This window comes from Genypterus blacodes, unplaced genomic scaffold, assembly GCF_046128005.1.
Source record: "Genypterus blacodes isolate CSIRO-AG114 ecotype Tasmania unplaced genomic scaffold, CSIRO-AGI_Gbla_v1 ptg000033l_1, whole genome shotgun sequence".
Lineage (NCBI taxonomy): Eukaryota > Metazoa > Chordata > Actinopteri > Ophidiiformes > Ophidiidae > Genypterus > Genypterus blacodes.
In genome coordinates, this window is record NW_027466846.1 from 2,744,376 (window position 1) to 2,875,000 (window position 130,625).

The 130,625-nt window shown below is 41.7% G+C and overlaps 3 protein-coding genes across 4 annotated transcripts; 1 reads left to right on the forward strand and 2 right to left on the reverse strand.

Moving 5' to 3' along the window:
• Positions 1-31,581: 31,581 nt before the first annotated feature.
• brf1a (BRF1 general transcription factor IIIB subunit a) lies at positions 31,582-104,183 on the reverse strand. Its single transcript, XM_076146672.1, has 19 exons — positions 103,975-104,183; positions 100,250-100,458; positions 98,525-98,605; positions 96,122-96,295; positions 92,352-92,383; positions 88,067-88,139; positions 80,852-81,001; positions 77,759-77,852; positions 77,375-77,501; positions 76,190-76,229; positions 75,682-75,774; positions 73,224-73,538; positions 58,474-58,535; positions 58,007-58,088; positions 57,819-57,874; positions 55,458-55,723; positions 38,222-38,273; positions 34,088-34,247; positions 31,582-33,821 (listed from the first exon to the last, which is right to left on the reverse strand). Exons 2-19 carry the CDS (start codon positions 100,431-100,433, stop codon positions 33,784-33,786), a joined length of 2,079 nt encoding a protein of 692 aa, XP_076002787.1. The 5' UTR covers positions 100,434-100,458; positions 103,975-104,183; the 3' UTR covers positions 31,582-33,783.
• LOC142995574 (BTB/POZ domain-containing protein 6-B) lies at positions 83,242-87,788 on the forward strand. Its single transcript, XM_076146673.1, has 4 exons — positions 83,242-84,238; positions 84,907-84,997; positions 85,257-85,375; positions 85,950-87,788. Exons 1-4 carry the CDS (start codon positions 83,826-83,828, stop codon positions 86,980-86,982), a joined length of 1,656 nt encoding a protein of 551 aa, XP_076002788.1. The 5' UTR covers positions 83,242-83,825; the 3' UTR covers positions 86,983-87,788.
• Positions 104,184-106,172: 1,989 nt separating the features above from the next.
• On the reverse strand, positions 106,173-116,563 carry zfyve21 (zinc finger, FYVE domain containing 21). 2 transcript variants are annotated; one of them, XM_076146633.1, is made up of 8 exons: positions 116,378-116,563; positions 114,792-114,842; positions 113,207-113,375; positions 112,210-112,285; positions 111,488-111,579; positions 111,213-111,284; positions 109,807-109,937; positions 106,173-109,449 (listed from the first exon to the last, which is right to left on the reverse strand). In XM_076146633.1, exons 1-8 carry the CDS (start codon positions 116,501-116,503, stop codon positions 109,414-109,416), a joined length of 753 nt encoding a protein of 250 aa, XP_076002748.1. In that variant the 5' UTR covers positions 116,504-116,563; the 3' UTR covers positions 106,173-109,413. The 2 variants fall into 2 exon arrangements, with proteins under 2 accessions (XP_076002748.1, XP_076002750.1); XM_076146635.1 differs by lacking the exon at positions 111,213-111,284.
• Between the last annotated feature and the right edge of the window lie 14,062 nt (positions 116,564-130,625).

Below are 130,625 nucleotides of genomic sequence, written 5' to 3' on the forward strand. Positions count from 1 at the left end.
AGTATTACTCTCAGGGCTCAGTAACATACAGACAACAATTTATTGTCTTAAATCAGGTTACATGGATATTTCTGGGTTTTTCTTCTGTGGAGTAAATCTGACCTGAGGTTCTGTCAGCTGTGCTGTCAGACATCACAGTTAATTAGCAAAGAGTTAAATCCCTCCAGTAGAAGCAGCGTAAATCAATTAGCCCACAGTGCGGATGGCTGTACTCAGTTCTCACAACCGTTCTCACGATTCTGCAGATCTGTGGGATCACCCAACCCCCCAACCTCCCCCAGAGGGTTTATCCTCTCAGTCTCATGATTCCTCATTGAGAGATGGAGCCATAATTGGAATGCTGGGCCTTGACAGAGGTACGCACTGTACTGAGTGCTTTCTAGTCTTTGGTTTGTTTGGTTCTTGTATGTTTGGTGTCAGGTTTTTCATGGATCGGTGTCAGTTTGAGATAAGACCTCTGGCCTATGTCTATATATGTGTGCATTTTAGCCATATCATACTGTTTACCCCTTTAAATTAATGTTTATTGTTGCCAATTTTACCTTAGTTTATATTTTTTATTTACCGTAACCAGAGATTTGTAACGCTCCATGAAGTTACATTTTACATGTTTACAATTGTTAGAGACCAAGCAGCATTGGCAAGGACATGAGGAAAAATTGGAACAGTTGAGGCTTTGTCTCATCCTGTCACCTTATGTACCACTTCCTGTGTTATTTTGAAACTCACCGTCTTGTCTCTGTTTCAGGCGTCTTCCCTTTCTACCCTCCTGTCCTCCCCGTCAGTGTGATTACCTGCCTCCCCTAATGTCGTTCACCTGTGTCTCGTTGTCTCCTCCCCTGTCTGGTATGGACACCCCTGTGTTCCGTGTGGTCTTTGTTAGTTCGTTATCGTTCGTGGCTTCCTTGTGTTTGTATCCCTGTGACAGTAGTCCTTGGCTGATCTAGTTTTACCTGTGTACCGATCCGCGCCTGCCCTCCACATCCCGTCTCCAGCCCTCAGATTTGCCCTGCCTGTCCCCGACGCCGCCCCCAACCTGCTCCTTTGGATACTTCTGCCTACTTGAATAAATAAATCCTTGTTGAAACTGTTAATCTGTGCTTGGGTCCTCTGTTCTGTTAAACCTTGACAGGCTTACACTGACTGAGGTCACCAGAACAATAACACATCAGAGGCCTGAACTTAACAAATCTGACCTCTCAAATGATACAAAATGGGAGTATATAAACCCCTCGGCCTACCTTAACCCAAAAGAAAAGGGGAACCCAACTCCAGCCACTAGTAAAAAGCCCAAACTAAACAAAAACAATAGATGAAATACAAATAAAGAAATAATAATCTATATACCAATATGATTTCCATTTCCTGTTTGTGTGTAGAACAGGTGGCCTCAAACTGCAACAGCAGAAAGCAAAGGAAACAGGCACAATCCCTTAAACCAGGGGTCGGCAACCTGCGGCTCAACAAAATTACAAATCTGGCACTCGTGTTCGAGTCGATCGGATCAGTTCACTCCGACTTTCACACCTATGGCTCTTTAGCCCCTCTGCAGTGGCTCCCTGTAGATTTGAAGTTCTGAGCTGACATTGTTTAACACAATTAACAAGTAATAAATTAGGATGTAAGGTCACAAGCAGACCTCAAGGTCAAAAGAAATCAAATACTCTATTACTTTACTACAACAGGCCTGGCGGGAGCTTCAGCGTTGCTACCTAAAACTACCAAGAATTCAGACTGTGTGGTCGGTATGAGGGCCGCTGCCTTAGCAAAAGCTATTTTGGCAGAGATAGTAAAATACACTACATGTACATTTTACCCTCCACTCCTAAGCTAAAAACCCTGAGGGATCCAGAGAGTAACGTTTGGGTCATTAAATCAGATCTTCAACTTTGCTGATCCCTGTGGAGAGAAAATAGCTACATCCAGCTGAGAGAAACAAAAATCTAATAAAAAGCACAAACAGAATGAAACATAAGCAACCCATCAGAATGCAAACAATGGCTTGTGTAAACAGATTGTGCTGACAATTTTCACCATGTTGATAAGCTAAAAGAACAGGAAGTACAGAAAAGAAAAGACTGTAGAGTGCCAATATGCATCATGAGTCTGCTTTGCCTTTTCTGGGCAGAAAAATGACACTGCTTCAACACAAGCAGAGACACTTTACTGTCCTACATTTTAATATGGGCATGCTTTTACCTGAGAGCCCCCACCAATAGCTTTACTACAAACATAGTAAAGCTATTGGTGAATATTCTAATTGTGAATATTCAGCATGATAAATTAAGAGCATTCCTGAAGTTTTTCTAGAAAGCAAACTAACACCTGCTGTGTACTTAAGAGCCATATGTGAGACTGTTTCCTCTCTTGTGAAAATAGGGGGGAAATCGGCAAAGAATACTTCAGCTCTCTGTGTTAGAGCTCTGGACTTTAACAGAGAAGTTCTGTGTCTCCGTCAGTCCTGCTGCATACGGGGGGGGACTGAAACCCTCAGACTGAAACAGGTTGATGAATTTGTAACAAAAAGTCAACAGTCACTAGAATGGACAGGTTATGTTGTTGTTGTTGTTTTTTCTCCATTTGCCACGTGTGTTTTTTCTGCACTTTGAGCCACACCTGCTCTGATAGAAGCAATTTTCCTAAGATTAATTCGGATTCTGATGTCGAACGCATCAGAAAAATGTAATAGATATAGCTTTATTCTACTTATAATACTTATGTCAAAAGATTTGTCAGTCAATGTGGTAATGACTGCAAGTTCCAAAGCTATGTTTGATTTGTGATGGTGTAGATCTAGATCACAAATTTGATTTCAATAATATCAACAAACATACAAGTTGCCTGTGTGGTCGGAGCTCTCTTCCATCCCTATCAAAATAACAAGCAGATATTTCTGCTATTTTCATATTTGAATACACACATCCTCCAGGGGAGAAACAGTCGAGCTCTCCTTTCTTCCTCAGAATGGCAGACTGACAGACAGACAGGTTAGGGAAGGGAGACGAGGGGACAGAGACATGTGGGCGTAGGGTTTACCAGACTAGGGGTCCTGTCTGTGGGGAGCGCAGAGATAAAGTGTTAGTTATCTACCCAGCAGAGCCCCTGGCAGCTTCTATCTACGGCAACAAAACACACACTTCACAAATCCAGGTTGATCTATTCCCCTCGCCTCACAAGGCTGTTTGTGTAGGAGGAAGAGGAGGAGGATTGCTTCTCCACTGGCTCTGTGCACAAAAGTAATTATCATTATCATCAATATGTGGGCAGCTTGGAGGCAATTACCCAACCTCCAACTAGAGACATAACATCTCTTTATTTGTGTTTTTCAGTCAGTCCCTAATCTCACTGCTTCCGATATCAACTCTATCTATCCCAATAACTGTTCATATATGTAGGAATATATGAATTCTTATTAAAACAACAATATTAAATGAGGTCAAATACATGTAAACAAAGTAACAATATAAAGTCGGAAGATAATGATTAACTTATCTTGTTTCTCCTGATGGATTCAAATTTGATTATGTAAAGCACAATGAAAAATTTGCTATACTGTATAAATAGTTTATTATAATTATTATTATTGTTGTTGTTGTTGTTGATATTCATATATTATCAGAGTTGCATTCGACACCAAAGAGAGATGAAACTGAAACAGTCTGACTTTTACTTTTTCTACGACATTGAATTCCACATACTGGGCCTTTGTTTCAAAGCTCCAAATGGGAGTTGTTGTATTTTTTTCTTCATATGTTTATCCAGACAAATACCCAGACCCCAGGGAGTGAGGTGTCCCCTCTCTGTGTCTCTGTTCTGCATGTCATCCTGCTGCCTGCCTGGGCTGAGCAGCTGTGCATACAGAGAATAACATTCATCCAGCCAAATCCATTCTGCTCTAATTAATGAGACTGAGTACCTGAGTGTTTGCAGGGACGCCTGTAAACAGCTGCTGGTTCCTTTCAGCCATCTGCAGCGCTGCCTGATGCTGGATGAGACCACACCACTGGCTGATATTACAAATACACAAAAATAATAATACAGTCAAGAAAAAGGCCTCAACTCTTGTGAGCATTGCATTTTTCTTCTAGTTTTTACAAATGTAACACTCTAGCATTCATTATTTGGTGACATTTTAGTTTAGTTTTGGAGGACCTTTTCTTTTAACATGGGTGTTTTTCTCACAAAGGTATTCTTTTACTCTAATGAGACATTCTGCTTTTAGCTCTGTTCCCTTGTGGTTTTAGTGTAATATAGTAGCAGTTTGTATTGAATATGGTCAAAGAGTCAAATCTTGAGGTTGAGGCCCCTTCAAATGCATCAGGTAAGACTGAACTGCCCTAAAGCTTGAGGCAGCCGGCCAATCAGAACAGAGAAGAGGCCTTGAAGATGCAGTAAGGGGGGTTGAAGTCTGAAGTCTGATTAACTGCACACAACAATCTGGTCATCAAGTGATAGTTTTCTGGCCTGTCAGACATTTGGGCTGTCCAAGTTCTGATTTCCCCACAATGCAGCAGAAAGTTACAGTGCACCATTGAAAGCTGACAAATAGACAACGAACACCTTTTTCCAGTCATCACAGATCATCACCCCCCTGAATATGACCTGTCTGTTGTTTGAATAAAAGTATATCGGGATGACATTGGACAAAATTATGCAGAGATACCATGTAAACATTCAGTGTGAGCACCTTCATTGTGGCTTGTCGATCATACACTATAAATACATTGTAGGCTTTGCCCCACATGCAGAGGACATGGTTCAAATATGCAGGGTGAATTAACACAACTCACACAATAACTTTACTGGTACAGTCTCTGTCACACTTTATCCAGAACACCATATCACATATGAATACAAGGTGTAATGCTTGCAGAGGCAATTCTGTTCAACCAGCCCACCTACATTTGAGGAATTGAGTGGTGTGATTTGTTATAAACCGGTACCTGGAACACAGACAGTGACAGTCCAAACAAAAACTCTATTTTTAGCTACCTGCATTGTCCAAAGACCAAGTCGGACGTTTAGAATGATAGATATGAGGGCTCAAACAGCATAACAGTCTGCTTACTGAGATCCAATCACAATGCAGGCTGCATCAGGATAGTGTGGCATTTTAATGCAAAGGGTTTTGAAATTCTTTAATTCTTTAACTGTTATTGGGATCCTTGAGAAGTATTGAGTTAAAGACTCGATTGATGACTCTTCAAAGCTCTTTCAGCACTGCAGGCTATGAAATCTCTGTACATTTGCTTCCTACACAGAGTACAAAGGCCTGGTTTGTTGCTCCAACACACTGCTCAGCTCGCACCTTCGCCTACGGCATACTGCTGCAAAGCTTCCTGAATGTCTGCTTGAATGTTCACTGAAGCCTGAAACACTCAGCTTCATACTGTTATTGCCTCTTCATCTATCTATTCATCCATTGCTGATCTTGGTCTGGATCACGAGGTAGCAGACGCAGCAGAGTATCCCATGTCCCTCTCCTTAGCCTCAGCCTGAGGATGTGTATTTTTGGGTTTGCCCTGTGGTCTCCTCATAGTTGGATTTATCCAGAATAAATCCCCAGGCAGGGTCCAGGAAGCACTGAGACAACGTTGATTATAATCCCTGAACCATTAAAGTTAAAATGGCAGAACACAGGTTCGGTTCTGGTTTTGGCCACCAGTCTCTTATTATGCTGAATGGCATTGCGCATATATCCATAATTCCACTTTAAGAGTGAACACAACTCAATATGTTCACATAAACACAACCTGTCATTACTGATGAAAATAGAAGGCAGATAAGATTTCATTCAGTGATTCAGTATTAAAAATTATGTATTTTAATGAAAATCTCCCAATGGGATGGACTATTTGTGAATTTGAGATACAGACCGACAGACAGACAGACAGACAGACAGACAGGCTTCAGTCATAAAGCCAAGCAGATGGAGCTGTACATAGACAGACCCCAGCTCTCACACTCTGGTTTTGGCAGATTGCCTTTCTCCCCCAATTCTCTCTCTCTCTCTCTTTATTGTTGTTGTTTATCTTTATATATCTTTTATATCTTTATCTTATATCCTCTCTCCCATCAAATCTGTGTGTTCACAAGTAAATTCTTAGATCAACATCCATTCATACATTTAAAAGAATTTAATTCACTGGAAGATTTCCCAGTCATTTCCAGGTGGCCTGTGTCACTGGGAACAGTCAGAAAGGTTTGGGAAATCACAAAAGCTGCATACAAAGTGTTGATGATCATTGTTGTTTGATACAAAAGCAGTCAAAGATAACAAGAACACTTTTCTCAAGGTTTGAAGGCACCAAAATGTCTATGAAAGAGTCCTACCCAAGTCTTTGAAGAAACAAAATGTTTCATTGCTAAAATGATCCTTTACTTTTGTAGTTAAGTGAAGGCCTGAAGAAAGCTGAAGTACTTTTCTACCATGCGACTGAAAATATATACATAAGTGTTTTGTTTTTTTGGTGTTTTCTCAGGATCTTAAGAAGTCTGTTGTTGTTAAGGAAGAACACAGAAGAACCCTGTCACCTCCTGTACATGCTGCAGGTGAAGGAAACAAGTATAAGATTTATGTATCATGTGATAGCAATTGACCAATCACATCTTTCTTGACGGAATACACAACCACACTCATAGCTTTGCTCTAGCTTATCTCCTGGTATATCATGGCAGTTTGAGCTGTCTAAATCTCTGTAATAGTTCAGAACAAAGCTTATGACCTTGTGTCTTTCTTGAACTATCGGATAATGTCATGAACTTGTTTTAGTGACAAAGCTAATCCATGCAGTGGAGCATTTTAGATGTGTGTCAGTTAGGTATGTCTTCTACTAACATTATGTAATCACTGAATGAAAATTATTGCTTGCATCACATCAGCAGACATAAAATGAAAACACGTTTTCGAAGTTATTAAAAAGCAAAATGAGAGAAGTCTCATGTAAACCAAACGTTACTGTACTCCCATAACCCAATGCAGTCCCTAGCAGCTGCATCACACAGCAACAGAAGTCTGCATCATAACTGCATGAAAATAATTTACCACATATATACATACATTATATGTATATACTGCATATTAATGTTGGCATTAAGGCAACATCAATATACATCCATTTACATGAAATAACTGACTTGTTTGTTTTATTTTCAAGCCCAGATATCTCTTAGCCTTTTATGCTTTCATTTCCACTTTGTCTTTCTTCTTAATGTCTCTCTTCTCTATCTCCTCCAGCCAAGTCTGCCAGCTCTCATGCAGTTCTTCTGAGTGCAGACAGATGGTCACGAGCAAAACGTGTTTACTTGCAGAGTTCCCAACAAAACGAGCAGATGCCTGCAGAGCCGACGCTCCCCTGCACTCACGATGATATCAGGACAGATCTGGCAGGGGAGGAGACACCCCAGAAAATCAATGAGAGGAGAGAGGGGGGGGCAAGAGAGTGACAGAGACAGTGACAGAGAGAGTGTGACAAAGAGAGAGAGAGAGAGGGAGCTTTCCCCATGAAAGATCCAGAGACAGTCATCGTCCCTCATGTTTCTCTCTTCACCCCGAGTCTCACTTTGTCACTTCTTTTTCCATTGCTCATATCTGGTTGTTTGAAACATTCTGGGGTTTCTGGGTCTCACAGGCAAAACTGATTTTTGCATATTATTTTTGGTTTAAAATTTCCGTGTGTAGATAAATGGAGGCTACACACTCATAGCTGGCAGAGGTGTGTGAAGTTGGAAAGTGATCATGTTGGCTCACCATGCTGGTCCTGGGCACTGATGTTTACTGAAGGAGGAGGAGTGGAGGCAAGCATACCGCTGGTTAACGACCTGTCGGTTATTGGATAAAGATTGATGAGCAGATTTACATCTGCTGGTACACGGGTGAATAAAGGGTGAATAAAACACACATGTGCGTTTTACCATACTTTTTATTAGGTCAGGGAGGCTAACAACAAGTGGCAAATAGGTCAGAGGGGAGTTTGGCTGTACAGGTTACATGTATCTACTTATATAAGGTACCTATTGATATTTTTTGCCAATGGTTTTATCATATTTATTGTATATTTATGTGGGGAGGTATGTGGAGATTGACCTTGTAAAATGTTATGTGCCATCCAATTGGCTAATAGACGTCCTTATATAAGGCTGTCAGTCTGTGTGTGCAGGGGTGGAATGATGGAAGGTGTGGACCAGATCTGTGAACAAAGTGCTAAAGAAAATAAATATTGATTAGTGAAGCGTCACTCTGGACTGTTGCTTCTCCTCATTTCCTCCTTTTGACTGCTCGGACAGCTGACAATGCAGAACAGGAAACCAGAATGATCTATTCAATCTTTCAAGATGTTAATATCCTGGAAATAATAAATAAACTGACACTGCGACGCAGATTCAACGCTCAGTCACACTCTTTACTTTGCTTCCTTTTTAAATTTTCTTTCGTGCTTTCTCACTTTCCCTCACACACACACACATTCACCCTCACAAACAACCATGTGCCCACCTCCCAGCATGCTTTGCTGTAGTGATGTTCTCTATAATCAGCAGAGTCTTTGATTAACGCTCCAAAGCCTAATTACTGATGCAGGAGTTGCACATACAGAATGCCAACATTCACATTCACTTGCATGTGGGATGTGATCACCACCTACCTGTTCTCAATGATGCCTGCCCGAGTGTCGGTGTGCGACTTAACATGTAGGTAGGAACGTCTTTAATGAACCACTTACATAGATTTCATTTTTGGTTCATGATTAGAGATTTATTCAGTCTATGTTAGAATGTCCTTGGGAAAATGTCCACATCTACCAGGAATACATGCAGGAGCTTATCCAATGATAGGTCAATACACCTCAAGCTCTGTAATCAATACTGAGAAATCTCATCACTTAAACCAGTTCTGTTTGGCCATCGACTGACACAGATGCATGTAAGTACACTGCAAAATCAAGATATTCTTAAAACTTAAACAAGTTATTCTGGAAAGTTCCTCCACCTTTGACTGTAATTGACAACTTTGTATTGAAAAGACAAAAGCACAAGATTTAAGGTTTCAGTGCTGCATCCACCAAATGTTTTATTCTAATATTTCAATGTTTCCAGTCTATGTGTCATCATCATGTATCATGTATATCATCTTATATGTCTCGAAAACATAATGTGATAATAATACGATATTCTATTCTTTCAGAAGTAGAGATAGTAGGTTTAACTCCTTGAGACTTAACGCCTTGAGACAAACACCCAGGGATGATCTAACTCCCTCAGCTCTCCTCATTTGCAGAGTAGACTTTGTGCAGAATATTCATTAGCAACCATAAATACCTTCTGTTCTGAATATTCATGACAGTGGGGAGTAGAGGATAAAAAAATAAGCATAGCAGTCCAAGGTAACATTTCAGTCTGTTTTCCTTGGAGTAACTGCAGCTCAATACTGAACACATTCTGTTCATATTACTACTACCTTGACCTGAAAATGTGTTGTACTAAATGTAGCTATCCAATGCTCTCAGATTTATTTTGAAAATGATGTTACAATATACCATTCTATTAATCATCATTAAAGAATAAATGATGTGATTGTAAATAAAGCCAGGGTACTTTGAATTTGTAGAAACTGGTAGAAAGAAAGAAAGAACGAACGAACCAACCAACCAACCAACCAACCAACCAACCAACGAACTAACGAACGAACAAACGAACGAACGAACGAACGAACGAACGATGAACGAACGAACGAACGAACGAATAACTGGCTAGGGTTAACTTTCTCTGTGTTATTTCAGGTTTAAGTCAGTGTTCCAGGTTAAACTGCAAAGGTGTAGAGCTACTCAGCACAGGGTGTTATGGGTAAACAACTGTTGCAGATGGCCACATACATGTTGCCATGTGGTAGAGGAGAGGAGAGGAGAGGAGAGGAGAAGAGAAGAGAAGAGAAGAGAAGAGAAGAGAAGAGAAGAGAAGAGAAGAGAAGAGAAGAGAAGAGAAGAGAAGAGAAGAGAAGAGAAGAGAAGAGAGGAGAGGGGAGGGGAGGAGAGGAGAGGAGAGGAGATGCAATGAATGTTAAGAATCGCAAACTTTGACCCTGTGTACTGTGTGTTCTTTTACTGTGTGCTCTCTTTGTTTCTATGCTAAATCCTTCTTGTGTATATTCTCTGTGGGTGGCCGACTCCTCTGTACATTCAGTCAATCCATGTCTTGTTCAGTTAAGAAGCAGGACAAATGATTCCACAGAGGCACTTCATCAAGCAAAGCAACTGCTCCATACTGTGTTTTAGTATCTTTGGGTTTGATACAAAAATAAACCGATATAGTAAACCACTAACAAAACTACACAGACGGCAACAAAAGGGTAACAAGATGGTAACAAATACAGTGTGCAACTCTTTTCATGTCTGTTTTACAAGTAGCTCTAATAAGTAGCTCTACAATGCTGTTGATGTTTTATTTATGTTTTCACTTTCACTACAGCATCTCTTCAATTATCCTGAAAATTGTATCATAATCTAGTGCAGATGACACTGGATTTGATTTGCTTTGATAGGAAAAATGAGACTCATTCATGTTAAAAGAAGACATTGAGACCTTGTAGACTTCCTGTTTCACAGTGTTTACTTATTCTTCTCAAGTTTTCATTTGTGATTATAACCTTATTGTGCAAATGTGAACAGTAGTATGTGTTAGTAGGCTGGTGGTGGGTGAGTGGTGTGGTGAGACAGGACTCAGTATTGTTTCTGTGTGATCTGCTGTCCTCAATTGGGGGTACAGTGCAGATTGTATATCAAATCAGCCAGTAAGGAGAACCCTCTCCATGGGACTGCAGCCATTCAGAGAGCTCCCTGGGTAGATATCACAATGATGTCATCCAGGCCTGGTTTCCACTTCAGGCCACAGGTTACCTGAACTTCCCATGATGTAATGTGTGACTAAGGCTGTATTCAGACCAGAAACCAGCAGCATTTACCCGCCCCAGACCAGTTCATTTAGACCCACAATCGCAGGTCTCGGATCTTGTAGAGAGGGGGCATCTTCTGACTTGATGCATCAAGACATTGTTTCAAAATGAATGTATCGTTGGTATACAGAGAATTGGTAAATCAAGACAATAGCAAGCAAAGATTTTTGTTTTGTTCAGGCGAAGAACCAGGCTAAGAACCAAACCAAACCAAACCCCTTTATGGCGTTAATGTCCTGGTCAATTGTGATCAATCACAAATCAGTTTGCTAGCACATGACGTTTACACATTTTGGACAGATTTTTTGAAAACATTATTTCCTGTATCGGAACAAAGCAAACAAACCAAAGGTGTGAAAGCAGCCTGAGGCTCTGCATCGGACTCAGTTTAATTATTTACAAGAAGGTGAAATTTGTGTTGGTGCAAAGCATGTGTTACGATCTAGCTATAGACAGAATGTTGAAGGTAGAGCGGAATCTAGGAAGAGGACTCAAGATGCAAGGCAACACAGGGAATGACAGAATGACAAAAGAGGGAAACAAAAAATACAAGGGAACTCAACAGGATACAATACTTGGAACAAAAAAAGACATAACTGAAACACAAGCACATGGCTACTAAAAGGACAAACTCAAATATGGGAGCATGAAAGGCTCAGGGAACATGGGGAAAACTCAAATCTACTCAAACTGAGCAGCAGAGCAAACAGACAGAAAACACACAATTAGAGACAAGAACAAGGGGAATACTGAGGCAAACGGAACACAAAGAAGGAAGAAACATGAGGGCAAAAGGCCGACTGACTGTACACGAGCTCGGAGGAACAAGGAGAAACATGGATGGGAAACAGAGAACAGAGCCAGGGTAGAATCAGGAGCAAAACCCTGGAGCAAAAACAGGAACAAAGCAGGATGAACAAGCAAGTCTGGCTTGCATTGTGTCTTCAACTTTGACCTTAGAGTGAAATAATTCCTAATATGAAGTAAGACATGTGAGCTTTGTTTAAAGAAGCATTACACATAAAGGCAACTTTCATAAAGCCCATGACTGTAGATTGGTTCATGTAGTTTTCCTTCTGTCAGCTCTGTCACCTGCAGCTCTTCCACTCATTTGACTCAGCTGTTCAGCATTTCATTATCAGCTTCCCTGCTTATGTGACCTCAAATTGCTTATTCTGTTCTCTTGGGTTTTGGCTTCTTTTGTTCCTGTTTTTTGTTCCTGTGTTCATCATATCAGATTTCTGATATCACTTTTTTGTTGTAGGTTTCTGTGTAACTTTATTTGTTTGAGATTGTGAGCTTCTGCGTCTTTTTCGTGGTGGTTGTTGTTAATACATCTCTTGTATTCCCTGACTCATTTATTGGTTTCTCGGTTTACACTTGTTATAATGCTGATAATGTAATAATGTTTTTGAGAGCTGACTAAGGTTAGTCTTGAATTAAGGACAATGATTTCAAATCAAAATCCCTATTTACTGTGAGTGAATTAGCCAGTAGCAATATAGATAGTTAGATAATTCAAGATGTAAAGATGATGATTGTGTTTGCATCCACCCACAGTCACCCAGGCTCATCCTTCTGCTTGCCCTCACAATGAAGCTGTTTTGAATTGTTAAGTTGTATCTTGCACTGATGATTTCAGTGCAAGTAGTAAACCATTGTATCCCTGTTAAAGATTTCATGGTTGTAACACCAGACTGGGCTTTTCCAGCAGCACAGTGGGAAACCAGCAGCTCTCACTGTTTCAAGAAGATGAGTCAGCAAACTTTGAAGGTCACGGTTTTAAAGGCCTTTTAGGGAGGCAGCCAAGCAGCAAACTGTAACGCTTTGGACAAATGCTCCAGTATATAGTGCCATGAAAAAGTCAGATATCAATATTTGAAAATGTGAAAAATCTAATGAAATATCTGCTGAAAGGTTTTTTTTTTACCCAGAATACATGAAGAAAAAAGTCTAGTGTTGCAATGACTCAAAGGTCATTTCTCCTCAATACTAATGAGAAAGAAGATGGTGCAGGCTGTAGAGAAGTCTGTGCTGAATTAGCTGTTTCAAGGATCCATACATTCTCCCACCGGCTCCAACAAAGATGAAGTTGTAACCGACGAAGACGTAACATGCACCGCAAAGCTACCCATTACATCGCTCCAATAATAGAAGCGAAGGGGGAAAAATAGAGACAAATAAGGAATCTGATAAAACCAAAGGAGAATGTTTAAAAATGCTACATGAACTCAGTCCGAAATTTGATTAACTCAACGGACAACTTGCACAAGCATTTACTAATTACCTTATCAGGACAGTTGAGGTACTTGCTAATAGTTTTGAACAAACTGTTCTATTGACACCATCACAAATAAAGCGACAAAACATTAGTTTGAACTGCAAGCAATTCATTTACAAAATCACAACCTCAAAATAAAAAAAAAAAATATATATATATATATATATATAGAGAGAGAGAGAGAGAGAGAGAGAGAGAGAGAGAGAGATATTCTGTATATTGCATTCTTGAAAGGCATGTTAATGACATCAGGGATAGCAGACGGCCAGCCAACCTTCAGCATTCCCCTCAATCCTGTCTGTCCAGCAAGAATCTTTGTTATATGTGAACATGTTTTTGTAAATGTTAGGGACGGGCATTAGAAATTAGCAGTAGCTGTAAATGCTGTGATCCATTGTATCAGATAATTGTTGTGCAGTTCTCTATATTTAATGCATCTGTCCCTATTGAATAAACATTAACTGAAATGAAAATTGGTTAGTAAAGCTGTGATGATTGCAGTGCTGACACGAGATATTTTCTGTTTTAGAAAATACAATGTATTAACAGAGATTAGATTAGATTAGAGAGAGTAATTAGTAAACACAGACAAAACTGTAAAATTCACAAATTGCCTCAAAATTAAAAACCTAAATGTACAGAAACATTTTATTTTTGCATGTCTACCAATGCACCAATGCAAAGCTATTAGCTGATAATATCTGCTAGTGAATATACTGTATTTATATGTGCTAAAATTAAAGTGTGTGCAATTATCATAATGTACAATAATGGCAGTTACCATAGACACGAGATTCATTAACTTTACCATTTCACTGTTAATGATGTAACTGCATAGCTTCATAGCGAGTGAAATTTAAGTAAACATATAAAAAATAAAGATTAAATACTTGGTTCCTGATCATTCATGTAAACATCCTATCTGCCTTCACGTTCCTAGCTCTTAGAAAGGATCAGTGTGTGTGTGTGTGTGTTGAGGATGGAGTTACTGTACTGTGCTTTATGACTAATTGCTCAGTAAATAATCTGAACACAAACACAGGCAGCTGGAGTTCAGTGCGTTCATTAGGATGAGTGGCATCACTGAATGTGGTTAACAAACATGACCTGGAATTACTGGAAACTGGAAGACAAGGATGCTAACCTGAGCTCATTTACATGTTAAAATGTTACACAAACAAACTAGAACTAAACGGAGACCAAATATTGGACAACAATGACGGTAAAAACAAACTTAATGTTGGATCAAACATGAGAGAAAGGGAGAGAGGATATTGGACAAAATATAGATAAAGACGTTCATCAGGTGGACAGAATTTCTAAAATAATAATGATATGCATTGCTAAACACAGCTTCTTGTGAATCCTCATTTTTCCTGCATCTTCTTCATTAACTCCTGTTCTCCACATGCTCTCCTCGTGCTGCCACATCTCCTCCTCTTCCTCCCCTGCTCACATAAGAAGGCATGGCAGAAGCTTTGGCATCAGGGGAGGTCTGAGCGCTGAATCCTCATCTGCAGTACCCTGCGGGGTGGCGCCATAATAAGCTGTCATTCCTGCACAGACACAAACACAGTAAACCCATTGAGCCCTCAGAGCCCAGTGCATCAGTCCACACTGAGTGATGAACAACACATCCAAAGGAGTGAGTGTAAAATAAAGAAGGACTAAGAAAAGAGTGCAGGTAGATTGGAGCGGCCTGCTGAGTGACAGTGGGAAGGTGGAGGCTCCACCTGTCACACACCACAGACTCATACTTAAATCACTTACATACATACTTACTTCTTTACATATATAAACATACTTCTATTTTTTTGGAAAACCTTTCTGACTTGTAAATTGGATTCTAGCATATGTGACCCATGATGGACTATCATCAGGTGCTATTTCGTCCAGTGTGTGTGTGTGTGTGTGTGTGTGTGTGTGTGTGTGTGTGTGTGTGTGTGTGTGTGTGTGTGTGTGTGTGTTGTGTGTGTGTGTGTGTGTGTGTGTATCTTATATGATAAATAATTGTTAAACTGTGTTTATTTATCTGACAATAATCATATTGTCTGAAGCTCAATCACTGATTAAACACCCACCCGCCCCCATCAACCTGGGGTCCATCATCTCCCAGGACCTCAAGTGGGAGCTCAACATCAGCTCCCTCAGCAAAAAGGCCCAGCAGAGGATGTTCTTCCTGCGGCAGCTGAAGAAGTTCAGCCTGCCAAAGACAATGATGGTACGCTTCTACTCCGCCATCATTGAGTCCATCCTCACCTCCTCCATCACTGTCTGGTTCGCTGCAGCCACTGCCAAGGACAAGGGCGGGCAGCGTATCATCCGCTGTGCAGAGAAGGTGATTGGCTGCAACATGCCGTCCCTCCAGGACCTGTACGCCTCTCGGACCCCGAGGTGGGCAGGCAAGATTCTGGCCGACCCCTCCCACCCTGGACACAAACTGTTTGCAACCCTCCCATCTGGCAGGAGGCTGAGGTCCATCAGGATCAAAACCTCACGCCACAAATCCAGTTTCTTCCCCTCTGCAGTGGGCCTTAATAACAAGGCCCGGGTCTGCCACTGACCACATCATTTCCCTAGCATTCTGCACATTTAATCTCATTCACTTTAGTTAATTTATTTAATTTCGTGTGTTTTTTAATTCATTTCAATTTCTTTGCATAGTTGTTGTCTTGTTGTCTTGTTATCTTATGTCTTATATGTTTTATATCGCACCAATAACCATAATAAATTCCCTTTCAAGTGTAAACTTAATTTGGAAATAAAAGCTATTCTTATTCTGATTCTGATTGAATCACTCACACATTTGCAGTGTGTGTGTGTATCTTGTCAGAGGGAGAGCCGAGCATCACGGCTGCAATGTGTCTCTTTGAATGAAAACCGAGCTGATGATTTCAAGGTGCCATGGAGCCGTAACAGAGCAGAGGCCATATTTTGAACAACCTGTTCTCATTTCCAAGTTGTACCAAAAGCAGCGTGTTGTCAGATCTCTTGGCGTCACGTTCTGCAAGGTTTGCTGTCTGCATAGAGATGCACAGGGTTTTCAATGTTAATCCACCTGCTGTTTTTTGGCAACGCTTGCAGCTCTTCATCATGGATGCAAAGGGGGTAAACAAACATACAGTACAGTAATACAATACAATAACTATGAACATATACATACCTACATTATCTCCTATAACCCATTATTGTGTGTGTGTGTGTGTGTGTGTGTGTGTGTGTGTGCGTGTGTGTGTGTGTGTGTGTCTTTGCCTTCACTTCTTCAATTGCTCAGTGAGTTAGTGCAATAGTTGTAATAGTGCAATTTATTTTTACTAATAACTCATCTTCAAAATATGTATTAACTTTCCATGGAGGACCAGCTGGACCCTCCGATGGCGAAAGCTTCCCACCGAGAACCTCAGAACCAGTTTTACATTTGCTTTTGAACACAGCTCATCTGTCTCGCTGGGTCAGTTCCAGTTTGCTGGTTTTGGAGATACAGAATGTCTACCAACCAAACAACTGAGTTATTCATTATCTGCGAGGGTTTCCACCAGGCTAATGAACTTGGAGTCTGTCAGGAGGCTGACGTTCCCAGGTTATGGAGACCCTGGAGGTTTGCCGCAACTCTTACTCAAAACTCTGTATTATGCCTTAAGGCTTAGAGGAATAATGAATTTGTTACATATCTGGTATGTGGTGGTAACGTTAGTAACAATAGTCCAAGTACAGAAATACTACAAATTAAGTTTTACATTGAGTTTTTGGAAACTTCAGAAATGATAGTAGTAGCTTCATTCTGCTCTACTAATAGAGCAGTCAGAGCTGCCAGGCAGACATGATCTGGCCTGCAGGCTTTATCTTCCCCAGATGCTGGGTGTCAGTTCTACCTCAGAACCCCACAGAGGATCACCCACAGGCTGACAGAACCAACAGAAAATCCCAGCAGGGAGTCTCACCACAGGGAGAGCTTCATGGTCTGAATGTAACAGACTCTGAGCTGGAGTGCTGAGCGAGCGAGTGCCCTATTTCCTCTTGGGCATTCATGAATCATCAGAACAATAACTGTTTTCTTAGTGGGTAAAGCTAAGGGATGAAGGCGGGTTTGTGAGAGGGGGTTGAATGTAAGACAGAAATCTCATCTACAGTATGACTGCAGCTTAAGGTGAAATACTACACTGCAGCTACAACACTACACACCATCATTGTTCACATCCAATTTGGTGTAGACTTGTTGGCTGCTTTTGAAGCCCATGCTACATACACTTAGCTCAAAAAATGCGTGAGCAGCCTTTAAACCCAATTAAATGGGACTTGTGGATAAGCAAATTAAGGCTTTAACCATTTCAGACGGAGCTCCAGATTTTCCTAACCAATGTTGGAAAAAACCTTTCCAATCACATGTTTGTCTTCTCCGGCGACGCAGTGCTGATTAAATACAGGCTGATCAGTAGAAATGTCCCGGGCTGAATATGAAACTGTTACTCTTATGTCATTACTGTGTCTTACTCTGTCTGCACAGATTATTTATCACCAATAGTTAGCAATATTAAATAGGGGAATGAATGAAGTATCCATATATAAGCAGATGACGCTTTCAGTATTGTGCTATGAACAATTAGACTTGACTGTTTCTTGACACATTGTACCCATTAACATCTCACCCCAGACTCCAGGTATGGAGACACGATTATTAATTGATGCCACAGCAGCCTGGTATCCTGTATGGTAGCATGCATGAGCATCTGTGATTATTGTCCGGAAAACAATCCATGCAGAAATGGGGAAAGTGCAGCGATGAGGCTCCCTGCAGAATCAAAACAGGCAGTCATTCTCTGCCATGTCAAAACAAGGTCATGCAGATGCATTTGACACATCACACATCATCCCCAAGCAGAGAGAGGAGCCTACAGCAGCGTGCAGTGTGGCGGAGTGCCTGGTTGTCGAGGGATGAATGATTTATCTGCTGAGAGTCTGCGGATGGATGGGGAAACAAACAAACAGCTAATGGAGCTGGAAGGATGGAAAGCTGCAGAGACTGGATAGAGGAAGTGGACTAGACAGTTGGAAGCCATCTTCCTCTTGCGTGCATGTCTCTTAATACCTGCTGGGTGTGAGTGAGTGTGTGTTGTTTGCACAGACCAATCAGACATACCAGGTCAAGATTATATCCCTTTGAATTGGCTCAGCTTGTCTTCATGCATGTTCTTGTCTGTATTCAGTGTTTGCAGCCATCTTAATAGTTCATGTTATCTTCTTTATGTCTAAAATCTTTATCATGAATGAAGTGTCTTCCTCTCTTTGACATGTTTCTCTTAGGTACTTTAAGCTTGCTATATAACATTACATACTGTGATCATGCGGTGAGGATGATGTTTATTCTGGAAATCACCAGACACAACATGAGGCTGAGCTGAGTCTCAAGGCCAAGCTCTCAACTTACAGTGTTCCAATTTTCCAACTCTTCACTATGGTCATGAGCTCTAGGTAGTAACCAAAGGAATGAGTGCAAAGATACAAGCAGAGGGTATGAGGACTCCCCCTCAGGGACAGAGTGAGGAGCGTGGCCATCCTGAGGGAGGAACCCCTGCTCGTTCTCAATAAAAGGGTCCAGCTGAGGTTGTTCAGTCATCTGATCAGAAGCCTCCTAGATGTCTCCCTAGGGAGGTGTTCCAGGCACGTCGACCTTGGAGGAGACCACAACGCAGACCCAGGACACAGTGGTGGTATTACATATCCCATCTGCTCTTTGAATGGGCTGGGATCTCAAAGGAAGAGCTGGAGAATGTGGCCAGGGAGAGGAATATCTGGGCTACTTTGCTTAGCATGCTGCGACCAGAAGACAGATCCAGGCAAACAGTGGAAAATGGATGGATTTTCATCAAAAGTAATGGAGCTATTTGTGCGTGTTTGCACCCTTAATAATTCAGCCAAAATTGACCTACGATTTTAGTCTTACAAAGCTTAGACTGATTAAGGTCTAAGTCAAACATGACACGTAATCACGTGATCAATCATATCCTGCTCTGACTCATATCTAACCACTGCTGTGCATGTGAATGTGCTGTAGGCAATGCAACTACAAGGCAAATGGTTTCTTATTTCACCCCAATTTTCCCAAATTCAAAATTTAACATTTAATGCCATTTTTATGACTGGACTGCTGGTCTGCGACTTGAGAATGTAATATGGATATAAATGGATATACTGTATATACAAGTATTTTTAGAAAGATCATTTTACTTTACATGCTGGTATTTTTAAAGTTTTGAGACATTAGTTAAAGTATACAGTGGCACACAACTTCGGTTTTCTTTCTCTGTGTAGAATGGTTTGTTGATTAAAATCTTTCCAGTGTTGACAGCCATTAGCCAGTGATGAACTGAGGTTGCTCTATCTGCTTCCCATGCAACATAACTGGTTATTGGACAGTAGTTCCAATCCCCAGACAGCTGAGGAGAATGTAGGGGTGAAAAATAAACGAGCTAAAACTTTTCAGTGGCCTTTGTCCCTTGTGTAAATCAATAAAATCTCCTAAAACGTATTCAGTTCCTCATTGTGGATAAAAGTTGCCCATTAAAGTGGAGATAAAAACTTAACCAGTAGATGAGCCTGATGTCAGGGCAAAGTCACCAGGCCAGTCTGACTGTCAATAATGCAGGTGGAGAATACATTTGATCCCTAATGAGTATTATTTACAGTACTAAATGAGAGAGATTATGGATTTCCTTCCTCTTTTTATTTTTGCTGCACCACGTACGTCTTTACATTTGCAGATCATGATCCAGGATCCAGACATATACTGTCGTACGTAAACTGTCATCTGGAGACAGGAGTAGGGTAGAACGACACATCACAGACCTTTGTACTTGAAATAAGGTATCCATCGTCTAAATGAAGTGTAATAAATGTACACTTCATTTAGGGGCGTTCAGGTGACTCACCGACAGGAATAAGCTGTGTTTTAAATACACTTGTACTTGTGGACACAGTTGCTACTTGAAAAGTGTTGCTCACACGCCCACTTGCACATTCTAAGTCAATCTGTTTTATGGACTGCAGGGTGAAATGTGGCACCTGAGACATAATCTCACCGCGATAAACACATCTTTGGATGTCACTCAAACGTGTAGGCTGCATTTCGAGAAAGTTTGGTGCGACAAAGGAAATTTGTGTGTCATGTTTGTTGAATCAAGTTCAACGTCGACCTCATTTTTAAGGTTTCATATACTTACCTTGGTGTGTGAGGAAATAAATGATTACGTCTAACAAATCAAAACAGTGAACTTTAATCCAAAGTCACTTTAGATGTAAACACTAATGCTTACTGTATGCAGGGGACTGCATACTGACCATACCCACTTCACACAATGAGGTAGAGAATTGAGGTCTTTCTCAAACTTGCTCTGAGGAGTTAAATGAAAGTGAAAGTGTGTTTCGTTTTCCCTGCTAATACAGTATCAGAGAGGGACATGCAGAAAGTTAAGAATTCCTATTAACCCTCAACCCTTCTCCTTATGGTTTTTGCTTTGATCTGAACTATCAGCATATAGTTATGTGATTATTTTTATTTGCACTACTTTTACTTTCATAGATTCTGCACTGTCGCGCATCCAATATGACCGACTGGCACTTTTAGCGATTCGTTCTTCAACGGATAAGGACTTTTTTAATACTTTCCGGAGCGCAAGTTGGGATCCCTTTGTTCTGCCGCCATTGTGTTTACCTACACGCCGGCGGAAGAGGAAGAAGAGAGGGAAACGAGCCGGTATCCTCTGTCGATCCCGATCGCACAAGAACAACCTGCCACTACCGAGCATTTTACTGGCAAATGTTCTGCCAGGACCTGCCAAAGACCTGCATAGGACTATCACTGGACTAGAGAATGCTCACCCTGAGGCAGCTTTTATTGTTGTGGGCGACTACAATAGAGCTATGAGGAGGAAAGTTTTGCCTAAATATTACCAGCGCATCAACTTTCCAACTCGTGGTGATCAGACTCTCGACCACTACTACTCCCTTCTGCAGGACAGCTACAAACCCCTCCCCCGCCCTGCCTTTGGTAAAGCGGACCACATCTCCATTCTCCTCCTCCCCACCTACAGACAGCGCCTCAATCAAGAAGAATTATGTCCGGTTATTCGAACATTACCACGCTGGAGTGAGGATTCCACCACCATCCTCCAGGACTGCTTCGAGACTACAGACTGGCAGATGTTCTGTGATGCAGCCGATGGAGACATCGATGAATACACAGACTCTGTCTCTGCCTACATCACCAAGGGCATCGATGATGTCGTTCCGAAGGTCACTGTCAGGTGTTTACCCAACCAGAAACCCTGGGTAAATGGCGAAGTTCGTGCTAAGCTCTTGGCACGGTCGTCCGCCTACAACTCAGGGGACCCAGAGACCTTGAGGAGATCCAGATACGACCTCCAGAGGGCCATCAGAGATGCCAAAAGAGACAACAGGGACAAGCTGGAGTCTGTTTACCACAGCCCAGACCCCAGACGCAAGTGGAGTGGACTACGTTCCATCACAGGCCACAAGGGAAGGAATAGCAGTGATGCCCTGCCCGCCGCCTCTATCCCAGATGAGCTCAACAACTTCTACGCATGGTTTGAGGCGAGCAACAACACCGCTGCAGTGAGGCTAGCTGAGGACCAGGACGACTGCACTCTGTCCCTAACCACGACAGACGTGAGGAGAGCTCTCAAAAGCGTAAACCCATTGGAAGTCTCCAGGGCCAGATGGCATTCCAGGCCGTGTCCTCAGAGCATGCGCCGGCCAGCTAGGGGGGGGTATTCACCTCTATCTTCAACCTCTCCCTGTACCTGTCTATAGTTCCCACCAGCTTCAAACAGACCACCATTGTCCCTGTACCCAAAAAAACCTTCCATTACCTGCCTGAATGACTACCGCCCTGTAGCACTGACATCCACCATCATGAAGTGCTTCGAACGGTTAGTCAGAACCCACATCTGCCCCTCCCTCCCTGACACCCTGGACCCCCTTCAATTGGCCTACTGGCGTAACAGATCCACCGACGACGCCATCGCCCTGACTGTCCACACCGCCCTCTCCCACCTGGATAAAGTGGACACGTACGTTAGGATGCTGTATGTAGACTACAGCTCAGCATTCAACACATTGTGCCCGCCAAGCTAGTCCCCAAGCTCAGGATCCTGGACTGTTTACCCTTCTGCCATCTGGTAGACGCTACCAGAGCATCCGGGCTCGGACTACCAGACTTAAAAACTGTTTCTACCCCCAGGCCATCAGGCTCCTGAACCAATGACTCATGCCACTTTAGATTTATTTATAGATTTATTTATTAGTAATATTCTGTTTTTTTTATATATATTTTTATTCTGTTGTATATAGACTGGTCTGCACTTTATCCCATTTTCTCTTATACTTGGTACTTTGCCCAATCTTTTTATTGCACATTCAATTCAGTTTCAATATGCTGCTGTTGTTGTCGCGTCATAAAGAATTTCCATGTTCAGTATGACCTGTGTTTTACTGTGCACATGACAAATAAACTTGAAACTTGAAACTTGAAATGAACTTTTGGGCAACTACATCTCTAATGTTTCCAATCCCCAAAAATAATTAGAGAGCTTTCAAGATGTCAAACCTTGAGTTGCTTAGCAACAAAAACGATTAGCCCACCTTGAGTCCTTTTAGCACCTATACTTACAGCGACTAGAGATGCTCACAAGCCAAGCTTTGTGTTTGAGCAGGAGAACTAAGCTGCTGCGTGTTCACAGCCAAAGGAAAAGGGGACGAGAGGAGAAGGGAGGAGGAGAGAGGAGAGAAACTGAGGGATGAATCCCCCACATGGTCTTTTTAATCTCCATCAAGCTGCTTCTGATCAGGCTCCAGGTGTTCAAACTGCTCTGCAGCCAGAGCCTCCATCCCTCCCTTTGTCTGTCTCTTTCAATCTCTCTCAGGCTCACTCGAAATCACACACACACACACACACACACACACACACACAAGCACACACACACACACACACACACAAAGAGAGAGAGAGAGAGAGAGAGAGAGAGAGAGAGAGAGAGAGAGAGAGAGAGAGAGAGAGAGAGAGAGAGAGAGCAAGAGAGAGAGAGAGAGACATGTGGAGACAAATGCATGGAAGTTACTCCAGAAACCCCCCACAGATACACGCACACACACACACACACACACACACACACACACACACACACATGCAGGTGGGCTATAGCAGGGTTCCCACCCTGTAATTAAATTCTGTCTCCCACCTGTGTTACAGAGGCAGATCTGACTCAAGGTAATTATAGGGCTGCAGTAGAACAAAACAGCAGAGGCACACACACACATATCTCTCTCACATTCACATGCACATGCAAACCACCTAAACCTCTTATGAGAGACCACAAAAGATGGAAAAGGCGTTCAGTGCAGACACACCTGCTACAAAACAACACAGCAGGGGAAACACACACTCACACACACATGTTTTAAATGAACACAACTGAGGACTTACATCACTCAGGATCACTGTTTCCCATCTGGGTTTCAGTGCAACTCTGCTGTCTGTCATATGTGTCACACAGTCCCTGTGTGTGATCTATGTTTCCGTCTGCTCCAAGGCATATACAATTTTAATAAAATAAATAAATGATCAGTTCCTCTGGATTTATTTGACACAGTGATTTGTTTGTGTACTTGTATTTGTACTGTTTATATACACATGTACAGTATGTTAGGATACTGAGAGAGAGATACTATCAGTTTCATGTCAATGTGTCATTCAATTATGGCAGGGCCTACTTGTGTGTTTTTACATGATACAAAGTTTATTTATGTATGTTTTCATGTATGTTCATATATGTGTGGTAAATACAATTTTAAAGGTTTGTGTGTGTGTGTGTGTGTGTGTGTGTGTAACTGATGTCTGTGGAGGGTGGTGTCTCCACAGATGAGGGCTCAGTTTTTTCCCTAATGAATTAAATTATAGAGATGGGACAATATATCAAATACTGCATCGAGCTCTGAGCTGAACACCAAACTCATCCATGGCCACAGAGAAACAACTCGGAGCCTCCCCTACCCAGTTCCCCCTCCTCCTCTCCTGTGTGTTTACTGAGTCACACACTGAGCCAAAAACTCTGAGGATTTATGTTTGGGAACCGGGAGACAACAGGAGCTTGGTGCTCTGCGGTGGATAACAGAGCCAAGAGACTGGACGGCTCCACATCCAAGACTAATTTCTTCATTTTCCATGCTGTTCAGACTGATTTGGTTCAATACTCTCTCCTTGACTGAAGGAGTGAAAAGAGGAGGGTTTTCAATGTCACTTGGTGGCATTTTTCCAACTACATTTCTGAGTAGACGCAAACACCGTCTGCAGTAGTCAAAGGCAGAAGTTCACCATGATGTGTTATGTGTGTGTACTGCCATTTCTGAAATAGCCTAGACTCACTCTGATTGAATTGCCAAACCTACATATTGTGACAGCAAAGTTGTGACTCTCTCAATAGGCTGCAGAGCACTGCTGCAGCCAAAATGGCTGAAACAAAAGCCAACATGTAACTTTCTCTAAGCAGCAGTAACTCACTGTTGCTTTCAGTAAATGCAGTAATGTCTTCACTTCACTGCAGATTTGCCAAGTGCAGAATTTGGCAGACAAATGTGGAAAGAAGCTGAGTACATTTACTCAAGTAGTCTAGACAAGTGCAACTTTGGAATGCTTATACTGTACTTCCTTTGATAATGATAGTACCTAATGAAATAAAAATAGGACCTAATGAAAATGTGGTCGACCCTATTGAACCCAAATAAAGACAAAAAACACTGGCAGCAGCGTAAAGCTCCACTCTCCAATTTACAAACTACAACTGAACATGTCCTCTCCTGGACGTCTGCAGGCACATATTTGAGAACCACCTCTGTATGCCTAACACTGATAATGAAAGGTAATCTTTCCATTTACTGTACATATTTTTGCTATTATTTCCTTTATTAAACCTCCATGTGAATTAGAGAAGCCATTGTAGTCTCAGTTTATCCTGTCCTGTCATCACCTGCCAGGTACCAAAATACAACACAGTCATGGTTCACCCCTGGAAAAAGGACATCTGAAAAGAAATTTGCAAAAAAATCCCAGTTTTGTACCAATGGATATTGGATTTCGGCATTGACTGGTTGTGTAGAAATATTAAAAAAGGAAAAAAACAACACAAACCTCTTTATTGCTGACATAATTTCATAAAATAGATCATGTTTTTTGTTTTCTGATTTTGATTTCAGAGTTTGAAACCAGTGAACAGCAGCATTGCTCCAACCATCAGTAGTAACCTCTTCCTCACATCAGCATGGAACGCCTCCAGGTTCCTCCAGGTTAGTTCACACTCAAAAAACTAATTTTCGCCTCTTGTGATTACGACTCCATGTGATCAGAGCTGATAGAGAGTCTTCTTAGATCCACTCAAGCAAATTGAATACTGACATACACACCCAAGACCTGAGGCAATAGTTTGCAACCTCAATGCATTCGATTAGAAATATAATTGTGACCTGGTCTGACTTGGGTCCTGGCTCAAGTCTCTAGGTGGACAAATGAAGACCTCGAGACTCAGTGAGGTCTACTCAGTTCATTTCTACTAATAAATTCCTGTTGGCCAATGATAATAGATACAAAGCTTTCAGTTGTCCCATTGGGCCACATTGAACCTCTGTGATGACTTCAATGTTAACTTGGAGCCACGGTTACACTCACACTCACACTCAGAGAGTGAAGCACAGCAGTGCTTACATCCACTTAATAACCTTAAAGACAAAGCAATGGTGTTGTGTCTAAAACTCAGACCACTCTACAATTAAACACAGACCGGTTCAGCTCTCTCAGTCAACATCTACAACAGAAATAAGGTCCATTGACAATTAGGTGCCACTGCCACCTCCGGGCAACCACCTCTGAACACTGTAACTGCATATTCTACAACCATACCTACCATCATAAATGTGAAGGACACAGTATTGACACCAGGCGAATAAGTGCAGCTAGGAGATAAGCAGACTTGTAGAAGTGGAACATGGCTTTGTCTTGCTTTTAAGCCAAACGAAAAGACCTAAGAACCCAATTATCTCAAATGGTGCTACAAGGCAATAACACATTGAACCTTGCTCAACATCCTAATTTAGTGAGTTCAAACATCAAGGAGAAACAACATATATATGGAACTTGATACCAATGACACTTGGTGGTTATCACGTTCTGTGTTTGTTATTTACAATCTTTACCTTCTCCTGTGAAAAACAGTCCTCTTGTCGTCTCATCCACACTGAGCCTGAGACTTCCCGAGTCCTTCCAGAGTTCCCGGTTTTCCACAGCAGTTCATTCTATGGCAGAGCATCGCCAGAGCGCTCCATTCTTCTACAAGCTCTCAGTTAACAAACTAATTATGTTACAACAGAAGACCAAAATGATAAAAAAATTATGCATTGCATCCACCTGATAGTTGTTTAAAGATATGAACAACACTGTCAAATGATTCTTGTAGTGTGGCCGTCTCATAGATTTACATGAAGATGGTGTCAAGTTGCTTAGTAATTGAGATCGCTTGCAGTAAACTGTTGTAGCTTTGAGATGGGAGGTCCGTCATCAAGTTTGCCATCCTTTATCATAAAGAAATCAACTTAAGTGCTGCGATTGACCTATAAGAATTAAACTTTGCAGTGAGCTGTATAATGACTTTTTTTTGTCAGTGTGTCAGTTAGTCGTTAAATTAGATTTCCCAGCTGCATCAACTTTGCAGTCCAGCAAAAAGACATAAAAACCTGATGTTACACTTCTCTGCACTGTCCTCTGGACCCTCCTGTCCTCGGTCCCTTCTGATCTGACCATCATTAGAGGAGATGTTCAGATGTACTTCATCCCCCCTAAGGTACCTGTCAGGAGCATTCATCCTGATGACAGCGCAGTGAAACAGACTCTGGGGGCAGCATGAATACTCCCCGGATTCATTACACAATGGACGTCATTGCCAGCGGTGGAGCGAAGGTTAGCAAAGAGCCCAACTACAAAAGAGAGCACATGGTGAAAGAATCCCTCTAAGCTATGGTCCACAGAAATAATTGGGGTTGAGGAAGGCAACCGTAAGGGTGGGAGAGAGGTTGTGATGTTTAGGGAGTGAGGTCAGAGGTAGAGGGGTGTATTCAGTGTGCTGATGCAGAGAAAGAAGAGGAGAGTTTGAGGGCAGGCGGGATGGGATTATGAGGAAAATGGCTCCAGCACAGTGAAGAGGCAGCCTGGTGCAGGGCTGGGAGGGAGAGATGGAGAGAGGTGCAGCATGTTCACCCAGCAAGGTGCCTTTGATTCAGAATCTACCCCCCAACACACGTCAACACACACCCTCAGGGGAGAAGTTAGCACCCTGGCTAAACTGCAGCTGTCAGGGAGAGGAGGGAGAGGAGAGAAAACAAGGTGGCGTGGGGAAGGAGAAGGAGAAGGACTAGAGAAGAGAGAATGAGGGCAAGAGTCCTGGAAGTGTTTTTGTTCGTTGTAAAGTCAGATTAAAAAGTTTTCTTGTAGCAATGACCTCAGTGTGCTACATAGATAGTTCAGCAGCAGTTGTTACACAATCATCACAACACACATGGAAGATTTTCCTATAAACAATTGTGACAAAATGCTAGTAGCACAAATGTTGACAAGCTTCCCAACAGAACAATTTAGGATAACCTGAGGAAAAATGAGAACACCATGTTGACGAGGAATAAACACATTGCACACTGTCACTTCTTTTTACAACAAATGCTCCAAATACTAAATCAAACAGCTAATTCATGTTAGCTAGCTTTTGTTTGACAGAATTACCTGCCTCTCTGTCTATCAAACAGTAGCTAACACGAATCAGCCGTTTGATTTGTGTTGGACTTTTTGTTGTTAAAAGTCTGTTTATAGATTAGACTCATTACATTACATTACGGTCATTTAGCAGACGCTTTTATCCAAAGCCACTTCCAATAAGTGTGTTCAACATAGGTAGATAAAAGAACTTCAGGTCACAAGAAAGCGTAAGTGCATTTCCTTCCAAAACCAACAGCTAAGAGCATAACTAGTGCTAGAGTAGAAGTGCAATAAGTTAGGTACCAAGATGAATGAGAAAAAAAGGACAAATTAGAAAACAAATAAATGCCCTTAGAAGAGCTAGGACAGAATAGGTGATGTCCTAAGAGGGCGGATCCGGGTAGTGTCTCTTGAAGAGATGGGTTTTCAGCCTGCGGCGAAAGATGGGCAGCGACTCAGCTGTCCTGACATCACACCACCAGAACAGTGAAAAGCCGTGACCGTGTTGATCGGGCACAGGGGCCGCTGAGCAACGGGGCAGCCAGCCGCCTGGAGGCAGCAGAGCGAAGTGGTCGGGCGGGGGTGTAGGGCTTGACCATAGCCTGGAGGTACTCCTGTTGTTTTATGCAAGCTTCCTGCTAGTTGACATAAACTGACATTTACCCTCCGTAAGATGTTTACGACTCCGGCCAGTTGACTCGTTGGGTCACATGCGAGTCATGTGACGGCTGTTGGAGCCATTTTGAGTAACAAAATTGGACATGTTAACCACGTTTGCACGACTCCAACTCTTGGAAATAAGACAACTATTGAGAAAATAATAAAAGAGTTGTGCTAAATGTTGTTCAGAAACATAGTTGAATGTAAAATAGTTTCCTAACCTATTGACAAAAATGGAACTAAATTGATAATGTTATTTACCATTACTTATTTATCGTTACTTACTTCTTTACTACTTCTATATCAGCTCTACTGCTCTTACTAAATATCTGCTCCATTGTTTCACAATAGTTTCCCATACCTGAAACATTTCCTTGATACCTGAGCCAAAGTGCTTTGTTACGTCCCTTCACTCAGAGCTTACACAAGTTTGGTGGTTTGTTTTTGGAGGCAGATAAAGTTTCAAGAAGCAGTAAAACTTGTAGTTGAAAAAAACCTGCATTCATATAGTCGACCCTCAGGGAGCAAAAAAGGAGTGAAAAAGAAGAGGTGGGTGGAAAACTGAGAGGGCAGATCAGCAACATCACAACATCATAAAGCATGAAATTGTTTTCTGGGCCGTGTTAAAAGAAAGAAGTAGCACCAGTGGTGGGTCACACAGAGAACACTTCAGTAGTTTCCTCCAATCTTTGTTCCAAAGGTCAGCTGGAGTCGTCTCAAATCTGATTTCACGATGAATGAATGTCTTACTTTCCTTATTCAGTTTGTTTTTCAACTCATCATGCCTTTCAGATGTGGTTTCCCTTTTACCTCTAACACTATCAAAGCAGTTAAGTATTTTCCAAACTTTAGCAAGGTTTAAGAATGTCTAATTGATTTTAAAAAGCCAAGTTTGGCATTATGGATCCTGACAAACAGACCAGAATGCAACATGATTCATCAATCAGTCGTATGGCACAAACATTGATCCTGTTTTATTTGAAGCTAGCAACAGCAGAATGAGAAAAAATGAAGACTTGTGTGAATAAATGCCACATAGTACTTGAAGCAGAGGCAGTGCAAGCAAGGGTAGGTCAGTGAAATAAGTTCTTAATTTAGTTAATATTACGCCTGAAAGCAGCTTTTAGAGCCGTCTCCCTTAAAGTTCTTCATTCAACATTTAGAACTGGAGTTAACATGTCAGCTTCATGTCTCAAAGTCGTTGGTAGGATTTTCACAGGCCAAATTTCTAAGCCAATTTTCGAGGCCTTGATTGTCATTTCTAAGCTTGGCAGAAATGACCACATACATATTTATACAGTACAGCTTTATGGGTGAGAATTCAAAGCCAAAATCAAATAAATCCTAAATTCAAAGGTTACAGTAAATAACTGCTTTGACAGCAAAGTACAAGTGATAATGTGTAGAGAATCACGTTGCACAGTCTGATGTAAACACCTCCACAGTTTCATGTTTCCTCCTGCTTTGATGACTCATCTTTCCATAGAATCACACACCCAATATCTGTGGAACAAAGTTGCCTTGAAACAACTACTGTATTCTGTGTGCATCAAATGAGTGAGAAAAAGCAGATAACATCTTATCTGATGAAAGGTTTGACTGCGATGGTGTCAGATCACGAACTGCCCTCAGGTCTTGGATCATGAATAGTTGAGGATGAGTTCATTTCTACACAGACATGCTGAGCATTGAAATCATAGAGCACAGAAATGCAAACTGTGGATAACAAGCTAGTACAAATCTTTTTAATGTATAGATCCTTTTAATGTATCAAATATGTATTATCTGTTTAAGGATTGGTTTGCTTGGATCGCTGAGTGTTTCATACTCCTGGGAACTCAGTATGTTTTGTGCTGAATGTTGCACTTTATGAGCACACACCAAAACCATTCACTAGAGTTGTTAAAATTGTTATTGCATTAGAGCTGGCCTGGGTACCATTTAAAGGCCAATTTTACGATATGTTACAGAATATTATATTTTCCAAAGCAGTATTCAAATATTTTAATATTATATTTAACATAAGTATTTAATTATCTGACAAAACAATTACATACATTCATAACTATGGGGGGCCGTATTATTCATACTTGCTCACACACGCACTATCAAACTCACACACGCACCATGAAACACACACACGCACCATCAGGCTCTCTCACATGCACTATCAAACCTGCACACGCTCACCATCAAACTATATAAATTATAATTGAATTAGTCTCTTATATTTGTATATGGGATGTATATACAGCATATATATATACACACACACACATTATATATATATATATCCCATAATACAGTGTCACTTATGACAATAGGTAAATCTTCAAATAAGCATTGTCTCAAAAATATAACCCCAGAGCTTAGAAATCTAAAAAATTGTGGTAAACCAGATTAAACATGTCAGTAAGGGTAGATTTCATTGTGCAACTATTATACACTATGATAAATGTCTGTTACTGCCCTATTTAGCATTTGCATTGAAAGAGGGGTTACTACAATATTTCTTCCTTGTTGGGTACTACTCATAAAACCAACAATACAGAAAAATTAAGACAGGGTTAATTGGACGGTAAACACGACATCGGGGTGAAGGACTCAGCTTACTTAGTCCATTAGCTCGTTTGTTTTATGTTTCTCTGACTCCTGTGTCCCAATTACTGCTCAAACTCTTGTGTCAATTATTAAAGATTTTTTGGAAACAAACAAATAATGACCAAAAAGACATTTTGTTAAGCAGAATCTTTACTGAAGCAACAAATAAACATGATTCTGATGTAACATGATGTTCTGTAGCAGCAGCATACAGGTGGCTAAGGTTCACCAGTATGCCTCAATAAATACTCATGTCAAAACTCAGAAATATCCTTTTTCCAAAACCACAAAAAACAAATATTATATCCACACTCCCTCACTCAAAGACTTATAATGCACTTTGCTCCAGATAATGTATCATCATCATGGCTCTACATACATGTGTGTCCTGAAATGAGAGCATGAAGAATATTTAGAATCAATAACCATGAAACACTCACCAAGCAAAGTCTCAACAAATTTTAAAGCAAAAAAACAAAACAATCAAACCATTGTACTTTTAGCAGTTGCTCTTAAATTAGAATATCTCTATATTATCATCTGGATGCATGAACATGATGGCACATAATTATATTGTTTAAAGGCAACTTGTGTGCAAGAGTTTGGCTTCATCAGAACAGACAACATGTCTGCTCAGCAAACTCAAGAGAAAAATACTTCCCGTTATTTGCCAATACTGAATATCATATAGTACCAAGTGATGTCCTGCAGAGGCCTACTGGTGTATCTGAATATGTGAGTGAATAAGTACTGAAATGCATTCAGTATACAGATGTAACCGGTTACATTTGAACCCTTTGGACAGTTTCATTTGTCATCTAAACAGCTGTATGACAACAAGAAATTAACTGGACAGGCTTGTGGATATCTGCCAAACCTGCCAATTTTACACTTGGCAGAGACGATACATTTTTTGTCAATAGTAGGGGGAGGGGGTGATTTAAAATATGTGAGGAAAAACAATTATTTTTCTAAGATTCCAAAAACAATTCCTCATGTTCCAATAATGTCTGAACAAAAATCTACAAAAAAACGGAAGATTCTAGAACTTAAGGATTTAGTCCCTCACACTGGACCCGTAAAAATATCATAAAGCCAAAAAAGCCATAAAATGATCTTTGTTTAACGGTGCTGCTTTGTGGTGGAAAATTAGACAAAGGATTCCACAGGATTTCACATTTTAAGCTTCAACTTATTTGAGTTTTTTCTTGTTTTCAGGCAAAATTTTGGCTGGCTGTTTTTATTTGCAGGTATTGAATTTCCAGTTAATTTTAAAGTAAGAAATTGCTGTTATCATTATTTAGTGTTATTTGAAAGAAAATACTGTGCAACAGGAGGACATCTTAGCTTGGTACTGCTGTTGATTGTTTATAAGTCAGTGTGGCTCTCATTTATTGTGGTTTTTCTATGGATATCATGAAAGGAATGCAATCGCAAGAGCAGCAGGTTCAGTCACAGCCTACATTAATAGCAGTGTGTAATAAACAAACTTGAAAAAGAAATGAAGTCAGATATGATAGACCGACAAGTCGAAGGCAGCATTAGATGTTATCAGCTGTCTCATCAATGTTAAATGGTTACACAGATGTAAAACACAGTATATCAGCTGTTTTCTGGTTTGTGTTTTCACTGCATGCTCACTGCTAATACGGTCTGCTCATGCGTCATGTTTAGTGATCATTTATACACGAGAGCAGACTAACCGTGCTAACACCAATGTGAGACGGCAGTTCTTAGAGGAAGTGAACTGAATTAGTGTCGAGAACATTTAACGACTCCCCAAAAAATGGTTCAGTACATTTGCATTGTCATATTTGTCTGAAACAGGGTCCTAAATGCTTCTAGAGTTTGAAACTAGCAAGTACCCTTTTTGTTGAGACAAATACAGCGACATGCCCCACGCTGTCTACATACCAAAGACTTTCCAGAAATGTCTAAGTTGCTTTGTACTGGAAACAGGTTGATATACTCCAACTACCCTGGCAGATCACTTCTCTCTGTTTTGACTTGATAAGATGATGAAATTTGTAGATTTCTCGCAATGTTGTTGGGAGTCTTTGGTGTTAAGAGATGCGAGATTGAGTATTAGGATGTAAGTGCTTGTAACATGAAGCGCAAATTTCAGGTTTGTCTCTTTGTTCTTGTTTGCTTCAGTAAACCGTTCTGAATGCTTTTACCAGGGACAAAAAACAGCAGCATTTGTCTGTGGGTGAAGCTTACGCGTTGACAGTACCAATGCTATAGGCAGCCTGTCACCAGCAACACATATACCCGTTTCCCCTGTACACTTTCCACGTCATGGCTGAGCACTCGGCCCATCACTGACTGGTCAGCAGCTGGGAATCTCCTGTTTCCTTGTGGTGTCACAATTCCCAACTGTAGCCATTTTACAGCCATTTACTGTCCCAACGAGTAATCATTTAGTTTGATAGAGCTAGGGTCCAAAATGGCTGGTACCAGTTGGGGAGAACAATCCAAGGGAGTCCACTCCTAGAATCCCTCATCGTAATCTCCTTCACTGCCATACTCTGGAAGAAAACAACAAGAACAAACACTGTCAAACCAATGACGATGAAATAAAGTTCTCGATTCACAAAAACAGAACTAAGAAGGGTTGACACAATCAGACTTAATGCTGCCCTCACTGACAAAATATGCAAAAGCTTGAAAATAGACTTTGTTGTTTTCTCTTGGAAGAAAATCTGACTTCTAGGAAGTCGCTTTTTGCAAAGCCTTTCATTAGTAATTGCTCCTCCTTCAAATAATGAGACGATTACGCCTGTCAGAAACTAACCATCCTGGCCCAGCAGATCCATGGCGCTGACACAAGTCTCCTCTTCCTCCTCCTCTTCCTCTTCGGCAGCTCCCTCATCATAAACGACCGGACCGCTCTCTACCACCACTGAGACGCCGGCAGCCTCGACAGGCACCGGCAGTGGATCAGAACTGGCAACCTGGGCAAAGAGTAAACAATCTGTATGATTTTTCAAATTTTCTCTTCATTTCCCTCAGGAAATCTAAGCCATATTCAATCCCATATGTCCCTCTTCTTCTAAAACAATAAAGAAAAGTGTGTGTGTGTGTGTGTGTGTGTGTTGCGGGCTGTATTTGGGGGAGGGGGGTAGAGGGTACAGCAGATATGTTTCACCGCCTGCAGCTCCCCACATAACTAAACACATCAGAACGTGACCTCTACCGTTATTATTTTGCATTAATTTGCAATAATAGAATCGCAGAAGTCAGCAAGGTCAGAGGTCATCCTGAGCCGAGGGCCAAAAGCGTCCTTCACAGCTCAGACCATGGCTGAGAAATTAGAGATGTGGGGGTAAAGCTTAAATCAGCAGTGGAAACGGTAATAGAGCACTTTGCTGTATCACAAGTGATGCTAAGAAAAGCTTTAGAATGTATATCTACGTCAAAATTGATGAAAGGTGGGACGAGAGGAGGAATAAGCAGCAAGAATCGGAGCTTAGTTACGAGGAAAACAGAATTACAGCGAGGAGGGATGGAGAAGGAGAATAGATGAATGAGGTGGGGGTGAGATAAAAAGGTAGAGAAAAATGGAGAAGATAAAGAGGAAACATGGGGTGAAGGAAAGGCTGAAGCGGAGGGAGGAAGGATGGAGGGGATGAAAGTAAATTGGAGATGGGGGGGGGGGGGGGGGGAAGCACCGCAGCTGCAGTGTGAGTCTGAGGGGAACAGAAATATCTCAGTGTCACAGTGTGGAACCTCCACCTGCTTCATAATTAATGCAGCACAACAGGATGGGAAAACCTGAACTGCAGCACGCATCATTTTACTCCTCTCATCCCTTTCGTAACCTTTTACTTTCACTTTTCATGTCATTTCCTCCTTCTTTTCCTCTCATTTAATCCCTTTTCTCTCCTCTTTCCTTTGTCCTTCCAGTGATTCCCTGATGGCAGTAAATGGCTCCTCACAGGAGCTGGATGCCTCATTAAATGAGAGGATAAAAAGAACAGCATAAACACGGAGCTCCAGACTAATTAGGAGGTGAGAGCTGTTAAATGGGTCATGATGAGGAGGAGGAGGATGAGGAGTGGATGGGTAGCGGGAAAAAACAGCAGTGAAGATGCAACTGCTCGGGTTCTTACAGCTTCAAACAAAACCGTTCATCGCTGTGGATGAGGAAAGCAAGGTCCGGTTCATCGCCTGGACCAAGAAACTGCCCACGACTGTTACACTCTCTGCAGGATCATCAGGGTCATTGGTGATTGCTGATTCAGCAGGGTAAAATGGTTCGAAGATGAACACGATGTACGAAATACAGCAGAAAAATGAATTCACATTATAACATTAGTATTTATCAGATTTTTAAGACGATGATCCTAAATGTCTGGATTTATACTGGTCAAAGAGTTTAAATGAGAGTATTGAGCATCCTTGGTGGAGGTATGAACTCTCCTAGTGGTATAAATCAGTGACGTATTGAAGCTCAGGCGTCAGTAGGGGGGTTTTGTTGTCTGCTGCTGCTGCTTCTGTGAGAAACAAACTTCAAATAGACTCGCTCATCCGCTGTCAGCAGAACTGCTTCTATCAGCAGACTGTAGCTGCCGTTCAAAGCCCCTCTGCTGTGACCCCCATCACCCCTCTGAGATTCCTGAGCCCTCAGAAAAGCCCCCGTCCCGAAACAACAGCGCTGGCCAGTCTGACTCAGTGTGGCTCAGTGTGCAGCCATGCACAGCTGGGACACTTTCCATTGGCAGAAATCAACTTGTTTCTCCTGCTCTGGATTTGTAAAGCCAATGTTTCCCTTCCGAAGTTCGTTTGAAAAAATGGACAAACTAATTGTGGGGCTTCTTTTTTTGGTGGAGATAAACAAGTAAGTGCTTGGCAAGAAACAGCCAATGCACACTTCTCATTCCAGACACAGGAATGAAATGGAAACATTACATAACTCGAGCTGTAACAGAGGCTCAGCCAGTGACCCTGCACTGCAAAACAGAAATGCAAAAAGCTCTCAGTAACTTATCCTGATGCATGTGATGCAGAGTGCAGGAAGCAATGTTGTTTTCTTATCTACATTATCACTGGTTTAAGTCCGTTAAGTAGTCCATTATCAGACCGCATACCTCCATCCCTTACAGCTCATAACTTGGTAAAACAATCTGCGTTATGAAAGCAACACACTGATGGGAATTTCTAGTTTGAAGGCCAACTACTTATGTAAAAGACATTAATGTGTCAACAGCATACTGTATCTTCATCCAGGAGCTTTATATGTGGCTCAAAATCTCATCAACTATTACCAGACCTGTGTCATATTGTCTAAATTTCACCAAAATCCAGGGCTAGGGCTTGCCATTCTTGAGTTCCATTGTTTATGTGAAGTCTTTTAGTGATTTTATTGTGGCTACAGTCTTGTCTAAGTTGTAAACAGGGGATTTTTAACAGTGTGCTTTTGGTTCCACTACCCAGAGAGAGGTAAGGGGGTTGCCTAGTAACAAGCCTTGTTGACCCGGCCCCTTGTGACCATGTTTTCTTCCTGGATGGCAGGACCGGAGCTCCATTCAGAGCTGCCAGCCACACATGACAGAGAGCGAGAGAAAGACTGAGGGCGAGGGGGGAAACAGTGGGAAAGGGACGGAAAGGAATGTGAAGAGAGAGAGAGAAAAGACGTGAGGGGAAAAGAGAGGTGAGCAGCAGAGTGAAACATAAGGGGAAAGAAGGACGGACGGAAGGAAGGAAGGAAGGAAGGAAGGAAGGAAGGAAGGAAGAGGTGGAAAGAAAGAAGGAAGAAATCTGGACCAGGGAAGGAGGCATAATGGGAGATGATTACAAAAGAGATAAAAGGGGACAGCAGCAGAAATGGGATGAGTGCAGGGATGGAGAGTGATGAGGGTGAAAGAATGGAGAGAGAGAGAGAGAGAGAGAGAGGAAGAATAAAGGTAATCGGTCCGACTGTGGGAGAAACGGAGATCAAGATGAAAAGTAGAGAAAGGGAGAATTAAAAGCTTTATTTGAAAAAAAGAGGCGGCAGTGGCTGAAGCAGGAAACAAAATTTTTACGATCCTGCAATGCTACATGTAATTACTTTTAGATACAACCTAGAATCAAATAAAGACACAAACTGGCCTCTTTGAAAGAATACACGGGCAGAGGAAAGTAACTGTTGGCATATGGAGTCTGACTGGGCTCAGAGCAGCAGGCGGTCACTGTGCGGCCTTAAAGAAAAGCCTCCACAACAGACATTTGAGACTCTTTTTTCTCTTTAGAGCTTTTTTGTTTCTTTCTGTTTTTAGTACAAGTAGACGCCCTGCAGACAGAGCGGAGGAGTGAGGGAGTAATCAGAGAGGCCGAACAAAGATGAAGAGGAGAGCTTCACCTCTCACCGCGCCGTCTCAGAGGTGATTCATTTCCCTTTGACGTGCGGGAGACCTGACCAATCAGCAGTCGGCCTTCATGTCTGTCTGTTAACAGTTACAGCTTCATTATGAGCAGCCACAGGGATTCTACCAGCTGTGTGTATTTAGAACTTTACAGTGAGTGTGTTCGAGCTAAGCTTAGGAGATTGATGCAGGTCAGGATTCAGGTGCAGAATAAAACAATACAACAAAACATTTGATACTCTTTCTAATGGTAAATGAGATAGATAGTAAAGCTTTGGTGTAGATATCAGCCTCCCTGAGTGCTTTCTGAAAGACTAATGAAGCATTCTTCCTGATGAATAGCTACTAGACAGAGGAAAACCAAGTGTGTGTGTACGCGTGTCAAAGAGGGAAGCAGATGAGGGGAGAGGGAGGATTTAGGAAAGTTGTAAATGAATGACTAAAAGCGAGAGAGAAGCAAGTGTTTGTCTTTAAAGAGCAAAGAATGAGCAATGGCCATGATGAGCATGTTCAAAGATGAAACAAGGAGCAAGTGAGTGACGGAGATGAGGGCCGGATGCGATGAAGACGCAGAGACTTACCTGCTCCAGCGCCATCTTCTTGCTGGGCTGTCCATTGATGAATGGCTGCAGCCTGAAAAACATGACAGGAACAAACGATTCACATTTGACTGTTCTGTTTCTTGGCATCATGACCTTCACTGAGGTCATGCAACTCAAATGCTGCTCAGCTTCATTTCTGATTTACAGCTTCTTCTTTCCTTCATTTTCTGCTTTGGAACTTGGGCTTGGGCGACTGGAATAATGTCTTACCAAACTGCTTTCTAATCATTATCAATCAACCTTTATGTCTCAAATCAACACTAAAAGCCCGTTGTTGTGAATGTAATGAAGTGAACTGATTCCCCGAGAACAATGTCGTGGATCGCTAAGCTCATCGGTTTTTATTTTAAGCAATGTTTGGTACTGCTGAATGAAGAACTGTGTCAAACAAGAATCACACAGGTTACGTTTACGTAAAGACTCTGGGATTATCTATGATCATTTATATTATTAAAAATAAATGTATATTCAAATACTCCATTATTCTATGATTATCAAAAGGTTGTGTTAATCTAATGTACTAAGATGAACTATTTTCCATTTAACAAACCTGATCCCTATTGGACTCTATTGAGGAGTTTAACAATAGAGCCAACAAGGTCTGAATATTAAACTTCAATAGAAACACAAATACATTTAAATGTTAAATACAAACAAACACATCATGAGTTCATAAGTGATTTGTGTCAAAGTATGTCTTACTAAGGATTGAATCCAAACTATGACACGATGTTTCTGTCCGTATCTTTCCCTCACCAGTCGCACAGATGATCACTCATGAGTGTAGGCGCACCAGTTGCCCCATCATGCCACTGGCTAGAATAAGCCTCCTTCCCAGAAGCGTCCCACCCCCTTCCTGCCCGCCCTGCCTGGGTGCTGAGCTCTCCCTGCAGGCTTACTGTAAGTGCGGCACTCTCGCTGATAAGAGAGTCAGTGAGCTTTTAATTAATCTACTTTAACTGGGGAAAAGAGGGGGGGTGGGGGCAGGGTGGCATCTTCAACCCCCACAGCCCCCCTCCTCTCTTCTCGCTCATTAGAAAATCCCAGCCAGGCTGACGAATCACTCCCTGCTGTGAGAACCATTCAAAGCTGGTACATGTGCGAGACAGCGCTGTCCCCAGAGACACGGACACGGAGGGTGGGAAGGGGGGTGGGAGGGGGGGGGGGGGGGGTGCGGAAGGATGGAGGGCACAGAGAGGATGCAAAAGAGGCAGAGAGGAGGAAATGGAATGGATATTAATACACTAAAAACTGCACATGGTAACTACATGCAGTAGTTTGAACAGTAAAAGAAACTTTTACCAAAAAATTGCATGTGTACATTTTACACCTTAAGCAATAACTGTAACATCTGACATCACTTTCACCTTTAAACAAGGTCACATGGATACAGGTGTCTTGCTTTACACAGAGCCATCAGGAGCACAGCCTGCACTGCCAGTGTTTCCATAGCACAACAACAGTACAGTAAAGTAATATAAAAACATCAATATTATGTAACCTTCACCTTTGTTTGGCAATAATTCCTGTTTGATGTTTCACTTATTTGCCAATCAAAGTGTGCAGTGCAAATTGAGGCGGTTTAATCTGTGAAGCATTTGAAACCTTTGTTCTGAAATAACACATGGCTGAAAATCCAATTTTCTGCCAGTTTTCTGGTTGGAGGTCCTCAGGCCTCATGGACTGTACCAATAGCATAGGGGTGTGTCTCAGGTGCCCACTTAGCCCAGGCTGCTGTTTACATGACAGACGGTGAGCACTGTGCTGAGCTCAGCGCTCCATTGTTGTGTACTGCAAGCAGATTGGGGACTTTGAGCACAGAGGCAGAGTGGAGACTCCAAATCTCAGGGTGCCTGGTTCAACCAAATTATCAGTTGAATGTTTTATCAAAACAACAAACTTAATAAATATTAGTAATATGGAAATGCATTATATTTCAATTATCTTTATATCTTTATCTGTATATCTTACAATATCTTGCCAGAAATGTTGTATTTTGTTACAATAATAGAAAAGATATGGTTTCTCTTCATGCTAACAGAGAGAACAACCATTTGCTACATCCGTATAGCTGGCAAGAAGGATGTTTGCAGGATAAAGGCTGTGTAATATTACAAAATGAATCTCTTCAGCTTAATGTGCTGCAGGAGCCAAGCAGCTTTCCAATTAATATCACAGTAATATCCAGTTAATAAAAAACAGTTCAACCAAATCAAACTTTGACCTGCATCTTACCTGCAGGCTAACTTTCAAGTGTGCAACCAATGAGAGACTAGCTGTGTGTGACATAGCCCGGACGTAACACAACAGTTGGTGAAAAGCTCACAATACCTTCAAGCAATTTACAGTGTCGTACAACACTAAACAAACTAAAGTTGTTTCATATGCTATAAAGTCTGCCGGAGCTCGTCTGCCTCTAATCCATCGCTGCTGGATGTTGCCTGCCGACCTACTGGACTGAAAATTGAACTGATTAAGTGATCCACTGACCCATTTTCATTTTGTTTTGATTCCCCTTTATCTTCTTATTGTCGTTTTGTTGTGTCCAATCCCCTTTATGTTCGGAAATCTAATCATACTCTGCTGCTGTTTTGCTTGTTGATTGAGGTGAGATGTTTTAATGAGAAGCTTCTCTTTTTTTTATTCTTACTCACACAAAGTGATAATGATATGTTTTTTAATCAGCATCTTTTCAATCATGGCTTCTATGTTTCAGTAGAAATATACCAAACAAAGCGAAGGATAAAAAATGGTTTCATCCTTTTTTGCAATAATCCAATCAATAAGATTATGAGGAGGAGGAACAAGATGGAGCGCAGGGATCATTTGCAAACCGGGAGTTGAATGAAATTGTGATGATGATAATAATTGGAGCTTCAAACTCATTTTTCCAGCTGGGGATTGGATCCTCTGGGCACGCTACCCCCACCCCACACACACACCTCCACACAATTAAAACAGGCATAATCACAAAAACCCACATGTGCAACAGTGGAGCCTACTCATACTTTTCCTTACATGCAAGGACACGCGAACACACACACACACACACACACACACACACACACACACACACACACACAAACACACACACACAGCCAATCTTAACAAGCCAGTTGTCTATTGCTCGTCCCCAAAGTCTTATTTCCTCTGAGACCGCATCAACATGACTGCAGCGGTTCAGTCTATAGACCAATCAGAGGCTGAGGTAAGTGGCGCTCTGTGCCGGTGCAGCTGGTTTTGTGTTCGCTGGGGTTCTCTACACTTTGCCTAAAAAATAAGACGATTTCAACCCTGATTTATACAGTTATATAGACGATTTATACCTATAATATAAAATAATTACAGAGGGTGACCTCATGGCTGCCTCCTACCCTGAACCCAAATAACCCAGCCGGAGAGTTTGAGGGGGGCTGTGTGATCTCTCCAGATGGACGGGGTTTCTGGGTCAGTTAGCACTTGGTCACACAGTGTGATGATAGGTTTTTCTTTAGAAGATATTTTAGGGACCGTGAAGGGTCTTGTGAACAGAGATTAGCCATTCATTGTGATCAGTGGATCTTAATGGCTGTAGGCTAAGCACACACACACACTTCAGAGAGCTGGCGTGAGGTGGGAGACACAATGTCTAGCAATGTGATCAGCGAGTCAGGAAGAAAGAAATTATGCTTTTCAGTGTCAGAAAGTGTGTATTCTTGGAGCAGAAATAAACATGGATAATCACTGATCAATGGTGGTGTGACACAGGGTCGAGAGGGGAGGATCATAGTGTTATACATCACTAAACACACACACTGAGAGGATCGTACACAACTGACATACACAAAGACTCAGATCAGACTCAATCTTAACCAGTGACCATCGATCTTTCTATCGGTCTATCCATCTGTGTCACACACACACACACACACACACACACACACACACACACACACACACACACACACACACACACACACACACTAGCGTCACTTGATACTGGATATTTTCAATCGTACTTAAATTATAAACACTTCCTCTTGGCTCAAATGGGTCTGATACAGCAACTTTGGCGGTGCAGCTGGTGCCCTCTAACCTGGCCGTGCAGCTTTTGCCAACAGCTACACAAAAGCAACTATTACAGTAAATTAGCAGATGTGGAAAGTAATCAATTATATTACTGCACTTGAAAGCAGGTATTTTTAAGGTGCTTGTAATTAAGCGGTTGCTTCTTGAGATACTTCCAATCCTGACTTGCACAAATTTATTTTCAAAATTAAGAGACCAGACCTGAAAGGGGCCATAAGATATTAAGACCCAATATGAAATGCAGTCCACCAAACAGATGGGCGGAAATTTGGACCCAGCTCAACTTGGGACCCAGTCTGGTCTCTGTTCCTGTGAATAACTCCAATTTGATGAATGAATAACTCATTCCACAGAACTAATGAACACTTCCATTGGCTTCTGTGCCCAAGTTTAATGACTTCTTAATGAAGTTAGCACTTTTGTTGTTCTGGAGTGTTTGAAATGTTAATAACCACTTATTAATCGAACCTTCCTGGACATTTGACACTGTCCAAACTGTAAGTGGACCTCTAAGACCCGGATTTGAGTGGCCAAAATGTAACAATGGTATGTTTACATTGGCTTGTTCCTTTCATTATCAACAGGTAGCAGTGATCCATCACTTCCACCAATCAAAATGGTTTGAAGTTGTGGCATAGCAACAGCAGTAACTCGGACCAGCACTTCCAACAAGCATCTGCTAAATGCTCTAGTTAAAAAGGAGGTGCACCTACAACCTTCCAGGTACCATGGAAACGTAAAGCACACGGATGAAACGGCAACATCACTATAGAGAAGCAGTTCACTCCACTCAATCCTGTGCTGGTAGTGTTGTTGGGGAAGAGACCAGCTTTGTTATCTACTGGTAATATTCTATGTCCAACAGTTGCATTTATGTTATTCTTCCATGGTTCCCTTCCCTTTGTTATCTTTGATCCATTGAATCCCTTTTCTTCTGAATACCACAAACGTTTCCTTTGAAACTCTTTTGTTAAACCCGTGGGTGTGTTAATGATTCCTAGGCAGAGAGGCAGATGGTCAGCTTCTTTTCAGTGTCCTTTAGGTCACCTGCTCTTATCCGAGCTCAGTCAGAGCACAGTGGTTACATTAAAAAAGTAGCTTAAGTTTGGTGATGTGCATAAAAAAATACTTTGTGTGTGTTTTTGCACTGATTGGACTTTTTAAATTGTGTTAAATGAAGTTAATGACTCCCTATCTGAGTTTATCTACTAGATTTGTTATGTGGTTATACAGTATATGCTGCAGTTGCACTTGTTATGTTTAATAATGTTTTTATAGAGTTTTACTTTGAGCTTTTATTGCATCTTTAAAGAGTAAACCAAACTCTGTTTATGAGGAGATAAAACCTACATTAATTGAGTGAATCAATAATAAAAGTTTATATGAGCCTTCGAAGTTGAGTTCAAAGTGACTACAGACATTAACTGGACTTGTTGCACATTTTTGAGGTACTGTACTTCAAAAGAGTATTTTCATATTGGACTCTTTCTAGTTTTCTTCGATTTCTACATTTGAGAGAGAAACGTTACATGACTAGCTCAAAAATATCACCAGTCATCCTCTTTTCCCTTCTCTCTCTTATATCGTGCTCATTCAGTCTCTCTTTCAGTTTCTACGCCTTTTCTTTTCGCCTTCTTTCTTTCTTTTTCCAATGTTCTTACTTTCTTACTTTAGATGCTTACGTTCCTCGTTTTTTTGAGTAAAATTTGGAATGAAGGACTTTCCGTTGGGATGGAGAGGATAATTATAGATAACTGTTACTTCTAAGATCTACATAAGCTGCAAAGGGCACTGATGTTTACGTTTCAGAGATACAAGGTTTCTACGCGCCAGCGGGGATTCATCTAAACTCAGTCGGAGCATCTTGGAATCACTTCTGGGGGTTAGAGGTCAAACGGTTGACAGCAGCAATGCCAATGGCCTGCGGCGACAGACATTTTGGCAGCCTTTTGTCCCCATGGCGACCATTTACAGCAGCAGGGAGTGGCTCCTGACACCCAGTCGTGCCTCACCATGCGATGCTGTGTCCGTGTATAAATCACTCCTGGAGCGAAACAATGGAGCCATATGTAGCACTCTCATAAAGTGGCTACCCGCACCTCAACAACGCCCCCCACCCCCCACCATGCAGCAGGCTGCCTACACAGCGAGTGAGGCGATTCACAGCAGCAACATTTCTGCCAAAACAGAGACTGAATATTTTCAAGATTCTGTCCTATCTTAATTTTGTCTGAATATTTTTAATAGGTGGAGCATGTGTGATGGAGGTGACACACACAAAATGTATTTTTATATGTACTTTCCAATTAAATTGCGAAACTTTTGTGACTTTTCCATAACTACCTGTCACATTCTGATGTGCAGCTCTCTTCTATAGGCAACCTTTGAGTATGACTTGCAGTAAAAAAACGACAAACAGTTGGAAATCTTCATTGTTTTATCTTCTCAGGATATAACTTGAGTTGTCAAGATTACCAAAAATTATTGACTGTACAGCCCAAACTAAATATTGCAGTCAACAGAGGTTTTAGTGCCAAGAGGCTATAGCGGAACAAGCTTAACATGCTACAGAGTGGCTAAATCTGTGTGTAGAGCCAATGGAAAATGCCACAAATGTATCCATTAAAAATATACTGTTGCTTCCTCATAAAACAGTCAGCATACACTGTGGCTGAATTTTATTTGGAAATATTCTTCTGCTGCTCTGCCTCGAAGTCAACACTGAGAACTTGCATATACCTTGTAAATCTTGTAACACTAATCTCATTCCGGCAGTCATCATCGAATAAAATATATATTATTTTTCAATAGTTTTCATGTCAGCAGAGCAAAATTGCAAACTCAATTAATTATATTTCATGATTGCTCCAAACCAACTGTGACATAAACAGATTCTCACTCAACCTATTCAAGACTAAATAATTCCATTTGCGGCCAACAGGGATGACATGATCAAAAAAGCCAGAAGATCATGCAGAGCCTATTTTTTTCAAACCAAATATAATGGAATCATGTGTTTCAAATGTCTGTTGGTTAAACTACCATAACCAATTCCAATCCAATTTATTAGAATGGAACTTTGAAGTGGCGAGTGAATAGGCAATTTTAGAGTGTAGAAGTATCAAAATACCTGTGGTGCGCAGCAATCCGGCAGCATGTATCCAACAGTCACCAAAGTCACTGACCTGGAGGCTTGTGTGACCACGGGAAGACTCAAAAAGCAACCATGCCAATGTCACCATCTTGAAACGACCTGGACAGCAACTTCGATGTCAACAATTTTTGTGTTTATTTTAACCAATGCCATTTTCTAAAGTGAAAACTAAAGGAGGAGATGGATTTGAAAATTGGTTGTTGGCTCATAATAGGATACTTTCATTGTGACACTAAAACCTTTTGCTATTGAGTTTTTAAATGCATCTCCACTGAACCTCAAGTAGAAGAATACAATTTCACCACAGGCAGTAGGAAACATGAGGTGTGTCATAAATAACAGTTTTAAGTGCTTCAGGTGACACTTTTCCTTTTAACCTCTGTAAAAGGCCAAAGCTTTCTCGGTTTGTTTGCTCGCTCATCCTTCTTAACGCCTATGACTCCATCTATGACTCCATTTCTCATTCTGTCTGCTGTCCCCCTCTTACAAACTATAAAAAGCTCCTCGCGTCTCTCCGTCACCTCCTTTAGGAGAATTTCAGCACTCTAGGCACCTGTGTCAAATCCATAACTCTCTGATGTAACTTTATTTATTTAAAATAATGTTTGGCTTGCCGATTTACTTTGAAGCTTATGTTCAAACAGACAACTATAAGAAGTAGTTGTCATACAGGTGAGGTAAAAAACAAATCTGACAAATCATCTCAAATACACAATTTCTAGGTTATGGATTATGCAATGCTATGCACGTGGTTGATCACTTCTACACATGAACCTTGCAGCATTTGTATGCATACTCGTTTGGGGGATTAAACAGCAAAATATCGAAGCCTAAAAATACAAGAAACATTTCCAACCCTACAGTCCTCTTCAGGCACTTTATTGGTAGAAGACATTTTTCAAAACTGCATTTTCAGTACACACACTGTGACTTAGCTATGTTTACATAGAACAATGACAGAAATAGGATAATTTCCCAGTGGTAATGATGTGTATAATCTGAACAGACGTGTCTAAAACTTGATGTCATGTGGCAGAGCTCTGTAGATGACCCTTTGGCTGTTGGTCTCCAGAGCACCTTTGTGACTGGATAAAGAGCTCTTTCTTAAAAGGGTCTTGGTGTGTGTTTTTGGTACACACCGTAGTGCGATTTCTGTGTTCAGACCTGCACAAATGAAGCGTACTATTCTATTCCTGCTGAAAGCTTCCACTTTTTCTCCTGTTAAACCTTTAAACTGTCAGTCTTCCCTTTCTCCTCCTTCACATGTTACAGGAGTCACAAGGGGAAATGCATCACTGATCTCTCTCCCTCCTTCCTCTCCTCTATCATCACTTCCATTGCTCTCTTTCTGTCAGACTATCAACTCTTTTAGTTGCTCTGAAGACCCTTCGCCTCCACACACTTCCTCTCCTCTCCTGAGAGTTCATGCCAAGGAAAGTACACGTATCCACACATCTCTTTCACCCTCTCTCATCTTTCAATTGCTAACTGCCATTTGCTCTGATGCTTAACGACTGTCAGCCTCCTTCCAGACTCCATCCACCTCTACACAGAGTCAAACTGGGACACAAAAAAAGAGCCATGGAACGACAGATGGAAAGGAAAGAATCGAAAGGAACAAAGTCAGAGTCAGACATAAGGTAGAAATAAAGAAACACAGGAGAGCAAGAAAATAAGGAGTACATGAAGAAAAGCAAATAGGGAAAGAAGAACCAATGGAAGAAAGGAAGAATGTGAATGAAAGAAGTTAAGAAAAAAAGAACAGAGGCGAAAAGTAAATGCTACTTAATGTCAATGCTACTACCCCACACCCCCACACCCCTCTGCTGGGCTTTGCGGCTCGTTCGTAATCAGCTTACCGCCAATGAGACTAAGCCAGAGCCGAAAAGGCGATTGACAGCGGCCGTTTAACCAGCGGCTGACAACTGGCAATAGCTGGGGGATGGTGTCAATACAACGCAGCTCAGAGGGAAATGAAAAAGAAATTAAACCTGCACACAACATCATCAGGGGTTTTTGAAGGAACAGAGACTGACTGACTGACTGAGAGGGACAAACAGGGAACTTCACTGTGTTTAATTGTCCAGCATGGTAATCTCTGGCATATCTACATGCTTCAGACTAGATGATCCCTTCTTGTGATTCTGGGGGTGCAATTCCGACAGCTATTTGGGGAGACAGCTAAACTATTAGATCCAGCATAGGGCCCACAGTAGAATAAAGTATTTCTGGATAAGAGTGTAAGTTAAATATCTAAATGTAAACGTATATCTAACGTGCTTGATTTAACTTGTGACGATGAGGAGGTTGACAGGAGGTTGACAGGCATCTTAGGCTTTTCATGGCTCCAAGCCTTTCATACCAGATGAACTAAAGGACTTTTGTTTGTTTTCAGTTTGCAAAAACCGATCCAGTTTTGGTGTTTAAACTAGAGTTTCTGAACTATTTTTTAGCTCTTAACAAAGGCCCGACCGATTTATCAGCCAGCCTATCTTATGGGCCTGGGTCTTATGGGATTCCTCATTCCTTATCAGTATTAGCAGAAGAGATGCTGATCTGTGGCCGATCTGGTTCCAGCATATTGAATGACACAACTCATCAACCCAACTTGATTCATCACACATACTGTGGTAGTGTGTGATGTGTATATGGTAACATCTTGTGTACTGCATGTTGAGGAGACCAGTGGGTGATGTGTAGTGATGGAGACACAAGTGTATATTGAAGTTAACAAAAGTGTCATTCAGACATTAACAAAGCCTCTACCATCATTAGTGAATGCCCAGAAGTGAGACGAATATCTTGACTCTACTGCTGGAGATTGCAATTTTCTTTTCTAGAACATCTCACATCCTTTGTCCTTCAAGCATCAATATCAGCCTCAAAAACTCTAAGTATTAGTAAAGCTGTAATTTGATGTCTGTGAAATCCATTCAAAGGCCATTCACACAGTTGTGAAAACAGAATTCTGTCTGTAATTCCTTTAACATTACATTCTGGGAAAATCGGATTTTTAATCTATCATCAGTGATATGAGCCGCATGATTAGGCGCAGCAAATCCCTACATGTGTGCATGTGTGTGTGTACGCGGGTTAGGTCAGCCCCCTTGGCCTTGTCCTTTCTATATGCAAACCTCAACCTGTGTGTTTGTGTGTGTGCATGTGTGTGCGTGTGTGTGTGCGTGTGTGTGTGTTTAGGGGTGGGGTTGTGGTGGGAGATCAGGGGCTTACAGGGAGGGGCTGCAAACCACAGACAAATTATACACCCTCCCCTAACACAGCCGGTAATATAACAAGGAAAAACATCCTTTTCGATCGAGTGTGCCGGGTTGGAAAATATGATACAAACTGCACAATCTCCCCCTGCTACCCCGCCCCCTCCTCCCCCTCCTTCACTGTGGGTGGATTTTTAACTGCTAGGGATCTGAGTTTAGCCGTTTACAGAATCATGGGCCTGGTTTGCGCCCATTACCGAAAAGCACAGGTGACTTTCGGACTTTTTCATGACACCTGTTCTGACAAGGCTGAAACCAGAAGGGGAAGTATTTATTTTCCTTATTCTCTTCTTTCTTTCCACTGAAACGGTGGTAGCGGTAATATCTGGCCGGAAAAACTGCTGAGATTTCCACTCTTTCACATTGTCGGCTAAATCTGTGGGTCCGATCTACATTTCTGGAAAACCAACAGAGACCAAAACCATTCCTTCCCTCTCAGAAAAAAATGCAGACAGGAATGTTCTCTTTTCTTTTCTTTCTTTCTTCCAAAAAAGCTCTGAAAACAGACAAGTCCTTTAAAAAGAAAGGGGGGGGGCTTTGAATGGGAGAATAACAGATGAAGAAGTAGAGAGGTGCAAAGAGCAAGAGAAGAGAAAAAACACTAGAGGGCAATTATCTGGGCTATTTCTGGAAGAGAGCTTTTCCATCCTCCACAAGGGATGGAGGGAACAGGGAGGGTCTGTTTGGCAGCTGGAAAGAAGAGGTGGATGGTGGAGAGATGGAGGAGGGGGGCAGAAAAGAGATGGGGGGGAGGCAAGATCCTAGAGGCGGTCTGGTCTGGTGGTACATAAAATACAGTGGGGCCCATGGCTCTTTGCTTATCCCTAGAGGGCTGAGTTAGCCAAGTACAGAGCATGAGAGGAAGAAAAGAGGTGGGCGGGACGAGGAGAGAGAGCGAGGGAGGAGGGAGAAAAAAAAGAAAGACTGAAATGAGAGTGTAAAGAGTGTAAAGACAAAGGACAAACCTAAACATGTAAAAAACGCAGCAAATATTTGAAAGATTTGTGGTGAACAGTTCAATTTTCCAAAACAGGGCCATGGTAACAAGCACAATGATGATGGTGACATGACACGTATAATAATAATTTATCTATAACTGAAAAAGTGTTATGGCTATTCCTTATAAATATTTCAAACTCATTTGCTCACAAAATTGAACGCGTGCTTTGAATTTTCAAACTTGGATCCTCACAATGCCATTAAAATCTATTCAATGACTTTGCACAGTGCCCTTTACAAACAAAAGTCATCACTGCTACCGCTACTTTGTAGTTGTTTTCACATGCTGAAGTGTTCCCTTGACCGGTACATTTTTTAAAGCTTGTGTAAAAATCTGTGGTTTCCCCCTTTATTGGGTGGTTGGTTTGGTCTTTGTAGGTTGCTCCCAAGAGGTTGCTAAGTTGTTTGGGTGGTTACTCAATTGTTATGCGATTGTTGTAAATTCTGAAAAAGAATAAAGGATTCCCGAGGACAGATGTGCAACTTTTGTCTTTTTAAGCAATAAAACAGCTACCTGACTTGGTTAATGCAGAAAATGAGTTTTACGTAAGTCAGCACTGGCTACCCAAATTGACTCCTCTCACTTTACCATTCTATTCTCTTCCCACAGTAGGAGAGAAGTGAGAGCCAATCAGTTGTCAAGCAAGACTGCTTCGAATAGATGCTAGTAAATCTCTCCTTCAACTTGGTATTAACCATTGACTAAATCCTAGGATCAAACGCAGTGACCAATACAAACCAGGGAAGACAAAAGCTCTACTCCCTGAAGAGGCCATCCCACTCAATAGAATAAGTCCTCCTGTCAGTCAAGGACCAATAGATTTCAACTCAAGCATGCTAAAATAAATCTGGGCAAAGGTTAAAATAATATACAAATCAATGGTGAACCAAATGACAATATTTGCTGCCTGTTGTCTTATTTTTACTAAACTTAGTATCATCGTGCTGTCACCAATGTCACTGTTCATTTTAGAAATCAAGTGATCAAGCCTATGTGAGTGATGCATGGCAAATTTTCAACCATGTCTTTCCCCTTTGAAGCCTGGATTGAAATGCAAACGCTGCAGTGGAGACATCAAGAGAAAGGATGAAAGTCAGGAAAGAGAGGGATGACAACAGAGAGAAAGACAAAGAGCTCGTTAGTAAGTTGCAAAACTCAAAGCCAAAGCAAACCTGCGGGTGTTGTGTGATTACAACAGGCCTGTCACTCCAAGACAGAGATACGGAGGATTGGGAAGTACACAAGAGAATTGAGGACAGGTGGAGGAGAAGATGAGGACAGAAAAACACTGTGTGATAAAGTTGACAGACAAACTTTTATGAGCAAGAAAATAAGTAAGTTGCGAATTGAAGCAAATAGGAGAAAGAACAGAAGCGCAATAGTGACACAAAAAGTAGATTAAAGCTAGACGTGCATGCAAGTTTGAAAGGGGTCCAAGCCGCCTAACGTGAATCATAAACCACGAAGAAAAATTTAAAGTGGCAGGTGGGCGTTGCAAAACTATTAACCTGGCATTGCTAGGTGGTTGTTAAAGGGAGACTACAGCAATTGAGACTACGAGCAATCTAGGGAATCGATCCCGGGCTCCCCCAAGAGAGACTGTCAAAGGAATTGTTGAGCAATACACTGAACCCCTAAGAGCTTCTGATGTGCAGGTAGGCTCTTTGCATGGTATGCTCCTGCCATCAGTGAATGTAGGGTCACTGTGAAGCGCTTTGGAAAATACATAATATGGTTGATTTACCATTTACAGTCCGTGATGTCAGGATCCATGACTTTGTATAGTATCCGCCAAAGAAACAAGAACCCTTCTACAGTTGTTTTGACATGATCAATGGTGCTCTTCTCAACCAATAAAGTCAACCTCAAAAGTGATTGAGTCCCCCCTGGATTAGGTGGTTAGTTGGGCCTTTGTAGAAGTGAAGCAGCAGTGTTAAAGTTGGTTTAGGCTCGGGCTGTGCAGGCTTTACAGCAGTATCTTGAAAGTTAATGATCTCTTCACATATAATTAAGGCATGGCATGACTTGTGAATTTAAAAAAAACTGAACAGATCACTGCTAAATGTAATGATGTTAACAACTGCACATATAACTGAGTCTGTACAAAAACTCATGAAAATAAAGATTTAGAGGGAGAAAGTTGGGAAATGATGAGAGTAACAGCAATAGAAGAGAGAAATACTATCGGCTGGCCGCAGTGCCTACAGCATGCTCAAGTCCAAGCAAAAGCCTGAATATATGAGAGTAAAATGCCTTCAGCAAAGCAGGCAGAGGCCTGGAGGAGGAACTGGGAGAGGGAGGGTGCACTGCACAATGCTTCAGTGTAGCCCCTCAGCGAGGCCTCGAAACAAGGCACAATGGCTGTACTGTCAGCAGGCCTTCTCCTGCACTTTCATAGGTCTCCCTGACACCATGCCTCTCTCCTTTTTCAATAACCAACACAACAACCTTTTCAGGGGCCGGAGCAACGGTCTGCTCCTCGACCACAGGGCTGAAAGAGACCATTCTGTACTCAACGGTCACTGTTTAGGATGCTCTTTTCATTCTTCAGATTTTTTTTCATTCTGATGCCACAACTGACACAGTATAAGAGAATGCGAGATTGTCACCATGCTGCTGCTTGCTGGGCCGTAGGGTAGTTGCTTGTTGAAAATGGCTGGTGGGTAGAGCTTTGAAAACTCAAACACCATGGGGGATGAAAACATTGTTGTGCATTCCATGGTACAAAGTGCAGAGTTCAGCATTTTCTGAATAAATGGTTGCAACGGTAGTGCTATTCCATTCAGACGAAACAAAGAATGAACGATGAATGGTGAAAGCCATCAAAAATTCATTGAGAAAACATTAATGCATTTTTAAAAATTAATAGCGTTGGACACTTAAGGCAAAGTGTGTCCATTCTTAAAAAACACTAAAAACATCAATGTCAGGGCATAAAACTGGAGATGAGCTTTATTCATGGAGCTAAAGCCATAAACCAACTGGAGCAGCTCAAATCCAGCAACTTTGCAGTCCAGTGACAGTATGGGTTTGGTTTGTCCATGTTTGTTTCTTGCAGATGTTTGTTATTCAACACAAACTGCAGGGAAATAAAAAATGATTTTTGTTGAGAAAAAGAGGCACTCAAATATATATATATATATGCTGCTTGGTTTCACATCATTCTTTTTGATTTATGTATGTATTGATGCTAATTTTTGTTTTGAGAGTTTGGGTATTATGGATTTTTCCAGATTCTACCACTTGTATTTACATCTTACTGGATGTTAGGAACAAGTTATTGGTGATAAACCTTGACTTGACATGGGGTGGCTGAGTGAATTGTCATTGTCACACTGTGGCTTAACCATGTAGTTTGTCTACGTGCAAGTTTAGTCTTCAGGTCCTCTGAAGGATGGGCAGAGTTCTTTGGAAGAACCAGTCCATGAAAAAGGACACACTTTCTAAATTACCACCAGCCCCAGTGTGCTTCTCTAGCTGAAACTGACCTCTGATCTCTATGTGAAACATCATACACATTAAAGAAGTTGTGTACTGAGGGTCATACATCAATAAAGTCCAACAATAACATGGGAAGGGGGAAAAAAATGTTAGAAAAAGACCCCGTTTGGTCCAATTTGTGAATTTATGGGCTCGGTTTTCTTTTGGTTTTTCTGGTGGGTTGGAGACCAGATGACACAAAACAATGAAATCTGCCAATGTTTGTCTCCGTACATATTTGTTTCCATGTATGAAGTGCTGAATACAACAAAATCCAAGTTTCATTCACACACGCACAAGTGAAACCACTGCACGCGATCAGCAGCAATCGTGTCTGGTCTATTTTTCCGGCAGGCTGCAACCAAATATGTCAAGCAGGACAGGGTCAGACACAGGTGAAGTATAGAGTCAAAATATGTATTAAGTTAAGTTACAGACCAAATACACAACATAGGCAACAAACACTCACTCTCTCTCTCTGTACGGTGGCCATTCATTCAGCTTTTACAGGGAGAAATGCTCATCACAAGTGTTAGAAAGGACCAGAGGAGATGATTCACTTGCTGACGTGCGCAAAGAAATGCTCTTCTAACTTGTGTGCATGTTAATACTTGTATCATCACGCACACACACAACGATCGCCTGCCATTCAAACAAGTATGCTCGCTCATAGTGATACGCCTGCCCTTTAACTCGTCTATGTGCGCACGCTTTTACCAGAATGAGTGTGTGCTTTTACCAGTGTGTGTGTGCATTTTCACTAGTGTATATGTGGGGGGTTTCTCATTTGTGTGTGAGAGAGGTGCATTTATAGGGGGGGATGTGTTTGGTTTCACTAGTGCGTGTGTGAATCTAACATGGATTTTGTCCTAAATGCCATTTCCTATCCATGACCTTTTTCCATTCTCCAGTACACGTACACAAACAAACACACACACACACACACACGCTTTGGAATGGGTTTGTTCTTATCTCTGTTTGTATCCCTTGTTGTTCTACAGACAGCTGTGTGGCAAACCCATTTTGTTAAAAGTGTTTTCTTAACAAATTTTACTTGACTTGAAGAGAAAATAGCACAAAAGTACAATAAACAGCAAAGTATTGAACTCCACTGTGAATTTTGGGAGAGCTCAGGATGGGGTTTATAAAGCAAACTGCATCCAGATGCAGCTAAACTCACCACAGAAAAAGGGGAGGGGAGCAGGATAGGGGTTACATCCTGTTAATCACTAAATAGCTTCTTCTATAGGATGGCACCTAAAGCCAACATTGACAGAAAGAGGTTTAAAACCCTCAGATTCATAAGAAACCAATTTTCCTCAGCGCCAAACAAACTGAAAGAGCCTGCGATTTTCTCTGTGATGTTCTCTGCAGAAAACCCATTAAGGCGGCCTGAAAGGCTTGAGGAGGATCAGTCCCGTGACTGTGTCTTGCAGGGAGGGGGAATAACAGCCAGAGACAAATCCTGGCGGAGTAGGTCCCTCTTGGAGAAAAGAGAAAATCTCACAAGAGTCAAATATCCATGTCAGGGAGTGAGCGCTCCGCTATCCAGGGAAAATGGGGAACACCCCATGGAACTGCTGCTTTTTCAGGGTGACAAGAGAACTGCCACCACATTAGGTTACCTCTGAGACGCCAAAGAAACATGTGGCTTTGAACCTCGTGAGGACGGGAAACAACTGCTACTGCATCAGACCTTTGAAAACCCATCAGCCACCCCAACCCTCTCCATCCAGACACTGTCCATCCATCTCGCCTCTATTCAATCGAGCAGCTGTTGTTTGCATTGAGGATTATCTACCGATTTGAGGAAGGGCTGAGCAGACACAAACATAATTAAATATGGATTTTGTGTATTTGACATATTTATGTGTTGTTTATCAGTGGCATATTGGTAGAGAAAATAATGTTCAACTGAGGAGAGTACACAGTGACAATTTAACCTTCATGCAAGGACATGGAGGTTTAAGATGGAAAATTGACTTAACACTGATTAACTTACCGTCCAAGCTTTGTTTTTAAAATTAAATAGAAAGTTCATTACCACAGTGGCTGCAATAGACACAAAGAATGTGGGAAATAACTATGTAAATGTACTCAACACTCAACTGAAGTCAATTTTTTACTAAGCTTTAGTTCTCTAGCTGTTTTACAGTCTACTTTACTTTCATTTGATTAAACTGCCCCGGATAACAGTAACGCACCTGCACACAAGTAAAAAACGTGCTGTACACCAACCTTTTGCCGAGGCTGCTCAACGGTGTGGTCAGGCTGAGGGCAGTGCGAGAAGGGTTGCGGTTCAGCCCAGTAGGCTTTGTGGCAGGGGAGGGCTGCTTCTGAGTTTCGGCCTGGCGGACGGGGCTCGCACCGGGCTTTATGTTGAGGTCTTTCAAGACGTCATAGTTGATCTTGGAGGAGATCCTTTTTTGCTCCAGCATCTTCTCGATGGCTTCATCAGCAGTGTTGGCCTGGATCGGGGACCGCCTCTGGCTTGCTTTCCTTGGCTGCAGGGATAGAGGCTCATATTAGGCTTATCACACTGGCAGCTTTTTCACATAGATTTCACAAGGATGAGATGAGGTTTATGGCAAACTTTAGACATTAGCAAACATCTCAAAGTTATTTAGCAGCGGTACACTTTACCATGATTAAAGGTTCACATAATCCAGCAACACTAGCAACAGATTATGGTGAAAGACCTCAGAATTGTTCTAACTTTACTCCAACTCGGCAGACTACAATCAAATATCATCTGGCAGACTTTATTCTTCCTATTAGACAATTTAGCATAGAATAAATGAGATCATCTAATTCCACATCTATTTTGACTTGAATGGAGGCTACATGTCAGCTATGTTTCACTTTCAAGAATACTTGTGAAAACACGACTGACAGGCAAGCCGTCAAAGGGATGCTCCGTTTCTTACACTCTAATGATGCTCATTAGACATCATGCCAGTTATTTCACCCCATTTACTTATTTACTTGTTTATTCCTTTGTCAGTTGATGACAATCTGGGGCTGGTGGGATCAATGCATGTCTCATTAGGTTTCTGTTCCGCTGCAGTTAATCCACCCAGTTGAAATCAGTGAGCAGCTGTTGGACCCGAGCTATGCCAAACCAGTAATGGGAAATAGAGGGCTAGGACCATTTTCACAAGGCTTGGTGCATGTCTGACTGTCTCCCTGCCTACTTGTTCATTTGTCTTCCTGCCTTAAGGGAGCTATTTGACAGATTGTCACCTTCTCATTTTCATTTAGGGCCTGTTTTGAAACGTTTGCAACAAAAACACTGATCCACATAAACTGTCCCTTGATAGACGCGAAAACAGCTACTGTCTCTTTAAGGCCCTTCTCTGTTGCTGTGTTGAGCCTGAGCTGGTATCATCCACAGATTGTGTAACACAGATGTTGCCCAAACATTTGCCAGGCTTGTACTTAGTGGGTGTGTCTAACCAGTTGTCAGAAAATATTCACCTTTCAGTAATGGTCCAATAAACACAAAGCTTGCAGGACAGGTTGGGGCCTATGGGTCTGTTCTACTAGGTACATTTGTATGGGTGCTTTCACGCCTTGTTCCGTTAACACCAACCGAATCTTTTCCTCAGTTTGGATCTTTTTGGACAGTCAAAGTGAGCCCTAGTTCAGTTTCCTGCAAGTGACAATCCCCCCAGGATTTAAAGATATTTTTTGGGAATTTTACATTAATTTCTTTCTATGAATCACAACATTTACACTTTTTATTTCTATATATTCACAAAGATTAATAAATAGACCTTCAAGACAGACAAACACAAACGATATGCATAGAATCTTTATTTTCTTGCGCCGCAAGGTATAACAATTTCTGACATTCATCAACATTCTAATCATCATCATAACGTTAATCTTGGCTCATTTAGATGAACAAATTTAACTAGATCTATTGGTTTACCAAAGCCAGATATTTAAGCACAGATAGTAATATATTTTACTATCCGTTGCCTACTGTATTTGGTTCCGTGCCTGCTGCTGTCATCTTAGCCATTTGTTCAGTCATAGCCTGCATCTTCCCATATTCTTAGACATCCACCTGTCGTTTGGCTTTGCTCTTTGTCTAGCACTTATGTACGACGGTAAATGTGATGTATTCGCCGCCACTTCCAAAATCGACAATCATTAACATTATGACAGTCGGCAATGTAGTTAATGAAACAAAAATGGGAATGCACGATTTTAATCATCTTTGCATTTTTTGTGAAATTTATGGGTAGGTAAAACAGGAAATGATGCGGTGAAATGATGCGGCGTTCCGGAAAAATGCAGTGTTTTGTTGAATTCCGCGGTCTCAAAATCAGGAAAATCTGGAGGGGCAGCCTTATAAATGTTTTTACATTACAAAAACATGTGGGACACTGGTGAAAAGCAGAATATGTCTCCTTTAATATCTTGTTACACTTTCTCTTCATGTTATTGCGAGTCTATTCATCTACCTGTCTTGCGCTCAGTTAATATCTAACTTGTGAGCCACGATGGATGATTTGTTTTCAAGAGTTAATCAAGAACCTGCCACCCTATGGCCGCCCTTATCGCTCTGTATTTTAAGGTAAACGTTCTTACCTTCCTCTCTTTGTAGATCCCCAGCTCCTTCTCCTTCGCTATCTTTGCTTCCTTTGCTGAAGGAGGAAACACAAAATAGTCAGAGATGGCACAGTGAAGATCTGATTCTGGCAAGAATTACATATGGCAGAGGAGAAAGTAAAAGGTGTATTTTAGAGCATAGAGACCATGGTGCAGCCTCACAATACCTCTCTGCTCTTTCAAGTAATCTGAGTTTTCTGCCATCCAAAGTGCTGTTTTGATTTTGACTTCTCCGTCATCCAGAATGTACTGGAGAGAGAGAGAGACAGTAATAGAGAAGCAGGAACAGAGAGCAAGACAGAGCCATGGAGACAGAAACAGAAAAAGATTCAACATTTGATATACAGTATTATGTATCTAGCTAGTAGATTGGACTCTGCTGCCATTGTTTACACAGCAACACAGTTGCTGGGCTGGCACAGAGTAATGCAAAGGGGCTATTCTTCTTCCTAGCAGAAGCATGTAATCAGCTAAATTAATCAAACATTAATAGTACTAATATACATATTATCTGGTTATATAAATAAGCATCAGGGTCAACCCTCGACCTTCAAGCTGTGTGACATCGTTCACAGATGTGAAATTTTAGTGCCATCAGTTACACCAGCCGTGCAGGTACAGACCAGGTACATACCAGCTCTATCTCACTGTCATCTATCCCACTCAGATCCAACTCTCCGCTGTCAGCAGCACCATCTGTCACACAAACAAAATCACAATGGACACAGTTAGAAATTGCTGCATTGCACATTGTCATGGCCGCCGTTACATCCCGAAGGAGGAAAACAGACGCAAAGCACCTGGCCAAACATACCTACAACATCCTGCTGCACCTTTCTCATGAAAATATTGTGGAGTATCTTCCAGTACAAGTTAATCTGAATCTATAATGCACAGTGAATTCTGATATATGATGCAATAGGCTTAACTCACATTTAAGTGAATATTTTTTAACTCTTTCCAGTTATGATGTACTTTCATAGTGTGTGTGTGTGTGTGTGTGTGTGTGTGTGTGCGCGTGTGTGTGTGTGTGGGGGGGGGGGGGGGGCTACTGAAATTACAATTTATATTTTCATGCAACAAAGAATGCAGCAAAGAACGAAGCAAAGAATTCAACTGCAGTGAAGTGTTCCTGCCTCAGCCCAAGATGGAGCCAACATTAAATTGAAAACAATTTAATGTGCTCATAGGAAGCTGCATTTGAAATCATCTGTCTGTAAATATACTTCAATATTGACAAACTAAGACTTTTTTCTTGATTGGAGGAGGTGAGGGCTCCACAGGAAAGGTCAATAGTCAGCAGCTTTCACTCCAAACATCCTCCAATACGATAAGCCGCTTTGGAATCGAGTGTAACACCATTCTTGCTACCTACAGACATCATAGAGTCAATCACAGGAGCAGAGATGGTAAGGAATGTTTCAGAAAGGCAACAAAGTCGTTAAACTTCCGTCAGCGTTCAGCTTCGACATGTTCAGTGTGGCCTTCTTTCCAAAGTTCACAAACTCCTACAGCGAGCACGGCTTCCAAGACGAGCCACCCAGGTCCACGGGAGGCTTTCCCACGTAATTAAGGAGAAACAGGTGCACTGATAGAGAGCCATAGAGGCAGAGGAACACATACTTCTTATCTGTTAAAAGGTGTGTACGCTGCACAGCTGGTGTGTGCGCGTGTGTGTGGGGGTGGGTTAATCTAGCTCAGTGAAGAGAATGCAACTTCCTCTGAAAAGCTGCTGTAGAGGGATCAGACAGGTCAGTTGGTATCTGTGGGCCCAGCCCTGTAAGAACTTTCTTTTGGTGAAGTGTGAGGGGTGAGATAAGACGGAGACCAGCCTGGGGAGAGATCTGCAGTTTCAGTAGGCACACAAGTTGATAACATCAGTCTGGCCCTGCAGACAGGAGTGAGGGGCAATTACCAATGATTAGTCCGCTACTTATTTGATAATAGCTGCACTTCTGCTAAATCAATTAGACTCGTAAAATGGTTCATGGTTCAGGAGAAACATGCAAAATAGAGGTAGTGATATTTTAAACTGGTTGAGTAGACTTCATGGAAACTTGGGAATTTAAATTACAAAACCTCAACACTGAGTGTTACATGCTCTCCATACTTGAGTGTTTGTCAACAAACTAACACAATGTGATATGGAATGGCTGTAATAAGGAACTAAAAGAATGCAGGAATGAATGCAGATTGAAGAAAATGTTGAGATGACAATTGAGGGATATAGGGGATGTGACCAACACTGAATGTCTGCGAGACAGACACTTTGTATTGCTTATCCGTTTGCTTTTTTGCTTGTTTTCTGTTGATGTTTCTTGGTAACATTGTATATATTTTGGTTTGTTTTGTTTCACTGCTGCTCTGGGTAGAGCAGGTTGTTTAATGTAAATTAATAATGACTTAATAAGGGTAGGCCCAATAAGCTTTGGCTTCAGCCAACTGGCCGATTGAATAAAAAGAATACTTAAATAAGCTAATTTATTATTAAACTTAACTAAACTAAGTTGTCTATATGCAGGGAATCAACAGTAGTCAGCCAATGGCCAAGTCATGACATGTATGTATGGCAGATTAAGATGTTGCATGCCTGAATAACTTGATACAATCAGATAATCTAGGTCTGTTATTCTGTAAGCACACTTTGACTTGTGCCAATATCAGTCACATTAAGGGGTCTACATGAGGGAACGAGTTTGCGAGAGAATAAGTGAGTGGCTGAACGGACTAATGACTAAATCTGAAACAACAGAGGTGACCCACACGTCTAACCTTAACATTGAGGGAGTGAGTGATGAATAAGAGTTACTTTCTGAATCCAGAAATTCACAGAACTGAATCACCTTCCGAAACAACACCATGAGAGGTGCAAGTGCAAGTACAGGCCCTTGAAGAAAATGGACAAATCACGTCCCTGATGAAGTTATACACAGTGAGAAAATATTTCCTCTGTACAGTGGCTGATGCTCCACACAGACACAGACTGATAGAAGCCTCAGGTCTTCTGGCATAAAAAGACTCAAAGATCCCAGAAGTGTCTCAATTTCAGTGCTGCAAACCACAGAATTCCCCGGGCCTTTTGTTTGTTATGTTTTCCAACAGTAAACCCCACAGAGCAAACCTTCAACCCTAAACTGAAAATGAGGGGAAGAGGAAGATGGAAATCTTTTCTTTTTTTACAAGATCATGTTTTTTGGCTATAAAATGGCTCAAGAACACAGAGGGGACATACTGTCCACAATTTTAATTTGTCAATATCATGATGGTGGTACAACTCTAAATTTTAAAGTTTACTTTTAGACAATTCAGATTTGACCCGAATTAATTTTCACAAAATGCTTTTAAAATCACCTTTTTCCATTCATGACTAAATTAATGGACTGGAGGGATTTTTGTTATTGTCTGTAGCTCTAATAACTCTCTTTTTCAGAAGTTGGTCTCCTTCACCTGTTGGTTCCTAGCATTGGTTGCTGCGGGGGGGTTCCAGAGATGTGTTCCATCTCTCCAGTATCAGAGAGTTTCAACAGTGAGGCATCTTATTCCCCTGACCACATCAGATGGCCTGCCGCCGCATGGGACAGGGCTGTGTGGAGGAGACGGGGGAGGGGGGGATAGTATGTTGGCGTGTTTTTGTGGGAGGAGGGGAGGGGTAAATCCAGGGTCAAGTTACCTGTCTGTGCAGACGAGGAAAGAACAGAGTGATGGAGTTAATAGCTTGTGGGCACAGCAGTGGTGCATTCCTCACCAATAGATCAGACTGCTGCTATGCTGTCTTCCAGTTCCTTCAGGGATTTATCTGAAAGCCGGCAGTATATTCCAAACAGAATTGAATTTGGGATCTTCTCAGACTGCTGCTGGACATGCAAACACTATGAGCAAAAACAACTACCGGGACTCCACAGGAGTTTCTTTACCAGGGTTCATGGCATAAAATTAGTTAATTAATTTAATTAATTTTTAATTACTTTTTTTTTTTATCACAACCATGTGATTATTGTGATTTTCAATAGATAGGAATTATTTTGACCAAAACTATTAGGAGCAGGAACTAGATGGTTCTTCGATCTGTTCCTTGCTTGCCATCCCATTGTGACTAGGAAAGTGATGTCTATAATACGAAAGTCAAACCATCTCATGTTGCCGTCCTGTTAAACATGGCGGGACCTGTTTAACTTGCTTGGATTTTGAGTGTACAACTCAAGGTTTCTCCCAATCAGTGATTTCTGGCCGTGAAAGCTCCAACCAGCAGTTTCTGAACCATACAAGTATACCCTGGAGTAAGGGCTAAAAAAAGGTTTTGGAGCTATAAGTATTGGCATTAAAATGAAGCTTTCTTGTTGTTTTGATACTGTATGTATCAAAGTCAGTTCAAAACAAATATAGATAAGTATTGTCCAAATCTGAAGATGATGGAGAGCAAGTGTAGTGACATTTCAACAAATCTGAAGCCCAATCCTGAGTGAAGAGATGGGAACGAGACAGCAGGTGATGAGTGATTCAGAGAGACAAGGAGATACAGAAATGTTTGAAGACAAAGAATCTTTGAAAGAAAGGAGACGAATAGGCCAGAGAGAAAAAGAAAAACGGCAGCAGAAGGGGAGACAAAAAGAAAACAAGACTGAGAATGACAAAGAAGCAGAGGAGGAAAGATTAACAGGGATAGAATGAGTAGATAGCAGACAGAGACAAAGGAACAAAAGGAAAGAAACAGCAGGACACATGGAGGAAAGACCAATGAGACAAACTGCACTGCAATAACTGGAACTCAAGTCTCATGATGTTGTTTTAAGATGATTCATTCAAAGTTTGTTCGTATGTTATCAGGAAAAATCTGCACTAGATGATCAGACTCTTTACAAGATAATTTGCCTTAATTTATCTTCATTCAGGAATGTTCCAGAAATCAGAAGGAATATGGAAACTTCTGAAACTTCCACTAAAAACTACCACTATTGACTCCTTTACTCTCACCCTTTCCTGGAAAACATCTGGATGTTGGCTAAACTTTTATCAAGCATTTTATTTTAGTTGTTCCGTCTGAATTTCCATTGCTGTCCAATAATATGAATATGAATTTGTGACCAGATGTCTATGCTTGTTCCAAGAAACCTCATTCAGAGCCTTTCACTTGCTTGATACCAGAAAAACTTCACTATATTCCAGCATATTTGCAGTTGTAGAAGGAGCTGTGTTCACAATATGTCAAAGAGGATGGACATCAAGAAAGACCTTAATGAAAGAAAGAGAAAAAGCAGGTGGTGACAAGAGACCAAAAAAGGGGAGACAGAAAGAAAAGGAAGCTTAACAGGAGGTCACTGATCTCCCTAATCTCAGTGTATTTCATTTCACTCTGCTCCGAAAGAACAGCGACAAGGCAAAAAACAGGAATGAAGGAAAATAAATGAAAAACCTCTAGGAAGCTGGATAGGAGGCTAGCATCAACTCCTCACCTCCGCTTCCCAAAAACAACACCAGTGTTTGTGAACTGGAGGGTGAATGGAGCTGTATTACAAACCAAACTATGGCTTCTTCCCCCTGAACCTGCACTACAGTAGACCTCAGGACTGCTGGGAAATAACAGCAGATGTGAAGGTAGGTATTTTAATATGTTAGGTCCCAGGCGTATGGCAACCATTTGTAATAAAGTCAAATGGACTGCTGTGAAATTACCACTAAGACATAAATTAAAGGATGGTACTCTTTCAAAGGTAGTGAGCGATTCATCATTGGTTGAAGGAGGGTTAACAGTTTTACACTACAGTCTGCTCAGTTTAGACACTGATGAAATGTACAATGTTGTAGTTAGCAGCAGGGTCACAAATTACAAGCTCTTTCTCCAGGAGGAATCTTGTCTGCTGTTTGGTCAAACAATGCACACGCAAGACCTGACACAGGAAAGGAAGGAAAGGAAGGATCCTTTCCTGTGTCAGGCTTGCTGATGTTTTGTCTCTCAGGTATTTGTGACCCATTGGCACATTTTCCCAGATTGCATTTTTGAACAGTTCACTCTTAGCTCATGCTCACAGCAGCCAAGCCTGAGTCTTTTGTCAGCAATATCGACTATCTGTGAGTAGAAAATCTGGACTAAAATTAATTAGCCTTGCCGAAACTGGTTTACTTCAGGTACAATTATTAAGATACAAGTTGGACACGCAAAGTTTTGGAAAAAGCTGTTCTTAACGGAATTTCAGTTTCTTAGTTTTGACATCATCATCATATCAACATCTTTCAAACCTACCTAAGTGCAAAAAGGGTTTCTTAATTATTCTACTGCCTACAGCTTTACAAGATCCTTGAAGATGAGTTTTTGTCAGTGTGTTGAAATGTTCTGCTTCATCGATATTCACTTCACTGGTGGAGCCTGAGGAATTTAGACCCATAACACTGCTGTGCCCATCCTGGAACTTCCTCGGACACAATTTCTCGATAAGTGCTTCACATGCAAAACCTGCAGCTCTCTGTGTAAAAACTCCTTTCCTGCAGTGGTACGATGTAATAAAGCTCGGTGCCAGATCTGCCCCGGAGAAATAACCACCCAGGCAAGGCAATAAATAGAGTGTGAGATTCTCGCTGACACGGGCAGGCCGGGCAGCCCATTAAAACCTGACCTCCACGACCTTGGAGGAGCCCAGACAGAATGTTCGCCTACTCAACCACCTGCTCCTCCTCTCGCAGCCACAGAGAGGGGAGCAAGGAGATACATGCAGGCGCGGGTGGGCAAAAAGGCTCCTGCAGGCGTATTGAGCGCACATGTTTACATTTCAGCCGCACTTGTTTGAGTGCGTGTGTTTGTTTTAGTGTGTGTGTGTGCAGCTACTGTACACTTGGACTAATACAGTATTTATATTTATACATAATAACCTGGCTAAAGGCTGAAAAAGTCTCTAGATTTGTTATTTGTATAAAAGATTTAGAAATATTTAACCTGAATCTACCTGAAATACACAGCTAATGAAAACCCTGCCATTTGTTTTAGCAATTGTGGGGACTGACACTGATTTGGGACAGTACTGTATCAAAAGGGGCAGGGCCTGCATTAAGAGTAAGTTGGTTTTTACCTGTATTTTCATTTATAATGATAATTCTTCTTCTTCCAATCCTATGGCGAAGGTGTCTAGAACACTTGTGAGCTTTGTTGTGTTTCTGTGATGTGTTTATGAAGCGTAATAAGCATAAAAACAAGATTTGACATTGCTGCTTTAACTAAAATATTTCAAAGGAGCTTAAGGAGAGAATAAGGAGTCAAATCTTGCCTTGGTAACATTAGTACATTAGCTTCGACTCATCTTGACGCAGAAGCTCTCTGCTTTCAGCTCAGAGCAGTAAAATAAAACTATGACCCAAGACTTTACCGTTAATGAAATTTGAATTGATCCAGCTGTGAGGAAGTCTAACCCCTGCAATTATGCATATCTCTTAAAATTACATTCATCTCAAACCAGGATACAACAATCCAGTGTCCTGACTGAGACGCTAAATCGTCAATATTAGGCAATCATTCCAGCAACAATATTATTCTCTAATCAACAAACTCCTCCAACCTGCATGATGACTTTAGGGATTTACTTAGCAGATTTTGATTTAGCCTTTTACACAAGATACATTTGTTGAGTTGAAGGCAGCTCCCCCACCAAACCTTAATGGAAGACAAAACCTTGTGTCCACGTTTACAGGGGAAAGATTTAATAATTCCAACGAACACGAATATGAGAAACAAGAGCGTTGTACAAGGAATTGCCACCGGCAGCAACAACAGCAGGACACAAACTGCAGGTGTGCACCTGTAATTGGAGCAAAGTGATATCTGCATTGGGCTTGAAGATTCGCAAGGGTAAGAAATGGGCTGGAGGGAGGAGAGACGGGGGCCACGCATTGATCAGTACTTCTTACAAAGTCAAAAGCAGCTGAGTGAAGCTCAGCGACTGGATGCAAACCAAAGCTCACAGAGCCTCAAAACTCCTGTCATGGAGAAGGAAAACTCAAGCATGGCAGATAGCTTTGTAGAGGGACCCAACCAGTCCGTTTGATGATGTCATCTATTAATTAAGCATAGGAAGCTATGATAATATCAAAAAGAGAGAAAGGGTGATACACTGTTGAGCCATCTGGAGACATTGTGTGTTAATCAACGAAATGCAGAAGAAGGTGGGTGCCCGCTTGATAACCAAGTGCCAACTATCTGCCACTAATAACACCTCATTCAAGATACAAGTGGATGGTAGGTTAAAAAGAATGCGGGGATCCTTGGGACATTCCAACTGACAGGGACCATTGCTCACACGGAGCTACTTTTAATTGCGAACATTCTACTAATTTACTTCTACATCGACTACTTTTACTTTGATTACTTCCTCTACCAGCACAGGAGGGAGTTAAATTTGCTCACTGTGTGATGTAACACCCACAAGCAAGCAGCTTCCTGCCTTTGGCTGCCTCGTAAACGTTAGCTGTCATCTCCCGTCAGGCTGAGAGCCTCAGACATGACGGCTTCCCTTCCTCTCCCCAGTCCAGAAGATGAACATCATCTCCAATCACAGCTGGCTCCTGTCACGAACAGCTACAGCCATTTCACCAGAGAGACTGACTGCTAAAGCACACACACGCACGCACGCACACACACATGCACGCATACACACACAAAACACACTCACACCAGATTGACTTCACATTCCAAACAGGCTTGACGTTACTCATGGAAAACATATGATTTAGCTGTCTGTTGACAGCAATGTAAGCTCGAAACAAACATCTGATTGTTTGTGCCATTCTTCTTTTGCTACTGTGCATCTATGTTGCTCATCCTCCTGCAATGCCTTCTCCCGTCTCTCTGCTGTCCAATCCAATTGCATGCATTCTCATCCTCCCTCCCAGTCTCTTTGGAGGAGGAGGTTGTATCCATACGACCATCTGTCTGTCAGGCTCTACTGTACCACCCCAGGCATTGTAAGCAACCCCCGCCATACTCTCAGCACACACACCCTCAAAAGTGACACACTCAGGCCTCTCCTGCTGTCCAAGCAATGGAGTAAATGAGCAAAGTGGGGAGCTTTTCATTGAATACTAGCATAAATTAGTAAGATGTCATTATTTATTTAAAGGCCAAAATGCATCATACCAGTTCTTCAAACCAGTCCTTTAATAGGTGCTGAGAACACTGTGGGCATCAAGAATTTCATTTAATGGCACTCTAATAAATGTCCTAACTTAGCACAATTGCTTTCCCAGAAACTTTTCTCTTTATCTTCTTATACTGCGATGTCATCCCAGCCAAAAGTTGGTCATACATCTGCCAAAACACTCCGTCCACTTTGGCCGATTATGGAAAAACCACAGAGACCTAGGAGGCCTGCATCCAGTCTGGAGACCTCAGGATTGTTTCTCTGCTTTTTTGCTGGTGACATTGTTCTCTTAGTGTCATCATGCAGTGACCTCCAATAACAGCGGGGCAGCTTGCAGCCAAGAAAAAGCCATGATGAGGGTCAGCACCTGTAAACCTGAGCTCATGATCGTGGGAATTGTCCCCTGAAGGTGGGTGGGGGGAGGGAGACGCGATTCCACTGGGGTCTTATTCCCAAGAGAGGGTAGAATGAAGGCAGCATGACAATCAATAGGTGGATTAGTGTAGCATCTACAGTGATACAGATGCAGTTGTACTAGACTGATGTGGTATACGCAAACAGAGTGGACATTTCAAGCCTCTCCTGTATTTAGGAGCTCTTTTGTAGTGATTGAAAGATTGCAGATACAAGCTTCCAACATGAGTTTTCTCTTTAGTGTGTTTGGACTCACCCTTTGAGACAGGGTGAGGAGTTCAGGTATCTGGTAGGAGCTGGGAGTTCACCCAGTAGTTTCACATTAAAAGGAGTCAGTTGAGGTTGTTAAGCCATCAGAATGCCTAGCGGACCCACTCCCACGAGCTGTATTCTGGGCACGTCCTACTGAGAGCAGACCATCAGGCCGACCCAGAATTCCCTCAGGATTTACACTGTGTAGCTCATATGGAGGACATGGTTAGTGGGGGAGGAGGGCATCTAGGTGACTTTGCCTAGTCGCTGCTCCTAGATGGATGGATGAACTTCATTGGTATTGTTATTCAAGTTTAAAGTTGAAATTATTTGAATACCCGACAACCAGGTTAATATCTCTATAACCACAATATATGATCAAAAATGTAAACAAGAGATTTTGCATCTTCCAATCCTGAATAACTCCAACATGGAAAGAACACAGATTCTGCTCATTTAAAATGGACAATTGACTGCGGCACCAATCTGTCAAGGTTCTGCTAAACCCAAAATGCTGAGAGGTATTTTACTGCAGCACACTGCTCTTGTTGTGTCGGGTAACAGGGTGAAGAGTAAAATATTTTTCAGGACATCACAGCATTGTCAACAGAGCAATGCCGGTTTTCTTAAATGTGGCCCAACACCTGAAAAACTGCAACAAAATACGGTGTAAAACTACGGCAAATGTTACAGTGAAATGGATTGTTCACAGGGTGCTGAAATTCAGCGCCACAAACTTCAAACAACCCTTTTCCCAGACGACGTTTCTGTGCAATAAAATGGCAGAGTGGTCTGATGAGAGCTGGGGAGCTGTGCTCACAGAGGTAGTTAAGGTCAGGGCAAACGCCATTGATTGAACTAAGTGCTCCGTTGAAAACAGTGTGCTTCAATCAATGCTGGCTCTAATGGTGCGGGCCAGTGCTCCCCGTAGACCTCGCCTGTAGACGAATGTGACAAAGTCATCCTGAGTTGCTGGACTCGTGTTCGTTTTTTGGCTGGCTTGGCTGCTTTGTCCCCTGATAGCTGGAGTAAATGAAAATGCCATTACTCAGACTGGCTGTCGATGTGGCAGCAGGGTGAAACAGGGTGAATGAAACTGAGGAGTTTAACCAGGGATGTACAGCTGTCAGTGTGTCACTGCCAAAACCCCTTTCCAAAAATCACGTACAGCAGAGGTCAAAACTAACTAGCTACTTAAAATAGCTCGTTTGCAATGGCATTCAGAGGGCATGGTGAAAGGCAGTGAGTCTCACAATTTGGACTCATCTTCAAAGTGAGAGTAGCACTGCCTGAACAGCAATGTATTACAGAGCCAAAGGCAACTTTACAGAGAGCAATTAATATAATAATAATTCTCTAATTATGTTGCGCTTTTATCTAACGTTCTTTACGATAACCCATTCATACACTGATGGAAGGGGCATACCATGCATGGAGCCAGCATGCACTTTCAGGGACAGTTCAGGGTTCAGTGCCTTGCTCAACAATACTTCAACAGACCCTGTGGGAGGAGCCCAGAATCTAACCAGGAACCTTCTGATTCCAACTGCTCTACCATCCTGAGCCAGAGCTCTTAAAGTGACGCTGACATTGTACACGGCAAACTACTCTGTGCCTTTTCAGCACAAATGCTTCTAAGGTCAGTTATATTCTGTGATTTCCTCTTGTTTCGCATAATAAAGCCTGAAAGCATATTAGATCACAGCAGTCATGTTTGAATCACAGTCAGCTACGCCTCATCCCTCCTTCACACCGTTCACCAGAATGAAGCTTCAACATTCCCGACTGTGGCGTGCTCTCTGCGTGGGAAACTGGTTTGCCCATTTGTGTACAAATAGTCTTTGTAGCTGGCACAGTGCCAGCCTTGTGTTTGTCCCTGCCAGTACCATATTTGGATGTTCAGTTACATGATTTGATTTTATTGTTCTGCATAACACTGCCAGGAAAATCAGATTTGATTGCCACTACACCATAGTACAGTGCAGTCATCCCAACTGAGCGCACTGCACCAATACTGATTGGCGCGACAAATGATCTGATGCTCCAAAATATTTGGAGAGAAGGTAAACATCAGGTGTCTGTCCCTCAGCCTCTATGTGTGATTGTCTACAGATAAAGTCACACACCTCCAGCACAAACTATTTGCCACAAGTGACACTGTGTCCTAGTGCACACTGATGGAGGAGGAGCAGCTGCTCACATCACCAGTATGATTACAATAATGAAGTTGTGTTCAAACATGATCTTGGGGCTCTGTTTTGCGGAAGGATAAGAGGAAATCACATAATATAAGTGAACTCGTTAAATTTGTACAGACTCTGATTAGAGTTCAATTACCTCTTTACCCTGTAAAATAAATTGTATTGGTTGTGCCAAAACAATTGCCTGTATTTATGGGAGTTTTGGTCAAATGAGAAATAAGTGTGAAAAATGTGCAATACACATCAAGTTTGGCCAAGCAGTGTTGGAGTGACAGATCTGGTGCACAGCTATCCTATAGGAACAGTGGCTTGTTAATTATAAAGCCATCAAATTAAGGTACCTATACATAAGTCCTTTCAAAGACAAAAATGGATCAAACCTGCAGCTATAATTTGTAGCTGGAAGGGAAGTTGATGTCTTGTAATTGGCAGGATAGGGAAAGCCCATCTGTTTGAGAGCAGCTGGGAAAGATGTCAATAACTTGCTGTTCTCTGTCAAATCAAAGTCAGCCTTCTTCCTCTTTCTGTAGCGCCTTCACTTCTCAGGCAATGGCTACCGAACACTGACTAAGTTGCTACGGTGCTTGTTCAAAGTTGATTTTAAATTTCTCATCCCTTGATACAAAAAGTTTTTGCTTGTGTCTAGTTGTTGATGTTTTGTGTTAAATACAAAACAAAGATCAAACATGAGGGGCTTTGAGTCTCTTTCTCTTACCCAAACAGACACGGTGACCTTTGTCTTGTTTGCTACAGTATTTGAAATTTCCCCCCAATTCCTGTTCTTTTTCCCCAAGAGAATCTAAAATTACACCCTGCTATACTTCCTCTGAAGCCCTGCCCTTCACTAACAATGTCCACACACACACACACAGATGAAAGGCTCGGCAGTAATGACAAGGCACCCTGTCCACTTAATACTTCAAAGATTGAGCTAGAGGGGAGCAAGATACCCGACCCCCACCCCTGCCATAGCCACCACAATTAGCCTGAACCAACCAAGAACCGGCCCAAACCCACAGAACCACCATGTGTATGGATCTCCATATAAACAACTTCCAAACACAAACACAGGGAGGGAGTAAAACACTGAGTACAATGAGGCATTAAACTACACAGGCGCAGGCGAAGCCAACAGCAAACATGAGACCATAAACAAACCTTAAAGAGCATCAGAAAACATGAATAACAAGTTTTATTTTTGAGCATCCCTCTGTGTATTAGACATCCAATCAATTCAAGAGCAATAGTTCCCTCATCCTGGATTTTAAATTTTGGTGGAGGGGTAACAGCCACGATACAGATTGGGGCTTTAAGATGCTGTTTATACATGCGATGGTACAGTGACAGTAAATACGGAGGTAAAAGGAATAATTACAGCCTTGGTCTTACTTTGTCAATAGTTTTCATGGGATAATGGTATTTGAATTCAAGCTAATAAAACTGTTGCTGTGTAAATCACCAGGCTTGGTTTGACCAAACAGTGACTTCATCCATTCTATCTGACAATAAACATGTATTTAGTGTTACAGATCACGGTGTCGACTAAAGCTCCTTTATTTGATACCAGCATTAAGTGTACTATTGTTTTTATATTATATATTCTGATATCATGGAAATAATGCATTGATGTCACCTTTGCACATCTGCTACTCACTTTTCTTATGACATCACAAAGACATAAGGTGAAGTCCATAGTATGGACTACATACAGACGTGCTTCTCACAGTAGCTGTGTCATGTGATATTGTGACAGAGGTGAAAATACTTGATTCTGTCTCACACCAACACAAAGTAAGACCATGAATATAGAACGAGGCTTCCTGTTGAGCTCAGCTTCAACTAATTAAAAAGCTCGGATCACAGATTTCATTTGTCGCCACAGGACTCAGCTGGATGAGTCAAACTAACATCACTTTGTATCCAGGTTTGATAAAAAACAGATTGTGTAGAACAGAGGGCGGATGAATCACACACTGACTGAACAACACAGAACAGAGCATATAGGACAGCGAGAACTCCACTTTATGTCGCAGGCGGTTTGGAACATTTAAGTTTAAAAGGTCACGGAAGCTTACAATACCTACATGGAACTTGTATGGTAAAAGTGTTCCTTGCCAATAAGCCAGATCACCTAAAAAAAATATAATTGGCTAATTTGAAGGCCCAGGTTCTTGATTGATGCTACAATTGATGCTAACTGTCAGAATTATCTCACCTTCTCTCTGCACCTTCAGTCCGGTTAAGACAAATCAATCGGAAATCAGGGTTCAAGAAGCCAAAAGTCAAAATATGCCCTTATGGTAGGTTGTGTCCATGCTATTAGTCTTCAGAGGATTGTTAATGTAGGTTTAGCATGAGGACTGGATTCTGGAACCCCCCCACCCCCAATATCCATCAACACACCATTTACATTTTAAAATTTAGCTGCTCAGTTGACACTAAAGACAATTTCGACAGAGCAGATAAAAAATTACAGGATATGGACCGCAATCAAAATGTGAACGTTCAGTTAAAGGAGGTTCTTCAACCATTAGACCATTAGCTACATCCAACACATTCTCTCCTCACTTTATCCATCAAAACACACTTCACCTCCCACCCCCGGCCTTTCATGACTCCCCATCCACCCACTCAGAGCCATAAAAACGCTGTTTCCTAATCAGGACAGATGGAGCTGGATGGCAACATGACCTCACATCTATCAAAACCTCCACATAAAGGTACACCAATATAAAGGGGGGCGGGGGCATGGATCCTTGTAGGTTGTTTGTTTGCAACTGTTAATCAGTTTTGTTGATAAAACTGTACTTACAATCTGCCACAATACAGCCTAATGCCTTGGTCAAGGGCAATGGCAGCAGCATTAACCTACGACACGTTTTTGATGGTAGGGGAGTATCTGCAGGACAGCGACACAGGGAGAACATGCAAACAACTCCAACACCTCCAAACAAAAGGACCAGGGCTAGCAAGGGATTCAAATCCAGGATCATCCTGTTCCACGTGGCTCTACCATGTCACCACTGCATTTATCGTGAGGAGAGCATTGTTGTCTACTTTTGTCCTGATGGTGGTGGAAGAGGTAACAAGACACATGTGAGAGGGCTCTGCGTGAAGCCTTCTGGTGGAGGCAAAGTATGACAAAGGCACGGGTGGGGTCCTCCGGAGATGTCATCTAGAGAGCGAATGGGTGGAGGGAACTAAAAATCTAATTTGAGTCAAAGTTTCCCTAAATAATGATATCATCACACGCCAAAAATACGACATTTGTGATAAAACCATCAAAAATATCAGACTAGTTCATCAAATTTCAAGAAATAAAAAAGCAAATAGGATTATTACGCCTAAAAATCAGGCATCTGCGATAAAACCAGGGCAAAGAAACAAGATGTGCTTACCGTTCTCTTTCCCCTCTGCTATGCAGTCACTAATGGACTCTGACAGGCCCAGAGTGGCCGCTGTGGGCATTGGACCCAGGATGGACTCCAGGGTTGGGCCTTTCCGATGTGGCTGCTCCTGGTCCTCCTCATTCTCCTCATCCTCCTCCGGCCTCTTTTGCACCAGTTTCTTCAAAGCCTCAATAGTGAGCTCGTCTATTTCTTTACCAAAGTGTTTAGCCACAGCCTGAAGCTCGTCTTCCTCCTCTTCTGGCAGCTCATCATCCTCCACTTTAGATGTGCTGGTCACATCTTCTTCACTGGCAAGCTTGGGGTCTGAGAATGAATGAATGGAAGACGTGCGGTATGAGATTAATGTTGCATCTTCTAGATTGATTTACAGAAAAGTGAATTATTCTTTCCTTTATCCAGGATTTAAAATTCCGTTGTTTACGCACAAACTTGAATTTGAAGACTGGAGAAAACCAACTAGACTAACAACCATTTTGGACCAGGCCTAACACAGTTCCTTGGAACTTAGACCCAAATGGGGACCAAGGAGGAACCCTGAAGACGTCTAGAGCCAAACCGTTTTATTCCCCAAATCATTAAGACTAAAAACAATGATTAATCATCATATTTGGACAAAATAATTGGGATCATTATTTTGGCTGTCATCCCGCAGGCATGGCATTTAATTAAAATATGAATCAAAAATATTGAATTACTTAATCAGTTGTAATTATATGTATTCACACAGAGTTCAACCCACAAGGTAGAGCATAAAAACGCGGCTATCACATTTGGAAGAAATTAAATGCCGGCAGATCAGAAAGTGTCAAGGCAGCTGGTGTCTGGAAACCCCCACTGTGTGAAAGCTGGGGGTGCAAAGGGTGTGTGAGTGAGTGCGTGTGTGTGATGAAGACTGATGGAGAGCATGTCTGACTGTCTGAAAATGACACCGATAATAATCACGTGTCATCCTGTCCGTTTCCTACATAATGTTTTGTGTTGTTTGAGCCTCCCTTTGAAGCAAATCTACAGCTGGTGCTATGTACTGTATGCTGTTTCTCCTTTATAAAGTTATTAAAAATCCTTAATTTACAGCTGTCAAACCCTGATGTATTGCTGGAGAACGAGCAGTGGCTGCGATAACGATCATAGCTGTTTGTGTTTCAGCAAAGTGCTTATTATCAATAATATGTTGTGTTGCAGCAGAAATTGGTCAATCTTTGTGTCAATGTATCTATGATGTCCGATATACATTGGTAGGAAAGTCTGATAATGGCCGGCCCAGGGGTGACTTCTCCTGGGTGTGTGGCTCCTCATTCATGGGGCTTTTTCCTCACTTTTTCTTTCCATATTGGCAGAGAAACATTATTTTGGTGCCTGGAATTGAAATTATTTTAATACAGAGGCCTACAACCTATCAAACCAGCACTAATCAATAGTTTTGCACCTATCTGAGACCCCTTAGAAGAGGGCGACTGAGGTCAGTTCCAAGCCAACCTCCCTACGGTTCAATTGCAGTGAGAAAGCAATTTCAGTTATGCTTGAAAGCAATCCAACCCAAACATACAGCAAGAGAAAAGCTTTGAGGGTTTTTCCTGCAAGGGAAGCCTGTGACGGTGGGTTGTGCGCAGATGTAACTATGGAAACGTGAAAGCTTGCCCTCATTCTGAGCAGAGGATTTGACAGTCACACCACCGTATTTCTGATTTCTTATTTCATTTTATCCACAACATGGCTTTTCTCTAAAAATCTGCTGACTCTGTCCCTGTGCTCTGGGCAAGTGTACTACAGCAAGATGGTGGTATTATGTTGGTCAGCAGCATTTTAATAAGAAGGAGAGGACTTACTGATTGCCACTTGGAACAAACGGAGAGCAACTAGTCAGCGACAGTATCACACCAGACAACTTTGGTGCTTTATTATTGAACTTATAACGTAGCAGCTCAGAGAGTCATCATCGATTGGTTATGAAGCCAAATACAGCAATAAGACTACAGAAGGGTGAACTCCATGAAAGGTCCAGGGAGAGAATGAACGGGAGCGCTCGTAGCTCCGGCTGACCATTCACCCCAAAGCCACTGTTCTATTCTGCTCAGGAGTTGGTGGAGACCAAAGCAAGAGGTGAAAGGAGAATTTACAGTTATCAGGAGAAAAGACACAAATCTATCTGAAGTGAATATGAATGCAACTGGATGCATAATTAGGCAACTGTATGCCAACAAATCAGGGTTATCTTCCTTCAGCTTATTAATTCAATTACCACCATTTTATGCTGTTTTAATAAACATACATATCAGAATTACTGGTCAGTTTTTTATGTTGTTTTGATTATTGATCATTTATTCACATTAAACGTCGGTTAATAGCAATCAAACCGCAGAGTTGAACTGATTGGGTTGCCATTGTTTCTTTCAACTACAGCAAGGACGTAGAAAAAACAAAGTGCATTTGGGGTTACAGGTTGTACCTTGTTTGACGTAGGCGGCGTACACTCCTCTCAGTTTGGGTCTGTTGATCTCTAGCTCTGCATCTATTTCGTCCTGGTAGCCCTGAATCTCATCTGATTGACAAGAAAACAAAATGACTGCAATGATCACAATCATTCTCAAAGACTTAAGGAAACACATTAACGATGTATGTATTAAATCTAGACAGATTCCTGAATCATAAACATTACAGGTAACAAAAAGTAAGATGTCAGAGCTCAGATTGAACAAAAAGCAGACATTTACATGCATAAATGTCTCTACGATAAATTTCTGACGATAAGAGAGATGTGCGTGATAAAGATTCTGCTGTTTTTCATCTTCGGCTGCCTCTGTGAACCTTGACAAGTCCTTTAAATTAGGCTGATATACACTATATGCTTAAATTATCTGTCTGATCTGATCAAGGACAAAGTGAAAGTGAACTTTTTCTTCTAAACACACTATGTTTGTTGTGATGGCAGACTTACAGGGACATAGCATTCATACCTTCCACATCATCCAGCTTTTTCTTCAGCTCGACTTCCAGCTACAGGGAGGAAGACGAAGAGCAGGAACAGAATGAAAGAATTAAAGTTTAGTCAATCTTTTTACTGTCCGACAGTGGGGTGAAGGTAAAACCAGGTCAAATACAATGGAAAGTAAAATGGAAACATCACACTGGTAGAGGGGGGGAGGGCTTTCTTTCTTCTTTGCTTTCATAATCACTTTCTTGTATTCTAAAGGTACAGAAGGATGATTCTGTGTTGGTATTGGAGCTACTGAGGTAACACACAGCTGAACATTTACTGGCAGACTCCCACTGAAATGAAAACCTGAGCTGGCCCTGAGCACTGATCTGGTTTTCTCTTACATTCATAGCCTCTAATGAAAGGCATGAGCAAGCATTTGACAACAGTACATCAGTAATGGAGTTATATGCGCCTACAGCACAAATGAACTACATGTGTTGTGTGCGATTACATGCTTGAAAAATTATTAGCTATGTTCTTGAAACATTAAACAAGTGCACAAACTAACCTACAGAATAATCTCCAACTCCGATGGATGTTACTGAAATTACATATTTTTACCCTGTGTATCCTGTGGAGTTTTTAACCATTAGTGGTGCTGTGGAGCAGAGATTTGATGAGGCGGGCACTGTTTGTTACTCTTGCTCTGTAAAACATCTCATCTCTCGCCACATGTGCTAGGAAATCTAATTATTCATTAACTGTAAAAAAAAAAAAAAAAAAAAAAAACAGCTTTGTAAAAATGAATGATCGATGATGAAGAAAAACCTTAACGGCATGCTGTTAGTTCCGTCTGCACATGTTCACAGTGTAATAAAGTAGGAGGATGTACGTTATCTAATGGTGACAATTTGTCTTTGCAAGCTTGCTTCCTTGACTAATTACTGGAAGAAGCCCAGAGGCAACATAAAATCATTTGGACAATATAAAACACATTTTTAAATGCCCCTGTGGGGAAACTAGGTGATTTCACAGGAAAAAAGCACCACAAAGGATAAAAACACAAGCGCAAACGTGTGTATTGGAAGCTGCACAGTTCAGATTTCACACATTCTTCTATGCAGCATCTAAAATGGTTCTGGACTCATCTCAGCTTGTTTTTACAGGTTAGTGTTGTCGCCTTGTGTTTGTCAGCATTAAATGTATACACACACATCTGTACCTGCTGGAACTTTTTCTTCCTCAGACCAGCCTGAAAGGAGGGTGGGTCGCACTCCTGGTCCAGATCCATCCTCATGAACTCTTCTACTGTAAGGTGACTGGTGGGCGTCTCTTCAAATTCTGTCAGTCTGATTAAACAGAAGATAAGGGAACAACAGGGAACATTACATAAAATAACGATAAGAATAAGAAAAAAGATTTCTTTTAAATGTGATCATAAGCAGCTTGTATCATGTTTAACCTTTTGGACATTGCCATAAAAAACACAAAAAATGCATGCATTTTGACTTAATGTCTTTTCTCACCAGCTATTTGGAAATTTCCACTTATAATGGCTGCAGTTTATTTAGAAAAACAAATCAAAAAGCAAACAGTCACCACTCACCTTTTTCTTAATGTAGTTTCACACACTTTCACAACATCAACTATTTCTTTGATGGTGCGGCGAAAGTCATGCATACGAGCCGCAACTAGCAGAGCTGAAAATATAAAAACACGAAGTCAAGCATTTTTTTAAGGATAGCCTAATGAGATACATTTTATACTCATTTACCTCCTACTCATTTAATGTGAGTTTCAAAAATATACAATTAGAAATTCCTATGTTTTCTTCACAGTGAAAGTGGTACTTTGACCTTTCTCTTTTCAGAGATTTGACACTTCCACCGGTTAACATCCCTTCTCCTTTTGCAGATTCAGATTTTGCATTGACGATCAAGGCCATTGGTTTTTCTGGCAAAAACTTGTACCTCAAAAATATGTACTTTTCTGGGGAATGATTAATTTCAGCTCCGTCATGCAAGGGCTTTGACATTTCCAAAAGAGCTTCAACGCTTGGAATTTAAACACATCAATAATAAAACTCAATTACAAGAATCATTACTGCTCAGATCATTTACTTTTACTTCAACACCAAAACCTCACCACAACAGTAAAGCTCGGTGGAGAGAACACCTTCCATGGTTATTGCTGCTTCAAGAGCTTAAATAGCAGCATTTTACCAGAAAGTGAAAGAAACGGAATGATCAGGAATGGTTAAAACATACATTAAATAAAAGCAATATGAAATAGTTTGCCAAGAATAGAAAAAGGCATTCTGGCCAGAGTATTTACTGCAGGTAAGTGCAGAGTTGAACAGCTTCTTGCAACTGTGCAATTAAGACATGAGCTCAGACACAAAGGTGACAGAACACCCTAAAGCTGTGTGTGTGTGTGTGTGTGTGTGTGTGTGTGTGTGTGTGTGTGTGTGTGTGTGTGTGTGTGTGTGTGTGTGTGTGTGTGTGTGTGTGTGTGTGTGTGTGAGCAGACTACACACACACACACACACCTTTGAATAGAGAATGGATGGGGGAAGTATTTCAGTCAACAGTACGCCTCCACACCAAAATGTTTTGAAAAGCAGTAACAATAACAACACTAATATCATGCAGTAAGTTGCAGTCCGGGGCCTTGAAGGGGAACAGTTATATAACCATCATTAGACTTGCTTGCTTCGCTCAAGAGCCTGTTAAAAGATAGATGGATGCTTCTCCTTGTGCATGCACACTTCTAACAGCCTTTAAGATCCAAGTAGCTGCTTTTAGCTCCACTGTGGATCTTCTCAAACATTTCAATGCCATTAGAAACCACAGCCGTGCAGTGTTAGTGCCTCTCTACTCTAAAATAGAGTTTGCACTGATGCGTCATGATGAGTCTGTAACATTTAGAAAGGAGAAAATAATCGTTACTTTGTGTTTCAGAAAGTAGATTTTCTTGTGGCCTAAGACCTTTTGCAGATACTTGGTTTGGTTGCTCAACAATGATATCTGCATCAAATTTGGAACAAACTTTTCTGTCTTCCGTCTGAGTGCATCCCTTTCAATGATTTATAGGCAATTAATTATTCAGGTAATGCAGCAGAGGAACAGAGAAAGCGGAAAAATGAACCCATACTGGTAAACGCGGGCATGGGATGCAGATGATTTGATGTCAGAATATCTCAGTCAAGTGTATTGGCGACAAAACAGGCAAATCCCCCGACACCTGGTGGCACAGCATTAATCTACATGTATGACAGGCTGGAGTGGAACATCCAAAGCGGTCACCAGCTATATTCAGGTCAACTCGGGCAGGAAGTGTCAGGTTAGTATTACACGTTGCTCTGTTTGGCAGCCGACCAACTCTCAGTGAAAAAGACCAAATCCATTTGGCAGCGCAAAAAGTGAAAGGGGCTGCTTAACACCAAAGTGTACCAACTAACACACAGGCAGAAGGGCCAATACTATCATCCAATAATGTATAAACTTGCTGACTAAATGTGACTCTTCTCAGTTTTGGTCGTCGGAACATTCTGGCAGGACCTGCAGATAGAAGAGAGTCCTGGCTGAAGGACTCATTTGCATTTGAATGTCGGTTACAGAGTCTTGGCAGACTCTCTATCAACATATATTTATTGTATTTTTATTTATATTTACAGCAATTTATAATAATTTCACTTAATTGGACTCTACTAAGCGGCTGTTTCACGAACCATGCTGAGCCACAGGTTAGTGTTAGTGTGTGTGTGTGTGTGTGTGTGTGTGTGTGTGTGTTACATCATTGATTCTTGTAAGAAAAACACCCTTTATACCCTATTCTCCTCCAGCGGTTAGAGGTCAGGATCAAGCTGTAGAGCAGCTGCAGAAGCACAGTTCTTTACATAAACCTTGATGTGGACCAGTAAATCCTGCTGATCCAACATATCTAGCAGCATCTGCAATGTACATCAGCTTTCATTTAAGACTTTTTAAGATCTTTCTTAAAAACAGACAACCTTAGTTTTAAAACAATGAGTGGGAAGTGACAAACCCAAGAAACCTCAAGGCATTTCAGTTCGTGAACTTGTACTACCCCCTTTTCCACAGGTGCCACAAACTCTGGTGTACCTCTGGGGGGTGAATAGGCTTTCTGGATGCCAGTTGATTAGTTAATCAAGTCATTAAAGACAGTTGAATCGACACTGTTCAACAAGTAACAGCTCTAATTTCTGTTCACTAACAACTAACACCCCAACCTCTGCCATGACAGGGCCACGTTTGTTCTCGTCTTTGATTCCCTCCTCTTCTTCTACTCGCCGGAGGACGGCTGTGCCTGTTGAGCTATGACTTTTACATTTCAATTCGAAATGCAAAACACCACATAAGCCATGAATTTTGAAGGGAAAATCTGATGATCAAACTATGTAGCGGTTTCATTTTATAGATAACAATACCAGAAAATAACAGAAAGCACAATAGTCAGGATGTTTAGGTTTTTTTTTTACAAGTATTATCTGAAGACCCAGATTTAGGAGTGACTTGAATCACTATCCCAACCCAGAGTTTGCCCAGGAAATGCAAACCAGAAAGCCTCTGGTGACAAACCCGTGGCTTGGACCATCTAGGCTGCTGCCACCACTTTCCTGAAATAAAGAATTCCCAACAGCACGGGACATAAATATAGATATTGTCTGCCATGTCACCTGCTCCACAAAGTCCTGACGGCCTCCGTCCTGTGTGCATCCAGTCCCTCTTCATCCTCTGTACAAGTCTCATTGCAGTCATGGAGACGTCATGGTTCTTCTCCCCGAATTCCAACAACTGGGCAAAACGGGCAATATACAGGCAAGGGTCTGAAGGTAGGAGGAAAAGATGTTTGGTTTAACTGATGGAAGTGAGAGGGCCAGTATTGACTGATATGATAGTATCTGCTTGGCAATGATTCAGTGTAGCTCTAATGATTGCATATTTCCACAAAGATCCTAGTTCAGATTTGGACTGATAAACCATATTAGCACCTCTGACTTGAACTCCAAGGACAACCAGACTCCAGGCTCCATTGCACAACTTGTAGATGAGCATCTCTGTAACCTGCACCTCAGCCTGAGGATAATGTTCCTCACTCACTTTCCCTGACCAGATTTTTTACATCAGATGAAAGGACTCAAATGGGCGACATACCAGTCACAAGTTCAAGACTCAACATTTTTGCTGATTAAAAGTCTGGGGAAGTTGCATAGTGAAGCACATTCTAAACCTTGTGGAAAAATGTTTTATCTCTGCTGCGAGGTCGAGAAAAAATATCAGAACCACCTGCTTTAGCTATGAAACTTGAGGGCAGTGAGCCAGTTTGCCTTCTTCATATTCTACAATGACTTTACCAAATTGAGAAATGTAATTTTTAGAGGCTGAATTAGGAACTGTCTTTCCACTGAGCCAGGAGACAGAAAGCAGAATGTCATGCCCTGGCTATGACAGTGGAGTCAGATAGCTTTGAAGTCGGTGACTGCATTTACAGAGCGGCTCATTTGAAAGCTGGTAGAACCAGCCGGTCATAGGATCCAGATCACTTCCCCCTCTTCATCGTGTAATGATACGTCTGCAGACAGAGCCATCACTGCTCCAAGTTTGACTCCAGTGTCTCCAAATGCAGGGCCAGGACAGAGCCCCATTATAAAGGAGACTTAACAACCAAAAAAGAAATCCTCTTAGACTGTTAAATATATCTGTGGCACTCAGTAGAACTCTGGAGCTTTACTGTGACATTTATTTTTATGCATATCCACTTTCCCTCAACCTGCCTTTCCTACTGCTATATCACATACATATTATCCAAGATTTCCCAAAAGTCCTTGTCACACCCCCAGAGTACAGGAGCATGAATTTCTCCATTCAGTCAGAACTGGACTCAGCTGAATAGCATTAAAGGCAGCTATCACTCAGCTGTGTGTAGGCTTCACTCCTGCCTGCAGCATATTCTGCTCTGTGCTTGCTGATGTAGTGGGTGTAAGATAATGTCACAGTCTCTTCTCTGATGGATTTACCGTTATATTATTGCTCAACCTCTGGACAAATTGGCTTAGTTTGCTCAAGACGTTGCAGGCGGTGCCACTGAAGGTGCTGAACAATCTGGAAATACATTTAGGTGGGATTTTTCGGATGAATATTGCAATTTTAACATAAATATCTCTTTTCGAACCCAAAATACTGCTTCACTGTGTCTTTTTATTTATATTTTTTAAGGGGTACACATTACAGTCAGTTGGCCGCTCCACATTTGAGTGTTGTCCTCAGGAAATTCAACTTGAGAGATAGAATTCAATTCAACAAGTGCACTTGTTGAATTGAATTCCTTTTTATCTTTTACTTTCTCTTCTTAGCTTGAATTGACAATAAGGTTGACAATGTCAATTCAACTTTTAGCTGTTGCAATTTAAACAATGGACCTTCGAAACAGCAATTTCAGAAATATGTCAACACTTGTAGTAAACAATGAGTACATTTATCAATTTCACTCACAAAACTTGAAAGATTAAACAGAGAGTGAGGGGTTAGTTTAAAAACTATACGCAGGGTAAGGTTTAGCCACTATTCAAAGTGAGCATTAGGTGTTATGACCACAGTAAGCATTTTAACAAGTGGAGTTCAAGATGAATCTAAACTATTGAACCGTTATACTTTTACCGATTTATTTATATTTGAGGTTTGTTTTGTTCGTGTTGCTTTATATAGTTATTGTTATGAGTGGTCAGGTTTTTAGCAATACAACATATGGATTACCCACCATTACAACTTGTATACACCCTGTAATGACATGAAAGAGACAAGTAAACATTACAGTGCTGTTTGTTTATATCTTATGTTTGTAAATCGTGCCTCTATATTCCTGGAGTTGTTATTTATAACCTCATTTAATCAGTGGGTCAACGTTGTATTTACTAATTCGTTTCTACTCTCTTCTCTTTTTTTTTAAACAGTGACGCACTCTGCGGAGCTGCGGGGGGTGTGTGTGTGTGTGTGTCGGGGGGAGGAGGGGGGGCTGCTGGGCTCATGACGTCGGGCCTGCGCGTCACTGTGATTGGTGCGCAGTGAGCCCCAGAGTCCGGGAGATCACGGAGGAGAAAGCTGAAAAAACACAAGCACAGCCTCGAACTCTCACAAATTACTATTTACGGCGGACACGGGCGGAGCGAAGCCGCAAGATCTACACCGTCCGTAGCGATCGAGACGTGATCTCAGTAGAGGCAGGACGCGGGCGGTGGAGTATCCTGCTGAGGATTAACGCGAGCGACGGAGAACGGGGGGGAAAAAAAAAACAAGAAAAGCAGTCGAATCCCAGCTGCGACTATCTGGATTTACCATTCGCTGGGAGGGGGGGAAAAGGGAAAACAAGCGACGCGTCGTGGACATTTGTCCGTCCAGGGAGGATGAGGTGACCGCCAGGGAAGAAGAGTCACGGCAAAGTGTTGAAGGCTGAAGGGGACGGGACTCCGCTAGGCCTGGACAGATGTACTAAATGTGTCTTAATGTCGTCGAGTTAACTTCACTGTTGATGCCGATTGACGAGGCGGTGTAGCTGCTGAATCCACACACCACCGGTCGTTCCTTCCTGCTCTCAGCCCGCTAAACTGCTCGCTCCGCCGGATATACGAGGAGGAAAAGCGACTGCTTGTGCCGATGCCAACGGCAGACTGCAGGTTGCTCCATCATGGCCGGATCATGAGGTGTCTGACCTGCCTCCTCTTACTCCCAGAAACGCTGAAAAAGTCCAAGAAGGTCGGCAAACATCCGAGCAGGCTGCCGGTATGTTATGAGATCCTCACTCTGTCCCTGAGCACCAAGAAGCAGCAGAAGAAGAAGGAGGAGGAGGAGGAGAAGATGGCTGCGGAGCTGTACCCCGCCGCCAACACCAACAACACCAACCTGGCCAACGGCACTACGGTAGCGGATACCGAGAAGCCGAAGGAGGTGCAGGTGAGCCAGGCGAGCAGCAGCAGCGCGGCGACCACCCCGACCACCCAGCAGAACATCAACAACAACAACATAGACCCACCCAGCTGGCAGTGCAGCCACCCCACACTGAGGGAGAGGTAAGCCGGGGAACTCAACACGCAAGCACCGCTCACTGCCAGGCACCGAGACACGGCGGGGAAAATGTCTCGCAAAGTCCCATCTCAAACTATTTGACCCCAGATACTGTTTGCTAAGTGTGAATACGAGTCAAGAGAGGCTTTTGTTTTTATTTTTACTTTGCAAGGTAACCGTAAACTAGTTTTAAAGCCTCAGTCACAGTGCATCTTATTTCCCATAATTTGCATAATAGCATTTGCTGAAACTGTTGTATCACTTTTATAAATCAATTGTAGATGTCAATCATTGTCATTTTTTTAGCTAGAATTGGGAAGATCCGCTGGGTTTTGTTTTTTTTATGTTTTTGCGATCTGTATGTTTCTGAATCCTTGTGGTTGCTGAGACAAAGTCAACGATGTGACAGGAGTGCTGAAACCTGTGATGTCTGTCTTTGGACTAGTGAGACACTGTACACAAGTAATTCACCTATTAGACTAATTACTAATGAGAATAAGCATTAGTTGCAGCCCCTTCATCATACACACACACAACAGCTACTGTATGTGCCCGACAAATGTGTGGATCCAGTGTCTCCAGGCAAACACACAACTGCTAAAAAACGCTGTGTGGGAGGATTTGATGTTATACAATTCTGGAGGCTTATCGGTGGAACTTGCTCTGCTTTCAGGAATGCCTTGATGTTTAACAATGAGCTGATGGCCGATGTCCACTTCATTGTCGGGCCCTTGGGGGCATCGCAGAAAGTCCCAGCACACAAGGTAATAATGTTTTCCCTTTCAGGAGGAAGTGTTTGATCTGCTCTTAGGACGTTGTCAATACTACACAGAAAGTTGCTAAATTCAAATATATGCAAATGGTGTCACGTGTTTGTGAAATGCACGCGTGCGGTGTTTTGAGTCCCGTTTCCCTGTTTTAGTAAGGAAGTAAAGGCATCTCTGAACAAACACTGAGCACAGAGGCCTGATTTCTAGCTGCACGTGTCACTGATGCATCCGTCTGTTCCTCCCTCCCCTCCAGTATGTGCTGGCCGTGGGAAGCTCCGTCTTCTGCGCTATGTTTTATGGCGATCTGGCAGAGGAGGAGTCTGAGATCCATATCCCAGATGTGGAACCTGCTGCTTTTCTAATTCTGCTGAAGTAAGCCACTCGCCATCCCTCACACAACCCACCAAAAAGGAGAGATGACAAGTACAGTCAGTGTCACTTCAAAGCATATTATTACTCATCCGAAGCTAAGCGCAGCCGTATAGCAGACTGCTGGGAGCGCTGAGGAGCCGTGGCAGCAGCACACTGCCCTGTAATTGCTGGTTTTCTCAGCACTCTTTGTTCAACTAGAACGTTTTTTTTCCTTATCCAAAGCCTGACGATTTTTCTTAGAGAGGGATATATGCAGAATAGAAGTTATAAATAGCGTGCCTTTGTTGTTCGCTCAATAGCATTGCCTAAGCCAGCACCATGGACTGTTGCTTGTTCTGGCTTTTCAGAAGAGGGTACGATTGTCAAGTCAGCAAATAATCTCCTATGGAAAGGAGTAAAAAAAGGAGTCTGGCATAATTTCCAATTACAAATAGAGGACAAAAAGAAATGTTCCTGTTCCACTTTCCAATTGATGTGATATAATCTTACACGGTTCCTTGTGTTTTGTACCATGAGACAAATTAAAGTAGTTTCTGGTGTTTCTCTAACAATGCCACCCTTCTCCTTCCCACAGGTACATGTACAGCGACGAGATAGACCTGGAGGCAGACACGGTGCTGGCCACCCTATATGCTGCCAAGAAGTACATTGTCCCTGCACTGGCTAAAGCCTGCGTTAATTTCCTAGAGACAAGCCTAGAGGCCAAGAACGCCTGCGTGCTACTTTCTCAGAGTCGTCTGTTTGAGGAGCCCGAGTTGACACTGCGCTGCTGGGAGGTCATCGACGCCCAGGCGGAGCTGGCCCTGTGCTCTGAAGGCTTCTGTGAAATTGACCTGCAGACTCTGGAGATTATCCTGCGGAGGGAGACCCTGAACACCAAGGAGGTGGTGGTCTTTGAGGCGGTTATGAACTGGGCCACGGCAGAGTGCAAGCGACAAGGTTTGGGGCCCACCACTCTCAATAGAAGAGATGTTCTTGGCAAGGCGCTGTTCCTTGTACGCATCCCCTCAATGACCTTGGAGGAATTTGCTGACGGGGCGGCACAGTCCGATATCCTGACACTGGAAGAGACACACAATGTGTTCCTGTGGTACACAGCGGCTAAAAAGCCGCAGCTGGATTTCCCACTGGCTCCGAGGAAGGGTTTGGCACCTCAAAGGTGTCACCGCTTCCAGTCCTCAGCCTACCGGAGCAATCAGTGGCGTTACCGCGGGCGCTGCGACAGCATTCAGTTTGCAGTGGACAAGAGGATCTTTATTGCTGGTCTGGGGCTGTACGGGTCGAGCGGTGGCAAGGCCGAGTACAGTGTCAAAATTGAACTGAAAAGACAAGGGGTGGTCCAGGCGCAGAACCTAACAAAGTTTGTGTCGGACGGATCGAGCAGTACGTTTCCGGTGTGGTTTGAGCATCCTGTTCAGGTAGAGCAGGATGCCTTCTACACTGTCAGCGCTGTGCTGGACGGCAATGAACTAAGCTATTTTGGCCAGGAGGGCATGACAGAGGTGCAGTGTGGCAAGGTGACATTTCAATTCCAGTGCTCCTCAGACAGCACAAATGGAACTGGAGTACAGGGAGGACAGATCCCTGAGCTTGTGTTCTATGCATAAGCTGCACTACACTGGTCTGGACTGCTGATGGAAAATTGGGTTCATCCTTCGCCTCCCAGCCTTCAGAGTAATGTAGCATTTAAGACACTTGAGTAATGTCACACTAAATGGCCTGATTAGTTCTTTGAGAGACTATGTTAAAGCAAAGGAACCATTGTTTTATTTTATTTAATTTAATATTGTTTTCTTATTTAAATACTGAGTTTCACTTAAGGTTATTTGTTCTGATGCCTGTGTTAAGGGCTGTGGCTGCTGTAGAAACAACACTAATGCAGCGCTTTGTGGTTATGTAATCAAGCTGAGCTCTACAATTGGAACACGTAGGGACTGCTTAACATTGTGTCATTGCAAGTCTTTCCAATGTTGTTACTGTAGTAAAGGCAGCAATATTACGCGAGGAGCAAACTTTATGTAGTGTTGATTATAACGCAAATGTAGTACCTTGTCAAGAACTAAGTTGTTTTGCACTTCAGAGGACGGCCTTGGCAACGTTGTCTATTTGTAAAAATACAGTTTCAACATTAACAGCTTGATGCTGTTTAAGATCAGATGTGTTCTGTACAAGAATGCTTAGAAACCTGATGATAAACATAAAGGTTATAATGTGACTGAAGCCAGCGATGTTGCTTCTTCATCATTATGGTGCCAGTGTGAGATCTGAGAGGAAGTGGCGATTTGAGGAACGGTAGTGCCCCCTAGATATTCCAGAGAGAACTGCGCTGTGGTTTATTCACTATCTCAGCAAAACTGCTTGCAACATATAAATGAGACTAAAAGTGGATGCAAAATAAAAGAATGTGACTTGATTTTGGTCTATTTTGGTTAATCACACTTGGAAAATTCAATAGCATCAAATCATGTCAGATTTCTCAGCTTTTCATTGAATTTAACCCGCAGTTGGCCTCTTGTGGCCAGTGCCAAACTTCATAAATCCAACTAATGAAAGTACAAATCTGTGAATCCGTGAAGCCTAGAAGGCTACAAGCAAACATCACTTCGATGAATGTTCCAAAGGATTTGCCAAACAGTAAATGATGCCTCAGCAAACATTTTGTGTGGAAAAGGATGAATCAGAGGTCCGTACCTATAGCTGGAGCACTGATGCACAGCTCTCGGGCCAGAACGAGGAATGTTCTTCCTAAGACATAGACATTTACCTGTGGAGAACAAAAATATAAACACTAAGGTGATCGTGGGCTTTAGTAGTACATGTGGGCAGACATAGAATTTACATTCATTCATTCATTCAGTCATTCATTGATATAACACTGCGTATTTACGCACGTATCTTTCTTCAGCTTGGAAATACTTTTGCACTTTTCTCTAACCCAATGTTAATTTGAAAACAAAACTGCAAAATGCTATTTAATCAATTAAAAACTATTAAAATGCTTAACAGAGCTTATTTCATGTTTTACCTCACATAAATAACCTGTGTCTTAAGTCCATTTCACATTTCCCTCAGTTAAGGAAACGGATCATTGAAACTTGAAATGCAGGGTTCAACCTCAGGTTATATGTTCAGGTTACATAATGAACTCACAAATGGTGGAACATCTCACTCCCATATGTGTGGTAGTTGGATCTTTAACAACTTACAGCTTCCCCCAGGTTTCAAGTTGGTCTTCAGTTTGAGAGTTGTTATCTACTCTTAACTGTCTCACAACTTTGGTTTGCTGCCTATTTACCTATTGACACATCAATGTGAGAGGTAGCTATGGAAATGTCATGGAAAATGGATATGGATTGTAAAATAAGAAAATAATTGAAGACGCTGGATTTCATCACAATTCTGTCATGATTCAAATTTCTTCTACAAGATCCCAAATCACACAATCCTAGAGGAGGCTGTAGTTTAGCTGGCACGAAAGACAAAGTCCAAACAACTATTTAAGTGCTTTAGAACAGGATTGTCACAAGTTAATTTAACAAGCTTAAGTACACCATCAATTTTCCAATGAATCATTCGGATTTTTCCAAAAACTGACTTATCAAAGTGTGTTAAAATCAGTAACCGACTAATTCAATTCAAGTGAAGCTCTAATGTGGTCTCTGTGTCACCAGTTCATTGAAATATTGAAATGTTCCCTCATCACAGGAACAGTAGAGCCTGATGATAATGAACATGTGGGACTGAAAACAGACGATTACTCCCAGAAACCATTGCTTCAGCGGTAGACCTAACGTAATTGACACTACAGTAACCACACATTTACTTCGACGCACAAACTTTACACTGACACAAACAACACTTAAGCCTGTCTATGATATGTAATATTCCCTGTCGAGCTATCGGAGAGTTTCAGAGAGTAAAGCCCCCAGAGTTTCAACGACTACTGATGGATTTTGTTTTCATATTTCAGATGGTCATAACTTCTACTATTGCAAATCTGAGTCACAAACAACAGATGGTTCTTATTCATAAATTGGACATCAATGCTTTTCTAACAGTGTTTTACTGTTGATATGACTTGGTTTGTAATTAGGATTCATTAATGCTAGACTTCGAACCACCTTAGCTTGAATGGAGGATGGTGAAGAAAAAACAGGGTGTGTGTAGGATGAGTGTGTCAACAGGGTTATCAAGTGAGCGCCTCCCATCACAGATGTTTCATTGTGTTTTACCCACAACACATCCAGAAGGCTGAGCAGTAAATTCTGGCATCACTGACCCACCCCCACTCAGTATGAGTGCATCTAATGACGAATCGTGTTAAGCAACAATGCCACAAGGGTGAATCCTTCCCACACATCTATCATGTACCGCAGGAATTATCAGCTTTACAGCCCAGACTTCAGTTTCAGAGGTGTTGCTGGCGGAAAGCTGCACTGTGCTGGAGGCAGAGGGAGTGAAAGCTACAAGGAACAGGTCGTGACCCGGGTCAACTCTCTTGTCATTCCCTCAGACCGGCTCTGGAGCTCTCTGGGGAGTTGGTGGGTCTCAGAGCGGGGTAGACAGACGGACTCTCATTCTCAGCCCCCTCTGGAGTCAGGGAGGGCTGCAGATGCTCCCCTGCTATTCTAGGAACCAGATTCCAGTGAGGAATTCATATGCAAAAGCAAAAACTGTGCTGAAGGAGGAAGGACAGTCTGGAATGACACAAGGGCAGCTGCTTTACAGGAGGATTCCATGACTGCTGCTACAATGAGGACTTCAACACTCGTATAATAAACAAGTATTAGTTTCCAAATCAACATCTTTTCAATTCTCAACAACAACACAAGCACAACTTTAAGTAAAGTTTGTCAATATTCCCAACTGTGGAAAACAGACTGATCAAATTTTACCTACTTTTTATCAATTATAGTCTAACGATAATAAATGTATATATTATATAAATCGAATAACAGAAACTGAAAAATAACATTTATTCTTTTATCAACTGAAAAGTTTTAATCTGGAAATGAATCTACATTAAGTGCAACAACAGCTTTAGAAAGGTCCGCGGAGATAGAAGAGGACTTCTACACTTGCTTGCCAAATAAATACCAAACCTTTCACAACTTCTCCGTAACGTTTCTGCGGTGCAATAAGCAAAGCAACCTTTACAACTACTGTGACTTCATCCTAAGTGTGTACATACACCGAGCACATCCTGGGTCTTCAACTTCTTTGACCATGAATGATCATTTTCAGCATTTTGTTTGAAGGAGGACATCCACTAGTTCAATATCTTGTGCGAATCATGCAGTATGGAAAAGCTTTATGAGTGAGTACATATTACTGTGCATAGATAATCAATTCATCTAGAAACTTCTTCTGTTCTGTGCTCTGCATATCTGAATCCGTGTGACGAGGCCTCAATGCCGGGGTAACTTTGAAAGTTGGTATGCTGATATTTCTTTGATGATGATTCCAAGCTAAAATCCATCATCTTAAGATTTAATCAAATCCATAAGGCGAAGCAAACACTACAAGACTAAAGCTTGTCTTCATTTGAAGATGCTGCTTTTGATTTGATGTTGGTGCGCATACCTGAATAAAACGTCAAGCAAGTTTGAAATTTATCGCAACATCTGTGACTGGTTGAGTCTCAGATGGAATAGGCCTCTCAGGTGCATACAATAGAACAGTGTTAGTGATGGGAATGCAATGTGAGGTTGCTACAATCTTCTAATGGCAGACTACAAAATGGAAGAGCACTGAAGATTGTTGTAGTGGGCACTAGGTTTAACCACATGTCACAGATTCAGACTGGTAAAGTAGACTAGTTAACTAACTGAAATTCTGCATCACATTGTAAATAAACACTTTCCTGCAGAACAAGAAATGTTGAGCAGTCGCAGGTGAAATAATCATGGGAGAATCAGGACAAAAGCTTCAACTGTCAATCTGACAATCAAAATCAATGCTATTTACAGACATGAAATAAACTTAGATTAGGTCAACGGGTGTTTAACTGCATTTGTAGAACTTTTATATCTTTTCTGAAAGTGGTGTTGTCTGACTAAATCCACTAGCATACAAACAGCTGAAACTGAAAAAACAAGGTAAGTGATGAATCAACAAAAAAGATTGATAAGGAACTGTGATGAAATCAATTGTAATAAGACATGTAAGACAAGCGCTTGCAACCATGGCCACAGCGATTGACCAAACTAGTCAAAAGTGTTGAAATGTAGTGAAGAAATCTCAGTTTCCCTATTGCTACAACCCATATCTGATAAAAAAACCACATGAACCAAGACTTGATGGAGTTCTGCTTTATAACTTTATAAAATTGTGCCTTTCTTTATTCCACATATACTAGAGCTGATGATGACAATCACTGTTGTCAAGTTCAGAGAGGGTACCGACACTTAATGCCCCTGCCACGTTTGTACGTACTCAAGTTTCTCCATTCATCCGAACAATGCATGGCACGACACATGGCCTGGGTGGGGATCAATAAAAAGGGATCGGTGGAATATCACTACCAGACAACAGTCAATAGTTTAAATGCTGGATGTTAATAACCCCGTCTCCCCCCAGCCGTTTGCACCCAAAATCCACTCCAAATCCCTTCCCCTCCTCCGCATAACGGGGTGTGGATAATGGGGGCGGGGTGGACGGCTCCTCCAGGACAGCTGGGAGCATAAAAATAAAAGCCCTCCACCAGCTGTGACTCTGAGAAATGTCCCGCCACCACAACATGCCTGACTCACTGTGAATCTGCCAGCCATTAAACATGCAGACAAGTGTCAGACTCCACACACACACACACACACACACACACACACACACACACACACACACACACACACACACACACACACACACACACACACACACACACACACACACACACACACACACACACACACACACACACACACACACACACACACACACACACACACACACACACACACACACACACGATACGTACCTGCACGAGATCACTGAGATCCAGCAGCATGTCTGAGAAATGAGTTAAGGTCAATAAAGAAAGCAGCATCATTACAATTATTATTATTTTAGATTGGTTACAATATAAAGATGATGAGACTGAGCGCATGTGACAGATAAAGGAAAGTTAGGTAATCAGTGAAAGTGTTGTCATGTGAATTCAGCACTTCAAAGATGCTACAGAACTGCCACAGAATTGAAGAAGACTTTGGGAGGAGAGGTGCGACGTCTTAAAGCCTTAACTGGCAAGTACAGTTGCCTAAGATCAACTTTCCTTGGAGAATACTTCAAACGTAGAAACTGCCCTCTCTGGTTCTGGATCAATAGCTTGTTTTTACAACTGGATCGGAACTAGTTTGGATCATGTACACACGGCAAATCAAAATGATCCAGAGTTCAACACACAGTCAGACCCACAGTTGGACCAGTTAAAGTTTGTGTGTGGTTGTTTTGGTCAACACTGTAACATCGCATTGGTGAATAAAGTACCAGAACACTGTGAGTAAAAGATAAAAGTAGAGATGTTGACATGAGTGAAAGCCATTTGACTGCCTTATGTTAATTTTTACGGGAGTATCAGCAATATTTTGTGGATAACAACTAAAGCTTTCTTGGTCTTCACTGTGGCATCTTTACCTGGTGATAGTCTTCAGAAAACTTAACTTAACAGCCAACACCACGTCTTTTAGACAAAATACACAAGGAAAACCAGAAAGCAATTTTACCAATAAAATTCAATAAGTAATACTACCAACAATAGTAAATGCCAACACAACGCATGAGCATTTGAAGACTACTTTATGGCCGATGGTGTGGATACTGGTGATATTGTGACAATCAAAGCTGAACTCTTCTGGTTCAGGCAGCTGTGAGGGTAAATCTAACGCGACACTGAACCATCACCTCTGACCAGGAAGCTCATCTAAATATACTGACAGACCTGAAACCTGCCCACTATGACACACACACACACACACACACACACTGCCCGGGGACCTGCCCTCTTGGACACCGTCTCCGTGGTGACAGGGTCTCTGTGGTGACAGGTGCACCTGTCTGCAGGCTGCCAGAGTGGATTAGCGGCGCTCCTCTGGAAATGACTCACAATGGCATTAGCAGCCAGGCAGATGAAAAGGAAAAGATAATCCCAGCACACGCCGTCTGGAGATTACAGACTCCCCCTCTCTTTATCAGCAAAATCAACAGCTTGCCTTAACACACCTGGATCCACTGAGACTTTCTTTCCTAATGGATGAAAAGAGACACTTTAACTCAAATGTATGTGCAAGGTGTGAAAATGTATGTATGCCCAATAATAAGGCAATGAGGTCTCATCTGTTTTGATGTTATGCACAATTCATATCATTTGTCCTTAAATGCCATGTGTTTGAACTTTTTTTGCCAAATTGATTTTGAATGTTTCCATGTTATTCAATATGGTGACTACAGCTGACAACAAACAGCTGGCTGCTAAATGGGAGCTTGCTGAAGGGTGACACGTGATTTATTATCCCGATTAAACAATGGTGGGAGATACGGAAATGTGGATGATGGGTTGGAAAGAAGAAAATGTGGATAAAGGATAGGAGGTAAATATGGATGGAGGCTCTGCAGTGTAAATGTCAACAGTCAGGTGTGTTGGCTGTGTGCTGTTCGTCTCCTTTCCATTCCGCTCCCCCAACATTACAGATTTACCCCACTATGGAAGGAGTGAGTGCAGCTATTTTTAACCAGGCCTCACTCCTCCAAACACACACAAACACAATCAACTATCCAGGGAGAAGGCATCACCTTTTTTCATTAGGCAAACCAAACTTGTGCTGATGTACCATAAAAATCCTCCTCAGAGGTGATGAGGCAGCAGTAAACCTATAGCGCCACACTGAGCATGATGCACATGAGCCGGAAACCTTCATTATCCCCACAATGACACCTTACCCCTGACTGCAATGAGATATTATAAAGCATTAAGGAACAAAGCTCTGATTTACGACACTCCCTGTATTTAATACACTCGGCGACTTTCCTCTTAACATGCAAACTCAATGTACTAATTTGTCTCAGTTAATACAGATTTTTAATTCACCCATTATCCATTAAAAATGAGCTATCATCACTCAGGCATAATCAACATGCATAAATTGTACTGAGCTCATTCTGACACTCGGCACCAAACAATACATCAAGATTTTCGGGAGGAGCTGAGCTTTCTGCCATGATTTCATCATCAGACTTCTGGAAAAATATTGCTATAAAAGCTCTGATATTTTATATTTAAAGTTCAGACCAGGGATTTACCGATATTTAATACAAAAACATCCATTTAGGTGTTTTGAACTTCCATGTAAATTTCTGTGTAAATCAAGTCTTTCCTCTTAAAGTTAAAGCCATTTGTTGCACTCAAGATTTTTCCAATATCCTTTCATCCAGTAGGCCTAAACAAGCAAATTAACCCTTATATCCAGTGAAGAGCCATCGAGAGTCATGATCAACACTGTCAATGCTGCCTCCCTGTGGCAGTGCTGTCTCATGCACATACACAAAGATGTTTCTGGGAACATTCTGGCAGTGGCAAAACAAACAATGAACAAAAACTAGCTAAATGCTATACAAGTCAGCACTTTTCAGGCTCCCCGCTTGAGAAGGTTGTCCGGCGTGTCACCCCACAGGGGCTCCCAGGATACCATCCTCCATTCTGCCACACTGCCCCTCCTCCCCCCTAAACGTGCTGGGGGCCCATTTCTGAGCAAACGGAACCCAAAGCAATGTGTAAGTCTCGGATATACTGACATTCGACTCTGCTTAAATACCCAAGATCCAGGTTTGTTCCCTGTTCATCCGAGTTATGACCCCCAGTCGTATTGTTGTATACTTGTTTAAGTGCATATGTACACGTATATATGTGTGTTGTGTGTGTGTTCTGCCTGCGTATGCATGTATTTGCAGACTGGTGACCAGAGAAGGTGTGTCTGGAGTGTTTGCAGCTGATTGCCTCATGACAGCCCGCAGACTATTAAACCCTGAGAGGTCCTACCGCTCTGTTCCCCACCTGACTCTCAATTCAGTGTTCTTTGTTCATTGATAGCTCAGTGTTGGTCCGCAACTACCAAGTATCTTAGTATCTGACCAAAATCGATATCAGTACTCTTACGGTCCTTGAGGAACATACTTCATTTTCTCCAAAGGTCAATCAATTTCTCTCCACATAGGTTTGAAATGTGGTGGTGTTGTGCTCATGCATTACTAAATAACTACCTACTTGCATGTTCAGCAGACTCAGAGCAACAATATCAAACTAATTGTGCTGTTTTTGTCTTACATTCACTAACTTTTGATCTTGGTTTTAGGCTTTGCGTCCACAGTGACCAAGTTGTTTTTGTCAGAGTCATTTTGTGTTAGATACATTTGCTTTTCAGAACTTGTGACAGGCAACTATACTGTACATCTCCAGCCTGGAAAAAAGGAGCAATAACACAGCACTGCCGAATTGAGCAATAGCTCAAGCTTTGATGTTCACAGATACTCCAGCTCCCCAGCATATAGTCAACTTCATAGAAAGACAACATTACAGAGGCCCAATATGTGAACTTGCCACCAACACTGGACAGGTACTACGTACAACACAAGCAGTTTGGTCACAGTACTTATACTTGTACTTTCTGCATTGGTAGGGAAAGGCACCTTGGTTTAGCTTAGATTGACTCTGAACACTACGAAGGATAAAACCATAAGTAAAAGCAAGAAGGATACGTGGCGTTCCCTCCGTGCGGCAGACCATGTAGAGACAGGCGGCAATGACGTGGGCCGCCCTGCGGCCCTGCGTCAGGTGTTTGCCCAGAGCCATCCTGTAGAAGTTGAAGGCCATGTCCAGATGGTGCTTGTTCATCTGCAGCTGGTGACCCAATGTGTTGATGTGATGTTTCGCTGAAGAAACACAAACACATAGACATGTCAGTACAAATAAACAATACTGATACACAAAAAAGGTTCACTGGTTTGGGATTTGAAAGGGGTTTTGTCACTGTAGAGCCACACTTGCATTGTAGTCTCAATGCATAGAATCACTGATGTTGTGGCAAAGTATCCCTGCTCTGAACAGCAACATGTACCTGATCGTAAGCATATGTCATGCTGTGGACCAAAGTAATGGTTAGCAGAACACAAAAAACAGGTAGGTACACACACACACACACACACTTACAACACAACTACAGCACAGTGTGTCTTCAGTTATGTTTTTTTAAAGATATATTTAATATTAAACGTATCCATCACCAGCCTCTAGTGCCAACTCTGATACTGGAGGATAAATGTCATTAGAAACAGGAAGTTGGCATTCCGACCACTGCTGTGTGCATTGTGCAGTGCACTCAACTATCTATTGATCTCTATCTCGGATGTTTTTTTTTTTTGTTTTTTTTTAAACCAATTTTAACATTTTCAGGGCGGAGTAACAGGTAACTATCCATGTTTAACAGAACATGTGAAAAGAGTGCTCGTGCTCTCTCTCTCTCTCTCTCTCTCTCTCTCTCTCTCTCTCTCTCTCTCTCTCTCTCTCTCTCTCTCTCTCTCTCTCTCTCTCTCTCTCTCTCTCTCTCTCTCTCTCTCTCTCTCTCTCTCTCTCTCTCTCTCTCTCTCTCTCTCTCTCTCTCTCTCTCTCTCTCTCTCTCTCTCTCTCTCTCTCTCTCTCTCTCTCTCTCAAATTGTTATCGTGATTATTCTTATTACATCTTGAAGTCTTTATTATGTTGCAGGGTTTAGTGGGTAGCGAGTGACGAAAGTGAGACAAATGTATTATTTTAACTGCAGAATGTGGTAAGGTGGGAGACAGAGTGTTGTGATGCAAGACAGAATAAGCAATTCCATGCTGACTGTGGCAATTTTCCAACATTTCTGGGAAAATGTCAGGAAATTCGTGGCTGTACTAGGACATTGGTTCACTGGACACTTTTTTTGCAAGTTGTGGCATTCTGGAAATATCTAAGCCTTTGAAGGGAGCGCTTTGAATCCAATGTTGCCATTTCTTCAACAGTACAAACACAGAAGTAACGCACACCACAATGAGAGCTAAATGTATAGGATCTTGTGGATGTTTTGAGTGTTTCTATCACTAGGTCACAGGTGAAAAGGGGCCAAAGAAAAAGAAACTGTGCCTCTTTGAGTGCGAGAGCGTTCTGAACAGGTCTAAACACAGATATGGCCTAATTCTCCTGTACTGAAATTCAGAGTACAGTGGTGATGTTGGTGGAAGCAGGAAGCGAGTGAGGACTTTATCTCCAGACATGAATCAGTCTGCAGCTGAGGAGACACAGCAGACAGCACCTGGGGACATTTCAGGTGGAGAGAAGGAAGAGGAGCTGCTCCATTCTCAGCAGCACTCACTGAGCCACAGACTGACATATTACTACCCTTCTGATTGACTCACACACACACACACACACAGCATGACTAGTCTATCCACACACATAGAACATTACAAACTTGCTCCTTCCTTCCTTCTTTCCTGCCCCTCCCTCTCTCTCTCCCTCCCCCTCTCCCTGTTACTCAGTGTCTGCAGCAGTGTGACAGCTCTGTGAGTCTGCAGCTTCCTGTCTTCCCTGTGGCTCTGAACCATCAGTGTGCCGATGACACTCACTGCAGTAAACAGCTGCTTTGTGTCTAATCTGCACTCACAAAACTTCTTCTTTTTTTTTGCCTGCAAACAAAAGGCCTGTATCCGTCTCCGGAAGTTGTAGATGAGTTTTCTCAAGCCAGAGTAAACTGAAGTGTAGGTGGTTCGTCAAGGAATTTGCAACCATACCATCTCAATCCTTCACTTCAGCTCTTCTTTGTATTTAGAGAGCATTGTGACAATTGCTATTTCACTTCATTATACATCTCATATACTGTATATCAATTAACAATCCAACTTTCACAGCTCCATACTGCCTCTGGGCCATGTCAACGTTCAGTTTGACGCTGGTCAGATGAATTGCCGTCTTCCAGCACTACTCTTCAATTTGATAGAACTATACAACAATAGACAAAGACAAAGAAATGGCCCTCAGACAATGAGACAGAGCAACAGAATGACTGAATAACAGACTGGACGGAACAATGGAACGATAAAGTCAACTTTACTGCAGTGTGTGGCGCCCCCTGGTGGTCGCTTACCTCTCTGCAGTGTTTGGGCCCTCGACTCCCTCCCCACTGCCATGAGGTGTCCATCTCCAAACGAGGGAAGCTTTGGTCCGCCTGAAGACAGAACAGAGGTGACGACTCGTTACAAGACTGCTTGGATCAAGGATGAATAGAAGATAAAAGAGATAAGACATATGACAAATCTTGTTCCAAATCCAAGAGAAATTAATACAAGTTGAGAATGTAAGTGTTAGGACTCACAGCAACAGCCTAGGTGTGAATAGCCCACCTCTTAGTGTGTGTGTGTGTGTGTGTGTGTGTGTGTGTGTGTGTGTTAGAGGCTGACATTTTTTCGGGAATCCCATAGGAAACGGGATTCACGCGGGAATCCTGCGGGACGGGAGTCAATTTTACTATTGATCACGTGATTGGGACGGGAGATGATTAAAAAGTCAACGAGAGCAGACGGGAGCGGGAACCAACCAAAAGGACCAAAGAACAAAACAAAAACAATACAGGACAGGCACCGCCATTTTTCTAGTTTTCTTTCGATAAGCCTACACTGCAACGCAAGTCAAAAGAACTACATGGCCCGGTAGCAAGCAAGTACCAGCGGATGAACTGATGAGATCAAAAATGAGTTGCAATGGAAAGTCCATAACAACAACCTTTCTGTTATGCTCAAACCACTGGAAGGGAAGTCACAGATTGTTCCTAACTTCATAAGAGTGTGACGGAATGAACACGCAGTATGCCGCTTGTAAGACGTGTTCAATAATGATCAAATACGCCACTGAGTCAGAGACGAGTGGTCTCAAGAGGCATACGTGCAAGTTAAATTCGGGGAAAAATCTTTTAAAATAAAACTGCAGAACACAAAAATATCTAAAAAAGAATGGGGAGAAGATCAAATCAAATTCAATGTATTGCCTAAAGACTAAAAGAAAAAAAAATGGGAGCGGTACAGGAGCGGGAGTCATCCTGAATGGGAGCGGGATGGGAGTGGGAGTCATTTTACCGGGAGTGGGACGGGACAGGAATTTTTTTTTGACTCTGGCCCGGGATTGGGACGGGACAAGGTTTTCTTCTGTGGGAGTAAAACGGGACAGGAGGGAAAATCCACTCCCGTGTCACCATCTAGGATGTGTGTGTGTGTGTGTGTGTGTGTGTGTGTGTGTGTGTGTGTGTGTGTCCTCACTCACTCAGCAACAAACAATTACAAACAGAACTAAACAAAAATATGCAGTGAGCAGGAATGTATTATTAAAGGGATTTCTGTTCAATATGTTGCTATCAGAAAGTTATTATGAAGCTTCCTGATACTGCAGCAGGGGGAACTGAAAACTGGCCTGTGTTATGGTTAGACTGGACACCCAAGACCATAACACTAAGTTCACACCTGCTAAAGCTTTGGGTTCCTATTAGTAGTGCACCATAAAAAGTGAGCACCTCTGTTTATAACAGCTTCTCACTCCTACCCCTGGATGTGACCAATGAGCCTGAATGTAACCAATTACCTTTGTCCATATAATTGGGTTTGCCTGAATTTCTTTGTAACATCTGAGTGAATAACAAGTCATCAAGTCAACTTAAAACTTACAAGATCAGGTACATAAAATTCCTGTCGATACAACCAAAAAGCTGCCTTCATCAGCATTAAACCACATAAATGTCTAAAATATAAGAACTTTGCCCATTACAGTCTCTTTCATTTGTCCAACTATAAATACGCATCAGCAGATCCAGCTTCCTACTTACCTTCTCTACTGACAAACTGTCCAACTGCCGACATCCCTCCGCCTCCCGACTCCACGAACTCCACCTCGGACACGATGATGTTGTCCTCCAGCACGGAGCCGCAGCCCATGCAGACCGCATCGCCTCTGGCCTGGTCCACATCGATGTCTGTGCTCCCACAGTTCTTACACGCCTTGGAGCTCATGGTGTCCAGCTGCACCACTCAAAGCCTGAAAGGTTAGAGAGGGAATTCAGACATCAGGGTTCAAAACACAATCAAGACATGAGATTGTTTGTGTCAAACTTTTTACATACAGATTTAAATCCCCAATGTTCTACACACTTTGCAGACCTGTTTATTTGAATTGGGTTCCTTTCATAGCCCTGAAGTAAGAATTTGAGTTATCCTGACTTTCAAATACAATTTCTAACTTTTCAAGAACCCAAAGTAATCAATCTACCAAAATACCAAACACAATAACAAAAAGCAGTGATCATGCAACCAATCATCCATGTAAATCCTAACTGTGTGTATGAATGTGTCCTGTTGAACACTGAAAAACCAAATGTTCAAACTGTCAATGTATCGTGCTTAGTCATTTGAGTTTTAAGTGTAAAGTTCGAGGCTCCACTTTTGCCAATTCCCCAACTTTTCCATAACTTTTTAGCAGTGAAAAACCGAAAGCAACCTTTGCAACTACAATGGAATTGTACTCAAATTGCAAAAAAAATGTTAACCAATAAGTTTAAGTAATTGGATTAATGGTGCAAATTTCTAGGTATTGATATTAAGCAAAAGCATTCATGTGATTCATGTTGCACCATACCTACTCAAACAAAAGGACCTTAAAAAGCATTAGAATCTCTAGGTTTTGGAACTGTGACCCGAAGATTTTGTGAAAAACGACCGAGCCAAAAGAGACGAGAAGATTTGTCCACAACATTTTGTACCATTTTTCAAACCTCAGAGATTTTGAGTTTGTTACCACAGTATATGACAAACTTAAATATTGCAAATAACACAGAAATAGATGTTTTAAGTAAACATAGGTGCAAAATTGTGATTTAGCTTTCATAACTACTATTTCAACTAAAGTTAGCATGTCGTCACTCCGACACCAACAAAACATTGTTCCTGTACCATAACCATAAGTTAAGATTTGAATCATTAAACTAAATCTTACTTTCCATTCATTTCACTACATTTTGAATGCACTGTGTTTTCCTTTTCATCATGGGACAATGTTTCATAAAGAAAACAAAATCTTTGGAAGGAGTTGTTGAATCCATAATAGGAATTATATAAATAGTATGAACATCATTTCAGTTGGATAACGTGATAATAGACAAAAGTGTGTGGGGTGACGTGTGTCTTCCAGTGTTACAGCTGAACAGAGAAGGACACCGATGACAGTGCAGTGGGATTTACTGATGTTGCTAGAACATTCAAGGTAGGGCTTCAAAGTCTTACTGCCTTCATGGAAGAAGTGTCATATTTCTACACAGCTGACAGTAGTTAGGGTTTGATTGCTTTTGACACTGGACATCTGGGCCCGCACTCACATAAGGCCAGAGCCTCCTCATTCAATCTACTGCAGTCCGGATTGTAGGCATCTCACATTTATCCAGAGTCTGTTTGCATTTTTACAGCTTAATCAGTGAGTTAGTTTGTTGTTAGCCGTCTTCATGGCTCTCAGTCAGGCTGGGGCTGTGGGTGCTACACAGAGAGGCTGAGTGAGGGGACGCTGTGTTCAGACAGACAGATGCCAGCAGGAAGCAAGCTGCCTGAGAAGGATGGAGGCAGAGGCAGAGCCAGTGAGCAGGAGAGGCACAGGAGGCGGTTTATAAGCTTACTGTCTATGGCAAAACAGATTTGGTGAATATATGGTTTAGGTTTGTTTTTGTCATAATAGCAACCAATACAACACACTAAATGACATTGCACATTTACATCAATAACGCAAAAAAAAATGTAACTTCTGCTAAATCACATCTTTCTCATCTTCTCTCACACTCGTGTGTATTCCATGTCACTCCAACAACTGACCAGACATCAACTTTCTCTCCTGCAACAAGTTATAGATGCAGGTTTGACCTCCCATTTCAGCTACCATAATATGATAAGATTAGAAATAGGCATTGCTGTCTCAACATCTCAAAGGGTTTTAAGGGCTCACAACAGAAGTTCCTGGCGAGGCCCAAAGCTCTCTAGGAAGACAAGGAAGTCCTAAACAAAGTCCTAAAAACCTTAACGTATAGGGGAAAGGTAGAAGCCTTGACCAATATCAGCTCTCCTTCCTCTTATTTGGTCTTCAAGTAGGTATATGTTGGGTCATGGTCCTGCTGCAGTATGAATCCTTCTCTACAAAGATCCAAGCCAGTGTGTACTGTATTACATGTCTCTGAAGAATGGAGTGGCACTTTTCTTTTGTCAGGATGTAGTTGACTCAGTTCAGGTCTCCAACTCGAGATCAGGCATATTCCCACCACCATGTTTCACAGTTGTTTTGATTTTGCACTGTGGTTTAGATCTCTCTCTCTGCTGTTCTCCTCCTTACATAAACCCTTCTGATACCGACCTCAACCTCAAACTTGGATTCATAAGGAAATATAACTTTTTTCCAGTGATCCAGTGAGCCTTCTTGTGACAATACTTTTGCAGAATGTAGTCTCTTGTTCTTCATTCGGCACATTCTGTATCTGTGATGAGGTTGCTGTTCCCTTTTCTCAGTGAACTAAGCTTTGTGTGTTGGTCTCCTGATGATATGGTCAATATTGCTCTGCCTGATTGTACTTTGGATACAATTGATCCAGTCTCAGCAAAGCTTTGGTTAGTTAAATTGGATTTGTGAATGAGCAATAGTGCAAAATCTTCAATATTTCCTCTACATTTAACATACATGTCATAACTTCACTTTGATTTAAATATTTAGAAATCCTCAAACTGTTTATTTCCTGATTTGAAAGATGTGTTCTCTTGGACCTAACAATGTGATAAACTGTTATTTTCTTTACTAAACAAACCTCAATGGGAGATGAGTGCATGAGGTCGAGTCTCTCTTGCATGGATGTATGCAGCATCCAGCTTAGTTTAACTCTACAATTTTACAGTTTTCCCCTTGAATCATATGCTTTTATTTCTTTCATTTTAGAGTGAAGGAAAAAGTATTACAAAACCGATGTTCTGTCTCTGACCACAACTCCATTAACCCTGTCAATATGGATGATTAGGCTGTATCTTTATGTGTATCTGTATCATCTTGATCATTATTTCATCGTCGTTTTCAAAGAACTCACCCTAACATATTGGCTGTATTTGCATATTTCAGAGTTTGACTGAGTTGTTGCTGTGGAGAGTGTGTAAGCATGTTGTCCCTGGTGGGCTCTGCAGGGCTCAGGCTGAACTTTACCGGCTTCTGCTGCTCCTCTCCAACCGTAATTAGCTACGTGGCACTGTTCAGCTCCCGGTGTCTCCTTCACGCTCAGTGTTTCATGCAAGATAGACAAACGGGCAGCTGCTTGGTCTGGCTAGCTTCAGAACTGTCAGACTATACCTGTGTTTAAGGTTTAATCCTAACATGTTTACCGGCTCACGTGGATTTTCTGTTTACAGTAGATAGGACGCTAGCTAACATGTTAGCTAACAGGCTCCTAACACAGACAGTGACAACATGCAATGAGGTAAACAGTGACCTGTTACCGTAAAGCACACAAATAACACTGGAGTGTATACACGGTAAACATACCTACAGTCCCGTTAAATCCAGCTGGAATAGTGTGAAACCACGCTGCCGGCGGACGCGTGGCAGCGTCACGACAAAAAAACAACCGTTTTTGACAATAATGCTACTTCATAGAGAGTTTGTCATTTATTGTCTGTTTTATCTCGTTGTCATTACGTTATTTCAACGGGTGACAGCTCCACGCTCTCACTAATGATGTAATATCAGAGAAATCCTCCAAACACACCCAGCATGTGCGTCTGATGCTGGGAGACACGGACTAAACCAACAGTCAGCAGGGGTGGAGCCGCACCTGCCTGGGGGTTTCTAATGTGAACTTTCTTTGCGGTGCGTCCATTTAAGGTAGATAAAGGTAGAAAGTTTAAGGATGTGATAAAAAAAAAAGAATGTGAAATCGCACATATAGGTGATCTTCTTTAAACATATGGTTTCTGTAACAGATATTTCCCCCTACTTGGATCATCAATGACCGCGTCCACACTGCGCGTGGCGTTTGGGTCGCTCTGAATTTTTAGGGACTCGAAAAATCAGATGAAATACAATAATTTCAACAAAAGCAATGAAATACAAAATGAAATAAATTGCTAGGTATTAAAAATGAAATTGCAAGAAATATCCATGAAGACACTTATAACTAATAAAACAATAAAATAGTTGAAATGAACATTAAAATGCTCTCACTTCTTGTGTCCTGGGTTCGATTATGTTTGTACACCTTTTTAAGCATACAACACTTAAACCATCTTCCTCTCATCCATACATCTACTCACACTACTGATAAGACTGATTGCATTAAATTCATTGTTTTCCTTTAGTTAATATTAAATGAATAGCATTTGTTTTGCTCCAACACTTTGATATACATTGGCATTATGTTCACTTTGGTTACCGGATCTTTGTACTTAAGAACAACTTTTAAAAATTCTTGAGCTTTTTGAAATTTAAATACCTGACAAAATGCTGAAACACACATTGATATATATGCTTAAAACACATCAAATCAGAGCAAATGTAATAAGATTTAAGTAAACATGGTGTAAGTTCAGCTTTACCAACTTCCCCTATAAATAAACTTGACTTGACTAGATCATCTTGACCATTGATGGGAGATGGAAATGGGAGCGATGCGGAAAAAAACCCCGGAACAAAATAACTTGGACCTACAGCTGTTTGAAGAAAGTGAAGGAAACAGGTCTACTGCAGTGAGGCCTGATGGTAAGACACAAGAAGCACATGCCTCGCGTAACAGTAAGACATGCATATGATGTGGTCAAGGTTGTTGGGAGCATTTCAGTTGGTAGCTCAGGCTTATAGTATATCAGGACTTTGAGAGGCAGGAGGCATGAGGTTTAGAGTCTTAATGGATGCTGGAGTCACAGTTCAGAGGCTAAAACCTTTCAGGACTTGTGTGACTTTGCGGTTCTGGAGCAATTTCGGTAATTAGATGCACTATAGTGTAGTGCATATCATAGTATAGTGACTATACTATAGGAATGCTACCTATATAAAAGTGGTATTGCAGGGTGATGGAGATACTTCTGATTGCTCTGGCCTTTTGCATAAACCCATTGGAAAAAATTGGAATCATATAGTCAATAGTTACCAAAGTACTACAGAAATGTATGAAACCTGTAACTACTGTTGATGCATACGTCACCAGAACAATCAATTTATAGCGTTGACAGGAAAATCTAAATGTAGAGACAAAAACTTGCGTGCACCAATTTCACTGTTCAGTCTATGAAGATTCAGAGATTGAATGAAAATCTGAATATACGTAATCGTATACTCCGATTCATGTATGTCAATCTTGAACTTTTCTCTTGCCTCTGATACTAGAAGCTGTTGAAGAGTTGGTGCCCTTAATGTTCCACTTCGCAAAACTGAACACGTTTCATTCTTGGTTTCTGGTGTAGTGCAAGTTAGGGTTCACCCAGAGCACCCTGATGAAAAGTTTGAGATGATCCTGGGGAATGACTTGGCAGGAGATGGTGTATGGGCTCAGCAGGTTGGACTTAAGGCAGGTCCAGTGTTTTCATTAAATCAGTTGTCTTGAGAATGAAAATGAAAGGACGAAACGAAAAACTTCTGATCGATTTAAGGGGGGCGCGAAAGAAAAAGTTTGGGAACCACTGCCTTAATGTCATTTTCAATTAAACTCAGACATGACTGTTCCAAAGTACTCAGGCAACACCACAAACTTATAAACATTTGATTTTATTTAACAGGATAGTCAAAGGGTGTATATCATGTTCAGTTTAATTAATAAAAATGAAGCAGTAGGACACAAAGTTCTAAAATTACGGTCATAAAGTGCAGGAACAAACACTGGCTGAGTAATGACTTGGTAAAGGTAAACATAGTGCAAACTTACATCAACATATTAATGAACTTTCAATCACTGCAAGGACTGCACAATTAATCACATATGATAATGACAGTGGAAAGTCAATTTTAAGCCTTTCACTAATTTAACTAACTAATTATGTGTGACATTGTGAAGGTCTTAGGTACAGTATGTGACAATCTTCTGTTGGAAGTGTTCATCCCATGTTAATGCATCAAAAATCAAGAAATTTGTAAAAATCTTAAAATCTGCAGGAATTCAACATATAATCAGAAAAACTAAATAATGATTTATGTCATATGAATTATATTTGAATCCTAAAAAATGGCCTATTAGTTAATTGTTGAATAAAATAAAAATCTCAAAATCGCTCAGCTCTAACTTGATCAGACAATGAGTTGATAATGGGTCCAAATTCAGTTTTGAGAGGCATCGATTGCTAGACCACAAGCAGCTAAAACTAGAAGAGGGGCTACATTTTACAGGCACGTCTACACCGGGACACTTGTGTGTAGCATTGGTATTTTCATGGTAACATAGTGTTAAGTGGTACACTGATTTAGAACATTGCTTCGATTGTTTAACTACTTTGTTGTAGGTGCTACAATTTGACAAAATGGACAAAAAAATAGATAATTGTGCAGCCCTTGAGTCCATCTTCATCACAAACAGCTGCACAGATAAAAGTGTTGACCAAAAGACAGTACAAAAAAACTTGCTGCTGATGGAAATAAACTGGTTAATCTTATGACATCACGTGTGAGTACACGTTTGTACACACAATCCACCTCTGTCTCTCTTACAAAAAGCCTCAAACCTAATTATACAACCAGTGATTTAAATCTTTCTTCGAATTTCTTAGGTGCGCAGCATAAAAAAAGTGTTGATGTCACAGGAGCGGGCAGGGAGGTGATTAGTGTTCTTCGGGTATAGGACCTAAGAGTTACAGCAAGACTAACCATCAGCAAATCCATCTGAGAGTCACATTTCACATCGAGCTTGACTAACTCTCAACTTATAGTGTTCCAATTAGTCAGAATTTCCAACAGTTTGTTTCACTCCAGCCTGGAAAAACCACTACAGCCATCTGGAAGCAGGATTATTGTGTGGCACAGAATGTTACACTTCCAGATAAAGTGGATAACCAGAAAATAGTTTCAAATATTGTAAATATACACGTGTAAATCTCCAGATTGGCATCACTGGAGTTGGGGTTTGGTTACGTTTTATGTACACCATTGAACCTGTGTTTCATTGAAAAACAATCTGAAGATTGTCAAAACGTAATAACCTACTGGGATGGACATTTTTATGTTTGTATTCGTTTGTTTATTTGGTTTGGAACACAGCAAACAGGGTGAGGCTCAGAATGAAGGTGACCAGTTTATTCTACTGGCCTATCTTTACAATTTTCCCTATTAAGGTTAGAATTGGCCTTTCACAGCAACCAATCAATGTCAGCCAAAACCACTAGATCCAAACCGAATTTGAGGCAGGTCTAATAATAATAATAATAATAATAATAATCTGCATTCTCAGAACTCAGAAAAGGGGAAAAACTAACCAAATATGTAAATGAAGTGTTCAGATAATAACAGAAATCACTGTATACAAATGTTACAAAAACTATACTCATACTTCAGATTTAAAAAGTTATGCAAGTACATACAGACCTTGTGTTAAAGTAGTAATATTTAACAAAATATCTTATACAAAACCTCAATACATGAAACTACATTTAAAGCATTTATTTAAGTGTTGTATGTGTGGAAAGTCTTCACTACAATCAGTGAATAGTCTGTAGTTTCATTAGACACTGAGGCGTAAATACGTGTAGCAGAAAGCTGAATTATGAACAAAATGTACAGAGGAGAGGTCCACTAGAACCAAGGGACAACAAACTTTCACTCCTTTCATTTGAAAACTTTTAATAAACGGCTGAAAAAAAAGGGAAAAATCCACCCTGGGGAGTCTGACACTGTGATGTTTAGTGCATTCTTGGAATTATGTTGAGCGTTTGGACAGAAATTGGAAAGTCTATATTATAATTGGTAAGCGGACAAGGAAAGCCAGAGAGGAAGTCAACAATGGTGTGTTGTGGCTTCACCACTCTGTATCCATCCCATCATGTTGCTGCATTGCATTTTCTGCTCCTGTATAAATCAGCTGTGGGACATTATTGCAGAAGCTCAAAATGCCCGAACTGTTGTCAATATCTCAACATGAGAGAAAATCATCAAATGAATTTAAATAAGTAGATTTAGTGATCATAGAAATGCAAATGACATCACAAGAGTCTATTTTTCTGTGTTCAAGTGCCAGTAGGTGGATTTAACCTGAAAGACTGTGCTTTATCTGGAAGATCTTAGTTCAAACTCCTTCAACAATCCACTGACAAGCGGTCTTTGGGCGAGACACTGAAGTCCTACAACTCCTACCAGTTGATCCTGACCTCTGAGGAGTAAACACGTGATTTCTGCTATGAAGTAAAAATGGTTGTTGACACACACTTTAACAGCCACGTATCATAAAATCATTGTGTTGTCACAAAGTACACCGGCCTGTTGTCGGATTTATGGTTTCTACCCAACGGTGATACATTGTTAAGACAGCTGTGATAGACAGTGGAAGCTTTGCAGTGTTTACTTATATGTGGATAAAAAAGGTTATCAGACAAAACTGACTGTGTCTCATTCTCAAATCTGACAACTTAAAATGGACAAGCGTCTCCCAAAACCAAAGAATATCAATCATACTGGGGAGCGTCATAAACACTGCAGGCCCTGATATAAGCATTAAATCAAAGAGGAACAAAATAACCTTCTGATGTAAACTAAATGACAAAATGTTAACAATATGCCTACTTATGGTTCAAAGTCCTGGTTATAGAGGTAATAAACTATTTTCCTCCACAAATTTCTCCTAAAATGTAACCATCAGAAGAACCGATATCAAGAGCTGAAGAGGAATCAGATGGATGAGCAGAAACTGAACTGGCGTATTTAAAATAAAAATGGTACCAAACCCCGCTGAGACGGATAGAAAACACTTGGGTGTGTGCTGCCTGGAGTTCTATCTTGCAGGCTCGCTGCATGTCACTGGTCCCGAGCTTCATACAGCAGTTTGGCTGCCTGGAGGGGAAAAAACATCTTAAATGCAGAGTAAACACAAGAAGCTACTGAATCTAACAAAGGCTAGAGCCCGACATGTGAGTTGAAAGCTGACAGTAGCCACATTGGTCAGATTCAGATGTCATTGCTTTGTTTTGGTCAAGTCAAAACTTCATATTTAGGTTCTGTGATAAAGTTGAGTTATTCATTGTATCTCTCTATCTGGTACAATAGATTTCAAATACGGCCAATTCATATCAGAATACACTTTTTGGTCTAGATGTATGTAGAAGTAATACATATTGTGTAAGTCAGCCTCAGTGAATGCACAAGTCACACATCCACGTGTCCAATCTGTGCATAGAACTGTTAATGTACCTTGTGCATGGCAGCCAACCAGAGTGAAGCAACCTTCTTGTCATCCACTGCCTCCATTCGGAGGTGCTGGGAATCCTGGCAGCCCATTGGCTTGTAGTGAAGCATCATGCCGCTGGCCCGAGATGTTCCTCCTTCACACCACACACACACACAATGTGTTATTATGTCTGTTTTTGTCTATCTGTCAAAGTTCTAAATTACATTTGTTTTAGTGAAAATAAAATAAAACTGAACACCACATAAAACTTGTTTAAAATGTGAACGCATGCAGGCATCTATATGATGCTATAATCTATAGATGCAATTATGAATAAACAACTTGAAGTTGACTGAAAATAACGATTTTTAGAAAAATACAATAGCAAAACACATAGCAATGAGTTTTAAAAACAAGATGAAGGAACACTAAACATAAAAGTTGGTTTTTTGATAAAAAAAAGTTTACCAAAAACAAAACAGCAGGGGTGGACTGTTTTACAAACACAGCAACATTACAACAGCAGGTGGTGAGAGGTAAAGGTCAAAACATTTGATCTGTTTGAGCACATTCATGTTCACCAACAGTGAAACATTTCCCAAAAGCATCTCAGTATGATTAGTCTCGAAAAGGATGCCGGTTCATTTCTGCTTCCCCATGTTACTCATATGACCTACAGAGCTGTCAGTAATATTCACATACATGAATAACTTTCTTCTAAAGCCTCATAGTAAGGATGTCGATCCCTGTGTGTACAAGACCACAGAAACTTCTACTCCTTCACTTACGCAGCTACACAGCTCTGTGGCCAAAGTCCGTTTCCACCATGGAGCGTCCATCAGGATGGAGCTCAGCTACACCCACTACTACATCACTTTGAACAGAGCCAGCTGAATTGCCGTGTCTGATTGAAATACGTCCTGGACGCCTCCCGCAGGAGGTATTAAGGTCAAGGAACACTGGGTATAGCCCCTAAATATGGTGGGGGTGTTATAGTGCCCATCTGAGTTGGTCCCGGTTGGAAAAGCTGTAGGACACAGCTAAGGGAGAGGGAGAGAGACTTCTTACCTAACATGCTGCCCCAGTGCCAGATAAATGGCGATGGCTGGATGGATGGAATCATAAATGAACTGTATGAAGGAAACATGTAATTCCTACCACTAATTATTCTGGGTAAAATTGTTCATAGGAACTTAGGCAGTGAAGGCATCCTTAATGAGAAATCATGAAAAAATGGGAGGGCTCAACTAAGCTCCACAGAGACTTTGTGATGCTTTTGGGAATACTGAAAGGTAAAACATGAAGCGGAGCGACTGTCATGTCTTCTGTTTCCATGCAGGTTTAAGCACACAGACACTGAGGCAAACAAAGGGAGAGCAGCAAGTGATCCAACACAGAACAGATCTACATGTCATCAACCAGAGCTAACCTTCAGAGATATAGTGACTGTCCAGCAGACTGGTGTAAGTATGAATGTCACTCTCTGAGTGCAGAAGAAGAGCTGAACCGCCAAAGTTAACGCAGCAGAGAGAAGTTAATAAGAAATCAGAGAAAAGACAAAAAAGTTTAGGTGTTAATTAATCAGAAATCACTCAAGTGGTTAGTGCATCAACTCAAAGAAAAACTTTACACAATATGTTGTTTTAGGGCTTAAATGCAGGTAGAGTTGAATTCCAGCACGTTTTCTAGTTTTCAGAGCCTCACCTCCTGGGCTTGTCCCATCTGTCAAAATCTGCATGCTGGAGATCCGAGACAACTCCACCTCAAAGTGACTTTCACCGTCCAGGAACAGATACCTGAGGTTTGGGTCGGAAAGAATATGTGCTCTTACTTCACTGAGGGGAAATATCCTCAAGTATTCAAGTCATTTAATACAATGTGTGCTATCAAGTTCTCCTGATCTTGGTCAGTCAACAAGGTTATTGACCAAACATAATGGGGGGGGAAAAAAAGGAGTTTAAGAATTTGTCCAAAGAAAAGTACAGTTATTAGAGTAATTAAATGATTGTAAGAAATGTTTACTTGTATTCATCTATTTGTGAAAGAAAAGGCAAAAAATCAATATACAAATGTATTGCACACACACAGGTATGTTTAATGTGGTACACACAATGATAGCAAATGATGTGATTGAAGACACCTGTGATACTAATTAAAGAAAATGAAGTGTGCTTGGAAAAAATCACTGGAACCCAATTATTTCTTATCACTTCCAAGAGCTATCAATAACTTTCTCCTGGTTATTGTCATCGTTTCATTATTGGCAATATTATATTATATCAATATATGTTTTTATTTGTTGGATTGGAATGGTGCCAAAGCCTTTAGCCACATCTGTGTACGCTTCAGCTCCGAGGCTACAGCGACCAAACTGGCAAACTCGGCATTGATGAGGCTTTTGAACTAAGCTTCTAAGTCTGCGCTACCTGTGGTTGTTGGAGAGGCGGCACGTCATGGTTTCAGACTTGTCTGATGTGCCCAAAGTAACAACGAAGGCTCCACCTGGAAAAAGATGGTTTCCACATGTAAAACAAAGAAACTCAGGAAGCTCTTGTCAAAAAAAGACGCTTCCTGAAGCACAGGAAGTATATACTGAGATTGAAACAAAATGATTTATTTTTCCCCACAGACCATTTGTGTCATTTCAAAGTAACACATTTAAAATGTAAAATAAGACAAATGCTGCTTTATATTTACAAGCTGTCTTTGTTCAATATTTTTCATTGTACTGTTATATTTATGACCTAGTAGCAACTCTTGAATAAAGCATGTGTGGCCTCGTGCTGCAGGCATTCAGCGAGTTTACATTTACATTACATTACGACCGTCTCAAAAAAGACGCTTTTATCCAAAGCGACTTACATTACATTACCACCCTTCACAGAGGGGGGAGCAATTGATGGTTCGGTGCCTTGCTCAGGGGCACCTCGGCAGGGAGCCCTCCGGTTCCCAAGCGGACGCTCTACCCACTTAGCTACTCCCTCCTCAGGGAGTTCACCCCCCGCAGTGAACCAGCATGCTATAGATTTTTCATTAAGTTCTTTGCTGAGCCTAACAGTTGCCATCACATTCAAGATACATTCTTAAGAGTAGATGCAGGGTTGAATCCAGCAGTTTCCACCTTTAGGCCAGACATCACTCTGTTCACACTGAACCACTGATGGAGTTCACACCGAACAACCTCAGAGATCCCCCAATCACTAAATGAGATGACTGACCATACCTTTTGGACACTAGTGTGCTAATTAGCATAAGGGAAGCTAATCACAGCACTTATTTAGCATGACGCATGATTAAGAATGATTTAGTTTGAATAACCAGCCTAATCTGTGTTTGGCAGAGGTTCCCTCGTCTGTGTTATTGGGTTGTAGGGACAAAGTTAGTGTTGGTTCATTTGATCCGTTTTAAGATTTAGAGTCTCACCTCCCAGAAGTACTTTGAGCTGCTTGTCGTAAAACTCCATCTCTTTTTGGGACAGCAGGCAGCACTCGGCACACTGCCGCACGGGATCCACAAAACACATGCGGGGCAGCACCACCTTCTTACTGCAGCATTTATCACAGAAACACCTGCCACACCGCCGACAGTGGTGCTGAGGGAGGAAGACTGGCACTGTTTAGAACGTGTCTTCTAATGTACAGGTACGCATTCAACACAAGAAACATGGACGAACATAATGCATGGAAATGGGCGTGCGTGGGAAACCTTTCCCTGAATAACTGCATATGGTGCTATGTTTAAGTATATATGTACAGTTAGGCAGTTTATGATCAAGTTGTTGAATGTTCCATGTCAAACCTGTGTAAATATTCATGATGAAAGACATTCTCATTGCAGTTTTCAATATGCCCAGCAGGCAGCAGCATCACACGAGTAATGCTAGCTATGTCGGCTATGACGAGAAGTAAAACCTTCAAATAACAACCGTCTCAAAAATACAGGCGCTGAGGTCTGAGTATATTTCCATGCAGTATGCCTCCTCCAACTGCATTTCCTTAATGGGCCGTCTCAAACTTGTCACGTAAATGCAGAATCCTACTGTGTCCCTACAATGTCTAAATAGTAGATCTCCGTTAGAAAAGTGTTTAACCACTGCAGCTGAGCTCACATAATGTGAACAGAAGTGCAGAGTCTGAAGCTTTTTATAACACATGGCAGCATGATCACATGTGTCATCATTCAAATGATAAATGGCCATAAGCGTTTTAGAAACTCAGGAACATTGCTTCACTTCCCATTAAATCAATTTCCATGTTATTATCAGAACTGTACTTTTTGGATACACGGTCACACGTATGTTTATCAGCACTCTGAATAAGTCAGCAGCTTGCAAAACAAAGAAACAAGCGGAAACATTAAATACGTAACGTAAATGAAGCACTTTGATTCCCTTCACTGTTGTTGTTCTGTTGTCGTCAATGTTGTTGCTGCTGCTGCATGTGTTGGTAAACTACACGACTTAAAGTTTCTAATTTTCACAATTGTCACAGTACTTGAAGCATGCAGGGAACTCCCTAACGAAGGCAGAAATAGATACTGCTCCACATAGCCCTGATAAGACGTTTCCTAATTTATTTCCAAAACCGGCCAACAAGCACAAGCCAACAATTTAGACTTCTCGTTTTAGCTTAGAATTCACTGCCTTCCTTTACAAGAGCTAATGTGGAAATACATCCTGGACACAGCAGCTAATGTGGTCAAAGGAAAAAATACATCTCCTGACCTGATTATACTATTATTACTGCAATTATGCAAAGAAATGAGGAAAGTAAACAGTAGAGCCATAGATGGACAGTGTAACAGTGTCAGTAGCATATTTGCCTCTTTGTTTCACCACAGAGCCCTCAGTTTGTCTCAGTGCCAAAGTAAATATGAACACAAGCCAGGGGGGAAAAACTGTTCTCTACAGAGAACAAATAAAAGTTTGGAACGTCTTCAGCTTGTTTGTCTCTCTCCTCTCTTTTTTTCAGACTTTCGGGTAAAGCTGTGTCACAAAAATGAAACCAACCTTTCTTCTGATGAAGTCGAATTTGGTGTCACACTGCATACATCTCTGACACTGCAGGAGAGAAAAACAGGATGTTACACAACACGCTGCCTTCTGTGTTTAAGTTCAACAGAAGCTGGAATAAAATACAACCCACCAAAATGTTTGAACTGAAATCCTGTTACATTTTGTCCTAATCTTCTAACAGACAATAAAAACATGGCTAACCAGGAGGGAGGATGATTAAATAAGGGGGAAATGGGGTCTGTTTGGTTTTGAAAGTGTCCACAAAGACAACAAACTTTAACAAACTGGAGTTCTAGTCAAAGTTCCACTATATACAACATCTGATCATTACTTTAAGAGACATCCTGCTAAAAGAAACATCAGAACAGAATGCAGCTGAAACAGAACAGCAATTAGTCAACGGTATATAGTCCAAAAGTAAAAGTAAAATTTGTGACTCAAGTCCAAATGGAGCATAAGTCAAAGTGACTTTAGTCCACATCACTGCACTGGATCATCTCAAAGTTCATATAGCTGACAAACCACAGGGTGTGTACTTGAATCAAATGATTTAAATATGAGTGACAGTGACTTCAGACTAAGACGTGGCATAGTTAAAAGAAAAGGATTTGCAACTCAATATTGAAGTCGAGTTTAAGAAATGCAACTGTAGTCTACACCGCTGACAATTATTTACTTTTACATATACATCGGTTGGGCAGTCATGACCTGTCGAACACTTCAACTTGTGCGTTTGTGTATGTGTTAACATGTCACAAACACAAACTGCACTGGACTACTAGCACAACAGCTAAAGTTGACAGGCTAAGCAGGTGGACTCTGCCGTTAGCCTGAGCTCAAACCAGAGCCTGTAGTGACTTTATGGATTGGTGTTGATGGTAAACGCCATGACAGAAACAGTGTTAGTTTGTCCCGGGCCGCAGTGAACGGGAGGTTGTTATTTCAATCCGATAGGTTGGTTGTCCATGTTTGCCTGCTACGCCCAGACCGCGGGCCAACTACAGGTCCAAGCAGTGTGAAGTTCACTCAGAGGAGCCAGGCTCTCACAGGACATCGCTTTATCTCAAAAATAAAAGCACATTATTCATACGCCGCGTAGTGCGCCACAATTGAAGAGAAAAATGGGCAGCGATTTATAATTTAACCACCCCGTCATTAGTTTATTAAATTTACTAAAGTATTCTACATGAGATATTTTGTACTTTCTCGCACAACATTTCAACGTCCACTTTCACTTGCGACCCTTTCATGTGGACTCTTTTGTTCATATCGTGAACCTTCCAACACATTCCCCGTTGCATGATAAATGACCTTAACATTCAGACTTACGACATTACTAATGCATTTTCTTTTATTCGTCATATTGTCATCGCCTCTTGTACGAACTTAATTTGAATATGCACGCTTTAATTCCTTAATCATAACAGATATTTTCAGTATTCGTTCCTATTTATTTGAATCTTTTATTTTGGAAATCCTAACCGGAAAATAGTTTAACAATGTAGCCAGCTTCTGTCTGTACGTCCGTATGTCCGTGTGTCAATTTTCGCTGGAGGAAATAACCCTGCCGCCGCTCTCACCTCTTTATCCGGGACCCATTGCGGTTCGTCAAGAGAGAAGGGGCTGTTGAAGGCTCCGTTCTCCGGCACCATGCGCAGCCCGCTGGGGCTCCGGACAAGCTTTTTTCCGTCAGGAAGTGCAGACATTTTCCTCCGATCAGCGGAGACTTCTGCTCGGTCGCCACCTCCTGCGTCGACACACCTACTCACCCGATTGGCAGATATTTCAACCAATCACTGCTTCCGTGTGATAGCACGTGACGTCACGTCAGCGCAATGTTGTGGTTCATACAGCCCCGGCCATTGGCTGAAAGGGCACTCACAGAAACGTAACATTATTTCAGTTACTATAATAATGCGATCGAGATATGATACGATACAGATTATAAATTTATTATCTATGTAAATTAAAATAGAAACACTCAAGAACTGATAGGAAATGGTCCGTTATAGGTAAAAGGTGTTTATAACATGATTACCTTTACTCTAACAAATTGCTGTAAAAAAAAAAAAACAGCCAAATTCTAACAACATAATACTGTAAACTATTAATACAGTACTATATTGTAGGAAACAATGCATTCTGGGCAATATTTTCCGTTTTCCGTAAATTTCAGTTATATATTGTGAACTGCGTTGCATTGTGGGGGTGAATTGAATCAAGCCCCGGCAAATACGGAACGCTGCAGTGTTTCTAGAGGACCCATGTTGGACCGAGCGTCGAGGCCAACTTTATTTTCAAACATTATCCTCTGAATCCTGCACTTTATGAGCAAGTTTATAAGTTTATGAGCAAGTTGTGAGGTAAGTTGAGAGGTATGTTTAATATTTCGGCATTTTGTTTTTTTTACTACCGTCGATAAAACAAAACAAAATTAAACAAAATTCTGAAAAAACTGATCAGTAACGTTACGAGGCTAGCTTGCAGTGACTGGAGAGCATCATCATCTTTATCAGTAACATTTTTTTATCTTCAAGGTTTTTGGATAGTTCAAAGCAGTTTGTCATATTCGGGGTTTTATTTTCAGCTGGCTAGTAACTAAAAGCATTTGGTGCTTATGGTTTGCGTAGTTTGGTCTCCTTTTTTTTTGCATTTTTACCTGGATGGCTATCATTAGCTGTAGCTAACGTTCAAAAAGTAATTTCAATAGAGCAGGTTAAAGCACTTTTTAATCACAAGTAAAACATTAATTGAAAGTGACAACAACACTAACAGTTTCCCCAGAAAGCATGCTTGGAGAAACTGTTTGTGTTGTCGTCACTTTCAATATATGTTTTACTCGTGATCAAAAAGTGCTCTATTAAAATTACTTTTCGAACGTTAGCTAAAACTAAGAATAGCCATCCAGGTAAACGTGCAAAAAAAGAGACCAAACTTCCAAAACCCTAAGCACAATATGCTTTTAGCTGCTAGCCAGCTGAAAATAAAACCCCGAATATGACAAGCTTTTTTTAACTATTCAAAAACCTTGACGATAAAGCAGCATTAGCGTGTGGCAAGCTAGCTTCGCAACGTTACTTCTACGTTTACTACTAAAGTTGAATTGTGTCGACGATAGTAAAAAAAAACAACGCCGAAATATTGAACTTACCTATCATCTTACCTCACAACTTGCTCATAAAGTGCAGAATTCAGGTGGATAATCGTTGAAAGTGAAGTTGGTTTCGCCGCTCCGTTCAACGTCTCCTCTGGAAATACTGTAGAATTCCGTATTTACCGGGCCTTGATTCAAATCACCCCCACAATGCAATGCGATTCACAATATATTACTGAAATTTACGGAAAACGGTAAGTATTGCCCAGAATGCATTGTTTTTTAAAAGTACTGTATTAATGTTTAACAGTATTATACTGTCAGAATTTGGCTATTTTTTTACAGCAATTTCTTACAGTGTATGTAGGTAGTCCGTCATGTCTACAAATAAAATGTGTTATTATTATTATTATTATTATTATTATGTCCTGTTTAAATGTAGTTTTCACTGTTTCTCGTGCATGGAGGCACTTAAAGAAGCCCTGGGTATTGTTGGCAGTCGAAATATAATAGCCTGGGGCAAAACCGAAATGTTCTGGACATACGAACACCGATGAAAAAAGAAAGTCAAACTTATCAGAGGCCGAGACTGTACCACCACTGTTGATGGGTCATATTTGTCTTCATTAATTATTATCAACTTGTCACACATAGGTTTAGGAATACTGTGTGTGTGTGTGTGTGTGCGCGCGCGCGTGCGCACGTGCGTGCGTGTTGTCACACATACACACAAATTAGCTGCATTTTCTTTTTTCTTCTTGCATAGAAACCCATTCATTCAAGCACGATTTTATTTTCATAATTTGTTACATTCTTCAAGGTATTAACATTAAAGATTCCATAAAAAGTCCATCCAGGGGGTTTCGATAGGTAAAGGTAAGCACTGTGGCAGTAACAATACAATATTTAGAAAATGTACTCTTGGTACTTGAGTACTTTTAAAAACAAGTACTTCAGTACTTTTACTTGTACTTGAGTAAAATTTTACTTTTACTAAACATCTGACTGTAGTACTTTTACTTGTACTTGAGTAAAATTTAACAAGCGGTATCTGTACTTTTACTTAAGTAATGAAGCTGTGTACTCTGTTCGCCTCTGGTAGAGGACAGTCCTGCTTCATCTAGTGCAGGGGTCATGAATTAAAAGTAGCCAGGGTCCGAATGAAAAGAAACACAACCAGTGAAGGTCCGAGAACATTTTTTTTATTATTATTATGAGTTCCTTTTGAGCACGGCATTTACAAAAACAGAAAAAACGCAGGTGTTTAATGAATCAGTGCCTTAACTGTTTCAAATGGGGGAAAAAAATCATATATTTGGAACCTTAAGCACACAAAAAAACTTTATAAATTAAAATCTAGAAAGTGCTTGTTACATTGGAGATAAACCAAAATGATCTTATTGAACAATAACATCTTTTAAGTATTTTTAACACCTGAACTTAATGAGAGAAGTGGGCTTTTGGCTGCCCTGCAAGGATCTTGGGAGGCAGTAGCTCAGTGGGTAGAGCTTCCGCTTGGGAACCAGAGGGTCGCCGGTTCGAGCCCCTGCCGAGCAAGGCACCGAACCCTCAATTGCTCCCCCCTCTGCGAAGGGTGGTAATGTAATGTAAGTCGCTTTGGATAAAAGCGTCTGCCAAATGCTCGTAATGTAATGTAATCTTAAACCTGGGATTAAATGGTGAAGAAGCCATTCTCAAGCACATGTCAAGGTGCTCATTGGTGAACCTGGAACGATATTTAGTTTTTATTATGTTCAGTGTCGAGAATGCTGCTTCACAGCAGTAGGTTGAGCCAAACATACTCAAAATGTGCAGGGCTACCGTCTTCAGTGTTGGGAAAGCTGTCTCTGAGACTGTTTGGATCCAGAAAGATGCAGCATCACTTCCTCCAACTGGCTCTTTTAGTACCACATTGGACTGAAGATCTGTAAGTTCCAGCTGAAGACACCCAGCATTTTCCCACTTGAAGATGTCACATACTTCATTGGAAAACCGTCTGATCTCAGTGATGAGAAATGGGTTCTGAATAAACAGACTGAGCTGGTCTCCTCCATCCCATCGCTGAATGGCTTCTTATGTCGCTGAATGGCTTCTTATGTCCCAGTATCCACGCAATTCTAAGAGAACACTCATTAGCGCGTTGCTGAGCAGTGAATGCATTCACCATAATCCTGGAAGATCGATCATACTGTGCCCTTAATTGAGTGATTTTCAGCAAGCGAATGGCTGAGTCAAGGGGGTATGTTTGGGAGAATGTGTTGTGCCTAGTTTCATAGTGCCGCTTGATATTACCGCTTTTCACGAGAGCGACCGTCTCGGAACAAATAAGACACACAGGTTTTGTGCTGCCATCTGGTAATACAAACAAGTAAACGACAGTCCATTCTTCTTTAAAAGCCCCGTTTTCTGAATCAACTTTTCTCTTTTTGGAGCATGCCATTTCACCTGTTCTCTCCCCTACTCCTGCAGCGATCTGTCGTCTGCTCTCTCTCTCCGCTGACTCGCTGCTGGTGGCTAAAAATAGCAGCACAGTAGCAGCAGCCCATGGACGCACAAGCACAGCTCATTGGTTGACTTGCATCACGTGCTTCCCCCGGACAGACGCTTTGAAAGGATGCTCCCTGGGCTGTATCAATAACACGGTAAGCGGCGTACGTGAAGTTATGTGCGGTCGGAAAATGTGCATTAAATTATTTATTTAAATGAGGTCCGGTCCGGATCAGAAGGCTCGTGGGTCCGGATCCAGACCGAGGTCCGCTAATTCATGACCTCTTATCTAGTGAATGGAAGTCAAGGGTAGAGGACAGTCCTGATTCATCTAGTGGATGCAAGTCAAGAGTAATCATAGGCTCTTTTCTTATTATTTTCACAGTGGCCTTGTCACAGCGGCGCCATTAGGGGCACCGGCCACTTGACCTTCCATCACTCACGCTATCGCGCAGTTGTGTAACGGGTGGTGTATGGACCCAATTGCAGTACAAAGTACTCAGAATCACTGGTAAAGTTCAACGGTTTACTGACACTCCGGCAGACAGGCAGACAGCACAGAAACACAGTGACAGGCGGCGATCGGTCGAGTGGGCAGGCAGGCAGTCGATCCAGCAAAGGTACCAGGAAGGAGCAGGCAGGCGGGTAGTCAGGAACAGGCGGGCGGTCAGGATACCTGGGAATAGTGATGTGACATTTGAAGCGAGGCCCCGAGGCTTGAGCAAAAAGGGGCGTGCCAGATGAAGCCCCGGTTCGAGGCTTGTGCCATAAAAATCCCCTGACTGATGACAAACGAGGCCTCGGATTCTGTGGGACACGTCATTGGTTTATTTTGAGTGTCGCTACCGCATAAAGAGGGTTCGAGCCTTGCAGCACTTCTCGTGGGTTTTGAGTTGGCGTTTGGTGTTGGTGAGAGGTAGGTTGTGCGTTGGTTAAGTGTTAGTGGTTAAAGTTCAGTTACTATATCATAGATTATATCAGTTATTATTATTATTATACTGCATTAGATTAGATTATTAGGTTAGAATAGTGTTTAGTAGGCTAGTTGACTTAGTCAACTAGCCTACTAAACACTATTCTAACCTATATAGCAACTAGTGTTGCTATATATCTATATGACCTATACATCTATATTATTATCTACATTAGTATATTATTATCTACATTAGTATATTATTATCTATATTATTATTATAGAGTATAGACTAATTGTAGACTACTTGTGGGCTAGGTGTAGGCTAGGTAGGCTTCTGCCTATCACCATGGAGCCACCCAGAAAGAGGAGGACTTCTCCTGTCTGGGAACATTTTGAATTGGTAGCTCAAAACAAGGTAGGTCACAATTGTATTTGAGTTTCATAAAGTCATCATTATTATCTCCTCCATAGCCTACATATAATCTTTCCTTATGTGTTTCTTGTCATAATGAAGGTAAAGTGCTTGCTGTGTCACAAGGAGCTCACTTACAGCAACAACACCTCCTCCATGATCAGGCATTACAGAGCAATACATGAGAATGCCCAGTCTGCTGGCAGCGGTCCAGACACCAGTCAAAGTAATCAGTCAAAGATCATCTTTCTTGAATTATCTATATCATGTGGTTGGCCCATATAATGTTCCCCATTACATTTTGTTTCAGATTTCAGAAAGAAGATGGTGGATGACGCCCTTCTTAATATGGTCATCAAAGACTCCCAACCCTTTACCATTGTGCGAGATGTGGGTTTCAAGGAGCTCATTCATGTACTGGATCCTACATACGTTCTACCAACCAGGCAGGTGTGTATGGTATGTGTATTAAGTGTTTCATTGCTACTAGAGCATGAAATAACTATAGGCTAACTATTCATATTTGTGTTTACAGTCCCTAAAGGCAATGGTGGACAAAAAGTACGAGGAGGCTAAGGAGAAGGCCAAAGAGAAACAACAAGTTGCTTCTGTCAGCCTCACATCAGACATGTGGACGTCCATCAACATGGAAGCATATCTTGCAGTGACCTGTCATTTCATCGATGGAGAGGACCAGCTGGGGACCATTTTGCTTGGGGTTGAGCATTTTCCAAGCGCCAATACAGCTGACAACTTGGCTTTGGCTCATACGAGGTTCATGGGGGAGTGGAGCATACAAGACAAAGTCAAATGTCTGGTGACAGATGCTGCTGCCAACATGATTGCATGCGTGAACCATTTGAATGTCAGACATGCTCTCTGTATTGCACATTCTTTGAATCTAATAGTCAAAAAGTCCTTTGATGAAGTTCCAGGTCTGTCTGAGTTGAGAGCCAAATGCCGCAAGATGGTTACTTTTTTCCGAACCAGCACCAATGCAAAGGAAACGTTGACCCAAGTACAGCGGCAGATGGGGAGACCTGTTCTGAAAATGATAATAGAGGTGGACACGAGGTGGAATAGCACATACAGCATGCTGGAGCGCCTGTATGACCTTCGAGAGCCAGTTGGAGCAGCTCTGGCCTCTCTAAGGACCGAAATAACCCCGCCAACATCTATGGAGTATGCCACCATCAAAGAGGCGATTCAGGTTCTCGGTCCATTTCAGCAGGCTACCGTAGAGCTTTCCGGGGAGAAATGGGTGAGTGCATCTAAGGTGATACCGATGCTGAAGATGCTAAGTCACGCTACCCAGGCCAAGACGGACAGCCTAATGGCGAACATGGCAAGGCAACTTGGTGCCAATCTGGTACGCCGGGTCATAGACCGATCATTGAAAGCAGAGGCAATAACAGTTATGACCATGCCCACTCTCCTGGACCCCAGATTTAAAAAACTGGGATTCTTGAGCTCCACAAAACTGGATGACGCAATAATCAGCTGAAAGGGAATTGCGCTGAGATTATTAGAAGTTCTCCCTCTTCAACCCCCATTCAGCTACCAGAGACTGCACAATCAGACCAATCTTCAGACAATAGTTAGTCTTTCTTCAATGTAGTTTATTGTTGTAATTGATTGTTTGTTGTAATATCAATCATTGATAGATTTTTTTTCCCCCTTGTACACTCATAGGTGACCTTTGGCATCTGCTGGATACCACTGTGGGACAGAGCAGGCAGAGCTCAAGTGCAACAGCTGACGCAACAATTGAAGTAGACCGTTACTTGAATGAAGTAAACCTGGCAAGGCATGAGGATCCGCTCATCTACTGGAACAAACAAAAGCACCAATATCCCCATTTGTATCAGCTGGCACTGGCATTTTTCACTCCGGCCCCCTCAGTGCCATGTGAGAGGGTATTCTCCAAGGCTGGGGAGATTGTGTCCAAGAAACGTGATCGCCTAAAACCCAACACAGTTAAAAAGCTTATTTTTTTGAACAAAAATTATTGATTTTTGTTGTCCTTTTTTCATACTACTCTGTTGCAGTTTGTCCTTCACTCCCAGTTCCATAAGTACTTTTGCACTCCCAGTTCCATAAGCACTGTTGCACTCCCAGTTCCATAAGCACGCTTGCATTCAGTGTCAGTCTACATTGATGCTTTTATTTTGAGTGTTCAACATCATAACACTCAACTAATGATATTTTCATGCAAACACACACTTTTATATTCATTGAGACACAGTGGCAAAAATAGTTTATTTTATACATAGACATTCCAGGATACTCTGGCTCAGGGTTAATTTAGTCTTTGCACAGCAGGTGTCACTAGTGAGAACGATTCAATGAGGCTTCGGGTAATGAACCTTTTGGTGAACCTTTGGGCTGGAAAGCCTCATTGGTTCATGAAGCCTCATTTTGCCATCACTACCTGGGAATTCAGGAGGCAGACAAAGCAGAGGAATCGGGGAGAGGCAAGGTTGGTACCGGGAAGACAGGCAGGAAGAGAATAGGAAGTGAGAAGATAATAGGAAAGGAGAGGAGGAGACGAGGGAAGGAGAAGAGCCACTAAGGGCCATCCACATCAAGATCTACAACTATAAAAAAATAAAGTTCTTAAATTGTTATGACTCAGGTGAATGGAAGAGTCCACACCACAGTCATAAAGCTGCAGTCTAGACTACTCCATGCATCTGAGTTAGCTATTTTTTATAGTTATACTTGTGGTGTGGACAGTCTTTTAGACTTTGTGCCTTGTTGTTAAACAATTTACATGCAGTGCTTGACACATGCTTGATATGGCATGATAACAGAATAATTCAACTGAAGTGTACCTACTCTGATGGGCAAATGAAGTGTTTAAGGGACACCATTTGACCATGTGCTGTATTATATGCAGCCAAGGGGTATGCATCTTTCATTTCCGAATGCTGAAGGACTTCAAGCTCCCCTGTTGGCTCCACTTTGAAGCTCCTCAGGTGCTCATGGTACCACCCACTCAGTAACTTCAGAACAAAGATAGGGCTATCATGCACAATGATTATTTGCATTGCAATGATTATATAAGTATTTCTCCAAAGTCAGGCAATCCTCCTGTTGATCCAAAGGGCAACATCATTCCAACACTATAGTCCTTGCCTGAAATGTTAACCTTGTTTGTCATGTTCACAACCACTACCCCAGAGAACTTCCTTGCAAATGACTCCCTAATGCTGTCTTTTAGAATGTCGACTGCCACTTGAGTCATTCTGGACACTGACAGTGTTGGCCTTTGAATGTTGGCATCATGGATGTGATATGCAAATCATTGATTGGTGTTTTCTTGCCATTGTCATGAGAATGTTTCTGAAAGACCAGGTCTGCCTCACAATCCTTTTAAAGAATATGTGTTTGGTTTCAAAACGCATTGTCCAGAGAGCCACAAGTGGTCCAAAAGCAGTTGTAAGCCATGGATAATGTTCAATGGAAGTGGTGTTTCGGTTTCAGTTTCTCCTCTGGGAACACATTTAAATACCTGTAACGGTGTTCACTGATCTTGCTTTCCATATACCCTAGTGTCTCATCCGTGTGGACAGGAGCCATGACAAGCTCGACAACATCTTTCAGGATCATCAAAACCTCCCACGTTGGGTCACCTTCTGGTACTTTGTCACTTTGTCACACACACACGCAAGTGCATGTGCACGCACGCATGCACGCACGCACGCACGCACGCACGCACGCACGCACGCACGCACGCACGCACGCACGCACGCACGCACGCACGCACGCACGCACGCACGCACGCACGCACGCACATGCCATACAATGAAGCTGTGCGAAAGAGTAATACAAACTAGTCTACGGACAGAAGTGAGCATTTGTGAACAGCAATATGGCTTAATGCCAAGAAAGAGTACCACAGATGCAGTATTTGAGGATGTCGATGGAAAAGTACAGAGACAGACAGAGGGAGCTTCATTGTGTCTTTGTAGATCTCGAAAAAGCTTATGACAGGGTACCAAGACAGGAACTGTGGTACTGTATGAGGAAGTCTGGAGTGGTAGAGAAGTATGTTAGAGTGGTACAGGACATGTATGAGAGCTGCAGGACGGTGGTGAGGTGTGCAGTGGGTGTGACAGAGGAGTTCAAAGATAAAGAAGGTAGAAGATTTTAAGTACTTTGGGTCAACAGTCCAGAGCAACGGAGAATGCAGAAAAGAGGTGAAGAAATGTGTGCATCAGGTTGGAACGGGTGGAGAAAAGTTTCAGGAGTGATGTGTGACAAAAGAGTATCAGCAAGAATGAAAGGAAAGGTGTACAAGACAGTGGTGAGACCAGCGATGCTGCATGGTTTGGAGACAGTGGCACTGAGGAAGGGACAGGAGGCAGAGTTAGAGGTAGCAGAAATTAAAATGTTGAGGTTCTCTTTGGGAGTGACAAGGATGGATAGGATCAGGAATGAGTACATAAGAGGGACGGCACATGTTAGATGTTTTGGAGATAAAGTCAGAGAGGCAAGACTGAGAGGGTTTGGACATGTACAGAGATGGGAAAGTGAATTTATTGGGAAAAGGATGCTAAGGTGGGAACTGCCAGGCAGGAGGCCTAGAGGAAGACCAAAGAGGAGATATATGGATGTAGTGAAGGAGGATATGAGGTTAGTTGGTGTAAGAGAAGAGGATGCAGAGCGTAGGGGTAGATGGAGACGGATGACTTGCTGTGGCGACCCCTGAAGGGAGCAGCCGAAAGGGAAAGAAGAAGAAGAAGAAGAAAAAGAGGAAGATATTCACCCCATAGAAAACAAAACAATGTTATTATTTTCTCTAGATTATTAGTTACTTATTGTACAATTTTACCAATGCTATACCTTTCATATTTTACAGTTTCTGTCTGTCCACATATCACTGTCACAATTTGTCTTCACATTCCCTGTAATTCAGGAAATTCCCTGTAGGTACCATATCATATGTACTTCACATGCATTCAGTCTGTTCTGATGTTAGTGAGATGTTCTGGAAGCACATTCTCTGTCACACAATTTTGGAATGTTTTTTCTTGTTGAAGAAAATACACTGGATTGAAAGCCTGGGTGGAGCTTCTTTTTTCTTCCAACTCAACTGTTGGATGCAAAGTTCTCATGTCTTTGAAGGTTTTTTGTGAACCCTGCTCAACTTGACGGCTTGATTCTGCATTTTGCCTTTATTACATTACATTACATTACGATCATTTGGCAGACGCTTTTATCCAAAGCGACTTACATTACATTACCACCCTTCGCAGAGGGGGGAGCAATTGAGGGTTCAGTGCCTTGCTCAGGGGCACCTCGGCAGGGGCTCAAACCGGCGACCCTCCGGTTTCCAAGCAGAAGCACTACCCACTGAGCCACTGCCTTTATGTTGTCACAATTGTTAAAATGGAGCCAAATGCTGCTTTTTTCCAGCTGTCACTAATCTCTGCTTCTCTCTGTCCTGCTCTGTACCTGTAGTGACCGTCAGCATGCCCCGGCCTTCCCTGCTTGATGTTATGATCATTGTCTGTCTTAACGTGAATTGGTCGAATGGCACAACATCAGTTCAAACATTCTGTCTTCCCCGTGTTCATGGTACGGAGAAGACCATCATATCATTCTGTCTTGTATTTAGTTGTAGAAAAATTTAAATGGGAGTGTTGGAATATAACAAATAATGTCAACACACATATAAGTAAATGCAGTACCTGAGGTTAATATAGTTACCAAAGCCAAAAGTTACCAAATGGCTGGCTCCGGGAAAGTCTGGAGATGGAGTAATACATACAAGCATTTACAGCTTCACTCTCCAGGAGGGCTAGATAACACATATCTGCCAATAGGTGAAGAGGTCACTGTATCACTTTATGAAAGCTTCAAGCATCTGTGGTCAGGAAGAAGGAAGAGAGGGGGTTTGCATGGACGGGCAGTCAGGGGGAGCTTCTTCAGATCAAAGGGCTAATTACACTATACTGTTGTTCTTCGATTTACATAAAGAGTATTCCACTTTCCCCCACAGACAGCTGTTCATCCCTCAGATTTGAATCTTAGCGCTGCCCCTCTTGAAGCTGGCTGACCAATAGATAACAGTTAAACTACATTGTCATCAGTGAATTAGAATAATATGTAAACGCCCTGTATATGCGGGATAAATAGGGAAGCACGGAAATATTTGATTGTCCTTCTTTGATGCATGCGAGAGTTGGAACCAGCGCTGTCCAAGGTCTTATTCCAGTAAAGCGCTTCTGAAGATTCCAGTTCATCTTTGCCTCATCTTTTCCTTTTGATTTACCACAAACGAACACGCAGAAGAATATCAGAACGATTCTTCAATAGGAGCCGGCTCCCATCGTTCACCTAAGAGAGCTGGCTTTATGAGCCAGCCTGTTCGCGAACCACACATCAAGCTCTGCTAGCAACTGGAAAGTCCTGTGAAAAGTTGCTGTGGATTTTGGTTAGGTGGCGCTCAACAGACATGTTCGCACCGCAAATGAGACACGCACACACTTGACATTTGCATTCGTATTTTTTTCAAATTCCTCATGTATTCCTCTATATCAGGGGTACTCAACTTCAGAGGCCAAGAGGGCCACATTTAAATCACAACACGTGCAAAAGGCCACAAATTATTATTAACATATATTTGTACCAGTTTATTCGCTGTATTTACTACTGCTGTTTAACATGCTGTCTTGCTAGTAATTTTTAATGCATTGCAAAGCATCATGGAATATTTAACAAATATTCTCAATTTGAGTAACAAATGTGGTGTAGTGACTGCGTTTCACTGACAAGTGTTGGTCAAGCTGATGTTTTATTAACACTGGAGTGAATAGCATTGCATTGATGACATTGATGATGTTTGCAATTGCTACTTATTCGTAGTGAGAGCTTTTAGTCTGCATTTCACAAATATTAATAACAATAATATAACAAACAACTTTTTTACTTATTCCTAGTGAGAGCTCTGAGTCTGCATTCTTTTCACAGGTACTTCTGGTTGTTGCTCAGTTGTAGCTGCTCTGAGTTCTTCACCTCTCAGCTTGCCGCACAATTGCTCTTGATGCAAAATGCAGTGATATGAGAAGGAGTCAGGCGTTTCTGGATCTTTTCTGAGCAAAGCAATTAATCCTTCAGTAGTCAGAGAAACCAGCTTTTTAAGTTGATGTTTTTGCCTGGTCCATGTGAAAAGCTCATAATTGCAGAATAAATGTCCTCTCCCCGTGTTTGCCTTGTCAGCGGTAGCAAAGCATTTCCTCGGCAAATGTGTCCCCTTTGAGAAAGTGCACCCAGACTATAAGCTGTGCGATGTCTGTGTGGTCGGTGGATTCATCCAATGCTAGGCTAAAGTACTCTGCACTTTCAATGTCTTTTAGCAACTGTGACTAAAGATTGTCTGAAATTATTTCCACTCTCCTGGTCACGGTTAAATCAAACAACTGCATTTGGAACATAAATTAAAGGCGCACTGCCTAATTTTCACAAGATTTTGGTTGGCTAATTATAATTATTATTATTCTGCATAACCAGGAATGTCGGGGGCCACAAAATAAGCGTCCATATGCCGGATGCGGCCAGCGGGCCGCCTGTTGAGTAGGCCTGCTCTATATGTTGCCTTTTATCAGGGTGGTCATCGTCAAATCCAGGGTGCGCTTGCTAGCCGAATGTTACGGGGGCACGTAACCAAATTTGACAGCAGCACAATGTGTTGGACTGACAGCTGATTGGTTTATGATCGCTTCTGCTACTCAGAACCGGGTCGTGAGCTACTGGTAGAAATAGACCATGTGTAAGGCATCTGTTATTGGGCTGTGTGTTTTTGGATGTCCCGGTGTTTGCCTCTGGAGGCCTGTGTTTCTGAAAACCGGGTTTCTGAAAATCTGCCTGAACCCCTCCGCAAAACCCCCCCAAACCGACCTGGAAGAAAAAGCGAAGCCCAAACGTTTAGGGCTGGGGTGTTTTTCCTCCAAAACTCGGTCAAAAAGTGTTGAAATTGGATGGAAACCATTTGTACAGTTGTCCAATCACGAGCTCTATGCAACCATTTAATAAAAAGGTGAAACAATTTATTGTAAAATGACTAATTTATGGATTATGAGTGAAGATGAATAAGCAACCTTGTATCCCCATGTTAATCTATGCGCCCCTGGTATCCCCATGTTAATCTATGCGCCCCTGGTATCCCCATGTTAATCTATGCGCCCCTGGTATCCCAATGTTAATGTATGCGCCCCTGGTATCCCAATGTTAATCTATGTGCCCCTGGTATCCCAATGTTACTCTATGTGCCCCTGGTATCCCAATGTTAATCTATGTGCCCCTGGTATCCCAATGTTAGTCTATGTGCCCCTGGTATCCCCATGTTAATCATGCTGTACTGAGAGACACAGAGACAGGGACAGGGACAGGGACAGGGACAGAGACAGAGACAGAGACAGAGACAGAGACAGAGACACACACACACACACACACACACACACACACACACACACACACACACACACACACACACACACACACACACACACACACACACACACACACACACACACACACACACACACACACACACACACACACACACAGAGAGAGAGAGAGAGAGAGAGAGAGAGAGAGAGAGAGAGAGAGAGAGAGAGAGCCAGTGAAAGACAGCCCTGTTTGGTTGTTGAATTTCTTTATTGTTGGCAAACAAGAGACCCTGAGAGGACGGTCCCCCTGCTCTTCCATGGAGGCTTGAAAGCTACATCCACACATGAATGAAAGTAGCCAAAGTGTGTGAAATGATGAAATGGGCCCACATAGGAGGAGAGTGGCACCCAGGAATAGCCACCTCTGGCCGGGCACACTCCCTGACATGTCCCCCTGCCCAAAAGAACCAGCCAGACTTGGGAGGAAAGTAGCCAAAGTGTGTGAAATGATGAAATGGGCCCA

Excerpts from the sequence above, each read along its gene's own strand:
- LOC142995574 (XM_076146673.1), top strand. The coding sequence starts at position 83,826 with ATGCCAACGGCAGACTGCAGGTTGCTCCATCATGGCCGGATCATGAGG. Across the intron at positions 84,239-84,906 it reads CACCCCACACTGAGGGAGAG|GAATGCCTTGATGTTTAACA; the intron begins GTAAGCCGGGGA and ends CTCTGCTTTCAG. Across the intron at positions 84,998-85,256 it reads AGAAAGTCCCAGCACACAAG|TATGTGCTGGCCGTGGGAAG; the intron begins GTAATAATGTTT and ends CCTCCCCTCCAG.
- brf1a (XM_076146672.1), bottom strand. The coding sequence starts at position 100,433 with ATGAGCTCCAAGGCGTGTAAGAACTGTGGGAGCACAGACATCGATGTG. Across the intron at positions 75,775-76,189 it reads AAAGCTGGATGATGTGGAAG|ATGAGATTCAGGGCTACCAG; the intron begins GTATGAATGCTA and ends CTTGTCAATCAG. Across the intron at positions 58,536-73,223 it reads AGCAGAGGGGAAAGAGAACG|ATGGTGCTGCTGACAGCGGA; the intron begins GTAAGCACATCT and ends TTTGTGTGACAG.
- zfyve21 (XM_076146633.1), bottom strand. The coding sequence starts at position 116,503 with ATGTCTGCACTTCCTGACGGAAAAAAGCTTGTCCGGAGCCCCAGCGGG. Across the intron at positions 114,843-116,377 it reads AATGGGTCCCGGATAAAGAG|TGTCAGAGATGTATGCAGTG; the intron begins GTGAGAGCGGCG and ends TCTCTCCTGCAG. Across the intron at positions 109,938-111,212 it reads CAGTCACTATATCTCTGAAG|GAGGAACATCTCGGGCCAGC; the intron begins GTTAGCTCTGGT and ends TGTGGTGTGAAG.